A 144,179-nucleotide genomic window follows, 5' to 3' on the forward strand; every position below is an offset into this window, starting at 1 on the left:
CATTTTCAGAGTGTTTTTTACATAAAATGCCTCATCAGCCTTGTAATGATCTTTTTGCACTTAAAAGTGCTCCTATGTTCGTTTATCCGCACTTTTCCTTTCTTGTGGTCATTCCCACATATCTTTCCCCACAAACACATCTAAGGAGATACATCACATTGGTAGAATCACAGTTTACAAATAGTTTTTGTTCCCAACGGTTCTTAGGTCCAAATATATTTGTTTAGTCCTTTTTGTTAGGGCACACACACTGCAATGTCCAAATGGGGCATAGCCATATATGACTGGTATGTTCCACAGTGTAAGTTAGTTATTCTTTTCTTGTTGTGGTTTTGGACGGTTATGGACTGTTAATCTTTTATGGATCTCCCTTGTATGAATGATAACATTGGTTTGCTAAATTCTAATGCACCCGATGTCAGATGATCCAATGTCTTTTCACTATTTGCTGAACTTCCTTGGAGTGTTGACCAAAGGTGGTTACACAGATCAAACGATCTGGTGTCTTCCTATTGGGCTTTTCAAGCAAACTTCTCTTGAAGTATTGGATGCAATTGATCACATTTCGAGTGTATTTCTTCACTCTCAGCTTTTCAGACTAGCATTCTGCATGTTTATGGAAGTCTTTCCTGTTTGTACAGTTTCTTCTCAACCTGAGAAATTGACCTACGGGAAGATTATCCCGTAATGACTTCGGGCGATTACTACCATACTGTAGTAAATTGTTTGTATCTGTGGGTTTGTAGTATACCTCTCTCCTCGGTGTGTTTTTATGTGGACTGATCATTAAATCTGAAACTGGGATCTCTTTATTGCTTAATGTCATTGTGAATCTTAAATGCTCTTTCACACTTTTTGATCCAGGCCACAAATTGGCTAGCTCTATCTGTGACTTGTATCAACAGTGTGAATGAGTATTTAAGTGAAATCACACCATTCCAACAGGCATCAGGCAGCAGCATTCTAGCGGGAAACTAAGTGGGAGATTATTCATCACCTCCGTTATCTCAGATGGTTCAGTGACTTAATATCGAGGGACATAATATAGAATGCCCAAAATATCGAATCCAAAATATCGAAGGACAAAATATAGAATCCCTATCTACAAACAGGTAAGTACTAAAATATTGAATCCAAAATATAGATTGTTAAAAATATAGTTAACTAAAATATCGAATTTTTTACATATATTAAAAATAATGTAAAATTAATTAAAAACAATTAAATAAAACATACTTAAAATTGTGTAAAAAATCTTAAAATATAAAAATAATAAATGTAATGTAAAAAAATAGAAAATTTGTTGGATAGCGAGAGGGTAAAAATTACTATTCCCACTCCAGTGAGTGCAATAGTAGGGAAAACGTTGGATAGCGTAGAGGTAAAAATGACTATTCCCACTCCAAAGAGTGCAATAGTAGGGAAAACTCGAGCTGAAGGCCGTTCTTTCCGTTATAGAGCGGCGATTCTTTGGAACTCTCTGCCCCCCATATTCGTGGCCTTAACAATCTCACTGATTTTAGGAAAGCTATTAAAACTTTTCTCTTTCCCACTGTGTAGACCGTTGTCCGTATCATTGCTGCTGTTTTCTGTGCTAGCACCGGCACGCCCCTTGGCTGGGACAGCTGTCGCGCTCTATAAATGATTAAAATAGAAATGGAATAGAATAGCGTTGGATAGCGTAGGGGTTAAAAATTACTATTCCCACTCCAGTAAGTGCAACAGTAGGGAAAGCGTTGGATAGCGTAGGGGTACAAATTGCTATTCCCACTCCAGAGAGTGCAACAGTAGGGAAAACGTTGGATAGCGTAGGCGTAAAAATTACTATTCTCACTCCAATGAGTGCAACAGTAGGGAAAGCGTTGGATAGCATAGGGGTAAAAATTACTATTCCCACTCCAGAGAGTGCAACCGCAGGGAAAGTAATGATTTATTATTAAAATTAATTAAATTAATTATCAATACCAATAAAAACTTACCAATTAATAATTAATTACCAATTAAAAATAATAATGACTAATTACTAAGAATTACCAATTAATAATTAATCAATTAATTATCAATACATATAAAAAAAATTGTTTTACTTTATTACAATTAAATCACTTCCCACCTTATTCCCCAATAAACCCACAACCCGCTCCAAATAAATACAATTAACATAATTATCAATTAATCCAATCAATAAAAATGTACCAATAAATAAAAATTCATTACCAATTAATAAAAATTATCAATTAATACAAATTAATTACCAAATAAAAATTATCAATTAATTATCAATACATTTAAATAAAAATTAACATTTTATTTACTATAATTAAATTACTTCCCACCCTATCCCCCATAAAAACCCACAACGGAATGAAATTACCCAAAAATTAAATTACATAACATTCATTACTTAACACTAAAAAAAAAATTGATATTATGGAAATCTATATTTCATACCCTAAATTCGATATTCTGGGCTGTCTATATTTTAGTAATTCGATATTCTGGGCTGTCTATATTTTTGATTTGATATTTTGGGCCGTCTATATTTTGGAAACGATATTTAGGGTGTTCACCATCTCGGATAAGATACCTCTCTAGCTCGCTCAACTAGAGGCTGCATCTGAATGAAGGGTCGAGACCTCGCTTTCAGGTACAAGCCTGCACACAATGACATTGTTGCATCTATTGTTCCTCCAGCTGATGGTAGCGATTGGCCACGAAGCCTAGGGGAGACTTTCTGCTTCACCACTTACCCCTCACTCTGATCTAATCTGGTGACTTGCTCCTGGGGAGGTTGGTTCCTCTGGTTGGACTGGAGCGCCTTTGTGCCAGTATCCACAAGATGTGGAAGTAACTATTGGGCCCAGTTAGTCTGTTGGTTTTGCTTGCTCGAACTTGTTTTCTTTTTTAGATCATTCCATATTAGTGGCAAATTCAGCCGCTTCTTGCTGTCCGCATTCACCAACTTCAGGGCAGTGGGTGGGTATTCTGTGTCTGTACCGCACCCCACAGCAGTCCTTGAGGACTTTTAGTGCTAAAGGCCAAACTCAGCATTTCCTTAGGTCACAACCCCCTGGGGCAGGATAGGCCAGGGTCCAATTTCCTCTTGCCAGCGAGACGTATACCCTCGAAGCAACTGTCATCCGCATGTGACATAGCCATCACACACTCTCCTCACTCATGTCAATACTGCCACAGTAAACTAAAATTTCTAAATGTGGGAGTCTTAATTCCCTGAACAAACATAAGCAAGTATGGCGATACATAATGCAGCACAATCCTGGTGTTGTTCAGGAAACTCATCTTCTGGGAGCAGACCAGCACCACATGGCACACCCGAAATACCCAATGCATAACTGGGCAAACACTAATACTATAACCGCCCTGGTCGGTATTCTCTACAAGGAGGGTTTTAGCTCATCTGTAACTATGGTGGCTCGGAATGGGGAGGTGGTTTCCTGACCTAAAATCCGTCAGGGACAGTGGAAGATTACACTACTCAACATCTATTTCCCAAACATTATATTCCAGCATAGAGTACATACTGGTTACCCACTCCCTCTTCTGTCACCTCTACATGGTGAAGATCTCTGACATCTCCATCTCTGACCACGCACACATAACACCATCACCCCCAGAATCCTGCCGTGCTGGTGCCAACCACAAGTCTTATCTGCGACCCAGTTAATGTAGCTGAGATACAAAAGGGGATCACCGACTATTTCACACTTAACACTTTGCCACAAACCCCACTCCACACACTTTAGACAGGTTCAGGGGTAATATCCGGGGTACAATCACATAAATTGCCATAGCATGGGGACAGGAGGCTAGACTGGTTGAGTCAAACTTAACTGCGGAAATTAAAGTGTTGGAGCTACAGGACAAAGCCACCCCCTTTCCCCGAACTAAACTGCTGCTTGCTGTGTCGTGTTGCCAGCTACGGGCCCACAGAACGGGCAAGGCCGAAAGCGCCCTCCTGGTATTGCAACGTGGAACCCCAAAGGTAGGTTGAGCTAAAAGTAAATAGCGCCTTACTCTCTAATCATGGTAGTGTGGGCAAGCACTAATGCTTTATCAGTGGGTAGTATTAAGCATTTATTGGACAAACTCAGGCAAGAAATGATGTCACACACTCAAAGACTGAACTCGGACCACTTTGATTGTATCAAAATATTATTTAGTTATATTTATTTTCTGGAACCAAGCAAGCCTGGCACAGGTAATTGTAAATGGTACTTTTGAAGGCAGGTTGAACAATGCAAGCAAGCTGAATGAAAATGACTTTGTTACAGGTTTGTAAATACTTTGAATACAGAGAAAATTACTGTTAGGTTGCTTTTGATTACTTTTCAGATTACGTTATGGATTAATTTTTCTATTCAGTGTGATATGCCTAGATATCACACTGGGACATTTCCTAGAGAAAAGGTAAGTAAAGCAGTTTTTAGATGTTTGTAGTTTTTCAAGTTCTCATACAAAACAAACTCCACACAAACAATTTTTACAAGAAAGTAGTCAATGCAGCCCTAAGGGAGGAAATAGGGTTATCAGTTTCAAGTTTAGTGCTTGGTTTCAGAGTTGTTTTGGGGTTAGAACCAGGGTTCCCCAGAGTCAAGGATGTACTCTCAAAGCCCCTCAGCGACACTAGGGCAGCCGGGTCCAGAGTGCTGAGGCCCAATGTTATCCAATGGGGGATAAGGGGCCTTCTATTGGTGAATGCTCATGAGCAGGCCACAAGGTTGTGAGAGCAAAGCTCCTGGTTTTAGGCTCAGGGCAAAGGGGTATCTCAGTTAGCACCCATAGTGCACTTGCAGCAGCCCAGGTGCAGCTGGGGGCAGTGTGCAGGGTGTGGCGTCGGGTGCCCTATTGGGGATTCTCCAATTGCAACAAAGACTGCTGGCTCGGGGACGAAGATCGTCTGGAGGTGACCACCGATTGGAGAGGTAAGTTGGGAGGCCTGGAGATGCTGGGACAGCGTCGGTTCGGCCACCAAAGGCCATGGGACGCCGGGTGCAGGGGTGTCTTTAGGCGTCGGATTTTTTTACCAGCCTCGGTCGTGGTCAGGGGGTTCCTTCAGAAAGGGGTTTGCAGGTGTTAATTGGAGTTTTGAGGCTGGTCAGAGATCACAAGATCTCAGGTCAGGATCGCCAGGTGGTGATCTTGTGGTGTTGGGCCACTCGAACTCGAGCCGCGGGCGTCAGGTGCAGAGTAGTGTAGTCTGTTGGTGAGCAAATCCGGTGCTCACTGGAGACAAAGTCTGGAGTTTGAAAGGCAGGGCAAGTCCTTCGGGTTCTTGAGGGCTGCTCGCTGCAGGACACACCAGGATTTCACTGGAGCAGGTTTGAGGTGCGGATAGGCCGGTAGGGCTGAGGCCAATTCAGTGAGCATCGTCCTCTTCTTATATCAGCCCTGTTTCTTCGGTCCTTCTTCTCTTCTTCTGGTCAGTTCTTGTCTGAGGAGGCAAGATTCAGGTTGCCCCTAAATACTAGATTTAGGTGCCCCTAAATACTAGATTTAGGGGTGTTAGGAAAGTAAAGATCGGGATCACTAAGTCCCATCCTTGTGGTGGGTACATCCCCTATTATGCCACTCTCCAGTGGCTTGGGGGCATATGCCTCTCTCTGGTGGCAGGCTCCCCCCCATCTGCAAGATGGCAGGGACTGAGTGTTGTGCTTCATCTCGCCTCCCACACCAGAGGGGTGGGGTGCGCAAAGGTGGGCACACCTCCCTTCCTCACTTTGTTTTCCCACCGATTCTCATGCCCAAAGTGGGGGTCAGAACTGGTGGGGCCAGTTGCTGGAAGCAGCAAATGGCAGGGTAGCTCATAAAGGCAGCAAGCCTTTGAAGCGTCCCCATCGCAGACCCTGCCCATCCTGGGGGAGGAGGCTTAGCACCTCGTCAAAGGCTATGCATTGTTTCAGGACCCCAGGAGCAGCATGTTCTCGACCCAGGGGGTCTGGTGGTGGCAGCTGGCGATCAGCCACTCAGCCAGGACACTAGATTTTCAGGGGGCATCTCTAAGATGTCCACTGAGTGCATTTTTCATTAAATCCCACACTGGCATCAGTTTGGGTTTACAGTGCTGAGAAGTTTGATACCAAACTTCCTAGTTTTCAGTAAAGCTCTTATGGGGCTGTGGATTTCATAATGAAAAACTCCCATCACCCTATACTCGTAATGGCATTACTGCACTTACAATGTCTAAGAATTGGCTTGGACACTGTAGAGGTACAGGGTTCATGCACCTGTTGCCTCACCACTGGTAGAGTGCACCCAGCTAGAGGGGTGACTGACCTATGCCAGAGCAATGGGTTGTAGGCATGGCACACAGGGATGTGTAAACACAAGGAGATGTTGGACAAATCAATCGTTGTTCTTTAGTTCACTTTGCCACCCCACTTTGGATGAGGGGTGTTTACCCCAAACCAGTCCCAGGATGATTGTTTCCGGTTTAGGGAAGACCTGGCTTGGAAGTTCGGGTTGGACTATTCCCATAACGCACAGGGTCAAGACTGATTTACGTATGACTGGGTCTGAACTGGGGTGACGAAGTGAGCTAAAGAACAATGATGGATTCAACCCAGATCTGTGACTGGGGGTGAGTGTCTCAAAAGTTTCAGCACTCCGCCCATCATCACTTTTTTGTAACACAGGGGTCTTCACTTTCTTCTGCACCAAAACACGCAGCCTGCAATGGCAGTTTGTGTGTAAAGGTACAGGGCCTGTAAGGGTGGCACAATAAGTGCTGCAGCCCTTAGAGGCCTTCCCACGCCACAGTGCCCTTGGTACCATTTACAAGGGACTGACACGTGACCAAAGAGTGTCAATTGGGTTTTGTCTTAATGCAGTTTTCAGGATAGAACACAGACCCTGGGTACCTGTTTGGCAGGAACCCAGGGCACACTCAGTCAAAGTACATCAGGAGTTTGGCAAAAAGTGGGGACAACCATGCAAAAAGAGGGCACTTTCTTACAGGTGGGCACACTTTTAGCTTGCATGCTTTGCCAAGAGCAAACCAAAGCACACATTGCAAGGCTGTGGACGGGTGATACGGGATGGGCGACTGCAGAGCGGGACAAACTTAAGGCCTTACATGATTATTATCAAATGTTATATGGGTATACAGACAAAATATTCAGTAAAAAATATCGAATTACATAAATATCGACTTCAAAATATAGAATGGACAAAATATCGAATGGACAGAATATAGTCAGCAAAAATATTGAATTTGAGGTAAGTAATGTACTATCGATTTTTATAAATATAGAAAGTCAAAATATCAAAGTATATAATATAGGTTATTAAAATATATCGAATGTTTAATATTATCGAATTGTTTTCTATGTTAGTATATGTGTGAAAAGTGCATATTTTTTGGTAATTTATTTTAAATAATGAATGTTATGTTATTTAATTTTTGCGTAATTTAATTCTGTAGCGGGTTGTGGGTTTAAAGGTTGGGAAGTAATTTACTTATATTAAATAAAATATTAATTTTTAGAAATTATTCATTATTTTAAATTTAATTTTGCGTTTTAGTTATGTAGCGGGTTGTGGGTTTATAGGGGAATAGGGTGGGAAGTAATTTAATTGTAATTAATTAAATATTTTAATTTATTTATTGATATTTATTTTGAATAAATTGGTAATTAATTTTTAATTGATAATTAAATAATTTGTAATTAATTTTTATTAATTAATTGATAATTATGTGAATTTCATTAATTTATTTTCCGTAGCGCGTTGTGGGTTTATAGGGGAATAGAGTGGGAAGTTACTTAATTGTAATTAATTAAAAGTTTTTATTTATTTATTGTTATTATTTTGAATTAATTGGTAATTGAATGTTATATGTTAATTAGTTAATTGTAAATTGGTAATTAATTTGTATTAATAGTTAATGAATTTTAATAATTCATATTTTTAATTGATTAATTAATATATTATATTAAATTGGTATTTACTATTAATAAATGTGTTATTGGTATTTAATTTATTTTTATTAATATATTAAATATTTACTTTCCCTACTGTTAAGCTAAGTAGAGTGGGAATAGTAATTTTTAACCCTACTCTATCCAACGCTTTCCCTAGTGTTGCATTCTCTGGAGTGTGAATAGTAATTTTAACCCCTACGCTATCCATTGCTTTCCCTACTGTTGCACTCTCTGGAGTGGGAATAGTACTTATTACCCTCCCGCTATCCAACGCTTTCCCTACTGTTGCACTCACTGGAGTGGGAATAGTAATTTTTACCCTTACGCTATCCAACGCTTTCCCTACAGTTGCACTCTCTGGAGTGGGAATAGTAATTTTACCCCTACGCTATCCAACGCTTTCCCTACTGTTGCACTCACTGGAGTGGGAATAGTAATTTTTACCTCTACGCTATCCAACCCTTTCCCTACTGTTGCACTCTCTGGAGTGGGAATAGTAATTTTTACCCTCCCGCTATCCAACGCTTTTCCTACTGTTGCACTCTCTGGAGTGGGAATAGTAATTTTACCCCTACGCTATCCAACGCTTTTCCTACTGTTGCACTCTCTGGTGTGGGAATAGTAATTTTACCCCTACACTATCCAACGATTTCCCTACTATTACACTCACTGGAGTGGGAATAGTAATTTTTACCCCTACGCTATCCAACGCTTTCCCTACTGTTGCACTCACTGGAGTGGGAATAGTAATTTTTACCCCTACGCTATCCAACTCTTGCCCTACTGTTGCACTCACTGGAGTGGGAATAGTAATTTTTACCCCTACGCTATCCAACGCTTTCCCTACAGTTGCACTCTCTGGAGTGGGAATAGTAATTTTACCCCTACACTATCCAACGCTTTCCCTACTGTTGCACTCACTGGAGTGGGAATAGTAATTTTTACCCCTACGCTATCCAACCCTTTCCCTACTGTTGCACTCTCTGGAGTGGGAATAGTAATTTTTACCCTCCCGCTATCCAACGCTTTTCCTACTGTTGCACTCACTGGAGTGGGAATAGTATTTTTTACCCTTACGCTATCCAACGCTTTCCCTACTGTTGCACTCTCTGGTGTGGGAATAGTAATTTTACCCCTACACTATCCAACGATTTCCCTACTATTACACTCACTGGAGTGGGAATAGTAATTTTTACCCCTACGCTATCCAACGCTTTCCCTACTGTTGCACTCACTGGAGTGGGAATAGTAATTTTTACCCCTACGCTATCCAACTCTTGCCCTACTGTTGCACTCACTGGAGTGGGAATAGTAATTTTTACCCCTACGCTATCCAACGCTTTCCCTACTGTTGCACTCACTGGAGTGGTAACAGTAAATTCTATGCTCCCGCTATCCTATGGTAAAAATATTGTATGTTTTTTATTAATATCATGTGAATATATATATATATATATATATATATATATATATATATATATATATATATATATATATATATATATATATATATATATATATATATATATATATATATATATATATATATATATATATTCACTGAAAAAACCATAGGTTATAGTCGATATATAGTTAGGAATTTGCATTTACAAAACCTTGAAAATTCAATGAAAAAACCATTGGTTTTAGGCCATATATAGTTAGGGATTTGCATTTACAAAACCTTATTTTACTCGCATAAAACCATTGAAATTCCATATATAGTTAGATGCGCTAACTATATATCGCGCACCCGCAATCCACTGCTGATGATGTCACATATTACATCATCCATGACATGGTCAGTGACATCACTGATGACATCACTGATCACAACATCCAGTGACTGTATGTTTCTGTAAAGTTAAAATATGTCTTACATATTGAAGAATGAGTGCATGTATAAATGTCTGGATGAAGGATTTAGTAGGTGCATGACTGATTGTATGAGGGAGTGATTAAATGTGTCTCACTGAGTGCATGGGTTAGTGATTAAACTGTATTAATTTGTGCATCATTATATCTGTTGTTCTGTAAACTGCTGCATGTGTTGATCAGTAGCTATATGAGTAACTATATGGGTTATTGATTGGTTGCCCAAGTATTTGTATGGGAGACTGAGTATGTGTGTGAGTGGCTGGGAGGTGTATGACTCTGTGCATAGATGTGTGAGCAGTTGATTCACTAGATGTATGGGTTCAAAAGTGCATGTGGAAACAGCTGTATGGGCGGTTGACTGTGTGCATGAGTGTATTGGTGAGTGAATGGATATCTCAGTGCTACATGTCAAAGTAAGTACATATGTAAAACACAGTACATGTGAGAGTTAACATATATAAATAACTGTGCATTAGAGCCAGTGAATGTGTGAGTGGCTGTATGGATCATTGTGAACTTTTATTAGGGATTATATAAGAGAGTAAATATGTGTTAGAATATGTTTCAATAAGTAAGGTGTGTATAACTGTATAGTTGAGGAATTGGAGGTGTGTTTGATTCTTTGCATGACTGTCTAGGTGTATGAGTAACTCCATGGATGAGTGACAATCTGTGAGTGTCTGTTTTCACTGAGTGTATCTAAGGATATATCAGAGTCTGTAGAGGTTCATCGTATTAACACATGAATGATGTCATCTGTGATGTTGTCAGTGATGTCATTTGAGTTGTCATCAGTGATGTCATTTGAGATGTCATCAGTGATGTCATTTGAGTTGTCATCAGTGATGTCATCAGTGATGTCACTGACCATGTCATGAATGATGTAATATGTGACATCATCAGCAGTGGATTGCGGGTGCGCGATATATAGTTAGCGCATCTAACTATATATGGAATTTCAATGGTTTTATGCGAGTAAAATAAGGTTTTGTAAATGCAAATCCCTAACTATATATGGCCTAAAACCAATGGTTTTTTCATTGAATTTTCAAGGTTTTGTAAATGCAAATTCCTAACTATATATCGACTATAACCTATGGTTTTTTCAGTGAATTTCAATGGTTTTTTAATAGCAAATATGAAAAGCTTTAAAATGTCAAGTACGTGATAGATAAAAACATTTTCGTATTTATGCACGCTGATGTGATTTGAACGCTGCACCCCCCTTCCCCTCTCTTTTCTCTTAGGAGTACTCTCTCTTTGCAGATAGTGAAGGGTAGTTAACGCAGGCCTTTGCCCCGTTGTAATCCGTCGTGCCTGCTTCTCTCTCCATTTGATTGATTGTTATCCAAGCATTTACTGTTTTAGAATTGGTTCTCTTTGGTTCATTCTCTATTTACAAACAAGCACAGAGTCGCAATACTCTGTTTAGTCTTTGCAGGTAGTGAAAAATCGTTTAAAAAAACAAATGGAATCGAGCAAAATCAGTAGGCCACTAATGGGATCTCTTTTTGACCTCGCTAAAATAGAAACATTAACCACAACCCCTCATGAGAAATACGAAACTAGTGAGATGAACTGAGCTCCACACCATGAGGGCTGCAAGACAGCTCGGCTCCGTCACCCATCCCGCCCAAAATAACGACAAACCCTATGCAAATATTAAAAATATAGACAACACACCAGCAAAGAAACAGGGTAAAACATTTTATTAAATAACTATTTACATAACGTTGGTTTATAAGATGATGTCAGTAGTGGACCGATGTGTGAATAGGTCGTAAGCAGCACAAGGCGCCAAGATCCGGATGGCAAGTCCTGGATGTTGGGTGCCATAGTTCAGAGTTCTGAGTTTGAGCCTTTTTCAATGCCTGTGCTTTGTTGTTTCCCCTCCATCAAAAACAAAAAAAATATATAAAACTGTGCAAAAAATACAAAAACATCAAAAAATTTTACAAAAACAGTGCTTGTAAGACTGTCTGAAGCTTATTTCCACCTACTGCAGCTTCACTATTCTCAAAGTAAGTGAGGGTCGTTTGTGGACCTGACTGCATTTGAAAACAATGTTATATGGTACCTCCCTTAACCGCTTGACGGAGGCCCCCGAGGGGCGGTGTGATGGCACGGACTCGGAGAAGACGCTTGGCTCCGACCCCCTCCCCAAGTCTTATAGCACTGGTGTAGCCTGAGATTGCCCCCGACATAGGCGGCCGGCTCCCGGGGTCCGGCGGAACTTTTTGCCTTTTGATGACTCTTCTATTCTGGACTTTGTCCCACAATCCGTTTGACCTGAAGACACGCTGTAGTGGGGCGCCCCTTTACGGTTTTAGTTGCCATTCCGCCCGCTTTTGCTACACTGTGCCTCTTCCGCCATTCAGCTGTTTACCGCCCGCTCTTGCGACTACAGCGTCTCGCTCACCATGTTGTTGAGTTGCTCCCACTCTTGCAGTGCAGCGATAGGCGGCTGCCACAGGACTCTCAAAATGGCGGCCGGCTCTTCGGTTTTGGGCCTGGTCCACTAAAATGGCCCTGGGACACCTTGGAACTCGGACGCTTCCCTGATAGGGCTTGGGTCCCATTCTCGAAAGCGTCCCCTCAGCCGTGAAGATTCTACAAAAGTCTTGGGGGCCCCCGACTCCCGCAGGCTTCTGGTGGGGAGCGGCTGCCATGTCTGCTCGTGGAATGGCCACGACGGAGCTACGAGATAGTAGTGCTCTCATGCTGACGCCAGCTTTAGTCTGAAACATCCAGAAACACTGTAGACTACCAATTCGATCAGTTCCGGTAGCGCCCCAACATGACCCGGAAGAGAAGAACTTGCCCTCCCCTCTTTGACTGATGGTTCTTGTTGCCTGTCCCCTCTGTTGTCATTTAACAGAACTTTTTGGACTGCTGAAAGGCGTTGTGTTCCGAACGCTGGTTGGTGGAGACATTTTGACTATATTCTTGACCTACGTTGTCGCGTAATGCGTTATATGACACGCCGCGTTAGCGCACCCGGAAGTGATCCGGGGCGCGGCGCGCAGCGCGTAACGTAAGCATAACAGGTCATGTGACTTGTTAATAAAACTTTTCATTGGTTCATTTTACTTTTGTTATTTTAATGATGAAAAGCTTGGTCATATGACCTAAAAATTACGCTTTTTATTGTTTTCGAACATTATTTTTTTTTAAACATATATGTTATAATATTCCAGGCTAATGTACTTTCCCGGAAAATTTACAACTGTCCTGCAAGTAAAATATATTCCTTTTTCGAGAAAAAGGGCGTTTCTTCGTTCCATGACGGAGCCGTTGAGTAAAAGAGACTCGGCCTGCTGTCTTAGTCGCCGATACGCCTGATTATCAGATTCTTATCGATCACTTTATGTTGCAGGAGTGGAAAACACAACTGCCCTTGACCATTTATCTTTACTGCGTTCCTACATATTATACCTTTTATCCGTCATGTAATTGGACTGCTTTATTTCACTTGCCTTTTACTGATTCGAAAACAGTGACTAAAAGTAAAAACTTTACCAATGTAAATACTACTACCGTGTTTTGTTTTAAAAACCTTTATTGTGAAAATGTCAGTATACAAATACGGGCCTATAACCACGTGGGCCGGCCACGGAGCAAACTGAAATCGTATATGATGAGGAGACATTTACACTGTAGAGGAACGTAACGAGCGGGCCATTAGGTTGGAAGAACTAAGGTGTCTAACAGTTGCGGAATCGGTGGACGTACATTTTTTAATTAAAATAAGATAGGGCCACTTACAATAAAATTTTCTAGATATACATTTGCGGGCAAGGAATTACGAGTCCCATTTATACCGGCGCCATTTTGGGCGAGGCCGGGCAGGTCCAAGATATAGTCAAAATGTCTCCACCAACCATCGGCCAGACCAGAACCCCTTTCGGCCCTGTATGCTACAAGATGGTGTCTTCCATTCAGAAAATATTGTTGGCAGCATTTTGAAAGGAAACATAAACAGCCGTTCTCCTAGTGAGTCTCACATTGTTACATTTAGGAAGAATGTTGAAGAGTAGTATGTGGAAAATCTGAAGCCATTTTTCTACAAACTCTCAATCAGCCTTGGATGGAAAAAAAAATCCTGAAGAATGTACAAACTGAAAACCAATTTTTGTCTGTATAGCATCAACAGCAACGCTTGAGTCAGCTTTGTGTCAAGCCGCCATTTTCATTCAATCAATAGCGTCCCCCTGCACACATTCAGGGACCTGGTCGTGTCTTCAGATGAAACGGATTGTAGGACAAGAAGCAGAAAGGAAAAGGAAAAAAGTTCCGCCGGACCTCGGGAGCCGGCCGCCTATGTCATGTGCGACCTTTGGCCACACCAGGGCAATAGTGAAGCTGCAGCAGGTGCAAAAGAGCTTCAGACAGTCTTACAAGCACTGCTCAGAACTCTCAACTATGGCACTCAACATCCAGGACTTGCCATTCGGATCTTGGCGCCTTGTGCTGGTTCCGACCTATTCACACATCGGTCCACTACTGACATCACCTCATAAGCCAACGGGGCACCCCACGCCGACTTTCAGCGCAGCATTGTAGGATGGCCACACCAGTGCGGCAACTTGCTGGACACCACCTCGGTGCCATCCGGATCTCGGCGCGTTCGAGTCACTGTACCGCAAAAGTGACCAGAACTCAGCTGGACACGCCGTCTTTCGGCGCAGCATTGTAGGATGGCCACACCAGTGCGGCAATTTGCTGGACACCACCTCGGTGCCATCCGGATCTCGGCGCGTTGTGCTGCCTTCGGCCTACTGTAGCCGCAAGTGCAGACGCAACTCAGTTGGACGGCGAGTGAAACGCTAAGGGGCGCCGCACTGCAGCCGAGGAGCCTCCATCTTGGGGGAGACGCACAGCCCCCACTGACTGACGCGACCTCACAGGCCAACGGGGCGCCCCACACCGACTTTCGGCGCAGCATTGTAGGATAGCCACACCAGTGCAGCAACTTGCTGGACACTAACTCGGTGCCATCTGGATCTCGGCGCGTTGTGCTGCCTTCGGCCTATTCGCACATCGGTCCGCTACTGACGCCGCCTCACGTGCCAACGGATTTTCTACGCTTTTTGTAGCCCTATGCCGCATAACAGGTCATGTGACTTGTTTATAAAACTTTTCATTGGTTCATTTTACTTTTGGTTTCCTAATGATGGAAGGCTTGGTCATGTGACCTAAAAATAACACTTTTCATTGGTTTAGAACATTTTTTTTTCCCAAACGATGAAAGCCCCACCTTGTTTCTGGATGATTCAGACTGAAGCTGGCGTCAGCATGAGAGCACCACCATCTCGTGGCTCCGTCGTGGTCATTCCGCGAGCAATCATGGCAGCCGCTCCCCACCGGAAGCCTGCAGGAGTCGAGGGCCCCCAAGACTTTTGTAGAATCTTCACGGCTGAGGGGACGCTTTTCGAGAATGGAGCCCAAGCCCTAGCAGGCAAGCGTCTGAGTTCCAAGGTGTCCCAGGGCCATTTTAGTGGACCAGGCCCAAAACCGAAGAGCCGTCCGCCATTTTAAGAGTCATGTGGCAGCCGCCTATCGCTGCACTGCAAGAGTGGGAGCAACTCAACAACATGGTGAGCGAGACGCTGTAGCCGCAAGAGCGGGCGCAACTCAGCTGGATGGCCGCCACCTGGGGAGGCCCGTTCACGCCGCCTCCCCCACGCCCCCCCCCCCGGGCCGCCCCACGCCAATTTTCGGAGCAGCATTGTAGGATACCAAAACCAGTGCAGCAGTTTACTGGACATCACCTGGGTGCCATCAACATCTCAGCGCGTTCTGCTGCCTTGGGACTATTCGCACAACAGACCGCTACTGACGAGGCCTCCCTCCGCAACACCCTGGACTCCCAACGCTGTTTTTCTTTGCTGCATTGTAGGATCCCAAAAACCAGTGCGGCACCCAGATGACATCACCTGGGTGCCGTCCAGAACTCAGCACGTTGTGCTGCCTTGGGACTATTCGCACAAAAGACAGCTTCTGACCATTGTTGCTTTTTTTTGTGAAAAATGTTTAAATGTTTTTACAGTTTTTGTTCCGTTCGTTATATTTAAAAGTTAATAAAGTTTTATAATCCCACTTTGTTTGAGTGCTATATATTTTTAAAAAATCGGGTGAATGGGGCCTTGAATCGGGTTATTGTCATGTGTGGGCTTTGCAAGTGTACTGCTACAGGATCGGACATTTCAAACTCAAATGCACGTTCTTTTTCTTACCTTTCCGAAGCATGGAGCGCAATAGCAGGCAGAGAAAGGGTGATGCAAGTGTTGAACACTGCCTGGCCTGGCAAGTTGCTGGCAGTGCCCCTCCCCCCACCCGCCCGCTCCTGAAAGAGGACACACCGCCGCCCCGAGTAGTTCACAGATCTTTAAAAGACCATGCGCTTGTTCATGAGGCTTAAATGGTTTATCACCCCTTCTAGAACCCCTGCATCGACCCTCTGACGTTTCCTGGAACAATTACCACGTAACACAATACCAAGCCTTTTCAGCTGAAACCCCCGAGGAATCGTGGGGCATATTATCAAGGGGGTTTATCTCCGCTTTTTTGGCTTTTAAAGCCAAGAAAGCGGAGATAAAATTATCTCCCTATTACCAAGCTGTCGCTAACACCAGTTAGCGACAGCTAAAAGGAGATAGCGACCATCTTGGGCCCCGCTTTGCATGTCAGTGATATTTATCACTAATGACATGCAAAGTGGGCGTGCCAAGATGTTAGCGACTGGAAACAGTCCCTAACATCGCTATCTCCTATTACCAACTTTTGAAGATATTCGCGCTAAGCACGAATATCTCAAAAAGCTAACACCTGCCCTGAGCAGTTCTTAGCCATGTTATCCAATGGGAGGTGGATAACATGGCTAAGAGCATTTGCTCGATAATGCATGAATATCGCTGACTTTTCAGCGATATTCATGCATTGCGGCCGTTTTTTATCGCATTTGCAATAAACCTTGCTAATAGCAAGGTTTATCTGCGATAAAAATCGCCGATGTGCGGCGATAATTTTTGTCTCTAAACAAGTTAGAGACAAAAATTATCGCTAGTTGTTGGTAATATGCCCCCGGGTTTTTGCTTGCAGAAATCGGGAGGCGGGAGACTAGCACTGAAATCAGTAGTCTCACGCCTGAATCGGGAGGGTTGGCATGTCTCGATTCTCTACAGCTGGGGCCATAAACTACATCCGCAGGGCTAGGTGATAGCCTGGGACCGGCCTGGCATCTAAAATGGCTGCCGTGCACGACAAAATTGTGGCATTGGAAAAAAGGCAAGATGGCGCAGACAATGTTTATCAATAAGGATTCATTTATAACAAAATATTTTATCGCACTGACAAATTGGCGGTCAACACTTCCTGATTTCCATCGAATCGAACGTTAACAGACGTCACGCAGCAAAAAAAAAAAAAAGCTCACGCACAGCCGCTGGAAGAGATGTATCAACATATATGAGCCTCCTCAGCCACCCTCAGGAAACATAGGGGATTAGGATACGTCTCCCGCACCCCCTTATACCTAGTAATTTAATTAAAACGAAGCACAAAATGGCGAATTCCCGTTTCGCTACCAGTTTGCGGCCCAGTTCGCGGCCCGTGAAGCGCTTCTACCGTGAAAAATCTTTTTTTTTTATTTTCCCCACGGGACCCTTTAATAACCCCAACAACATTCCTAGGGGGTCAAGAGGGGTATACCTTGCCCCCTTTCATTAAATTCCCCCTTCGTTTTTCACCTCTTCTTCTCTCTCGATCCTACCGAGAGATAAGATGGCGGCCGCTCCGGACTGTTTAGAATGTTGACAGACACCGGAGAGCCAATCAGCTTTCTGCGCGCAAAGTTCCGTTTCGCGAAAAGTAAGCGAACCGGAGCGCAGCCCGGAGCGCTGTTACAGATATATATCTTGTTTTGAACGTTAATTTCTCAAAAACTACTGGAGCACATATATTGAGACCTAGCAAAGGCACATCGGGCTAACAGTCCCTACAATTTTGCCAAGTTTCGTGCAAATCCATTCAGCCGTTCGAGCTAAAAGTGAGTCCAACCGCCCTATGGAAATTAACATGGGAAAAACGCGTTTTGGGACCCCCCTTTTTTCTCGGCCCCCCCTTGACAAAACCCCCCCAAATTTTCAAGGGCTGCTCAGAAACAAAATGTGCCATTTTCCTGAAAATTTCAGCCGATTCCGTCCACAAACGCCAAAGTTATTAGACATAGAATTTTCAAAAATCTCATAGGGAATAAATCCTAACTATATATACCTACTGGCGATAGCCAGTAGGTAATATATATATATATATATATGTATATATATATATATATGTTTTAAAAAATAAAATTGTATGTTTTTTTAGCTTACATTAACTATTTTATAATTTTAAGGTTATTTAAGTATTTTTAAGTATTTTTTAGTTAATTATTTTTAATATTTCATTTATTTTAAATTACTTTTAAGACATTTACAAAAATTTGAAATTTTGACTAAATATATTATTTTTAAACAATATTTTTGATTCGATATTTTTGTACTTACATGTTTGTAGATAGGAATTCGATATTTTTGTAGTCGATATTTTATCCTCGATATTTTTGTATGTCTATATTTTTGTACTCGTTATTATTTCAGTGATCCGTTATATGACCAGGCAGACCCTCCTCCCAAGCTGATTAAGACTTATCTAGATGCTTGTAAGTGGGAGCCTCTACACTCCCGCCATGCAGACTTTCTTGATGAACCAATCACTCTTGAGGAGCTGAGCGGTGCGGTTTGGGTTCTGCCCCCTAGGCAAAACGCGAGGGCCTGATGGCCTCCCAGTCTGCTTTTATCTGCTCTTTTTACTTCAACTACAGGACACCTACTGCAGCAATTTAACTCTTTCACACAAGACATGGGCCTCACGCCTACAATGGCTACTACAGAATTCTCTCAAACCCATGTCAGGTGAGGCTCTAACCTATAGCTCATCATATCACCCCATACCCTTCCTCAATACAGATGCCAAGCTTTTTACCAAAATACTGACCACTGGACTTCAACTTTATCTCCTGGGCCTTATTTATGCGGGTGCCAGGGTGCAATGTTCACCACATATCACATTTGGTCGAAAAGGCGCACTATTATGATATCCTAGTATGCCTGCTCTCACAAGATGCAGAGAAAGACTTTGATAGAGTTAACTGGTCCTTCCCCCAGCCAGTGCTGAGCAAAATAGGGTTGGGCCCAGGTCTGATTTCCAAGATAATGCCCTCACACATAGCGCCCATGGCCACTGTTTGTGTCAATGAGCAAATTACGGGACCTGTAACCATTCTTCGGTGCATTCGTCAGGGTTGCCCACTATCGCCCCTTTAATTTGATCTAGAGTTCGAGCCTCTTGCCATTATGATACTTCGCACGAATCCAGTGAAAGGTATTTGCTTCAGAGTCCGTCAGATAATATCAGTATGTTTGCTGATGATCTACTGCTTATGCTCTCTTAGCCCAATGTCTCTCTTCTAGCTGTAGTTCCTTGTTTTCACACCTACGAGGCAGTCTCTGGCTTTAGGATTATTATTGCTAAATTGTCGGTGCTTAATTTGACTATTCCTAAACAGGAACTCCTGGCTCTACAACACCTAGCACCCTTCCAATGGTCGCAAGAGGTCATGAAATACCCGGGTCTCAATATTTCCCCTACGTTCCTTTCCTAGACCCAAGCCATCAGCCTCATCTCTGCCGCTCTAAAAACATAAAAAAGAATCTGCTTCCATGGGTCCCATTTCACTTTCAGACCTTGCCTACAGCTGGCCCACAGATGATATACTGCAATTGCAACATGACATACGGGCATTCATGTGGAATAGAAAGCGACTTCGGGTAGCTAATGATTGGTGATGCTGCCACAAGATATGGGCGGCCTATGGTGCACCAGTCTTCTTGAATGTTACTGGGCAACCCATCTGCATTGCATCTCCGAATGGCTGGTCCGGGAAAGTGAGAAGCACTACGCTAGAAATTGGATTTTTGACAGGCTAGGGCATGTGTAAAAGTCAGGCAGAAACCACCACTCTAGTCAGAATAAGGGAGTTACACTCCTAAAATAACCCCTGCTCACCCCCTTGGTAGCTTGGCACGAGCTGCCGGGCTTATCTTAGAGGCAGTGTGTAAAGCATTTGCACATAACCAACAGTAATACAGCGTAAGTACTACAAAAGGACACCACACAAGTTTAGAAAAATATCCAATATTTGTATATACTTAAGAAAAGACCAAAAAGGATAAACATCCACAATATAGTACTTAAAAATCCACTGTTTGCAAAATATGCTTTAAAAACAGTTCCTGGATGTTGATAGCTCCGTCCAGGGATATCACGGCGTCGTGAGCAAACAATTCCAAACAGTTCTGGCTGACTGCGGAGTCGCGGGCCAGCCACGGCGTCAGAAAGACCAGCAAACAGTACCTTTTAGAAATGTAGAGCGTCAGCGACCTCTTGTTGAGCTTCTGAAAACACGGCGTCCGCAGGTGTTGGTTCCGGAGGTAGGTGCAAGAGTCGTCGGAGCCCTCGAAGTCACACGCGTTGCAGGTCGATCTCCTATCTGTTGGAGTCAGGAGCGCTGGCGACGGCCGGCATCGGGTGCTCCTCTCAGATCGCGGTGTTAGCAGCGGTTCGGTGGCCGCATCAGATGGAGTAGTCGGTGAGACCAGGGTCGCGATGCGAGATGAAGGCGGTGCTCGTCACAGTGCTAGAAGGTCATGGTGCAAGCAACAGTGGAGTCGTCATTGCTGAAGCGCTGTTGTCGGCTGACGAACTAGAGTCGATGGCACCGGCATTGGTAGGCCAAGGCAGCGGTGTGGGAGACGGGCGGTGCATCCTGTAACTTTAGGAGTGGTGCCCTTGAACCACAGTGCAAGCAGCGGCGTCAATTCCAGCGTGGGGCAGCATCGTCGGGGATACCAAGGCGTCATCATGAAGCAGTACGAGCAACGGCTCAGTGGCGGCGTCAGATGGCATCGACGATGAGACCAGGGTCGCGGCGTTGCCCTCTGTGGTGCCTAGGCGTCATCATGAAGTGAGGCGGTGCGGAGTGCGGTGCCCACAGGTCGCAGTGCGAGCAGCGGCTTGGTGGCGGCATCAGCAGGCAGCATCGGTGAGACCTAGGTGAGATGCTGCGTTGCGCCGGTGCCCTCTATGGTGGCTTCAGGACACGGAGTCGGCAGCGGCGTCGTAGACATTGTTGAGTTGCTTTTCTTCTGTCGCAGCACAAAACACACCGTCCCCAGTGCTTAGGGCAGAAGAGCTTGAAGTCTTTGCTGTTCCTGAGACCTCTTTAACAGGGGGCAAGCTCTACCTCAAGCCCTTGGAGAAACTCACAAGTAGATTGCAGAAAGTTCGATCCAGTCCTTTCACTGCCCAAGACAGACGCAGCTACTGTAGGCCAACACAACAAAGTACACAGCAAAGTGGTAGTCCTTCCTCACAGCTACTCCATCTCTTCTTCCTGGCAGTGTTCTTGATCCCCAAAGAGTTCTAAAGTTCAGGGGTCTGGGCCCCACTATTTGTATTCAAAATTGTATTTATTTTTTCAGTATTTGCAGAGCACTCTGCAACCCTACGGCCATCCTGGCGCTGTGTACATGTTGCTGAGAAACACTGTGCAGCAGGGGTAGAAAGGGTAACATTAGATTCTAGATAGTTAGATTTTAGGGAAGAGACATGTTTTCACCTTTTTTCGAAAGGCCATCAGTTCGGGAAACATCCTTAACCACGATGTAGGAACAACGACTTGCCTGAACAACGAAGAGTGAACAACGAAGAGGGCTGAACCACGAAGGTAACATCCACGAACGACGGAACAACAAAGGATGGAACCACGACTTTTAGAACACCGGAGTGGCACATAGGATAATTTAGGAAAACATATACATGGGTAGATGGGGTGTGTTGGAGTACTCCCCCCACAAATATGATAACAAAAATATATATAGTTAAAAATAAAACGTGATGAATAAATTAGAAATAGTTACGTAAAGCTAAGGTTGTTGAAGGAAAAGGTTTACAATAAATGTACCGGTTTATGTCAGGAGATGGCAGTGTTGCTTTGAGTTTAACACATGTAAATGATATCGAATCACGAACAGAATATGATTAGTGTGCTCGTTTTCGAAAACAGATATAAACTAGTATTTAAAAAAATGGCATAAAAAGAAAAAGTATCATTAAATCTTATTTTTTCGTGGTTTAGGAAGTAGTGGTTTAAATTGTAGTGGTTAAGTAATGGTCGTGGTTTAGCCTTCGTTGTTCAAGAAGTCGTTTTTTAGGCAGTAGTTGTTAAGTCATACAATCCATCAGTTCATCTGTTTTCCTGATGTCAATAGGTAGTCTATTCCACAGATGAGCTGCAGCTATGCTGAAGGCTCTGCCACCATAAGAGACTTTCCTAATCCTGGGTATACTTATAAGATTAGAGGATGAGGATCGAAGGGACCGAGTGGGTTTATACCATTTAAATTTGTTTTGAAGTGGTCGGGGGCCCATCCCATGCACTGCCTTAAAGACAATGCATAGGGATTTGAAGCAGATCCTCTGATGTATAGGCAGCCAATGTAAGTCAGCCAAAGCGAGGGTAGTCTAGGATCTTCGCTCTCGAGAGAGTGCCAATTTTGCTGCAGCCGCCTGGATGCTCTGAAGTCTGGAAATCAAGTAGGCAGGGGATTCCAGTAGCAGAGCATTACAGTAGTCCAGGCGGCTGAGAATGGTACTCCTAACTATGGTGGCTCTGACCTGTGTTGGTAAAAGGGGTAGCTGCTTTCGCAGTCCTCGCATTAAAGCAAAGCAGCTACTCGCCTGCTTATTAACATTGGTCTCTAAACTCAGACTTTCATTAAAAACTGACTCCGAGGTTCCTCACTGATTTCACTGGGGTTAATGATTCCCCTGGCTCCAGTGGCCAGAAATCCGTGGGTAGACTTCTGGTAATTCTACCTACTGTGCAATGCATTATTTCAGTCTTGTCTCTATTAAATTGTAGTGAGTTCTGATTTAACCAGAGTGTCATTTCCAACATACAGGTGTGGAAGGTCTCAAGTGAGTCTGCGTGGGCACAGTCAAGAGAAATCATCAGCTGCGTGTCATCCGCATAGTTGATCACGCTAATGCCGTGAGCCTTGATGATGCCCATCAGGGGTTGCGTGTATATGTTAAAAAGTATCGGACTAAATGCGGACCCCTCTGGGACCCCATGTGGAACTTTAACAAACTCTGACTGGTATGGAGGGATAGCTACTGCCTGCCATCTGTCCATCAAGTAGGAGTGAAACCAGTCGAGTACAACTCCCCCAACTCCAATGTTCTTCAGTCTTGTCAGCAGGATGTCGTGACTCACCGTATCGAATGCGGCGGACAGGTCCAGCAGGATTAGAATTGCTGACTCTCCCCTGTCCACCCTCATTCGTAGGTCATCCAGAACTGTCAGCAAAGCTGACTCGGTTCCGTGAGCTGGTCTGAAACCGAATTGCTCCTCTTCCAGGATTTTGTTAGTTTCCAGGAAGAGGGCTAGTGACCTGCTGACCCACCGCTCTATGATCTTTATAGGGTATGGCAGGAGCGATATGGGTCGAAGTTTTTTTGGCAGTTCGGATCTAGATTTGGTTTCTTTAGTAGGGGGGTGACAACCGCCAGTTTTCAGTCTTTTGGTACGGTGCCTGTGTTAAGAGATTGATTGCACAGCAGTCGCAATACTGGAAAGAGTTCATCCCCGAACTCCTTTACTATTTTGTGAGGTAAAGGGTCGAGAGGGGATCCTGATGTTGTGTTAAGGGCTGTTCTTGTGAATTCTTGTTCTGTAAGAGTCTCAAAATTTTCCAGGGTGGCCTTTGGAGTGGGATGTCTTACATTTCCTTCGCTCTTCTCCCTGTTCTTGGGATTACTATTATCCTGCACTAGAGGGATAGAAACACCCTTCATTCCCTCAACAATTTTGGTAATTTTCTCCTGAAAGAATGATGCTGGACCATCACATAATTCTTGTGAGGGCTTGATTTGGCTGTTAGCACAATCAGGATGGGCTAGCTCTCTGATTATCCTGAAGGTGTCACGGGATTTATTAGAGCTGTTTAATTTTAGGTCTGCGAAGTGGTTTGCTTTGGCTATGGTGATTTCTTTCTTATATTGTACAATTGTTTGCCTCCATATCAGTTTTTCCTGCTCCGAATAATTTTTTCTCCAAAGCCTATCCGCCTTTTTACAGGCACTTTTCAGTTCTTTCAATGTATCCATATACCAGGGCGCGGAGGGTTTTCCTCTTTTTCTGATTGCTTTCAGAGGTACAGTATTGTCAAGTTTCCTGGTTACCTCTTTACATAGTGAATGATAATTTGTGGTGATATCGTTCTCTGAATTAAACGAATTCCCAACTTGACGGAAATCGAACTTTCCTTCCTCTTTCCTTTTTAGCAGACCCTTCCAGTCACGACCAATGAAGGTCCTAGTCTGCGTATTTGTGGGTCCTGTATTAACCAAGGTGTGAATATTAAATAGTAGGAGGTGGTGGTCTGACCAGCCTACTGGTAATGTAGTTCCCATAGTGATAAGATCCTCTGCAGCGAATATTAAATCCAGTATATTTCCTTGTTTATGTGTGGGGGTAGTTATCCATTGTTTCAGCCCTAGGTTTTTACAAGATTGGGTGATATTATAAAAGGCCGTGTGTAGTTGGTCGTTATCCCATTAGGTTAAAATCTCCCAGTACCAGCAGTCTGCTATGTGATATTGACATGTTATTAATAACAGCGATCAATTCCTGCTGTTGTATTGCATTGATATGCCCCGGTGTCCTGTAGCAGATTAGGCCCGTGAGGCAATGGCCTTTGATCCTCTAGGCATAGGTTGTCTGTGCCCAGCCAGACCAGTTCTGCCTTCTCTGGTGTGATTTCCTGGCAGGGAGTGGAGACGGCACTGTCAGAGGCAGACCGGGCCTTTTAGGTGCAAGGAAATCTCATCCCTCTTCCCCCATCGCAGCCCAGGTCTATTCAGCCCTTTCCTGACCTACCTACACTGTCGGGAGCCACCCTTGCTTCCTAACCATCTCTCATCCAAAGTCCAGACAGGTAATCCACATTCTAGAAGAGGCACACAGGATGACTGAGCAAGAAAATACCTACTTCCTACAAGTGGTATTTTCAAACACAGAATGTAAAAATCACCTTTACTAAAAGATGCATCGTTAGATTCCGAGTTCAGGCATACTAAATTGTATTTTCTTACCTAATTCCCTGGGCCAGTTTTGTCTACAAGATGTTATAAACAAACTTCCAATTCTGTCCTATGGGGAACAGGTAGCCTTGCAATAGTGAAAATCCAAACTGGCTGTAATTCACTATCAGGACATGCCACACACACCAGGGCATGTCCTACCTTTCACATACACTGCACCCTGCCGACAGGGGTACCTTGGGCCTACCTGAGGGGTGCCTGACATGTAAGAAAAGGGAAGGTTCGGGACTGGCAAGTGTGTGCACTGGCCAAGTTGACATGGCAGTTACCAACTGCACGCAGACTCTGCAATGGCAGGTCTGAGTTACCTTTTTAAGGCTACTCACGTGGGTGGCACAATCAGTGCAGCAGGCCCACTAGTAGCATTTGATTTACAGGCCGTGGCACACTCAGAGCACTTTACTAGGGACTAACAAGTAAATTAAATATCCAATCATGGAAACAACAATCCATTACACAATTTACACAGAGAGCATTTGCACTTTAGCACAGATCAGCAGTGGTAAATTGCCCAGAGTCCTAAAACCAACAACAGCAGGTCATGAAAAAATAGGAGGAAGAAGCAAAAAGTTTGGGGCTAACCCTGCAAAAAGGGCCATTTCCAACACACTGGCTCCACATGGACCGAGCAGTGGCTTGTCAGCCGATGTGGGACTTGGCTTTGCTGCCCAAACATACTCGGCCACGCAGCGCATACATTGCTACTTCCACTAAGACAGTGCTTGACATATAGGATAGGGTGGCACTCAATTCAATTCAATTAACTTTATTTGACCTTAGACAATAAGATCATAAAAGTACAATAGATCATAAAATACAAGTTTAGTTATATATTCAATTTCCGCCACATATAGGTATATACATTCAGATAGAAACCATCTAAAAACTGAAGCGAAAAACACACTATTAAAACATACTAATTTCATCCAGAATATAAAATAATGTGCCAACATAAGTTAAAATGCAAACTATGTGCCGATCAATCTACGATTTACTAAAACCAAACATAGATAGGATGCAAGAGAAAAACTTACATAAGGGTCAGGGTGCCTTTGGAGAAAAGATAGGGCTGAGCGACATTGTGCAAAGCTATATTTCTGAAATAAGGGATGAATATACTTTTTGCATATATATATATATATATATATATATATATATATATATATATATATATATATATATATATATATATATATATATATATATATATATATATATATATATATATATATATATATATATATATATATCGAAGCTCCAGCTTGGTCCCAACAGTTGAGAGGCACTCTAGTAAACAACACGGAGCTTCAAGCTTAAACTCCTTTATTTCAGTTACGGAGGAAAAACGTCCAGCTGATCTCTTTCACAGCCTGAATCACTGCTGCCTGACGCGTTTCGAAAATTCATTTCTTCCTCAGAGGCTGCTGGTGACAAGGATGAAACACAGTCCGGTCCCCGCCTCTTAAGTACATGTGATTGCGCGCCCTTGGATGGGCGGTTCCCTATGACCCTGCGCAAGTACTTCTGGGAGTTGGAGTCCCGGCAGGAAATGTGTTCCTTTTGTAGTGTTTTATTTTCATGCTGCTGACACATTTAAAACCCACAGATGGGGCTCAGCGGGGGGAGTCTCCTCCCAAATCTTGTGTTGTCACTCCACGTTGAAGGGGATCGTGGCTCAAATCCCCGTGGTCCCCTGAAGTTCTGGGGTGGTGCACTCTCGGTGGCTGGACTGCCACCAAAAATCGAAGCTCCAGCTTGGTCCCAACAGTTGAGAGGCACTCTAGTAAACAACACGGAGCTTCAAGCTTAAACTCCTTTATTTCAGGTACGGAGGAAAAACGTCCAGCTGATCTCTTTCACAGCCTGAATCACTGCTGCCTGACGCGTTTCGAAAATTAATTTCTTCCTCAGAGGCTGCTGGTGACAAGGATGAAACACAGTCCGGTCCCCGCCTCTTAAGTACATGTGATTGTGCGCCCTTGGATGGGCGGTTCCCTATGACCCTGCGCAAGTACTTCTGGGAGTTGGAGTCCCGGCAGGAAATGTGCTCCTTTTGTAGTGTTTTATTTTCATGCTGCTGACACATTTAAAACCCACAGATGGGTCTCAGCGGGGCGGGTCTCCTCCCAAATCTTGTGTTGTCACTCCACGTTGAAGGGGATCGTGGCTCAAATCGCCGTGGTCCCCTGAAGTTCTGGGGTGGTGCACTCTCGGTGGCTGGACTGCCACCAAAAGTCGAGGCAACTTTGCATATAATTAAGTCCACAGCAAGCACATTTCCTTAGCGTCCTTGCCTCTGAGGAAGAATGTCAATTCGAAACGCGTCAGGCACAAAGGACGCATTGACTGCTGAATGCGATCTGTATCCGACTCACCGCTCATACCAATAAAAAGGGTAACCTACGAACAGTGTTTGGAGTGCTTCCTAATTGAGGGCAACCTTGGAGCAACGATGTTAAGGCGGCAGCCCTGCCGTCAGGAATGCACCGCCCCATTTGAAATGTGGGGACCAGGGGAACCATCAAAGGATGTTTCCCCCTTTGGATGCGCTGTGATGGATTTAGAGTGGAGGGCGGACATGGAGGCCCATCTAGGGGCTTGAAATATGCAGCAGCTTTGAACTGTACACTTGCCGTGGACTACGTGACCCAGCATCCCTCGCTTTAAGAGCGGCCCATCCAGGGCGGGGCAACTTTGCATATAATTAAGTCCACAGCAAGCACATTTCCTTAGCGTCCTTGCCTCTGAGGAAGAATGTCAATTCGAAACGCGTCAGGCACGAAGGATGCATTGGACTGCTGAATGCGATCTGTATCCGACTCACCGCTCATACCAATAAAAAGGGTAACCTACGAACAGTGTTTGGAGTGCTTCCTAATTGAGGGCAACCTTGGAGCAACGATATAGATATATATATATATATCTATATATATATATATATATATATATATATATTACCTACTGGCGGTCGCCAGTAGGTAGTTATAGTTAGGATTTTTTTCAATGTTAAATCTCAAAATTCTATTTGGAATAACTTTGGCGCCGGTTGACGAATCTGCCTCAGAATTTCCTCAAAATGGCCTCGCGGCGTTCCGGTCCTTCCCTGAAAGTTTGGGGGGGATTCGTCAAGCGGGGGCCGAGATAAAAGGGGGGTCCCAAAACGCGTTTTCCCCATGTTAATTTCCATAGGGCGGTCGATTTCACTTTTAGCCCGAACGGCTGAATGGATTTCCACCAAACTTGGCAAAATTGTAGGGACTGGTAGCCCGATGTGCCTTTGCTATGTCTCAAGATATGTGCTCCAGTGGATTTTGAGTAATTAAGGTTCAAAAAAATATATATATCTATAGCCGCGCTCCGGTACGCGCACCGGTACGCGCACCGGGCGCTTACCGCGACTTGCGCGCAGAAAGCTGATTGGCTCTGGGGTGTCTGTAAACATTCTAAACAGTCCGGAGCGGCCGCCATCTTGTGTCTCGGTAGGATCGAGACACGAGAGGTGGCCAAAACAAAGAGGGAAATGACCATAAGGGGGCAGAGTAGACCCCCCTTGACCCCCTAGGTTTGATGTGGGGGCCATAAAAGGGCCCCGCGGAGCAAAAAAAAAATAAAAAAAAAATTTGATTTTCGCGGGGTGAGCGCCCGGTACGCGCACCGGTACGCGCACCGGTAAGCGTACCGGGGAGCTTACCATGGGGAAAAAGAATGACAGTTTTAAAAGTAGCTGTTAAAAAAAAAAAAAATTGTTGTTTTTTTTATACATACACATACATATATATAAATGCATATGCATATATATATATATGCATATATGTGTATATGTGTGCGTGTAGAGAGAGGTAGAGAGGTAGAGGTGTAGAGGTAGAGAGGTAGATAGGTAGCGGTAGAGAGGTAGAGATTAGTAGAGAGAGAAGAAGAGAGAGGTAGAGAGGTAGAGAGTAGTGAGTGAGTAATAGAGAGTAGAGAGTGAGTAGTAGAGAGTAGTCGAGAGCAGTAGAGAGAGTAGCAGAGAGTGAGTAGTAGAGAGTAGTAGAGTGAATAGTAGAGTGAGTAGTAGAGAGTAGTAAAAGTAATTTACAATCGTTCGGAATATCGGTGTTTGGGCAGATATGATCCAGGGACCCCCAGTATGCAAGGGGAATTAGTCCCCCCTCTACAAACGCGCCAGTGGCCTGCATTGCAGAGAGGTGTAACAAGGGTGTGGCCTCATTACACTTCTCTGCAATGCAGCTCCCTCGCGCATACTGGAGGCTCCTGGTGGACCAGTTGACCCCAGGGACCCCCAGTATGCAAGGGGAATTAGTTCCCCCTCTGCAAACGCGGCAGTGGGCTGCGTTGCAGAGAGGTGTAACAAGGGGCATAGTCTCATTACACCTCTGAAATGCAGCCCCTGGCGCATACTGGAGGTTCCAGGTGGGCTAATTGGCCCCCAGGGGCCCCCAGTATGCAAGGGGAATTAGTTCCCCCTCTTCAAACATGCACGGGGGCTGCGTTGCAGAGAGGTGTAAAAAGGGTTGTGGCTTCATTACACCTCTCTGCAATGCAGTCCCCTGGCGCATACTGGAGATTCCTGGTGGGCTTTCAGGTCTTATATAGTTAGGAATTAGCATTAAAAAAACCTTTGAAATTCACTGAAAAAACCATAGGTTTCACACCAGTTATAGTTAGGAATTAGCATTTAAAAAACCTTTGAAATTCACTGAAAAAACCATAGGTTTCACACCAGTTATAGTTAGGAATTAGCATTTAAAAAACCTATTAAATTCACTGACAAAACCAGTTATAGTTAGCTGGAAATTTTACTGACATAAAACCATTGAAATTCCCACGTTATAGTTAGTTGGACTCACTATAACTTGCGCGCCTGCAATGCACTGCTGATGACATCACATATTACATCACTCATGACATGGTCAGTGACATCACTCATGACATCACTGATGACACCATCCAGTGAATGTGTGTCTTTCTGAAAAATAAATTTGTTTTATATATGTATTTGTAAAGGTCGATGGAAGAATAAATGTTTAAATAAGTATGTAAATGGATGATTTTTAAAAAAAAATTGGTTGGTTAACTGGCTTATTAAGTGTATCTTAGTGAATACATATATTAGCGAGTATTGTTTAAATATTTAAATGTTTGTATCAGTGTTTCTCTTTGTGTATAAGTGGCTGCAGGGGTTGGTGACTGACTCACTGTTTGTATGTGTTTTGAAGACAGCATATGTGCAGGACTGTATGGGTGGGTGAGTGTGTATATGTGTGTGTTAGTGAGTGAATGACTGTCTCACTAGTGTCTTCATTAGTAACGACATATGTTTTAATCTAGTATATGTGAGTATTGATGTATATAAGTGAGTATAGTATATATAGTGAGAGATTGTAGGAGTTCCTGTTTAAATAAGTATGTGTTTCTATAAGTGATTGTTTAAGAGAGTAAGTATGTGTAAGTTTCCTTAGAAGTAAGGTGGTAGTGTGTGTATAAATGTATATGCAAATAAATGGATGTTCAATAGTTTATTTGCATGTGTGAGTATGTGTGTGAGTAACTTTTGGATGACTGCTGATGTGTAACAGGATGTATAGGTGTATCACTACATATGATGAGTGAGTATATATATGAGTGACTATATAGAACTGTTGGTGAATGAGTGGCTGTGTATATAGATGGTGGAATTACTGAATTGGTTGTTGTTACTGGTTTGGGTACCTCCATTTTTTTGAAAATGTTTGTTTCTATTTATGAATATGTGTTTCAAGCGTTACATTACACTGAAATTAGGTCTGTCACTCTGTCACAAGGATGGTGTCATCAGTGATGTCATGAGTGATGTCACTGACCATGTCATGAGTGATGTAATATGTGATGTCATCAGCAGTGCATTGCAGGCGCGCAAGTTATAGTGAGTCCAACTAACTATAACGTGGGAATTTCAATGGTTTTATGTCAGTAAAATTTCCAGCTAACTATAACTGGTTTTGTCAGTGAATTTAATAGGTTTTTTAAATGCTAATTCCTAACTATAACTGGTGTGAAACCTATGGTTTTTTCAGTGAATTTCAAAGGTTTTTTAAATGCTAATTCCTAACTATAACTGGTGTGAAACCTATGGTTTTTTCAGTGAATATATATATAGATATATATATATATATCTATATATATATATATATATAGATATATATATATATCTATATATATATATCTATATATCTATATATATATATATATAGATATATATATATATATATATAGATATATATATATATATATAGATATATATAGATATATATATATATATATATCTATATATATATATATATATATATATATATTTTTTTTTTTGCGAAGAGAGGCTCCCGTGGTCGAGTGGAGCGGCGGTTGGTGGAACCTGAGTGCCGAAAAATTGGATAACCGTCTGGCCCCGCCGGAGAAGTGTGCGAGGAGCACGTCTTTGGAAAGCTAGCGAAATTCCGCGACGTAACCCGGAAAAGAACAACCGACCGTGAGGTAACTCGGCGGCTGGGAGATTCTGGAACGGGTGAGTGAGCGGCGCTGTCATCATTTCAAAATATCCGGCAAGACCACGCACAGCCTGAGCGATAGGTACAGCCACGCGTAGGAATAATTTAACCCCTCGGCATAAGATATGTTCACAGACAGTGAGCGGGAGCAAGCGGCAGACTCTCTGTTTATTCCCCAAACAGGGGCACGAAAGAAAACCACTCCGTTGCAGACAGCGAGTACACCTGACACGCTCACGAAATTATTTGCCACCCTTGAGAAGACATATGAGCGAGAAATTCGCAAGTGGTGGGAGGCCACCAGCCTACAAAAATATCTGGAAGTTGGGAGGGTCCCAAGGGGATTGAGAATTCTGCTAGTCCCCTCCTACGAGAAACCCAACAATGAACTTTTGAGAGAGTGGTCAGAATTCATGAACGATGTCATGCAAGGTATGCTCAAACTGCTAGTGAAGCATGCATGGAGTGACAGGAATAAGTTACAGGAAGAAATCAAGGCGATTGAAGCTAAGATTGGCGAGGAGAAAGATACTAAAAAATGCGAGGAGTTACGAGATCAGATGAAGAAAAGGCTGATTGATTACGAAAATACAATAAAATTGAGAAAACAATCCAAGTTCATTCGCGATGAAAAGGATTATGCAAATGGGAGAATACTGACATTTGCACGTAAATACGACGCCCCAAGAAAAACATTGCAACAAGAAAAACTCAGGAATAGAACCCCGGTTAGCACTGAGGAGTCTGAAATCTCGGAAGACGAGTCAGTCAGGGCGAGAAGCACTGCGGAATCGAGAGGTGCAGAGGGCGTTGAGGCAAGAGCAGACATAACAGAAGACGATCCTTTTTTCGAGGAGTACGAAGTAATCAGAGGACTCAGACAGCGTCCCGCAGCAACAACACACCCCCCAAAAACACCAAAAGGAAAACGAGGAGGGGGATGCCGGGGCGCCCAAGGAAGATCTACTCCGGTAGTGACAAGAAGTGCTCGAGGGAAGACCTGGAAATGATTGTGATGAATCCGAAAGAAAACACAATAATTAACTTGTCGGATCGGATACTAACCCCGAAAGAAGAAGAGTTGTTAAAACTTGGACTTACCTTCTGTCCGACTCCAGCATTTGATTATACGCAGACAAGGATAGATCTCTTTAGATTTATTAGAAAATTAAAACTGCAGAAGTTACACACTCTCAACCCGAAAGCAGCTGATGGAACCAACATTGAAGGGAGAGATCCCTTAGCAACAATAACAGGCAAAGACTTACAGGCCATTGCGGTAGCACAAACATTGATTGGAACAAGCCACTCTCAAGATTGGGACATCCAACCCACACAGACTTTGGAGGACTGTGGTATCATTCAACAGGGTTGCAAAAGTGGAATGACTATCAAATCAAAAACCAATCCAAGGACTCCGCATGACGGAATAGACACTTTTCAGGAAATTGTCATTGAAGAATTAAAGTATCTCCAAATGGAAGGATTCAATTGCAACAAGAAAAATCTGAGCAAGGAGGAATGGGCTGTGATCCAGAATCTTAAAGAAGATGATAGCATAATCATAAAACCCAGTGACAAAGGGGGAAACATTGTCATCCTGAAACGAGGACAATATGAGGTGAAGCCCTATCCCAACTGAACAATAGGGAACATTATGTGGAGATAAAGAGAATAAAATATACTGAAAGTATTAAAGCCTTCAATGACTTGATCGACAAATGGAAAGATAAAGGAATACTTGATTTCAGAGATTGGAAAAACCTGAAGTGCGACTTCCCCAAATTGCTACCTTCTATCACCTGCCGAAGGTGCACAAGAGTAAAATTTGGCCACCTGGTAGACCTATCGTGTCTGCTAAAGACAGCTTACTGGAAAAAACATCAAGCTACATCGATAGCTTCATTGCCCCTTTCGTGAAGGATCTCAGCTCGTATCTCAAAGATACGAAGGACTTTTTGAGAATTATACAGGATGTGGTATTGGAAGAGGATATGATCTTAATAACATTGGACATTGCCAGCTTATACACATCCATCAAACACGAAGATGGTCTCATGGCAATGAAGAACTTCCTTGAATTAAGACCCATCAAATATCGAAGCCATAACATGATGTTATTGGAACTCACTGACTTCTGTCTCAGAAATAAAAAAAAATTATTTGCAGGAAAACTGTATTTACAACTGCAGGGGACCGCAATGGGCACGTGCTTCGCCCCCAGCTACGCGAACCTTTTCGTGGGCTGGTGGGAGAAGCACGTGGCCTGGGCGGGGGAGAACGAGCGGTGGATGGACAACATTGTCCTGTGGACCCGCTACATCGATGACTTATTTTTGGTGTGGCGGGGTCCACGGAACGAGGCTGAGGAATACATCTCGGAGTTGAACAGAAATAACCTGAATCTCAGCTTCATAAGCACCATAAGCCAAAATGAGGTTTTCTACTTGGACCTTCGGGTCTTTGTGGAAAACAACAAAATACAAACGGCTGTCTACAGAAAACCCACGGCAGGCAATACTATATTGCACTCACGCAGTTACCATCCCCGCAGCGTCATCAATAATATCCCCTTGGGAGAGTTTTTGCGAATCAAACGCAATTCCTCAACCTCACAGGAGTTTGAGAGTGCCAGGGAACAGTCCAAAACAAGATTCTCCCAAAGAGGCTATGGAAGAGGAATCTTAAAACAAGCAGAAGTGAGAAGTAATTTGGTAGAAAGAAAAGACCTGTTGACTGACAAATCCAGGCCTTTAGATACCAAGATCAGGCTAATCACTGACTTCTCTGAAAAATCTCCAGAAGTCTTCAACATAATGCGCAAGAACTGGAAGATTCTTAAATCTGACTCTGTAATCGGGAAGTCACTATCTGATCATCCTCTGATTACTTACAGAAAGGGGAAGTCTTTCAAAGACCATCTTGTAAATAGCCATTATGAAAAAAAGAGAAAGAGAAAAACAACTGTTTCAGGCTTCTTTCCTTGCATGAAGTGCAAGGCCTGTAAAAATTCTCAAAAGGTCAAGGAATACTATATTCCGGGAAGGAAGAAGAAAGGCAGAATAACCAAATTGGTGAACTGTAATTCTGACTATACAGTCTATTGTCTGACATGTCCCTGTGGGAAGAGGAATATAGGGAGTACAGTGAAACCCACCAAACTCAGGGTCCTAGAAAATATGAGGGCTATCTCTTCAAAGGATCCAAACTACCCAGTAGCCCGCCATTTCGAGCAGAAACATGACAGCAATAGCAACCTATTGACCTATTTCATCTTGGACCAACTAGTCAGAACAGAAAGAGGGGGAAACTGGATAAAGAAACTGAGAACATTGGAATCAAGATTCATTATCCAGTTACAGACTAAGACCCCGGGAGGGATGAATAATGAAGAAGAGATGTGGACTCACATCTGAATAATTCCTCCAGTGTTTCCTTATCTTCTTTCTAAGAAATCCGGACTATAGACTTGTATATAGCTTTTTCCATACACAGAGTAACGTGACCCGTCACCACAAATCTAATTTGTATCATTTAATTTTGGTAAAGCACAGTGAAAATAATTATAAAATACATGCTTAGATGCCCATAAGCAGATCTTTATGCCCATTCAGGGCGAGATTGTAAGTACTCCAACCGCCCATCCAGGGCCAAATTGTAAATAATTCAACTGTGACACCTCCAAAGTGGTGACCTAAAATCATGTGAACTGGTGTGATTTTCACCAAGAGTCGAGAATGAAAATCACACGCATAGGTACTTGCGGCATAAATACCATCTAGACATATGGTTATAAGTATAGAGGACAAACATTGGATAAAATGTGATTTCATGTTTTGATTGTGCTGAATAATGAATTGGTTCTCTTATTTCACTTATAATTGTATATATGTAAAATAGCAAACTATCCGTTAAAAGATGGCCGCCGCAAAAACAATGAATGAATTGCTTTAAGTACCGTTTTCTATGTTTACGTTTATGGTTGTAGAACACGTGACTGATGATGATCACGGCTTCTGATTTAAATGTAATTTGTAAATAGTGTCAGTTTACACTGACGAAGGCGGCAACGCCGAAACGCGTTTGTAGACGTATTGCTGATTGCTGAGGAAGTCTTTGAATAATAAAAGACTTGGCGAACCTACGCCGTATTGGCTTGGAGTGCTCTCCTTTCTAAACCCATGATCTGGGTTTTTTTTCGTTGTACAATATATATATATATATATATATATTTTGCATCAGCTTCTTCTCCCCAGGACTCACGTAGATAAAGACACGGCACAGCAACAGATTGCTTCTCCACTATTTTATTTACACACCATGTGCAAAGCAAAAGTGCATCAAAATGGACGGTCTACGCGTTTCGGCCTCCTGCCTTCAACTGGACCATAGAGTCCCTAGGTCTAGACCTGATTTAAATACAGTGCTGTGTATAAGTACCCTCTACTATTTCCATGGTCATCTGGACCTTCAACCCTGCACAGTCTGTTTTTGGCCAGCACATACTCGTAGCCATTTTGTGAGTTTATACAATTATCGTGAAGTACACATTTTAACCTTACCATTCTCAAAATAATAATAATAAAGTATTTACAGTCTCACAATTATCTAATTGTTCTAATCCTATTCTATGTACAGTGTAGATTGAACTGATTACTATTTCCTCATTTATTTCAGTAAAGTACTCATCTTAAAACAGGGATGGTGAATTTCTAGTTCATTGTTGTTGTAAACTTCTCTATTGTTTAGCCAAATCAAAAAGGTTTCCTGAATAGATGTATAACATTTCAAATTATAACCGATATTCAAATCTTCTATTTACAATTATATACATATTCAAGTCATTTTCAACCATTGGCCAATCGCGCTTGATAATTGGGATATATGAAAACATAATATCTGTGAAGTACCTATATCAAACAGTTCTATGTCCCTTAATTCATTTTACGCAATGTATTGAGTTAGTTATTACTTTTTACCTTCCCCGGTTATGTCCTGTATGTAGAAAAAAGGATTTTTTTGAGATTAGTTAAACTCATTTTGGCTTCTAGTGTGTGCTGTATCCAACATCTTACACATCATTATATACATTATATACATTAATCCACACAGTTCTATAGTGAAGAATTCCAGTCCCATACTTCCATCAATTTCTATCTGTAATTATATAGATCTACAGATGTACATGTAGTTCGGCATCCAGATTGTGCCCAAACGGCACCTCAGTACCCATACTCAATATCATCCTTGATTCCAATCGTCTTAGTTGTACAGTTTGGTCACCGCCTCTCTCCGAAATTTTATTCAGCTTGATCCCTGAGTATTTTAGTAGGGCGGGATATATATATATATATATATATAAAATTTACAAAAAAATATGAAATGAAGATTGGACTGAGGGGAGATACCATCACAATGACAAACGGGCAATTTGTTAATTGAATAAACTTCCGCAGGAAAACCAGCATGCACGGGTTAAGATTTAATCTAAATTTGCACCAATGCATACCGGAGGCGTGTGTTAGTCACAATAAGCAGGTATGAATTTGCTTCGTCAGGGGTGGGGGGAATTCCCAGAGTTAGCACTACCATGGTTTTAGTACAGTTAAGTGCATGTTTTTTGTTTTACCTTTACATTTTGGAGCGAGATTTAATTTAAGCTTTGGGAAATTTTCTGGCAGTTGAATGGATCATTATATAGAGATTCAAAGCCCAATATTGACAATGTTTCTTTCACATATTAATACTATTTTGGGTTAATCCCACCGTATCCCTCCGCCAGATTGAATGCCATAGTAAAACCGGGGCAAGGGATATTAAATCTGATATATATGGGACATTCAGCTCTTGATGCATAATATAATTCTAACAACTTTTAGGAAGGGATAATAATTTCTTAGAAAAACCATCTTCTTTTCGTTGTAATACATCAGCCTTTGTTATTTCCCAAATCCCTGCTCCATATGTGGCTGAGGAAATGGCTTAAGCAGAGTAAATCTTTTTAATTGGTGTCAATGGCTTACTGCCCAATTTTTTTCATGAAGGAACATTTGGCCTTAATACTCTTTTTACGTGTGTTAAATCTATTCACCATGACATTTGGCTATATTCCCAAACTATTAAAAAGTACACCCAAATAATAAAATTCTTGTTAAATTCCACTCTCCGCGCCACAATATGAAAAGAGGGTGTTATTTTAGGCTGTTTCCCCACAGCTAAAATATATGTTTTTTACTCATTAACCTGGAGATCCCACGAAGCCATAAAGGAAACATAGTTAATAATTAGCTTTTGCAGAGCTCTACCAGTCCTGGCAATTAATACAACGTCATCGGCATATAGCAAATTGGGAATCCTTTTGTTATTTACCATAGGGACATCAATTACAGAGTGATCCACTGCTGATTCAACACCGTTGGTATAGAGTGAAAACAGAAAGGGGGCTAACACACACACCTGCCTGACACCCCTAAGAATAGGGAAAGATCCAGTACATTCCCCCTGACTACCAAATCTAACACATGCGGAAGACTGAGAATATAATTGACGAATGAAAGATATTATAGTTTCATCCACCCCATGTCTTTCAAGATGATCCATAATGCGCTATGTGAGACAGAGTCGAAAGCTGCAGAGAGATCCATAAACGCCATAAAAATATTTGCTTATTTAATTTGGGTATATTTAGCTGTATTAAAATCAAATTTAGACACAGATCCAAAGTCCCCATCCATTTTTTAAAACCATATCGCACAGGTATTAGTATATTTTTGTCAGTAGCCCAATCCTCTAGTCTGTTTAATATCAGAGAGCCCATTAATTTGAATGTTCCATCCAGAAGTGAAATAGGTCTTTGGTTTTTGGGCAATGACTTATCCTCTTTCTTATGAATTGGCACAATAATGGTCTATTTCCATGAGGCAGGTTGGCCCACTATTGCAATAGCATTAAAAACGTTAGTTAAGAACGGGGTCCAGCGATCCGGATTATCTAAAAAGAAGTCGACTGGGGCCCCATCTGGGCCTGGGGCTTTGGAGCTACTACATTGCATCAGACTACATTTTACCTCTGCCATAGAAAAGACAATAAGGGTGCACACATCATTAGTTAAAACATCATCAGTAAAATGTTCCCTATCTGGGGCTGACCCAAAATATCTCTATTATGGTCCACCCAGTCATCCTCTCCCACATGGACATCTAAAGAAGGTCCTGTGTCTTGGTTCAGAAATTGGGTGTTTACTATAGCCCAAAATTCATTGGAGTCTTTTAAAAGTGCTACAAGTTGTAGGTTGCCCCAAGCCCCCTTCTTTAAGGTTTTAAGTCTACCTCGCCTACATTCGCTATATTCAGTACTGAGATAGGTGACCCGTTCTTTATCTCTTGGATTTTCTTTTAAGGCTTCATGAAAATTTTTAAGAGCCTTGGTGCAAGCCCTATCAAACCAACGTGGAACCATGAGTTGCAGCTTCTTATTCTGTGATCGTAAGTTGCTTTCCACAACCTTAAGCAATTAAACAAATGCCTTCACTATATTCAGTGGTTCACTAAACAAATCTAAGCAGATTAATTTCCTGATGGGTGCTCCCAATTATATTTAGTAATAATAAATCTGTATCTATCTTTGCCCATTTAAGGACGATTCCGTTCCTTCTTGCTCTTGTTGGCGCTGGAATTCTTCTATCAGACAGGTTAAAAGGACTGCTTCAATGAATTTGGAAAATAAGTGCAGCATGATCACTAAAATCTGTGATGACTGTTTGTATCTGATTTAAAAATATCTTTACAGATAGCGCGACCAACAAGCAATCTATCGTGGTACCATAGATGGTGTCCCCAAACGTTTTTATCAAGGTACTAAACCTGCTTCATCAATCAACCTGCATAGCGGTGTTGCTATCCTGGGGCAGCTATTAGCGTTAAAATCGCCCATCCAAACTATATTCAGGGGATTATGATGAGTAGTTATTGCTCTGTCAATTGCACACTCTAGTGAGTCAATTACCTTGAACATGTTACACTTAAAGTTATTATTGTAGAAGTTAATTAGGAGCATATCCTCTACAGCAGGGCCACTACACACTATAATATGGTAATATGAGGAATGCACATGGGTCAAGTAAATTTTTACAAGTAATGTATTTCTAATCAAGGTTAATAATCTCCCCCTGCTCTGCCTGACCGTGCAGGAGTAGCAGGAGTTTGAATCGCACGGAATCCATCAATATGGACAACATCCACTTCCCATGCTTTTTGCAAGCAGACTAAATTGTATCGTTCAATAATCTTGGTCCAATCGTCATTATTCTGTATCTTTCCACAGAACCATTGGATGGTTAACTATTAAAGAATCTCCACCCTGCTGATCCTGACTATGCAGTATATGCTAGGAATCCTCACCGTCCTCCTGTCAATCACAAGTTTCGGGCCCCTCCAGGGCCGCAAATTTATTGGCCAATGGAATAGCCGCTATGTGATTCCATCTTTCAGGGATGACCAAAGGAGCGGGAGGGAGTGGGGGACCAAGTGTATTAACCAAACCACTCCCAGTAAACTTAGGGACCTGAGGTCTATATAAGATCCCCAATGGTAAGGCATACATTTGCATGGGCGCTATGGGGGAATTAGGGAGTTTATCCAAAAGATGTTTCACAAGACATTAATTATTAAAATTAATTACTATGCAGTCCCCCAAATAGTTTTTGGGGATTAGCCCAGCCATTGAACTGGCGTAGGGCTAGTGAAGACTCATTCCTAGCCTCAGGTTGTGGGTTAACAGAAGAAGAATATTTACAATTACATTTACAGTTATCAACCCTCAAAACCTCTGTGGGCCAAGAAAGGCTTTCGGGTATGCTCCCCCGCATGTTAATCACTGCTAGGCCAGCCTCGATTCACTCTAGCCCCCCCATTAAAGGTAGCAGAAGGGAGGAAATAGGTTGTTCCAGTTCTTGGTTAGTACTCATAAGCTCGATTGTAGTCTTTAGAGAAAGTATGTGGCAAGAGGAGTGTGGAGACCTTTACCTTTGGCACTAAAGACCCCAGGAAACACTGCAGCCTGCACACCTGTGCTGACCCGCCCACGCCACTGCCCCTACTTCACTCCTCATGGCCCCCACTTCACGGGAGCCGCTCGTGGCAAGAGGAGTGTGGAGACCTTTACCTTGGGCACTACAGACCCCAGGAGACACTGCAGCCTGCACACCTGTGCTGACCCACCCACGCTGCTGCCGCTACTTCACTCCTCGCGGCCCCCGCTTCGCGGGAGCCGCTCGTGGCAAGAAGACTGTGGAGACCTTTACCTTTGACACTACAGACCCCTGGAGACACCAGGAGACACTGCAGCCTGCACACATGTGCTGACCCACCCACGTCGCTGCTGCTACTTCACTCCTCGTGGACCCCGCTTCGCGGGAGCCGCTCGTGGCAAGAAGAGTGTGGAGACCTTTAACTTTGGCACTACAGACCCCTGGAGACACCAGGAGAAACTGCAGCCTGCACACATGTGCTGACCCGCCCACGCCGCTGCCGCTACTTCACTCCTCGCGGCCCCCGCTTTGGGGGAGCCGCTCGTAGCAAGAGGTTTGTGGAGACCTTTACCTTGGGCACTACAGACCCCAGGAGACACTGAAGCCTGCACACCTGCACTGACCCACCCACGCCGCTGCCGCTACTTCACTCCTCGCGGCCCCCGCTTCGCGGGAATCGCTCGTGGCAAGAGGAGTGTGGAGACCTTTACCTCGGGCACTACAGACCCCAGGAGACACCAGGAGACACTGCAGCCTGCACGCCTGTGCTGACCCGCCCACGCCGCTGCCGCTACTTTACTCCTCACGGCCCCCGCTTTGCAGGAGCCGCTTGTGGCAAGAGGAGTGTGCAGACCTTTACCTTGGGCACTACAGACCCCAGGAGACACCAGGAGACACTGCAGCCTGCACACCTGTACTGACCCACCCACGCCGCTGCTGCTACTTCACAACTCGCGGCCCCCGCTTCGCGGGACGTGTGCGGGCGCACGCCGGGGGAAGTCCGGTCCAAGGGCGGTCCTGTTTTAGCCCGTTACAGACCGGGATAGACCGGACCCGGCCCACTTTCTTTCGTCCATCAAAGAACCGTGAGTACCCCTAGCTATTACTGTTCTGTTGGAATATGGCGGCCCGTCGGGGTATGAAACCTACCACTACAGGGCATGTAACCGGAACTATGGAGCAATTTATTGTGAGGGCCTCTTCGATCCTAGAGCGCGAGATAGCAATTACGAAACGGCGTCTGTCTTTGGACCCGGCCCTTCCAAGGAGATCCTCATTGGGCCCAATAGCACAAGCGTGCTCACCGGCTATGGTAGTACCAACTAGAGGGCAACTTTTGCCCACAACAAATGCGATGGACCCAAATATTAATACGGTCGAATCGGACCAAAGTATGGTTAATAAATAACAAGACTCTCTACCATCACCCCAGAATCCATCGGACGCAAAGAAGGTGCTATTCCCAAATGGAAACGGGCGGGTCTTACACTTCGGGGTAGAAAAGCCAAGGAGCAGAAAACTAATAGACACACTGATGCACCGATCATGGAGCGAGGTGATTCAGCAGAGTTAGTGGCTGCCCTGAACATCAATCATGAGCAATCCCACCAAGCCATAATTGCAAACCCTCTAAATGCAGATTGGCTGCTTGAAAAAATGTGGTTGTTTTAACAGGAGTCCCTAAACTGGCTTCCAATCAAACGGAATCATTTATGGAACTTAAAAACAAATCGATGCACTGGTTGAATATCCATAGACCTGTGCCCAGGAATGTGCGATCACAAATTCTGTTTTTCAGAAGAGTTGGTCGGTTCTAAACTTAAAGACGTGGATGGGGATTGTGTAGTTATTAATTTTCAAAACCCTAGGGTAGTGGATCATGTGTGTAGAAGCAACTCTAATAGTGGAGCTTCCAATATTAAAACAATGGAGCTAAGCTACTTCTACCCCCCACCAAACATCCCCCTCACCTACCGCACTAGGATCCCCGCCCAATGCCAGTCACAATGTGACATTGGGCACAATGTAGAGGGTATGTGGAGTTGGAGGGGCAGTAATGAAGTTCTAGGATTCCCAGTAATGAACAGGTTCAGCCTCCTAGCCCAGGTTGACTGACTAAGGGAGCCGATTATGTGCCGCTCACAATCTTCCACAGCACTTCAGAGGACTAAAAGCCTTGGGGGGTTTGTAGGGCCGCTGGAAATTCCTCCTACAACCGCAGTAGCCATGAATATAGGGGGTAATCCATCCCGAGCCTTGAGTGACACAGCGGCCGGACAAATACAATGCGTAGTATCTCAACGTACCCTTTGCATCCATGGTGGTGGCTATGAGAATATAATGCCCCAGGTGAGCCCAGTTAATATGCTGAAGCACCCGGACGAGTCCCTGAAAATTCTGTCCTGGAATTTTGCTGGCCTAGCCACCAACATAGATAACCCTGATTGGTGTGTGTTTGTAGATCTCCATGGGATCTGCTTATTCCAGGAAACTTGGTCTGTAAATCCAGTACACAGAATTGGGTATATTACGTTTGTGGAACCAGCCACCAAGGGCCTGAAAGGAAGACCATCAGGTGGGTTGTGTATATGGGTGGGAACACACCTTGGACTTACGGCAAAAAGAATCGATACAAACAGCCCAGATCTCATGTGTATTCTCATGACCCATAAGAAGCTACACAAAATTGCATTAATCAATATCTATTCGCGGCCAGTACAGCATGGTGGAATCTCCCAGACCCTAGAGTCCTTGACAACCTTACTGAATTTCTCCCGGCCGATATTGCCCTTTTGATTGGAGGTGACTTTAATTGTCATTATGAACCACTTAGTGGAGTCCCACCCATCACACTAGAGGAAGATGAAACTTGGTTAATCCCACCTCCGAGTATGTATACAGCCAAAGGTTGGACACCTCTGGTCCTTCAGCTCACCTCCCTCACCTACTCATTCTCAATAAGAGCCTGCAACATCCATTACACAGGGATTCCCCTGGGCGAACCAACTTATAGGGGAATGGGCCACGCATCCGTGATAGATTATTTTTTGGCCAGTCTGGAACTGTGGCAAAAAATTCTAAATTTTAATATAACTAGACGCACTGAGAGCGATCACGACCCTCTGACGATAGAATTGGATCTTCAGTTGACCAATGAGGACCATGATGATGTAACATCTATAAGCAGTGACATAAGAGTGGTACAAGGTGGGAGGCGAATACGCTGGGCAAATATCAAGCAGTCAGGTGAAAATATGACCAGCTTGTTTCAGAGTATACTTCCCCAACTTGAAAAGGCTAATGCTATCTCTGGTAATAACATTGTGAACGCTATGGGAGTAGACATAGGTGCAATCCATAAGGAATTGGCTGTAATTCTTGGGGATTTTCTTTACAAAGTGGGCCCCACAAAGCCCAAAAAAACGGGTGATACAAACCCTGGTTCTCCAAGGGCTGTAGGGATGCGAAGTGTGCACTGCTTAAGGCCCTTAAGCAAGGCAATACGGTATAAATTACGGAAGCAAGGCAGGTATACAAGAAAATAATTCTCAATGCTAAATCAGAGTGGGAAGCAGATCGATGGGATGCCATCAGGTCCGCGCTCATTGCAAAAGATTTAAGGACTTTCTGGAACCTGGTTCATACGAGGAAAGCAGAGGGCAAAACATTGGTCGATACAAATATTCCCGATGAATCATGGGCTCTCCATTTTAAAGATCTTTACTGTATTAATCTGGAAAAAAGAGGCGAACCCCCGCTAAGCCTGTTGACTTTAGACCCAACATGGGGTACGCCTCCCTGTACGTTAACAGAGGTACAAATGGCATTAAAAAGCCTCCAACAAAATAAGGCTCCAGGGTTAGACTGGATCCCAGGTGACCTCTTTAGAGACGAAATGATAGTATGGGCCCCCTATCTTTTATTACTATTTAACGCTATTCTCCAGGGTTTACCGTTACCAAGCACCTGGATGGGGCGGAGATAATCCCCATATATAACAAGCATTGGAAATGCAATAGGGAGGAGAGGAGCTTAGCGCGCATCCAAGATTGTCGCATGAGCTGTGAGCTCCCGAGACCCTCGCTGCCACCACCGACTATCCTGGCACTAATCCTGGTTTTGACGATGGGTTCTTCTTGCCACGACTCTCCTGATCTGGAAGACTCTTTTCAGAATTTGATTTGGACGCCGGATGCCCGACTTGCTCCTTCTGGAGCCCAGAGGCCTACATCGTGGCTCATCCCGGACCTTGGGCATTGGGTGCGCCCCGAAAGTAGTTGAACAACAACGGCCTGTGGCGAGAACGGATGCCCGGGACCTACTTTTGGTTTCGTTCCTCCATGGTCTCGAGGACTCGAGATAGCTGATCTCGAGCCTGCTGGCTACCACAGCTCCCTGACTGAGCTCCACTTGCCCTGTGTTTCAACACCTTGTGGAGTTTTCCTTCGAGGGAGCCATTTATACCAGATCTCGGAAGCCCCGGCGGGGCGGATTATCCACCATGGCGGCTCAGTCGGAAGGCGACAAGCGGTCTGTCAAGTCTACAACTCGTGGTGGCGGAACCCAGGCTTCCATCATGGACAGATTTGCTCGGAACAAGGGTTCGCCGAGTGGGACTGGGAAAACTTCGGAGGGCATGAGTAGTGGTGCCCAGGAACCGGAGGAACCGACTCTTCGTGATATTATGGGAGCCATCGCCAGCATACAGTCCTCGATGGGCCAACAATATGAGACCTTGGGGGCCAAGATCGACACAGTGGCAGTGGATGTGGGCCTAATCAGGGCAGATCTGGGGAAAACCAATGAGAGGGTGAAGTCGTTGGACATTAAGACTGCCAGTCTCACTTCGGATGTGTCCGAGCTCCAGACCGAGGTCCGCACCCTTCGATCCTCCAGCGAACGGTTTACCCGCCGCCTCGAAGATTTTGAAGGTTGTGCTAGGCGAAATAACATTCGCAGTATAGGAGTTCCGGAGACGTCGACAGATCAATCGAGGGACCTTCTTGTGGAAGACCTGATTGTGAATCATCTAGCCCCTAAAGGCCTGAGCAAGCTTTTTGCTGTGGAGAGCGCCCATGGGATTCCGGGCGGCAGACGAACACAGGGGACGGCCCCGTGGCCCATCATTGCGCGGCTCTCCAATTATAGAGACAGAGACGCCATTTTGCAGGCATCGAGGACCAATGGCCCCACCAGGTTTGAGAACACCTCCGTTAACTTTTACCCTGATTTCACTCCTCTGGTGCAGAAACAGAGACTGGCGTTCTCCGGGGTGAAAGGTAGCCTACGGGATTTGGGCATGAAGTATGCCATGCTTTTCCCTGCTCGTCTGCACGTTGAACACAATGTGCCGGTGCTCTTCTTCGATATGCCTGAGGTGGCTAATGACTGGTTGGACACTTTATCCACGCCTAGAGACAATGCTGACAACGCTGGTGGTGCCGAGGGAAGCAAACGGGACCAGGAGGAGTAGAGGCACCGGCATATGTTCCATTGTATCGTGTTACGATATTTTTGTTCTTTTCTTTTTTGGGTCGATGACTTTTAAAATTGGGACCCTGGGGAGGCGGGGGGGTTCGGGACTTCTCCTCCTCTGGGGGTGTGTTTCCTTTTCATCTGTAGTTCTAGTTCTTGGGGTAGGGTGACAGGCACACTGCTGAATGCGGTCGTTTTTTGGTTCTTTGCAGGGTTGCAGGGTGGGGGGTTGTTGTTCTAGGGTTTGGGGTGTGGGGGGCTTGGTTTTCTCTATTTTGTTTATACTGCATTTGAGGCTACGTATTGTTGCTATTTCTGTGTTTGCTTCATGGGGTTGGGTGGACCTGATTTCCTATTTCCGGGATGGGGGTAGTGGGCTGCGGATCTTGAGCTGGAATGTCAATGGTTTGGGGGACAAGATAAAGCGGGGAATTGTACTTCAATATGTGAAACGTCACTCTCCCGACGTCATACTCCTGCAGGAAACGCACCTGGTTGGGAATACGTTTCATGCAATGAATCGGAGGGGCTACAAGCTGGTGGCGCACTCGGGGTTTACTTCGGCCTCCAGAGGTGCTAGTATTATGCTTCGTAATTCCCTTCCCATTGAGATAGACGATACGATTTTGGATGAAAGGGGTCGATATGCTGCAATTGTTGGGAGGTGGGAGGGAAGAACTGTTATTGTCCTTTCGGTTTATGTTCCCCCTGGCCTGCAGACTACCACCTTTGCTGACTTGGGTAAATTGTTGCTTGGGCTACCCGAGGGACTTCTGGTGATGGGAGGTGACTTTAACTCTGTCATGGATGGTTCGCTGGATAGACACCCTCCCAGGACGCTCACACCATCCCAATCTGGTCTTAGTGGGTTGTTGGATACATTTGGTCTGGTAGACTGTTGGCGGATGCTGCACCCGGGTCAGGCCCAATATACCTTTCACTCTGGGGCGCATGGGAGTCTGCCTAGGCTTGATTATCTTCTTGTGCCCGCTGCCCAGGCCGCCACAGTGCGAGAGGTTCGACATTTGCCTAGAGGCATTTCGGACCACTCCCTGCTGTGGATTCATACAATGAGGAGGTCGGATGGCTGGAGGTCACTCTAGAGAGAGAACTTGATACCGGAGTCACGCAGGAGAAGTTGCATATCCTGCAATTAAAACAGTCTGACTATAAGGCCTTGGTCACGAATGCTGCGAAAGCCATGAGTCGGGAGCAAATGGGTCGTCTGTATGATGTGGGTGATAAGGCTGGGAAGTTGATAGCGTGGTTGGACAGGCGGGATGGATTGAGTCGTGTGGTGCCTGTGATTGAGCGTGAGGATGGGGGTATGTGTGACTGATCCGCTGGAGATAGTAGAAGAGTTTGCCTCGCACTTTCGCAAGGTGTATGCTCCGGTCTCGGATCGGCCTGAGGAAGATTCCCGTCTTTTGCTTTGGGATATCGCCCTGCCTTGTCTGTCCGAATCCGATAGGGAGCGAATGGGGGCGGCCTTTTCCACGGATGAGGTGGCGCTCGCCATTCGCTCCATTCGCTCTGGTAAAGCTACGGGACCAAACGGTCTGCCCATCGAGCTGTACAAGTTGTGCCCAGACAAAATGGCATTATATCTTCGCGCAATGTTCTTGGAGTCGAGAGAGAGAGGCCGACTTCCCCGAGATCAACGTCTTGCCTCCATTGTGGTGCTTCCCAAAGACGGCAAACCACGTGAGCTTTGTTCCTCGTACAGGCCTATTTCCCTCCTAAACGTCGAACCCAAGGTTTTGGCAAAGGTGTTGGCCAACCGATTGATAACCGGTATAAGTGACCTGGTGCATCCGGACCAATCCGGTTTTATTCCTGCCCGTAACACTGCGCTCAATCTACGTCACCTTCATGGCGTGCTGGCGAGAGCGGACACTCTGCGTGAACCGGCCATTTTGGTCTCGTTGGATGCCACTATGGCGTTTGACACTGTGGAATGGCCATATTTATGGGCGGCATTGGCTAAGTTCGGCTTTGGGCCGGTGTTCATTGGTTGCGTCCGTTTGCTGTATGAGGAACCCTTGGCCCAGGCAGTCGTTAACGGAAGAGTGTCGGCTCCCTTTGCTTTGGGTCGAGGTACACGGCAGGGATGTCCCCTTTTCCCCTTTCCCCGCTGCTTTTTGCTTTGGCACTGGAGCCCTTGGCTGCCTGGTTGAGATGGGAGCCTTCTCTCAAAGGCATCAGGTGGGCAACCGGTTTTGAAGACCGCATCTCGCTTTATGCGGATGATATTCTTCTTTACCTATCTTCCCCGCGGAAATACTTGGGAGTGCTATTTGATGTCCTTAGCTCCTTTGGCAGGAACTCGGGATTAGTCATTAATTGGTCGAAGTCCTGTGTATACTCGCTTACGGGGGACGTCCCACTAATACCACGTACTTGTCCGATACAGATCTCGCCCACCGGATTTAAGTATTTAGGCATTCACATCTCACGTGACCCGACGACAAGATACCGGCTCAATCTGATTCCCCCGCTCGCTCGGCTGCGAGCGGATGTGAAGGCGTGGAATAGGCTGCCTCTGTCCCTGGTGGGTAGGGCAGCCTTATTCAAAATGATGTCCCTTCCCAGGTTTCTGTACGCTCTCCAGAACACGCTAGACCTGGTGCCCTCCAGCTACTTCCGTGAGGTAGAAAGCTTGCAAAGGAAACTGATCTGGGCCGGCCGTCCCCGGATTGCCTTGGCTAAGCTTACGCTTCCATGGTATGATGGAGGAATTGCGCTGCCGGATATCCGTCGGTATTACTGGGCCTCACAATTGAGCCCGGTTAACCATGCTATGTACGGTCCGGCATCTAATCCAGCCTTTGCCATAGATAAATGGTTGCTTCCTGGCGGGGACTCCAATAGGGCGTTCTATTCAAAGTAGCCGGATGTGGCCCTCACCGGGCCCACAAAGGTTGCGGTGAAGGTTTGGCACAACACCACCGCTGCCATGGGTTGGTCGGACACCCTCACTCGGGCTACTCCACTTTATGCGTCGGAAAAGTTGAGTAATTTATGGACGACTAAGGGGTTCGATAAGTGGGACCTTATTGGAATTAGCGTGGTTGGTGACCTATTGCGGAAGGACGAGATCAAATCTTTTGAGGAGCTGCGACAGGAGTTTCAACTCGGCCCTCGCGAACATTTTCGTTACCTTCAAGTTCGGCACGCCCTTTCTTCTGTGATGTTGCCTGGGACATCTGTCCCGGACTCCTTGCCCCTCGAGGGTAGAGTGCTGGACGGGCATATCCCGGACAGTACGATCTCTTTAATATATAAGAAGTTGATAAACCATCGATCGACCTTCTTGTGCAGCTCCGCACGCCTTGGACCGGCGATGGAGTGGAGCTTGACGATGAGGACTGGCAGGCGGCAATATCCTCTCCTAAGGAGGTGGCTATCCCGGCTCGTCTGAGACTGGTGCAATTAAAGATCCTACACCGAGTGTATGTGACGGGTCCTCGATTTTTGCGGATGGGGTTTGTTTCGGATGCTTTGTGTAAGCGTGGCTTTGGTATGGTGGGTACGTTCCTCCATATCATATGGAATGTCCTGCGGTTGCTTCATTCTGGACCCGTGTGCATGGTGTCATGTCTGAGGTGACGGGTGTTTCGCTTCTGCCTGAGGCTCGGAGATGTTTGCTTAATGTATGGGAGCCCAACGACTATAATGTTGCCCAAACGCAATGGGCCACCTTGGGCAACATGATTGCGAAGCGTGACATTGCACAATTGTGGGGGTCGGTGCAACCTCCGAGTCTGTCTGCGTGGTCTAGGAATATGGACTGGTGCATGTTCCGTGAAAAAACTGTTTATGTTGCATGGGGCAGGCCCAAAAAATGGGGTAGAATATGGGGTCAATGGAATCAATACCGTGGTGAGATTTGCACCCCTCCCTTTGAGCCGCCACCGGAACGTCTCCAGTCCCCTTAGCATGACATTCCCTCCTCTCTAGGTTCCATTTGTGTATTGTTGCATACTACCTGCTCCCTCTTCTATTCCATTCCGGACATACAGTTTGTTGACAATGCATCTGTGCAGACGTGGTGCCCCTCTCCAGAAGGATTCTCCAAGATTGTTTTCTTTTTATCATGAGCCCGTGCAGTAATTTTTTTTTTTTTATGTTTGTTGGTTGGGGGGGTTGTTTTCCAAAAAAGATAAAATCAAAACCTTCCCTTCTCCTTTGTATGTATATATGGCGAGACATGGGTTTTTACTTGCCGCCGGGCCCTATGGGTTGTCGGCTGAAGGGCTGTGTACCTTTTATCCAGTACTGTATTATGATAGATACCATCCGGCCCACGGTGCCGTATACTTGCTTTTGTACTTTCATGTCTTTTTCAATAAAGGTTTCTAAAAAATTAAAAAAAGGAAATGCAATAGAGTTTGAGCTATTGGTCTTATAAATGATTTTTTTTATTTATGTGTTATATTTTAAAATAGGTAAATTAATAGCTTTGTCATTTACAATGCCAATAGTTATAACTTTTACAAATGTGACAACTATAGCATTTGTAATGCAACATGTTTTGTATTTACGTGACTTAGATGTATTGATATTACAAATAACAATGGCTTTTAATTTTTTTAAATAATTAATACTTAAATAATTTATTTAATTTGTAATGGCAATAGCTTAAACTTTTGTAAATAACTTTTGTGAAGATTATGTTAAGTGTTTTTTATTGTGACGAAAATCCAAGAACAGAAGTGAAATATTAACATCTTTTTGTGATTTGTAATAAAGCGTGAAAGCTTGAAAACAGCTTGAAACATTGAAAGAACATATTTGAACCAGTGATGCTGTGGTTGCGCTGAGTCATGCTGTGGTTGCGCTGAGTGATGCTGTGGTGGTGCTGAGTGATGCTGTGGTTGCGCTGAGTGGTGTGTGCATCGGTGGAGCTTAGCGGGTGCATTGGTGGAGCTGTTTGGTGTGTGCATTGGTGGAGCTTAGTTGGAGCATCGGTGGAGCTGTGTGGTGGGTGCATCAGTGGAGCTGTGTGGTGGGTTCATCGGTGGAGCTGTGTGGTGGGTGCATCAGTGGAGCTGTGTGGTGGGTGCATCGGTGGAGCTGTGTGGTGGGTGCATCGGTGGAGCTGTGTGGTGGGTGCCTCAGTGGAGCTTTGTGGTGGGTGCATCGGTGGAGCTGTGCGGTGGGTGCATCGATGGAGCTGTGTGGTGGGTGCATCGATGGAGCTGTGTGGTGAGGGCATCAGTGGAGCTGGGTGGTGGGGGCATCGGTGGAGCTGGGTGGTGGGTGCATCGGTGGAGCTGGGTGGTGGGTGCATCGGTGGAGCTGTGTGGTGGGTGCATCGGTTGAGCTGTGTGGTGGGTGCATCGGTGGAGCTGTGCGGTGGGTGCATCGATGGAGCTGTGCGGTGGGTGCATCGATGGAGCTGTGCGGTGGGTGCATCGGTGGAGCTGTGTGGTGAGGGCATTGTTGGAGCTGGGTGGTGGGTGCATCGGTGAAGCTGTGTGGTGGGTGCATCGGTGGAGCTATGTGGTGGTTGCATCGGAGGAGCTGTGTGGTGGGTGCATCGGTGGAGCTGTGTGGTGGGTGCATCGGTGGAGCTGTATGGTGTGTGCCTCGGTGGGGCTGTGTGGTGGGTGCATCGGTGGAGCTGTGTGGTGGGTGCATCAGTGGAGCTGTGTGGTGGGTGCATCGGTGGAGCTGTGTCCGTTGAGCTGTGTGGTGGGGGCATCGGTGGACCTGGGTGTTGGGTGCATCGGTGGAGCTGTATTGGTGGAGCTGTGTGGTGGTTGCATCAGTGGAGCTGTGTGGTGGGTGCATCGGTGGAGCTGTATGGTGGGTGCATGTGTGGAGCTGTGTGGTGGGTGCATCGGTGGAGCTGTGTGTTGGGTGAATCGGTGGAGCTGTGTGGTGGGTGCATCGGTGGAGCTGTGTGGTGGGTGCATCGGTGGAGCTGTGTGGTGGGTTCATTGGTGGAGCTGGGTGGTGGGTGCATCGGTGGAGCTGTGTGGTGGGTGCATCGGTGGAGCTGTGTGGTGGTTGCATCAGTGGAGCTGTGTGGTGGGTGCATCGGTGGAGCTATGTGGTGGGGGCATCGGTGGTGGTGGGTGCATGGGTGGAGATGGAAGCTGCAAGAGTGGACTACAGGCAGTAAGCGCAGGCCGTGGGACAAAGTGGCATGTGCAGGAATCAAGTAATCTAAGTATTCGAAGGCGCCAGCAGTGGCCTTCCTAGAAAAACTTTCGTCTGTTACAATTATTAATAGTTTTTTATCTTATTTACAAATTGATCCCCGTGAGTTACATTATTGTCAGTCTATGTACTAAAAAAGAGTTCACGCTGACAGTTACAAGAAACAAAACACTAATCTTATTGGTGCAATGAAACACAAATGTGACTACAGGTCTGGGAACGGCAGGTGACAGGACATGACAGAGACAAGGAAGGGTTAATCTGTAGGGATTCAACAGCAGACCAAGCATTAGGCGCATTTCAAGATGTCATTTAAAACTCAGTGGGTCATTTCGTTCCAGGAAGAAATGCTGCAGTGTAAAGCTGCACGTTTTGTTCAAGACAGGAGTTCACGTGTTAATGGAGCTGGTCGGGGCAGCGCTTCCTGGATTACCAGCTACGTGTGAATTTGAAGGCTTGGTCTGCCAAATGCTGGAAGGCCAATTAACGCGCTATACACACAACACAAAGGTGGCCGACTGTGGATCAGTAAAATACAAACTATAAGCAGACAATTGTGATAATACAATGAGCTGAGCAGTCTATGGCCAGTGAAGAAGCAGCTTCTGATGAGAGCCAAAATGAAGCACGTGGAATGTCAGGCAAGAGTAAATATACGGTGAATCAAAATAACACGAGAAAGAGACATGACAAAGTGCTGTGGATGTGGCAGTATTACCCCATAGGAAATAATAAAAGATGTTGACAAAGTGCTGTGGATGTGGCAGTATTACCCCATAACGAAAAATAAAAGATGTTCAGCAACTGTAAAGCTCGACAATGGGTTTGAAAGAAACGAGTCCTAAGTATACCTATACAAAATAAACAATCATCAGAGAGCATGAAAGGAGACCTGAAAGTACGGCCGGCCGGCCGGACGTGAATAATTATGGGATGAGCGCATGCTGAGAAGCTTGTGGGAGGGGAGGCTGGGCTGCCTTTGATGTGGTAATGCCAGGCAGGCAGGCGGGCGGCTGGTGGCATTGTGCACGCGCTTTTTAGGGCTTGCGCTTGCGCAATGACCTAAAAAGCACATGCACTGCAAGGAATCGCCAGTGGAATCGCCAGTGGTGGTTAAACTCGGGATAAGCTTCAATAGAGCTTCGCCAGCTATGCGCAGAAGCGCATCAGCAGGCGAGCCCTAAAAACCGGCTCATTTGCAATTAGGCCCTAAGTCAGCCTTGATCAGGAAGCTAGCACCGGGACACCCCGGGGTAAAAGTACCCTCTAAACGTTTAATTAACATAACATATAAATGCTAACAAAGATAACTAAAACATAGTAGGATGCAAGGGTCATACTTTGTCATCAATAATACTCCACGCCAATGACATTGGTGAGCTAAGTAATGCTCGAGCTAAGATGGTCACGTGACATCACGGCCAGACTTGGTCTAAAACATCTTCCACTCAAGGGTTCAATTCTGTTGGAGGAATCTATCACCACACCCTGTACAGCTCTCCGCTGCCTTTTGGGTAGATGTGTGCTACAGAAATACCACATACATGCAAATGCCACATACATATGTGCCAGCAGCTCAGCTGCTGCAGGAGGGTTCAGACCGTTTGTTGACCACGCATTGAGATTTGCCCACAATGCAACACTCACGGTCACAAGATGGCGTCGAGCAGCATCTTACACCACTTCCTATTTTTAACATTTAAAAATGCGAACAAATGTACATGAAGAGTCGATTAAAAGCAATACACGTGACTGTTCAGCAGACTGTTCAGTACAGTCACCGGTTGCGTGGCCTATGCTAATGAATGAAATGAAATGAAAGTGGGATTTATATAGCGCATGGCTGCTCAGGAGCGTCCCAGCGCTGGGATTGCATTAACAACTGAGGGGGGAAGCAGAGAAGGATAAGGGAAGGCTTATTGCGGGAAAAGGTGGGTCTTGAGTAGCTTCCGGAATTTCATGTGGTTGGGTTCGGCACGTAGCTGGGTTGGCAGGGCGCTCCATAAAGTTGCGGCTGTAACCGAGAAGCGACGCCCTCCAGTGCGGGCTTTTTTGACTCTGTGGACTGTAGCCAGGTTACCTTGGGAGTAACGTAGGGATCTGTTGGGTTTATATGGAAAGAGCATGGTCTTCAGCATCGGGGGCCCTTGATTTTGCATGGCTCTATGGATGGTACATACGGCCTTGAATTTGACCCTTTCACGGATCGGCAGCCAATGAAGTGCCTTTAGGGCAGGTTTGGCTGATGCTCTGCGGGAGGTACATGTCAGAATCCTTGCAGCAGCATTTTGTGTTCTCTGAAGAACATTGATCGTGGATTCTGGGGCAGCCAAGAAGAGGGCGTTGCTATAGTCTAATCTTGATAAGATTAGACCTTGGATGAGCATTTTTTGTGATTGTGCGGGGAGTAGTGGGAGAATCTTCCTAGTTGAACGGAGTAAGCCCACACAGGTACCAGCTGTTTTTTTTGCCTGCGTTTTCAAAGAAAGGTCTTGTTCCAGCCAGAAGCCTAGACTTTTAAGTTCAGTCTTGGGTTGCGGGAGGGGTCCTAAGCATGATGGCCACATAGCGGTGGGGAGGGATGACATTTGATGTCCCAGCAGCATGAGCTCGGTTTTAGAGCCATTAAGTTGAAGCCTAGAGTTAGATATCCAGGCATGGATTCCTTCTAGGCAGTCATGGAGGTTTTTGAGTTTGTCACCTTCTAGTGATAATGACACAACCATTTGGGTGTCATCAGCGTATGTGACGGCTTTTATCCCAAAGGGAGTGACCACATCCTCCAGGGGGGCCATGTATGTGTTAAAGAGTGTAGGGCTCAATGAAGAGCCCTGGGGAACCCCACACTGGAGGGGGAAAAGATCCGATCGCACAATCCCTTCACCGACCTGAAAGGTTCTGTCCTTAAGGAAGGAGGAGAGCCAACAAAGTGCCGTGTCCCTCACTCCCAGGCTAAATAGTCGCTGGATCAGGATCTTATGGTCCACCGTGTCAAATGCAGCGCTTAGATCCAGGAGGATCAGTAAAACTGATCCTCCTGAATCCAAGATGCATCTGGCTTCCTCAACCACTTTCAGAAGAGCTGTCTCGCTCTCCTGACCTGGACGGAAACCTGTTTGCGAGGGGCGAAGGAGATTGTTGGATTCAAGGAAAGCCGACAATTGCTGGTTGACCACCTTCTCTGCGATCTTACTTAAGCCTGGTAAGAGAGAGATTGGGCGAAGGTTGGACAGATCTGAAGGGTCATGGCCTGGTTTCTTCTGTAAAGCTTTGACTATCGCATGTTTCCATTTGGGGGGGACCACTCCTTGGCTAAGAGAAGCATTAATAAGGTTGGTGGCCAGGTGTGAGATGGTAGGTCCGACTTGTTTGAGGATACGAATGGGAGCTGGGTCATTAGGTGAGCCACTTTTCATGCCTGAAAGAGCTTTCAGAAAGTCTTCATTGGACAGCTGATTGAAACTATCCTGAGTCGGGCTGATAGTGGAGGGTAATAAGGCAGCAAGGAGGTTGTTATCAGCTTTAGGTGGGAGGGATTGCAGAATGTTAGTGATTTTGTTTTGGAAGAAGGATGCTACTTGGTTGCATCTAGCAACTGTGGGTTGCAGAGTTGAGGGGGGATTGGGGATTTTAAGTAGCTCTTTGACTATTTTATAAGTCTCTCGAGACGAGTTGGATGCAGCTTTAATTTTTTCTTCAAAGAAGGAAGCTTGGGCTGATTTTCGGGCTGATTTGTAGGTCCTCATTGCTTTTTTGTATTCTTCCTTGATGAGTGGGTCCCATTTTTTCCTCCATTTCCGCTCTTGAATTTTACAAATTTTTCGTAGGTTCCTGAGTTCTTGTGAATACCATGGGGATTTGAAGGTCTTACTTTTTTTCTTTAGGTTTTTCTTGGGAGCGACTACATCCAGAGTGGAGGTGAGCCATCTAGTGAAGTTTTCATCTGCTTTTACATGGTCAGGGTCTGCGGGAGGGGCGGAGAGTGTTAACTCCCGGGTCCAGCGATCAAATGAGAGTCTGGACCATATTCTGTCATGTTCTCTGGAAATCGATGTTTTGGGAGTGTTTAAAATGGTTTGCCAAGTAAATGAGATGAGGAAGTGATCAGACCATGGAAGAGGGAGTGAGGGTAGGATTTCAATTTTAGACAGGTTGGTGAAGAGAGGGTCTAAAAGGTGCCCCTTGGTATGTGTTATATATATATATAACCCTTTGCTGTAGAATTTCACAGGGCGCAGGAGATTTCTTTTGTACAAAGCTCTTAAATTCATTAGTATGTGTTTTTTCAAGGGTGGCGTTGGCAGAAAATATTAGTTCAAACATCAGAGAAGGGAGGGATGGCCACGAATAGAAAGGACTGACGTTATATTCAGAAAATCAGCCAACACAAAGAGTTATGCAACAAGAAGCAGAACTGAAAGAGGAACTATTGGTTCTGTTTTAGGCAGAGTCACTCGAAGCTAAACACATCTTTCCACCAACTATATCCCATTTGCCTGCTGATATTTTCAGTCTCGTCGTGGGTGGTATTTTGCTAAACCAATTAAAGAAGTTGCCAAAGGCAGACATTTCAGCCCAGCGAATATAGTTTGTGGATTGCTGTGTTTTAGGTTGAGCGATCGTCACATATACCAGGAGCTCCCAGTTTCCCCTTTTCTGTTTTGCATAATTTATGCATGATCGCTCTACGGTTTCTAGTTGTTTGGTTTCAGTGTGAGCCTATTCACCTTGAGGAGCTCTCCTTCTCATGCAGTAATTGGAAATCACCTTCACAACAGCAGACAGCTTTGTTTCTGCCGCCTGCAGATTTTTCCCAGCACCTCAAACCACCGAGTTCTGAAACATTTCACACAATTGTTCTGCGTTACGAAATTCTACATTGTGCTAATAAGTACTCAATTCGTAAAACAATATAGTCACATCTCGAATCTGCTACCATTAGATTAATAAAAGCAAAAAAAATTATATTTTTGTTGAACAATTACAATATTGTTTTGCTTAGACAACTCAGCGTTGTCTAGTCTAAGAAATGCGGTCACGGCAGAGTTAGGAGCAGCGAGTATGAACAAAACAAAAGGTCCTGGGGCACATAGAGACCTTGCATCATGGCCTAGATTTGCTCTGGAGGCGGAAATAGAAACCCAAGGTCTACTCAGCACAAAGTGGAGCCGGTGAGACAGAACTCACGGGCAAGAAAAATCAATGGGCATTCATCTCGGAGGAACAGTACAGAGGGGTTGGGGCCTGAGAGTCGTGTTTGCCTCCATGTGCATCACGGGGGCAAGAAGGAGTATTGTATTTTATACAGAAATCACTACTGCAGTTTCGTCTTGCAGCATGCTAATTATTAATGAACTTCGGAAAGATGAAAGGCTGAGTTGGCTCCACAGAGGAGCAAACTTGTAGCAAGACGAGGTGTTTCCATGAATCTCTCTAATTTACACGTCAGCTGACGACTAGGTAGAGAAGTTGAAAGGCTGGCGAATATTCAGAGCAAACACGCATGAGTGTCTCTGGCCCAGCCCTTCCAACCACAACAAGATAGGAAGACATCCAGCAGAAAGGTGGGTGCCTTAAACATACATGCGTATGTAAATCCCACATCGTGACTGTATAAGTGTATCCGGTATATCTGACCTTGAAGGTGATCAAAAGTGATGGGTGCCGAGAGCCAAGAAAAAAACAAGAAAACCGTGCTTAAAGAAAAAAATGACGTAGTGGTGCCATAAAGGGCAATCATGCAAATGGAAATCAAGAGCCTTAACAGAGATGACAGTAATTGAAAACAAACGCGGATAGAATGAAACGATGGATGCCATCAGTCATGTAAAATATGCCCTCGGAGAGAAAGTGGCTTCATGCCGTAAAAAATAAATTAGCTGACTTGCGTGCATATCAAGATAGTGAATATCAAGTGAGCGTGATCTAGTGATTGAGCATACGTTGGAGGGTGAAAATAGTGTCCACAATTGCAGTGTACTCACTTGCAGAAAACACGTAGCTTATTACCGAGTTCACCAGATTTCCGAACGGAGACAGAAAATGCCTTCATTTAGATGAAGTGTCATTGTTAATGAAAGAGGGCAGGGTCAGAGACAGCGAGCGGTATTTTGAGCTGATGTGTGTAAATGGGGCAATCATGTGAGAACAGTGTGATATATATCCAGGCATACATCAGCAGAATCAGGCTTGTTGTAAAGATCCTAATCTTTCCGTTTGCAGCATCTGTGAGATGCAGAGCTTTAAGTTGAGGAAAACAAGACGTCAGCGCTTCACGTGAAATGGATCCAAAAAAACCAAGGCACGGCCTGCAGCCGTGAATAAGTGACGGCGGGGGGCGGGGCAGCTGAAGCCTTTGATGTGGCAAATGCTGCTGGCAGGGGGAAGCCTGTGGGGAAATGCGAGGCGCGGCCGTGAATAAGTGACTGCGGGGGGGCGGGGCAGCTGAAGCCTTTTATGTGGCAAATGCTGCTGTCAGGGGGAAGACTGTGGGGAAATGCAAGCTCGTGCACGAAGGAGCTTGTGGTCACGTGAATTCACGTGAACTGTTGAGAATCCTCCTCATAAAAAGTCAGCTTTGTGGATGGACAGCATTAGGTCTCTCTACGAGCCCTAAAAAGGGTTCTCAGCTCGACCCGTCCAATTATAGGCCTATCAGCCTTATCGATGTGTTCCAGAAAATGTATGCTCGGCTCCTCCTGCAACGTTTACAGGCCTGGATTGAGAAGAATAATATCCTGACCTACACATAATGTAAATTTGGTCAGTGGGCTACTGCTTTTGTCAGAGATCCTTTTGTTACTTGCAGTTTATAAGTTAAAATCCTAACTTAGAACAGTGAGCTATTAACTGTCATCTAAGAGCTGCATACAAACTGCAAGGTATAAATTTGAGCGTTATGTTCCCCCCCATCCCCGAACCCCCTTCCCCCAGTTTTTTATTATCCTAATGTCCCAAAAAGTGTTCTTTTGCACAGAAATCAATTCTGATTATTAAGGAGAATCCCCAACCATGGTATTACATTTTAAATTCCAGGTATTGTGTTTCTCCAGACCAATCACTATAAAACTATGCGGGCTACTGGTATGGTTGTCATGTGACTGCTACATCTTGTAGTCCTTAGTCTTATGTAACATTTTCTATACAGTAATTTACACACATATTGATTGTCTCAGTGTAATGTGTGTGATGTAAAGTGCTCTGACACCTTACAATGGTATGAGTGGCGCTGTAAAACAAATTAAATGCATCTGAGAGAGAGTGGTTATGGAGACTTGGGGGCACAGTTAAAGGGTGGTAATGAGGGAATCCATGGCAGAGGTGGTCATTGGGGGGCACTAACAAACATTAATGCACAGGACACCACCAGTGCTATGGCTGGCCCTGCCTTTGAGGCCAGTCTGCCTCACCCAAAGGTACCTCCATTGGCCTTGTTTCAGCAGCAGTAGCTGCAATTCACCAGGGATTGGCAATGCAGGATTTTCACACACCAAACATAGGGCCTCATTAGGATGGCGGACGGACCTGTGTCCGTCCGCCACCCCAGAGTAGGAGGGACCATCCACAGGGGCAGCGGCGGTCCCTCTGTGCAGATTAGGATGTGACCGCCACCCTGGCGGTCACATCCTGTATATTTAAAATTGCGGCGGTGCTGCTTGAAGCAGCACACACCGCAATGTTAAATAAACCTTGTTTTCCTTTGCGTGCACAAAGCTGCAGTCACCGCGTGGTGCCTGCCACTTCGTGCACGCAAAGGCAGGGGGGTACCATAGGTACCCCCCATGTGCACCCCCCTTCACCCCTGGGGGCCCACAACGGTGGCATTTTCACAGCAGAAATGCCGCTGTGGAAAGGCATAGGACCACCGCCATTCCAATATTGCTGGCGGTGTCAGATAGACACCGCCAGCCATGTTAGAGCTTTTCCACCGCGGTCGGAAGGCAACCGCGGCGGAAAAGCGGCGGACGGAAAAAAGATCCCCCAGCCATCCTAATCTGGCGGGGGTTCTTTTTTCTGTCCGCAGCGGTTAATCCGCATCCTCCGGGGCCGGCGGTGGCTTCCGCCGGCCCGGAGGATGCGGATTAACCGCAATCCTAATGAGGCCCTAAGTTCGCAAACTTCACAGTCTCCCTGCTTCATTCACAAGCACTTTTAACATGTGCTGCCTACTGTGGCGATTGCCGGACACTCAGGCATCCCTTTACGGAACATACAATGAAGTCCTTTGATCAATGTAGGGCAGACTAACGGCTCCTGGACACAGCGAGGCTTCAATACTTCCAATTAAGGCACTTACCATTACACCCCTCCGCATATCCTGGTTACTTGACCTTACACCCCCATTGAGGAAACGCTCAAACACTCCACAACTACTTGCACTCACGCTTACCAGTCTACATGGCACATCAATGCCCAGGAAGACATTACGCCCAAACAATGAGAGACAATATGAAAGGACATACCCAAAACCTACCGTAGTCTTTCTCTTCCCGAACCAGCACATAAATTGATACTCCAATGGTATTACACGCCGACTCGCCTCTCCGCCATTTACCCCGGTACTTCTCCTCTCTGCTGGTGGTGTAAGAAGGCTGTCAGAGACTTATGCCAAATCTGGTTCTCCTCCAGTTATTGCCACCTATTGGAAGGAGATCTGGGAGACTGGGGAGAGGATGTGGCCCCAAGGCTAGAGCGGTCAACCTCGAAGCTGGGGAACCGTGTTCGAGTCTCGGCAGGAACGCTCAACATCCTGTGATTCTGGGCAAATCTCTTAATCTCCCCGTGCCCAACAAAAATGAATGTGTCGGTTTGTAACGCAAATGGTGCTCATGTAAAGCGCTCTGATGCCTTTGTGACAAGTTCGTGCTATAGATCTTGGGCCATATTAAAGCCATTAGCTGCCCGGCCTCTCCCTCTTATCTCACGCTATCCTGGGCATCGGGCCTCTTGCCTTAACAGCAATGACCCTTGCTGACTGGAAGCTCATGAGCTACCTGCTTCAAGCAGCACAACAACTTGTAGCGCTCACATGAAAATCGGTATCGCCCCCTCCCCCCCTTCAATGGTGCAAAGGTTTACTCACATGTAGCACATTTTAGTGAAGGAACAGTTCTCCCAAAGCTTAACTAAGACGGAGGAAAAATTCCAATATGTTTGGCACCCCTTGATCCACTCCCTTTCTCTTATAGTTCACCTGTTTTAACCCCATAAATCTCAGGGCAATCCAACTCTTTGACTGACACTGTTCCTAACACCTCACTTTAGTATGAAGAATGCTATCACTTTAAGGAGCAGCACACTCTTTCTGTTACACTGTGGTACTACTCATACACATATATCTGTCTTGGGATATTTTGACATGTAGTTGATGTTTTCCCCTTTGTTCTTTAGTTTTGGTGCTTTTCTTATATACTGTGACAATATGTACTTTTCAGCATCGTGTATTGGACATGTCTCATGACTTAGTCTTATTAGTGAATGTGCATGTGGCTGCTACATTGTTTCTAATAGGACTGTAGATTACTCCTGCTTGTAGTTGCTGGATCTGCCATCTGCATGTTTTACTACTTTAAAACACACTGGACAGAAGTTGGTCCCCCAAAAATCTTTCTGCCACCAGAGATTGGTCCTAGGCCCATCTGAGCCCTTTCCTTTTCAATGGCCACGATTTTGGGCTCAAGGGCTACTCTTCTAGATAGTCTCTGAAGATCAGGGTTTCATCTTCTACTTCTTATGGGGTATTTTGGCAGGTACTCCCAAAAGGGGTACCATCATTAGGGGAATCTGAGGAATCATCATCATCCTCACTGACAGCTCCAGCCCCTGTAAGGTTTTCTCTCATTGTCAGGTCTCTATCCTGCTTGCCAAGCAACTCTTGGTGTTGTGCCCTTGTGGTGTTAGGCCCCACAGCAATGTCACATGCTTTACTTTATAGAGGTTCTTAAGCTGTCCTAACTTAAGGTTCTTGTATGGGGCCAGGTTAAGTTATTGGTTAGTACCCTCAGTATCAGACATGTTTTTAAAATAGTTGGGACCTTATTAGAAAATTCTAAAAATACTTTTAGGTCTAACTATTAGTATACATTGTGAACTCTTAACAGTTTGGAATGGGGGCCTTATACAAGGCCCTACAAGTTATTTTTAAACAATTTAGAAATTAGAAAAAAAAGAATACTTAGCTTAAGACAATTTTGCAATCCTTAGTGGAATCACGTATTAATAGAATGGTACATCATATGTCAAATCTTGTTTCCCACCGCTGCACCACCAATGTAGGAAGTTGACACTATACATAGCATAGCAAAAAGATGTATGCTGTGTATAGAGTCCAGGTATCCCTTCTGAGTGGACAGGGCATTGCTCTAGCAATCCAAAGGTGCTCTTTTTAAGGTAGTGTGGTCGAGCAGCCTTAGGCTTATCAGAGAGTAGTGTTAGACATTTTTTGCACACACAACTGGTATTTTTATACACATTTTGAAACCAAGAACTATGTATAGAGGTAAGCACTTTTTCGTTACAGACAGTTTTAGCAGTGTTAACCAACAGTGTGTTTATAGGGGTAATGCTTTCCTGTGGAAGAAAGAACATTCACTGCATACATAAACATGCAATACTTTTCCGTGGGAACCATTTCTGTTGTCAGGTGGTAGAGGGACAAGAAGCAAAATTCCACCAGCAGATCCGGCTTATCTGCCCTGGTGAGTCCAAGTGCAGAGGTGCTGGATGGGTTGGAAGCCTTGTACGCTATGCAGTTGAAAGGAAGGGGACCAGCTGGAAACAGCCGGAAAAAGCCTGAAAAATACAAACACACAAGAGCATGAGGCATAAGGCAAATGTTATAGACAATGCTTTAAGTCTTAGGTAACCCAAGTTCTCGTGGTTATGTTTGTCACTCGACCCCTTCAGTAAATTACAAGCAAATCCAGTTTACAAGTAGAGAAAACACAGTTGTATGCTCTAGAAGGACAGTCGTGAAACAGGAGAATGCATGAGACGTGTAGCGAAGGACAGCAGATAAGATAACCTACAGGAAAGAATGGGGTGAGCCAACAAATGGTCCGGACGGGGATTAATCAGCTCAGACAGGAATTAGTGTACTCGGCCAGACCCTGACACTCGTTAGTAAACAAGAGCGAAGAAGCCACCTGACATGTAAATGCAGAAACGACAAAAACATCGCGCTCGCCGTGCTGCCTGAGTGAGGGCAACACAAAATGCCGACGATTACAAAATAGAGGCTGAGCACGAACGAATTCGCATTTTACAGAACCTCAGGTTGCATGGAAGCCTAGAAAGGAAGCACACATTCTTATTTAATTGAAGTATGTGAATAAGGTTTAACCCTAGTATCTTTGCTTGTATGTTACAGTGTGAACAGTGCCAGAAAACTAGCTGAGTAGCTGTAGAAGACACCAGACTAGAAGACCCAGCTTTTTCTTCTCTGTTCCATACCCCTTTCCCCCTGGGAATTCTTTCACGTGACCAGAGTTATTCTTGGGTGCATGGAGGGAGACTCGGAAAAGCTTTGAAAAACGCTTGTCATTCTGCCCCTGTGAAGTACCAGGGAATCTTCAAGTAAGACTCTCTGACACACAGCTTTAAACTAGCATAATCCAAAGCCACTGGTGCTGACATATAATTAAACAATTCAAACTAGTGTGTTTAGATATGCCTTTCTGCGCGAAGTTGCAGCTGATTCCTGGTATCCACGTTGGAGACAGGTCGTTCATGCACAGTTGAAGTTGAAGTTGTTAGATGTTTTCAAAGAAAGAGGACAGACATTAGTTTCAGGAGTTTATATGTGGGGACTCATATCCTCTGATTGGTAGAGACATTAGGATGAGGGCTCATGGATTATGTAGTTTAAAGCTTTGTTTTCACTGGCTGCGGTATGAGACGTCAGCACCAGAAGTGTTTAAGCCGTGGAAAACACTTAAGAGTAAAATATTAGCTAGCATCCGCACCAAGAATTTTCAATTCTATTAAGGACACGGAGGCAAGGATTATGCTTTCTCTATCTTTACTGAATTTTGACAGCAGCAAGAGGCATTTAAAACAGCGAGTAACATGAAAATAGTGCCAGAGAAACAGTAGTTGGGGGTAAAAATAGTGCCAGAGAAACAGTATTTGGTAGTGGGAAGGAATAGTGCCTGAGAAACAGTATTTGGGGGTTGAAAGGAATAGTTTTCCATTACAATAAACTACATTTCCCACAATGCTTAGTAGAACCACCAATAACCATAGAGACTGTCACAGTATAAGGCACTCTTTAACATGAGCACTTCCTCTTTCTTTGCTTTAAACGAGCAACGTCCATGTTAATAACACAACTTGTTCCAATAAGGACAGAACCTTGTTGAAGAAAACTGGAACCACTTGACCGAACCGATTCAACAGCAATCCATACATAAGAAAGATGCGGAAACAGTCGCCCATGACATCCAAATAAGTGATCGCTAATCCCCCTTTCTGTTCAGCTCCTGAAACAGAAATATTAAATCGTAACAACTGTGATGTACAAGAGAACGGGGAGGGTAAAATAACTGTAATAACAATGTATCATTCCCTGGGCTGGATAATCCTCGCCTCCTTGGCACGAATGCTAACACATTTTTTATTCTATTACAGGACCGGAGGCTTCAGATTATGCTAGTTTAACGCTTATTAAGTACAACAGAAGATATATCACCCAAAGGTGTGTAATAAAACTGTTTAAATGTAGAGTTGGATGACCAGTCTGCTGCTCTCATTATATCTTGCACACTGGAACACAGCATAAAGGACTTTGAAGCTATAGTGCCTCTCACTGAGTGAGCACCAAATATTTGAGTATTAATACCAGCTTCAATCATGATATATCTGAGCCATCTGGCGATGGTGGCAGAGGTAACAGGTTTAAAAGGTATTTGTAATGCAATTAAAAGCCTTGAACAACCCTCTGACCTGAGAGGTCGGGTGCTTTCTTCATATACCTTAAGGCATTTGACCACACACAACTTATATTTAGCAGGAAATGAAAAATAGTCAATAGAGCGAGAAAAAGTCTTTGTTCTTGCAGAGATAACAAATGAAACCCCTTCCGCGGAGAAAACTCTACCTCTTAGGTCCAGTACTTTGACATCGGAAACCCACTGGCAGGCCGATAAACATAAGAGCACAGCCAACTTAGCCATTAATTGTTTTCTAGAGAGACATGAATTATGTGGCCAACTGTCAAATAAATGCAATACTTTAGAAACATCCCATGAAAACGGAATACTTAGACTTAGGGGGATTGGCCACTTGTATTCCCTTGAGAACTTTGCATACCAAAGGATGCTTACCTACTAGTCTCCCATCGAACCGAGCATGCCCAGCCGAAATGGCTGATCAGAAGTTGTTTTCTGACCTGTAAGATAATCCTTTGAATGCGCACTCAGAGATAAAATTCAATACTTGTGAGATATCTGCCTCCACGGGACCCATGATGTGTCTCTGCAAACAACAACTCAACCATGCTCGCCATGCTGAGGAATACCTTTTCCTGGTAGAGGGAGCCCAGGCCTGCTGCATGAACTGTGAATCTTCTTTTGAAATCCTGGCAACGTCCACTGTTGCCTGAAAGCATCCAGGGCATCAGGGTCTACTGCCCTGACATGACTAGTGGATGCAGTTCCCCTTGATGTCCCTGGAGCATCATCGACAAGCATGGCAGGAGCGGCAGTAAGTGGCACATTAGCTGCCAATACAGTTGTGCTTTCCAAACTGGGGAGACCAATATCATCTCTGCCTGCTGGTGAAGTACTTGGTTCCCTATGCTGGGAAAGAGGACGAATTGGGGAAACATGTAATTCTGTGTATTCGACCAGTCCTGAACAAAGGCATCCGTGGCCTTTGCCAGAGGGTATAGCCTCCAACTGAAAAAGGACTCCAATTGACGATTGAGTCTGGAGGCAAAGAGGTCTATCTGGTAGAGGTCCCAAATGGAATAGATCATGTGAAAAAGCGAGGGGTGAAGTTGCCAGTCGCTGTAGTACCTCAAGTGACAGGAATTCCTGTCCGCTATTGTATTGTCTTGACTCGGAAGGTACTTTGCTATCACCGTGAGCTGGTGAGACAGGCAATAAACCAAAAATCCTTAGCGATCTCTGCCAACATCCGGGACTCGGTCCCGCCTAGCTTGTTGATATCTCTCCGCTGATATGTTGTCCACCTAGAGAATGATGCAGGAAGATACCCTCTTGGGTGAGAGAGTTCAGATCGCAAAGGAGCTCCAAGCAATTGATCTGCAGTGCCAACTCCTTGAGAGACCATCTACCTCCTGTTGTCACTTCCCCACATCGAGCCCCCCAGTCCCACCAGCTGGCATCTGATTCTATCACTATCTCGGGGCGAGAACCGAATATGGCTCGCCCGTTCCAAGAGTCTACATGGGCTAACCACCACTTGAGCTCCTCCCTGGCCTCCTCCGAAAGGGGAACCTGATACAACTATGAGAGTCCCTTCTGAAGGTGCTGTGTCTTTAGCTGCTGACGGGCTCGGTAATGTAGAGGGCCAGAAAAAATTGCCTGGATTGAAGAGGCTACCAGGCGAGCAAAAGCTCTCAACGACATGACCTGCTTGCTCAATATCGCCTTCAGTTCTTTCTTCAGATCTCTCAATTTGGATTTAGGCAACTGAAGTTGGGGTGTCTGAGAGTTGATCACAAAACCCAGAAACTCTATGGACTGAGTCGAGCGTAGGAATTACATGGCCGCGTTGATCACAAAACCCAGATTCTCCAAAAGCTGAATTGTCATCTGGAGATGCTGGGCTGCTAGATGGGGAGTTGTTGCCATGATGAGCATGTCATCTAGGTAAATTATCAAACGAACGCTCTGTTCCTGGAGGTGTGTGGTCACTGGCTTCATCAACTTGGTGAAACACCAAGGAGCTGAAGAAAGACCGAAAGGCAGGACCAACTATTCCAGCCATCTGTCCTGCCACTGGAACTTCAAGAAGCGCCCGTATGGAGGAAAGATTGGCACACTTAAATAGGCATCCTTGAGGTCCAGACGGACCATCCGATCCCCTTGTCTCAGGATGTCTCTCAATTAATGTATAGTCTCAAGTTTGATATGGGGGAAGAGACCAGATAATAAGTAAACCATCTGAACAGGCTACCAAAGTTTTTTTTAGGATTAGACTTGGTGCAGGGGCTGCTGAGTCAGCTCTCGTTAGAAATTAAAGATCGCTTCGCTACCTCAGAAACAAACCAGAAGAAAAGTCAAGACACGTGCAGTAGTCTGGAGGAAAATCTATCAGTGATTACACAGCGTATGGGAGACCTGGAAAATAAAGTGCTGGAACTGAGGTTAGAAATGAAAGATAATTCTCAGAAAGTGGTCAGGCGTACAATGAAAGAAAAGGTCCTATCAGACAGGTTGGAAAGGCTGGAAAATAATTCCAAAAGGAATAACATTTGGATTCTTGACATTAATGAGGGAGCAAAAGGGAGCAATGTCAAAGCTTTTGTAATAGACATTTTGACAAAAGCCTTTCCACAAGTTTCCTCTACCGAAGTCTGGGAAACGGAAATCCAACAAGTACATCGGGACCCTTTTAAACATAATCCCGGTCAGAAGAAGCCTAGAAAAACACTGGTGTACATACAATCATACACCCTTAAGGAAAAACTACTAGGGGAGGCTCTTAAACAGAAAAACACTCAGATTCCAGACTTGTTGTTTAAAATAAGGTCCGACATTTCACGAGTGACGGAAGACAGAAAATGGGAGTTGGACAAACGGATAGATCCTTGAAAGAAATGGGTGCTCAAGTTCAGTTATGATTTCCTGCTTTTCTCAAAGTGATGTGGGCTAACAAAATGTACAATTTTCATTCTCCAGAAGAGACAGATAGTTTTTTGTCCCATAATAAGTCAATGGCTAGTTAAACTAGTTAAAATGTTTCTTTTTTTTAGGTGGGGGTTAGTGTTTTTCTCTTACGAGGTAAAGTATATCGGTGGTGGACAGCAGCTCGAATTGGCAGACGTCAATAGGTAGTCAGGGACGGTTCCCAGGGAAGAATATGGGGTTCGAAAGAGGGTTGCACAAGTGGTGGTGGAGAACATTGGGGTAAAAGAAAAGAAATTATACCGTCCTCTTTGTATATAACCAACAGTATTAGATGTAGTTTGATTAGGAGTACCGAAGATGGGGGAAAGACGTGTCCTACGGGAAGAGAATGTATAGGCATATTATGTTGTAAAGTGAACGGTTTAAGGGTCAAAAGGCGACAGCGATTGGTCCTTCAACATTTGAAGGATAGTTCCGCTAAAGTTCTTATTTAAGATCGGAATGCCTAGCATTGTTTAATAAACAAAGATGGGTGGATAAGGTTGTAGCTACAGACCAACAATGTTGCTCTAAAGGAGTTGCTATAATTATTAATGCAAGTTCTGGAATAGAGATAAGCAAATCACAAGTAGATGCAAAAGGGGCGATGGGTGGTAGTAGAAATAAAAAGACGTGCTACTTCTTGTACGCTGGCTAGTTATTATGGTCCAAACGAAGATGTCACTACACTTTTGAATAATTTGTGTTCTTATTTGCTTGATTTTAAAGCCCCTTTGATAATTGGTGGGGATTTTAATCTACTTCTTAATAATAAACTAGATAGATCATCACCCCGTACCCAAATTCTTTCACCGCAAGTTAAAGCGTGTCTTCTCTCCATTCTAGATAATCTAAATTTATGCGATGTATGGCCAAGAAGGAAGATGCAAGGGATTATTCCTTTTTTAGTAAGAAGAACGGCCACTTCTCAAGGATCAATTATATTTTTATGGATCTTTCAGAAGTGGATATGGTTGAGAAAATAGAGTATTTGCCCATCTACCTTTCAGACCATGGAGCAATAGAATTAAATATTCAACTCCCTTTAAGACCTCCACTTAGAAGGTGAACCTTGAATAAAAGGTTGCTTCTGCAACCAGACATCATGGATAAGATTAATATAGAGACAGCCGCCTTCTTTAATCAAAATCTAGGTTCAGCTCCTCGACATGTTGTTTGGGATTCATTTAAAGCCTGGTTGAGAGGGACTCTGAAGGGTGCCCCGGCAGTCTGGGTTAGATCAGAAAAAGAAAAGATAGTTTCATTAGAGGAACGGCTAATAACAGCTGAAGCAAGCTTAAAGGCCAGGCACGCTTAGGTGGCAGAAAGAGAAAGCTTAGTGGGGAAGGTTGAAGATCTGCTTCTGGAATATAAACTGGTAACGGAAGGGATTCTGTTACAGAAATGGGAAGCCAGCAAAATGAGGGAGTTCGATCAAGGAGAGAATTGTGGGTAACTACTGGCAATGAAGAGCAGAATGGATAGGTCTCTGACTTTTATCAGAAAGATCAGATTGGAAAACGCTGGTCAGTATACTGACGATAAAGAAGAAATAGAGTCTGCGTCGAGTAAATTCTTCCAGGACTTGTACTGGGAGAATTTTTAGTGGTGGATGAGTCTGCCCTAGATCAGTGGCTTGTGGAAAAACAGCTCCGAGGCTGAATGCTGATAGCTTATCGTTGCTTAACCAGGATATAACTGGGAGTGAAATTCTGACTGCCCTTAATAAAATTATGAAAGGTAAAGCACCAGGCCCAGAATTGATCCCTAACAAGATCTACGTTCTACTGGTAGAAGAAGTCATTCCGACACTAGTACATGTAGTTTGATTAGGAGTACTGATGATGGGGGGGTAGGGCGGGTCCAACGGGAAGACTATTAGATAAGACAGTTTAATGAAATACTGAGAGGTTCTTCCCCGCTGCCGGATTCATGGAATAAGGCAGTCATCACACTAATCTTAGAGCCAGGAAAAGATCCTACACAATGCCAATCTTACTGCCCAATATCACTATTGAACTGTGACTATAAAATCTTCACTGGAGTATTGAACGCTCGTTTGTACAAAATCGCCGGGTCAATAATCCATGAAGATCAGAAGGTCTTCCTCCCTTGTTGACAGATGAAAGATTTGGGGCCAGATGTAGGTAAAAGTCATTTACCGATTCTTAAATACAGAATTTTACCGAATCGGTATTCAAGAATCGGTAAATGAGATGTAGGAAAAAAACGATTCGGAAAAAATCGGTATCGGACCTTCGGTATTTTCCGAATCGGTAATTACCGAATCGGAAATTACGGAATCGGTAATGGCCATACAACCCTATGGGCCAAAGGGCCCATAGGAATGCATTGGAAATACCGAATCGGTAAATACAGAATCGGCCAGCAAGTAAAAGTGAAAGTAATGAAAACAGCCAATCAGGTGGCACCACCCTCCCCCTCCCTACCAGGGAGTGGCTACCCAGGCAGCTGCAACTCATTAGAAGGTTCTGGAGAGGCAGTCAGAGCTGAGCAGAGAGACAGAGCAGCAGGGAATGTTTTGTTTGTAGTCAAAGACATTCATTATGGCAAGCAGCACTGAGAGCCAGAAGGCTGAGAGAAAACGAAAAATAAATTTCAGCAGCATGGAGCTGCAGGTACTGGTGGAGAAAGTGGTGAGAGTCCACAAACAGCTGTTTGGCAGGCAGTCCCTCACTGTACCAGAGTCAGTCAAAAGAAAACTGTGGCTTGCCGTAGGAGAGAAGGTAAATGCTGTGGGTGTGACCATCAGGAGCATTGAGGACCTGAAGAAAAGATTTTATGTTATCAGGAGCCTCACCAAAAAATTGATGGCAGAGATCCATAAGCAGGCTGGTGTAACCGGTGGAGGCAGGAACCCAGCGCCCCCTGACTGACCTGTCAGAACTAGTGGCCTCAACCATCGAGCCTGACAGTGTTGTGGGAGTAGGAGATGTGGACAGCTCAGCCAGAGCTACAGGAAAAGGTAAGAGGCTTGCGCAGCATGACACCCCATAGCAAACAGCTTCCCTTTAGCCTTTTTGTACAGGCCAACCCCAGTCCAGTACTGCTAGCACTATACAGGAGCAATGCATTATGGGACATGTAGTCAGCAAATGTAGGACCATTTGTAAGTGCACAGAAATCTGCAAGGCACTGAAAGCAAATCAGAGTAATGAAAGTGAAATGTGCAATGCATTTATTGTAGTGACTGTGACACATTAGCACTCAGTTGACATACGCTTCTTTATACCTAGGGGCAACATCAGGCAGTGGACCATCTGCATCACAAGGGACTGCACCAGCGAGGGAGGAGAGTGTGGAGGCAGGGGCAAGCACTGTAGAAGCCTCGCAGGAGGAGGAAGACACTACTGCCATCTTCCATGAGGATGACACTGTTCATCCCTTCGTGTTCCCCCACTCCCCACACCTTTCTCAATCCCCCCCATTGGTGTTCTCACCTGAGAATTCCCCATCATGGTCCCTGTCAGCACCTGCTACCTCACCAGCCAGGAGGAGAATCGTGGCCCCACTGAGAGTCATGGCGGAAGGTGAGGGTGAGGCCCCAGCAACCATTCAAGTCACTCCTGCTGCACAGGAGTCCACCCATCAGTCCAGCAGCACTGGCAGACGCCAACGCACTCCCAGCAGTGCAGGTCCACCCGGAGAGGGCACTGTGTTCCGTGGCCTTGAGGGGAGCATGGTGCGCATCCAGCGCATGCAGGGGAAGTCAATACAGGCATGCCACTGCCAATTCCGAACCCTTAATCTGCAAATGGGAGAGATGGGCAAGGGCATCAGTGACTTAGTGGACAGCAATAGGGAGGTTGCTAAAACGAACAGTGACATTGCATCAGGAATGCTACAAATGACCACCGCCATCAACCAGCTGTGTGCAAAAATGGATACCCAGGAGCACACAAGGCGCAGGGATGCGCGTGTGCACAACAGGGCTATGAACCGGCTGGCCACAGCAACATCCCAGCTATGCCGTGGAGGCGTCAACATGCAGGAGAGCCTCACGCAGAACACCGCGGAGGTAACCAGGGGCATGGCCAGGATCACCAGTGCCCTGGAGGCCATGATCATCTCATAAACTGCTGTAAATCCTGCCCTGGACGTGTCTGAGGCAGATGACAGTAGTAGCCGCAGCAGCCTGGCTAGCGCTGTTGTTGAGCCACACAGGAGCACCAGGCGCTCAGCTGAGCCTGCAGGCCATGCTGAAGGGAGTGAGCAACATCCCAGTGGCTCTGGAAAGCGCGGCCGCAAATGACTTTGACAGTGTGGGTGAGGCAACCCGGGACATTAGCAGTCCCCACGTTTAAATAAATTTTTTTTGTTGCACATCAGTGCATGAACGTTGTGGCAACATTACATTTTGTTATACTCATTCACAACCTGTCTGTGTCTCTTTACTCACTCAGAAATAGTTGTCTGTAATCTCCTCACGTCTGTATCTGCCATCACTTGGTGTTGACACTGCAGCAGGTTGGGTTTCTGGCACAGCTATGTCGTCGTCATGATCCTCGTAGTCTGACAACTCCACCTCAGTGCCCTTCTTTACCGCAAGGTTGTGCAACATGGCACAGGCAGCAATGATCTTACAGCAGGTGATGGGGGTATACTGCCTTGCACCTCCACTCTTGTGCAAGCATCTGAATCTGCTTTTCCATATGCCAAAGGTCCGTTCAACTACATTCCTTGTGCTTTTGTGGGCCCGGTTATACCTCCTCTGGCTGGGTGTTGAGGGGTTGAGGTAGGGGGTCAGTATGAATGAGCATAGGGCATATGCACTGTCTCCTAGAAGGGAAAGGGAAGACATTACTCACATGCATACATGTACTTCATACTGCAATTGGTATTATGGGGGTCTGACACTGTGTCTCACCTAGGAGGTATCCTTCACCAAATTCCCCTGCAGTCAGCCGTGCATAGATGCCGCTGTTTTGAAATATGTATGAGTCGTGGGTACTCCCAGGGAATTTTACCACAAGGTCAGTGATGGCGCACTTTGCATTGCATATCACCTGCACATTGATGGTGTGCATTGACTTCCTATTCTGGTATATGTATTCGGTGGCAGCAGGGGGACAAATGGGAATGTGCGTGCCATCAATGCAGCCAATGATATGGGGGAATCGTGCCATCTGGTAGAAGTCTGCTTTTGTTTGTACCAGTTCCGCATGGGTTGCAGGAAAAAAAATGTATTGGTCCATCCTCTGTAACATGGCGTCAAGGAATTTGTGGAAAAACCTTGACAGGCTGCTCTGGGTCACCCCACCTACCGCAGCAACCACACTCTGGTAGCTGCCAGACGCAAGCAGGTGTAGGCTGCATAGCACCTGCACGTGCGGTGGGATAGCGTGTGCCCTTGGGGTGGTGTGCTCCAACAGTGGTTGGAGGTCCCTGATGAGGTCCAAAATGGTGTCTGAGTCCAACCTGTACCTCTGGAGGATCTCTGCCTCTGTGAGCATGAACAGGGTGATCCTCTCTCTGTAGACCTGCTCCTCTCTCTGCCATTCCCTCTCTCCTTCCTGCTGTAGCCGTAGCCGTCTTGCAATGACATAAAATGCCGCCATTGTGCAAGTAGAATTGCATTCTGGGTCCTTTTTTATGGGTTGCAGTTGGTTACCACCTGATTCCAATCCATGCTAAATACCGACTCTTAAATACCGATTTTGAGGCTCATTTGGTATTTCTGTGCTTCCCTACATCTCAATGATCATTTTTACCACTTCTTATTTTCCGAATCGTATTTTACCGATTCGATAACTCTTCCGATTCGGTAAATATACCGATTCGGTATATTTACCGATTCGGTAAAATTACTGATTCTGTATTTTTTACGATTCGGTATTTTACCAAATCGGTAACTTTACCGATTCGGTAAATTTACCGATTCGGAGGCATTTCGGACTCCTACATCCCGATTGCTCAATACCGGTCGGTAACGGCAGAGAATCAGTCATTTCGGCCGTTACCGACCGGTATTGGGCCACCTACATCTGGCCCCTAGTTCTTACTCTAATTGGTTCAATAGATTTAGCAAAGGTGCATAGTATACCTTTATCAATCACCCTAGACTCCCCAAAAGTCTTCAATTAAGTCAACTGGTACTATTTGAGTAGAGTATTGAAGGCTTTCGGTTCAGATGAGACCTTTAGAGAAGTCCTTAAAAAATGTTATAAAAATCCTCGAGCTCAAATTATAGTGAACAGCAACCTTACAACTCCCATACTAATAGGGCACGGCATCAGACAAGAGTGCCTGTTGTCAACTATTCTTTTTGATCTGAATATTGAGCCCTTAGCTCAAAGTCTAAGGCAAAATAAAGAAATACCCACCTTTTTAGCAAACGGTTTTTCAAGGAAGTTAGCCTTGTACTCTGACGACCTGATTTTGTTTACATCTAATACAACACATGCCCTCCCAGAACAATTTAGAGAAGTGCAGGCTTTTGGGAAAATATCTGGATATGACCTGGACCTCGAATCTGGCAGTGCAGGGGGTTAGGGTATCAAAAGAGATAAGGTATTTGGAATAATTATGACACAAGAGTTAAAAGAATTGCCCAAAATAAATTTGGCAAAAGTCTCTAAGGAAGCTAAAATCCTTTAGAAAAGATGGCAGAATCTTCCCCTTACACATTACAGGAGGACAAATTTGATTGAAATGTGTGTTTTGCCAAAGTTTGCTTATCCTTTTAATAATATCCCCTTGACGGTTGATCAAAATCTTTTAGCCAAAATCCAGGGAAGGATTTCTGCTTCTATATGGGCAGGTAAGGAGATCAGATTATCATGCAAAAAGCTGAGGAGGAAGTTCTCACATTGTGGCCTGGGTTTACCAGACCTGCAATTATACTGTTGGGCATATCAATTAAAGAATTGCAGGATGCTGCTCCTTAGGCCAGATGATACTTTGATTGGCTGCATGTTTAAGGCCATGCTGATGAACAGTCCAGAGGAGGGTTTTATGGATAAATTTGGTGCCCCCAAATGTTTCAAAAAAGTCCACCTGAAGGTCTTATATGCGCTGCTAAATTATGGTGTGACTGCTGCTCAAATCTAGGTATACCTTACTATAATGACTGGGCCCCCGTGTGGGATTTCCTGGGTACTCCTGAGTGCTTTCAGAACTCTATATCTCAGCTATTTAAAGCAGGGGCTGTTCTGCGCAGGAGTGATATATTCGAAGGAAGTAACTGTTTGCCCTGGGATACTTAGAGGAACTTAACTGACGGCAGGTTATCTAGATTTAAATATTATCAAATCTCAATGTGGTGCAAGAACCAACAGTGGCATTTCCCTGGGAACAACGCAATGGAGGATGACCTTCAAGATCAGAACCCCCAAAAAAAGGAAGTAGCACTCTGGTACAACTATCTCCTTGCCACATGAGAAAGGTACCGCGATCCTCCTCATTTGGTCTGGTAGAAGTGCTTGCCGGACGAGGAGCTGAAAAATATATGGCAAGTATCTTTAGACATTCTATACCAGTTGATCAAATGGGCTACACTTAGGAAACACCATATTTTCACATTCACAGGATATACTGGTTCCCACTCAAGTTATCTAAAATAATAGGAAGCGGAGAAGCCTGATGCACCAGATGCAGATCCCAGGAGGCGGACGACATCCACATGTTTTCTACCTGTCCATTGCTGAAAGAATTCTGGGAAAATGTGGGTAAGACCTTGCCTGACGCAGTAGGTAAAGAAGTGGAGGTAAGCTCTATTTTAATCTTGTTTGGTATTGCACAGCCGTCTGAAGGGGAGGAGTAAACTTGTATTTTATTTGATTCTCTTGGCAAGAAGAGAAATTTGTAAGAACTGGTGCCAGGCAGCGCCTCCAACATGGAGGGGCTGGTGGAACTCTATAAGGTATTTCAGAGATCTAGATCAAAAGGTTAAAAAATGAGTTGGGTTATTTTGGAAGCCACAGGACTCTGAGAAGGAGGTTGTGGCGGGTATATAGTGTCAAATGATTACATTTTTGGGTCAGCTCATGATGTATAGTGCGTTTTTGACCTCACAGAACATCAGCTGAGATCAGACCCCAAGATAGAACCAGTTGGGATCGTTAAGACCGAGAGGATGCTTATTCCATGGAGGTTATATGAGGACTAAAAAATTATTACTTTTTTAAATATATTTCAGGGTCCACCGAAACACCGGTCTCGCTTGCCACTAACACCATCTCCAAGATCTTGGCCAGAGGCCCTGTCACATCCAGTAGTTTGTCCTGGCAACCCCGCCAGGGGCTATCTATCCCTTTCTTGGGGTCTTTCGCAAATTTCTTTAAGAACGCCAGCATGCTGGGGTCCATATCCGGCATGTCGGCCACCTTATTAGGTATGGTGGGGAATGGGCACTCGGACCGCGGCCTACTGCGCACCTCCTTATTAAAATGCCTGAGGAGGTTCTGTTGGAAATATTCAGAGACCTCTGGAGCTGGAGCCGGAGCCCAGTCTGAGGACGCGGATGGACAATGCCAGGGGATTAACATCGAAAGGACTCACAATTTGGAATGAGGCAGGTTCGGTGGGGGGGCTACATGCGCCGTCTTGGACTTCTTCCTAGTAGGGGACTTGTGGGCCGAGGAATCCGTGCCTGTTCCCGCATCAGTGTCCAGGGGTTTAGTGGGTGCGGGCGGTGCTGAAACTGGCACGGAATATTGATGATCCATTCCGGAGGCCCTGGGAAGGGAAGCCAATGCTTGTGCATGAGGCCATGAGTGGGCTTTGGCCTTGCCCCTGCTGTACGATGATTTATGCGCCGGGCCTGCAACATCAGGGGCCTGGAATCCATACCACTTAGCAAATCTCTCCAGCTGAGCAGTGCTGGTCAGTGGGTTTGGGTCGCACACTCAGAAGTAGCCCCCTCAGCAGCATCAGGTGGCACGGTGTTATGGAGAGTGGAAGGGAAACTGGGTATAGTACCTCCTTCAGGCAAGTGCGGCTTGAAGGCACAGGCTTTTTCTTCCACAATAATGGAATCTGGTGAACTCAAATTTTTGTCAGCGGAGCAAATGCGGCTTCACTACGTGGGACTAAAACTCAAGGAAGATCATGCGTGGATGTTCTTTTATTAGCTGGACATTTGAAGCGGGTGTCTGCGCATAACTGGAGGTCGTATGATGGGGGGGTGGGTGATGGGGAAAAAGCCAGAAGTGAGTAATGCTGGGTTGGATATGCATGACGACAATCTGGATTATAGGGATGACAGTGATGAACTGGAAGAGGGAGAGTTGAGGGGGGGGGATTGTGCTGAACCCCTGACGGTTTCACATCTAAACAGTTGGGTACAAAGGGGAATGTTGGGGACAACAAATGTGTTTAGTGTATTACAGACGTCCAGAGCGGACTGGACAATGGATCGAGATGGCTGAGTGGCCCTCAACAATGGGACGATCCTACGGAATTTCATAAACGTTCATCTTAGCACCATCAGGTAAGGCACAGTGGTGGGACACGTGGCATCAATCTGACCACAAAGAAAATAAAACACGTTCTATTGGTGTGGGGGAGGGGTTTTGAATGCTGACGTGGTCTTACAACCTGAAGTTGTATTACAGAATCAAGGCACACAGGCTAAAGGTACAGGTATTGGTCTGATATATGCAAATTCTACGATTCAGCCAAAGGAAGTGGTAGAGATAGCTCATTTTGATAAAGAAGAGAAGGAAGAAGATAAGAATATCTATAAGAAGCTTTCTTATATGGGTATTGCAATGCCTTTGGGGTCACACCTTTCAGACAGAACAAGAAACATAATTTGGAAGCATGAGTTTGTAGATGTTTTTAAATTATTACACAGGGACATCCAGGCTAAGGAGGGATCTAAGAAAGAGGAATGGGATGTGGCTAAAAGGCCTGGGGTTCCCAAAACCATTGAAAATTGGACATCAGCTTTTCTCATCTATGCGAGCATATATTGTGAATGTCACATGGATATTATTCGCAAGGCCCAAATGCATTTTGGTGGCTATGCCTGGTTAAGCTATGATGAACAATTTAGAGCCAGGATCAGTATAATTCATGATAAGCCATGGGGGGATGTAGATTCCAAACTGTGGTTTCAATTGATGGCTTCTACTCACCCACCAGCCACTAGACATACAGCAAGTGGTTTGCCAGTCACTTGTCCATCCTTTCAACCCCGTCCCGCCCAGGCTGGGGCGGGTTGGTATGGGAGAGGACAACCATTGGTTTCAGGAGTCTGCTGGAACTTTAATAGGGGATTTTGTAACAGATAATGTTGTTGTTACAAACACGACTCCTCGCAATGTGGGGGGAAAGATCCACTCACTCAATGTTTTGCGGGTTCCAAGTTTGGTGATCAAGGGAGATTCCAGAGGGGGAGAGGTTCAGTGTTTCAATATCCACCAATAGGCGTATACCCCAATTAGAATTGAGGTTTTAGAACAATGGTTGAGTTCATATCCAGACATAGAGCCTGCTGCTAAGCTGTACTGGGGCTTCAGGGAAGGTTTTAAAATTGAATATCAAGGGCCTAGGCAGAGGAGACTTTCAGACAATTTAAAATCAGCTAAGGAACTTCCTCAGATAGTGCAGCAGAAACTTAATTCAGAAGTGCAAGCTGGCAGAGTAGCAGGTCCTTTCTTGCAGACTCCTTTCAAAAATATGATTGTGTCCCCCGTAGGAGTAGTACCCAAGAGGTCGGTGGGGAAGTATTGCTTGATTCATCACTTAACCTGGCTGGAGGGTCAGTCCATCAAATACTTTATTTCTCCATCGTACGCCAGTGTGTCGTATGCTTCAGTTGATGATGCCTTGAAGTTGGTGAGGTCAGTGGGGACTGGGGCAGAATTGGCAAAGATTGATATTCAATTAGCATTTTGTCTTTTGCCTATACACCCTTCAGATTTTGAACTCCTGGGTATGTTTTTTAATTGTGTTTTTTATGTGGACAAGGTCCTCCCCATTGGATGTTCTGTTTCCTGCGCTTTTCTTGAGACGTTTAGCACTTTTCTACAATGGTGCTTTACCTAGTTTAATGGTCTGCCATTATTTGGACAATTTCCTGTTCATTGGTTCTGGTCATACTAATCAATGAAGCTTGGCGTTGCAAAGTTTTCAAGTTAGGACCAGTTGGGTATATTAGGTTTTTTTTCTGTGGATGTGAGATAGGGGCCGAGGAAAGGAAGATGGTGGACTGACGCCGCCACCGTGAAGACGCTGCGGGCTCCCTGGTGAAAACTGACCAGCAAAAGGAGGGCAGATGGTCGCAATGACAGCAGTGGATTGAGCTAAAACAACAGGAGAACGGAAGGGAATATGCAAGGAGCTTACAATGCGATAAGCTTATAAAAGTGACATTTTACCAGCGCTTGCTTCTAGCCCTTCTGTTCTGCTACGCTTCGCACTGACTTGTCTCCCGCGAGTCAAGGGGGAGAAAGTCATAACACACACTCTGTGACCTCCCCATCAACTCTATGGGAAGCACACAAGACGGTTATACGCGGACAAGCCATTTCACTGATCACTGCCCACAAAAGAGATAAGGCCCTGCATGTGCAGGAGCTCGAGAGAGCTGTGACTCTGACGGAAGAGGAACACATAATGGACCCAACTGATGACACAACACACAAACTAGCCCTAGCCAGACAGGCCTTTAGAGATCACCTATGAGAGGACGCGAAGACCAGGGTTAAGCAAACACAACATACGATTTACAAGGCGGGGGATAAAGCCGGCAAGCTCCTCGCCTGGCTCGATAAAACAGAGCGTGCCATGTCAGTCATTGGCACGGCCAATTGGCTTCCAGGGAGTACGTAACAGACCCAGAAGACATAGTTGCTGCGTTCGCACAACACTATGAGACGGTTTATACTCCTACTGCCGACTCTAGTGAGGAAGAGTGTCTGGCGTTCCTTAAAGACATACGCCTACCAACATTAGCGGACCCAGAGGTACAAACCCTAGAGGTCCCACTTACGGTAGAAAAAATTACGGCTGCAATTAGAGGGCTCTAACCGGGCAAAGCACTGGCCCTGAACGATATGCCTGTGAAGGTCTACAAAAAGGAAGCAGATACGTTGGGGCCCTATCTATTGAAAATGTACGAGGACAGTCTAGAAAAAGACATACTCCCACAGGACGGGAGAATAGCGACTCTTGTGGCAATTCCAAAACCGGGTAAGCCCCCAGAGGAGTGCACCTCCTACCGTCCAATTTCGCTCCTTAATGCAGAAGCGAAAATACTGGCGAAAGTGTTACCGACCAGGCTGCAACCAAATTTCACGTCCCTAATACACCCCGACCAGTCCGGTTTTATGCCGGGCCGCAACACGGCAATGAACTTGTAACGCCTTCATGGTGTAATGGCCCGCATGTCGACCATTCAAGAAGATGCGGTTATTTTATCCCTAGACGCCAGTATGGCCTTTGATCGAGTGGAATAGCCCTTTTTGCTGGCAGCACTCCATAAATTCGGCTTTGGCCCAGATTCCTGGCTTGGGTTCGGCTCCTATATACGCAACTCATGGCCCACGTGGTGGTTAATGGACGAGTATCTGACGACTTCCCTCTGGGGCTCGGGACCAGGCAGGGCTGTCCGCTGTCCCCACTTCTGTTCGCCCTGGCTCAGAGGGTATCCAGTGATACGGGGTCTGCGGTGGACCAAATCTCCCTCTACGCAGACAACATTTTATTATACATGTCCTCTCCTAGCCAGTCAATCAATTGTCTGATAGACATCTGTGCATCCTACGACAGGTGCCATGGGTAAACAATCAATTGGGCGAAATCAGTTCTGTTTATTCTTCACGGTCCTCCACTATGTTTGCCCAAAGATGTAACGATACAACTTGAGGGTGATGAGTTCAAGTACCTGGCCATCCACATTACACCAAACCACAACTATTTTTATGAGCGTAACCTCCTGCTCCCTCTCCGCAAGAGTGACGTGAAACATTGGCACTCACTGCCCATGACCATCCTGGGCCGAGCAGCCCTATTCAAAATGATGGCCCTCCCCAGGTTTTTGTACACCCTCCAGAAAATATCAACCCCTGTTTCAGACTCCTATTTTAAATCCATTGTGGCGGAGGTGGGCCTCCTCCTGTGGGACAACAAACCCCATGATAGTAGTGTATAAACTTACCAGAAGCTGGTACGACGGTGGTATTGCCCTGCCCAATGTACGACTATACTATTGGGCCTCCTAGCTTATAGTAATAAACCAATGGCTACATGCCCCGCAGGAGGAGCCGTCCCTGCGGCTGGACAGACACACGCTCAGCACGTACGGTCCCTTGAGCTTCCTTTACAACAAGGCCAAGCACCGCACACTGATCGGCCCCACCGTGCACACAGTACTCACATGGTTCAAGGCGCAACGAGCGAGCTGGGAGGGAGTCCTCACCCAACACACACCACTCTGGGACACCCCAAAACTGGAAATGCTCTGTAATAGTAACGGTTTCACTAAATGGGACATGATTAGAATCTCTAGGGTGGGGGACCTGTGGAAAGGGGGAGAGATGGTAACATTTGCCCAGTTGCGCACAACATACCAAATGGCAGACTTGGAACAGTTCCGATACATACAAATCAAACACTCACTTACCACAGCAATACCCCTAGGTGACGTTCTCCCCAAGTCCTCGCCGCTTGAGGACTGCCTCCTGACCAACTGCCTTACAAAAAAAGCGGTCTCTCTCACGTACTGCAAGTTGTTATACAACCAGAAAGATCCCACATGCTCCCTGCGAGAGGGATGGCAGATGGAGCTGGGAGACATGGAGGACCAAGACTGGCAGGAGGCCTTAGCATTCCCGCGGGAGGTGGCGATCCCGGCCAGATTGCAACTTGTGCAGTTGAAAATATTGCACAGAACCTATTACACCAGGACGATGCTACACAAAATAGGACGGACAGACACACCCTTGTGCTTGAGGGGCTGTGGGATGCGGGGCACCTTTTTCCACACGCTGTGGGACTGTCCCAATATTGCATGATACTGGGAAACAGTTATGGACACAATCACCAAGGTCTGCGGTTTTGGGGTTTCACCTGAACCTCGGAGGTGCCTTCTTAATATTTGGGAGCCCACTGACCTCAGTCACGCAGCAAAGGCTTGGGCGACCCTGAGGATCACAATGGCTAAGCGAAACATCGCACAACACTGGGGGGCACCCACTACCCCTCTACTTCAACACTGGTGTCACGTCCTAGATAGGGCGATGGTGCCGGAGAGGGCAGTGTTTATTCACAGGGGGGTGTCCTAAGAAGTGGGCACGGGTGTGGAGCAGCTGGAACACATTTAGAGGCAATATTTGCACCCCTCCGCCTGAGTAATCCGATTCCGATCTCAGTGACTAATCCACACAGCCTCACACATAGCCTCGCAGGTGGCGTGGAAGCAGAAAAAGGGGCAATTGATGTATAACTCGTACGGGACTGAACGACGTCAGCAACTTGTGACACCTGGCGGGCTCCCCTATAAAATGTATGATGTAAGATTTATCAATGTACAATATTACTGGCAATGTTGCAAGCATAATTCAATAAAAATATTCGCAAAAAAAAGGGGGAGAAAGTCAAGCAACGTGGCGTGCTCTTGGAGTAACAGACTGCTGGGCTGCTGGGGTACTGGAGAACTGACCAGCCAAAATAAAGGAAGAAAACAAGATGGGGGCTTGTATTTGATAGCTGGTTCAGCATTTGAGGATATTTCGGACTGCCCATATGATCTTGCCGGCTGACAAGATTTCACTCCAGATTTTGCGACTCGCCGCTGACTATCCAGGGCATTCTAACAGACTGCTTGCTCAACTGGACTATAAACTGCTGAGTAGCTTTTTCTGCTGCTGTAAAGTTTGGATTATGGGCCACCAAAATCGAACCTTGTGAAGGGCGGGCATGCCGTCGCTTGGGCTGCAGCAGTATTGGCAAGTAAGTAAAGGGGCTGCTAAAAATGTCAATGAGGCAGGAGAAGATAAAGGAGAAAAAACTGACCTAACACAATCTGTTTCACGGGTAGGTCGGGCTATCTTAAAAGTGCTACAATCTGCAAAGGCTTAGGGCTAGATGTAGGTGGGCAAATACCGGTCGGTAACGGTCAAAATTCGGTAATTTCGGCCGTTACCGACCGGTATCCAGGAAATGAGATGTAGGAGTGTAATTCTTTCCGAATCGGAAAATATGAGTGGGTATGTTTCCAAATCGGAAAATATGAGTCGGTCCGATGCGGAATATTCCGAATTCACAGTTACCGAATTCTTACTTACCGAATCATAAATAAGAAATGGTAAAATATTGGGCATGGAGATGTAGGAAACCCGAAAAATACAGAATTTAAGGAAATTCGGTATTTAGGAGTCGGTATTTACCATGGATTGAATGCAGGTGGTAACCAGGTGCAGGCTATAAAATGAGGCCCAGAATGCAACACTGTAACCAAAATGGCGGCTTTCTACGTCATTGCAAGGCGGCAAAGACTACAGGCAGCAGGAGAGAGGGAATGGCTAAGGGAGGAGCAAGTGTACAGGCAGAAGATAACACTTTTCCAACTGACAGAGCCAGAAATACTCCAAAGGTACAGGCTACATTCCCAAACCATCCTGAACCTGATCAGGGACCTACACCCACTCCTGGAGCACCCAACACCAAGGGCGCACGTCATCCCACCCCATGTGCAGGTGCTGTGCAGCCTACACCTGCTTGCCTCTGGGAGTTACCAAAGTGTGATAGCTGCAGTAGGTGGTGTGTCCCAGAGCTGCCTGTCCCGTTTTTTCAGGAGGTTCCTTGACGCCATGATGCAGAGGATGGAGCATTATATTTCATTCCCTGACACACCTGCGGAACTTGTAAAGACCAAGACTGATTTGTATCACCTGGCACACTTCCCTCACGTGATAGGCTGCATAGATGGCACCCACATACCACTCTGCCCACCTGCAGCCACAGAACACATATACAGGAACCGGAAGTCGACGCACTTCATCAAAGTGCAGGTCATATGCAACGCTGGCAACATCATCACAGACATTGTGGCGAAATTCCCTGGGAGTACCCATGATGCGTATATATTCCAGAATAGTGGGATATACACACCCCCTACCTCAACCCATCCACCAGGAGTGAAAGGCATTACAATGTGTCTCACAGATCTACACGCAACGTTGTGGAGCGCACATTTGGACTCCTCAAGAGCAGGTTTCGCTCTCTCCACAAGAGTGGAGGGGCACGCCAGTACACTCAAATCCTGTGCTGCAAAATCATTGCAACCTGTTATGTTATGTTATGTTATGTTATGTGTTATTAATTTATTATGCGCACAGATACTTCAGCCAAGGAGCGTCCCGGCGCAGAGACAAGGAGAAACATAACACAACAGGAAGAGAAGATGTAAAAAAGACAGCTAGAACAAGAATGTTTTTATTGCCCTCCGGAAGGTCAGGAGATCCTCTAGCAGCCGAATTTCAACAGGAAGGGAATTCCAAGCTGATGCAGCTTTTACGCTGAAAGAACGACCTCCCATGCGGCTGAGTCTGAATCTGGGGACTACAGCAAGGGCTTGGCCCTGGGAGCGGAGGGTACGGGTGGGAACATAGAACGAGAGACAGCTAGACAAGATTTCAGGGCCTATACCTCTCAAGATCTTGAAGGTAAGACAAAGGACCTTAAAGAGATTACGCTGCCTTACTGGAAGCCAGTGTAGGGAGCGAAGGACATTTGCCACCGAACAGAATCTGGGCAAGCCAACAATGGCTCTAGCCGCAGCATTCTGGACCCGCTGCAGGCGAGTTAACTCAGCCTGGTTGGCCCTGGCCAGGAGAGAGCTAGCGTAATCCAGGCGAGACATGATAGTTGCCTGGATCACCAACTGCCTGGTAGGGGCATCAAAGAATTTAAGTACAGGTCTTAAACCTCTCAGCAAACCGAAACAACAGGCAGCTGTTTTTTTGGTGTGCCCTACAAAGGTGAGGCCCGCATCCAGCCAGACTCCCAGATTTTTCACCTCCGACACCGGGGTCGGAGTGGGTCCCAACTCTGGAGGCCACCATTGGTCACCCCACAGCTCCACTCCCCTGCCGACAACCATCACCTCGGTTTTAGTGGCGTTGAGCTGGAGACAGTTTCCTGTCAACCAGCTAGCCACTGCCTTCAGTCCAGACTGAAACCTGGGGGCGTCTTGCTCCCCGTCCCCGCTGAGAGTAACCGCCAGCTGTGTGTCGTCAGCATATGAGACCAAAGTTAGGCCCCACTGCCTAGCGACATCAGCCAGCGGTCTCACGTAAAGATTGAACAACGTGGGACTCAGCGAGGACCCCTGCGGAACCCCCATGGCCAGAGGTTGGAAATTGGATTTGAAGGGAGAAATGGCGACACAGAAGGAACGATCGTCGAGGAAGGAGCGGAACCATTGCAACGCCTGGCCACCAATGCCGTTTTCCTCAAGCCGATGCAGGAGGATGCTGTGAGATACCGTGTCAAAGGTGGCGCTAAGGTCTAACAATATCAGCGCCGCCGTTTGACCAGCATCCAGCCTCGCACGGAGATGTTCCACCATCACAAGTAGAGCGGTCTCCGGGCTGTGCCCAGCACGGAAGCCATTTTGTGTGGGGTCGAGGGCATTGGTCCGGACTAGATGTTCTGACAGGGCCAGATTGACATGGGCCTCTGTGATCTTTGCCGGCCAGGGTAGCAACGATATGGGACGGTAACTTTCAGGCTTAGACGGGTCCAGGGAGGGCTTTTTGATAATTGGGGACACCACAGCCTGCTTCCACTTAGCTGGAACTACTCCCGATTCCAAGGAAAGGTTGACAAGGGAGCGCACAGCAGAGCGTCCCATAAAGGTCTGATCTCGAAAGAGAGCAGGTCTTACTGGGTCAGATGGAGATCCAGATTTAACTTGCAACGCAAGTTTGTCAAACCCATCTGAGGTAAGAGGGGGGAAGGAGAGCAGGGTAGTCTGATGAGGTGTCCCGCTAGAGCTTTCCCGACCGAACCCTATGCTAGGGAATGTCCGAAAAATTGCTTGGACTTTTCCCAAGAAATAAGAGGCAAGGGATTCGCAGTGGGAAATGGAGCTTACGGCCGTAGAGGTAGTCCGCTTCGCCATAAGGTCTTTTACGGCCTTGAAAATGGCCTTCGACGGATTGGCACTGTTCCGGAATTCTGCGGCATAAAAAGCCGCCCGAGCTCGGCAGATAGCCCGATGGTAGAGCTTGAAGGACCTGGCATATTCAGCTTTTAAATCAGCCCCATAGGTCTTCCGCCATGCCCTCTCCGCCCGTCTACATGCTCCCTTCAGAGCACGTAGGGCGCCATCATACCAGGGACTCGACTCTCTAGAATTGATTTTAGTCGATACAATAGGTATCAGAGAGTCCAGAGCCCTAGTGATCCAGGAACAAAAGAGGTCATACCCCTCTTCTACGTCCGTCAAAGGACCCAATGGCTCCTCTAATAGAAGACGATGGAAGTCTTCTAGCCTAAGTTTCTTCCAAGCCCTCCTGGGTACCCGTCTAGCCGAGGAGATGGAAGGAGTGGCTGAGACAGGTCAAAGAATGGACACCAAAAAGTGGTCTGTCCATTCTACCGGCAAGATGGAGGTAATTTTAATGTCCGGCAGATTGGTGAAGAAGGGATCTAGAATATGCCCCCCCCGTATGGGTAGGCTGGGAGACCAGCTAGGAAAGTTGAAAGGCCTCTAGGTCAGAAGAAATAGAGCGTACTGTCAGACTTGAGAGGGTGTCGAAATGCAGGTTCAAATCACCCATGATGGAAAAGTTGGCGCAGTCTGCGACCAAAGGGCCAACGATGTCGGGGAAAGCATTTCTGAACCCCACATCACTACCGGGCGGACGGTAAACGACCATTCCGGAAAGTGTGAACTCAGGGATGACAGAGACCTTAAAAGAGGCACTTTCACACCCGGAGATATTAAGGCCACTCCACACACAGGAGAAGCAGGACCTAACTATAAGAGCTATACCCCCACCTCTGGAAGATCTATTCAAGGTGTACATAGAATAGCCAGGGGGGCAGGCTAGATTAAGAATAGCAGCATCCGCCTCCTGGAGCCAAGTTTCAGTAATGGCAAATATATCCGGGGCTTCCTCCTCAATGAGGTCATAGATGTTCTGATGGTGCTTCAGAGCCGACCTGACATTCAGGTTTAGAATCCGCAGAGAGGAAAAGGAATCTCTAATGCGGCGAACATCAGCAGAGTTTTTCCGGGGGAGGGGCTTCGGGGGGCCAAGAGCCCAACCGTTGCAGGGGCAATAAAACGGGCCACAAAGCGGATGTACAGGCGGGAGAGTGCAACTGTGACTCACCTGGCCGATGGAATATAGACTCTCCCTGGAGTATGTCAGAATAGCGACACGAAGATGGAATACTAGCCGCTGACCAGCCTCCCGCAGCGTCCCGCACGGCCTTAGCGCGGACGGGCGCAGACGGGCAGGACTCTGGCACGACTCCGGCCACGCGAAGGCTCGCCCGCTACGCGATCCCGCTACGCTAGGGGAGGAGCAATAAATGGCACCTGTGCCATGTTACACAATCTTGCCACCAAGGAAGGCACAGAGGTGGAGATCACACATCATGAAGACATTGATGATGATACAGAACAGGCAGAGCCCTATGCTACAGTAGCAGCACCAGCTACAGATGGGAGACTAAGACGGGCAGAGATCGCACAGCAATATTTCTAAGTGAGTAATAAGACACAGACAGGCTAAGATTATGATGTACGTAGTTTAATTTTCACTATGCCATTCCAATAATACCACACAATGGTAACACAAAATATCAATGTCCATGAACGGGTGGTCACAGTTAACCCCACCGTGACCTGTCCTTTGGGTTGAGGGCATAGTTAATGTTTCCGTCCACGGATTACAGGGTGGGACTGACGTGGCTGTGTTTCACGGCTTTCGGTGTTGCCTGGCTCTGTGGATTGACGCCTGCGGCTCCTGCGTATTTCCGGAACAGGAGTGCTTGCGCCACTCCTGCTACTGGATTCTTCACTTTCAACCACACATGTGTCGCCTCTAGTGGCTGTCTGTTGCGTAAGCATCAGCTCCATGGCAGAGGTCACTCTGCCCATCCCCATAGATAAATCGGTGCAGCAGTGCACAATTGCATCCTGCATCGCTACTGACCGTCTGCACAGCAGGGAGGTTGCAGTTGCAAAGCGGTTTAATGCTTTGGACTGCTGGCACAAATCCACACGAACCTTGCGCCTCTCCAAGTGGTCCCTGTCCAATTTGTCGCACAGGACAGTCATGCACTGGGTCATGTCTGTCATGTCATTTGCCAGCGATTGCATGCTGTCCGAAATGTTCCCTATGCCCTTGTCAATGTTATCGAGCTTGTTGTTAATGGTGCACACCTGCCTCTGAACACCCATCATTGCCTTTGCCTGCAGGTGCTGGACCTTGACCATGGTGGCCTCCAGACCGCAGAAGACCCCCTGAACGTACTGCCCTTCAGCTCTCTCCCGTGCCCTTCGGCCTCGGACACTGGCCCGCACAGCTCTTGGAGTAGGCTGCTGCTCAGCGTTGGCTGACTCTGGTGGATTGCTTGCCATGTCACCCTCCTCCTCTTCCTCCTCAGATGTTTCTAGAATGCAGAGAGGGGGCACATCAAGCCGCCTTGCCCTTTCCTGCACAGGTGACGGTGTTGATGGTGTGGGGGACTGTGCTGCTGCTACTGACTCCTGAGTCCCAAACAAAAGAGGTGGCTGTGGTGTGGTTGTTTGCTCAGGTGTCTTGGCTGCCTGCTCTGTGTTCTTCCCTCGTTGAACTGTGCTGGGACCAGCTTCTTCTATCCTCTTCTCCCTATCCATTGCTGTGCTGCGCAATGACTCTCCTCTGGACAGACATGGACATTGTGTCAGTGGAGTAGTTCACCTGTGTGTCTTGATTAAATCACACTACTATCACACATTTGCCTGCTCCTCATTTGCTTCTGCTAGTAGTGTGTTGCATCCCTTGCTGTATGGTATGCTGACTGCATTGCTTTATCTACCTATGACTATGCAAGCATTGCTGGGCATTAGTAAAACCTGTTCTGGAGTGTGATGTAGGCACACAGAGTGGGGAAGGGGAACAGGGAAATGGGTTAATGATAATGTCCATGCTTCTTACCTTGTTTCTTTGCAGCTTTGGCGGAGCTGTCAGCGTCCCCAATGCCATGGATGCTTTCCAGCTCTAGGGTGGATTCCACAAGCTCATCATTGTCAGTGAGTCGTGGTGCTCGGTTTCTGCCTCCCCCTATTGCTGCAGCTTCTTTTCTGTGGGCAGCTAGTTTCTTTTTGGTGATAATACGAAGGTCATACCACCTTTAATTTAAATCATCAATTTCCCGGTGGGTAACCCGATGGCATTTACCTTTGCTTGGATATCAATACAGGTAGTGCGCTTGACAGACTCTGAAACATGCAGAGACTGTTTGCTAAAGATTTTGCAGTAGTGTTTCACCACCTCTTCAACCATCACCTGCAGTTCTGCAGGGCTGAATTTCAGTTTTCTCCTGCGCTCTGCTGCATCCCTCTGTCCAACCTGGGTCTCCATTGTGCTGTTCAGGTAAGCTCAGGGAAGCCTGCTCCTCTGTCTGTCCTCCTGCTCTCCTGACTGTTCAGTTTCTGCATCTGCATGGGTGTGGCCACTCCCAGGTACTGGGGAGGGGTACTTGATTCTGATTGGTTGATTCCACTGTACCTTTGTTTTAGGGTGTGGTTGGTGTTTCTGATTGGTTCACAGGCTCACATGTTTGTCAGTTTCAAATTTCCGATTCGGTATTTACTGAATCGGTAATTTCCGATTCGGTAAATTCCGATTCGGTAAAACCCATTCATTACTATGGGCCAGGAGGCCCATTGGAAGGAATGGGTTTTACCGAATTGGAATTTACCGAATCGGACATTACCGATTCGGTAAATACCGAATTCAGATTCCGAGTGATTCCGAATCAGTAAATTTTACCGATTTTTTACATACATAACAACTTCTGATTCTGAAATACTGATGCGGTATGAGTCGGTATCTAAGAATCGGAAATATCAAATTACCTACATCTGGCCCTTAGTCTGTGATTAATCCAGGGGGTTCAGCTATCTAGCCTACAGAGTCCGATATGGTGAGTGCACTAATTAAGGCAGTGTCACCAACTGGGAGAGAAAAGACACAGACGGATACAAGGGTATCTAAATCTATGGAAGAAACAGTATTAAAAGTCTCGGAGGAGATTTTGACTGCGCCTGTGTCTTCCCAACTTCTCACTTTAAATTCAGAGACTTTCTGTGCTGCTCATTTGCTACAAACTTTTCAGATCTTGCAGGCTATCCAACCCAGGCTGACATCTTCCCATAATGATGGCCAAGCTGTAGACTCTGAAAACCAAGAAGAAATGTCTGAAGCCTGGGATTGTGGCGCTGTCAATGCTAGAGAGGATTATGAGAAAGCAGCTCCTCAGACTTTTGGACAAAGCCCTAGCTGCTTACATGCTGGAGGGGCGGATATATTAGAAACTAATTCTGGGACTCACAAAGACCCGCTAGATTTAATTCCTGCTATTAATGAATGGATCACTGCTAGCTGCGACAAATACATCATAGAACATGGTTAGGAGGGAACTCCGATGAACATTAAGAATAAAGGGACGGTTAAAGCAAGGGCTCAGAGAGAGAACAAAAAGAAGATTCTTGACAGGCAAGGAGATACTTCTCTTATCTGTGACAACTAGTAGCCTACTTTGTAAGTGAGTCACGAAGAACGGCGAGGTGAAGAAAATGATTTTGTGCTTATCTGGCTCAAGTCCCGAGCTGCTTCCTCTAACTACTCAGGCTATTCCAGCTTCCTCAAAGGCAGGGAAGGGTAACAGTTGTGCTGCCATTAGCTGCAAGGATATGAGGGATATCAACAGCCAGAAACGATCATTGATGATCGGTTCTTTTTTTTTTTGTCTTCATACCACCATAGTTTGCAATGTCTAGCCAGCCAGCCAACCTGTACCGCCCTAGGCTATTTTTAATATCTTAATAGTCCTGCGTACCAGCCCACCCAGTTTCCTGGTTGCTAATTCCACGTAGGTGTAATCATAGGAATCCCCCCAAAATTTTTTTTAGGATCTGATGGTACCATTTCAATTTAGCAAATCGTCCCATATCTCAGAGTGTGCACTGTTTTGAAGTCCTATGTCCATTTTGCATATAAATTTGGCCACCCAGAGCCATTCCATCCACAATGGCGGTACAGTGTTTGTCCATTTCTTACATATTTCTCTCCTGTCGAGAAGAATCAAGTAAGACAGTAGGGCCTGCCTATTCTTCAATAAAGGTGTGACAGGGTTCTCCTCCACCCCCATCATTACCAACATTAAACTCATTTTTATATTGGAGCAGAGAATTTCATTTATTACTTTCTCCACAGACGTCCAATAAACCTGCAGTGAGGGGCATTCAAAGAACATATGCTGATCGTCTGCACTCAACATTCCTCATCTAAGGCATCTTGGTGCTACTGCTGTTACGAATTTAGTCAGTTTCCTCGATGTCAAATATAATCTATTCACTATGAAGAGAGGGTTCCTTTTCAAATTTGGTGGCTTAACCACTTTATACAGCATATTAAAAGAAAGTTGCCACATTTGCTGTGGTTTTGTTAGCTGAATATAGCCGACCCAGATCTCATATGGGGATTTCAACTTCTTTTCTTCTGATATCACCAGGATCTGGTACCAGAGGGATACTTCTTTCTTTTTCAGGGCCTCATTCTGTATTTCTCTTTCAAAGTCCCAGGTGCCTGCTCCAATTTCTCCCTTATTTGCCTCCGTCCAGGATTACAACTGTAGGTATTTGAACCTTGAGAGGGACCCCCCTGTTCTAACTGTCAGAATTTTCCATGGAACTACCTCTTCCGACACCATAAGATCTCTCCATCGTTCAATCCCTGCCCTCTTTAGAGGAATACTGAGTTGATCCTGCAAACATGCTAGTGTTCCCGACGAGTCCCACACTGGCGCTCCATCTGAATAGTACCCCAATCCCTGTATTTTCCTTATCCCTACCCAAAGGGTGAGTGCAGCCTTTAGTGTCTTCAGTCTGATCTTTTTGAAGTATTTTTTGCACCAAATTTGTAAGGGAACCCTTTCCTACCCCACTCCTTGACCATCTCCTCCAACAACCCACCCCATATAGAGGAGTTGGATGTTCCTAGGAGGGCTCTACAATTTTTAAACTGAAATGCCGTATAGCCTTAAGTCTGGGAGTGCCAACCCCCCTTCTGCCATTTTTCGGCTTAATTTTTTCCATGACATCTGTGCCCCCCTAGCTGCCCAGACAAAGCTGCCGAACTTGTCCTGTGTGCTCTCTATCAACCCCTTAGGGAAAGGTAGAGGAATACTATTAAAAAGGAATGTCAGCTCAGGCAACAGCACGATTTTTATTAAAATTACTCTGCCATGAAAGTGGGAGATTCTTCCATCTGGAGAGTGTTTTTTCTATATCTTTCATTACCCTTTCCAAATTGTGCTGGGGAATTTTTTCTAAAACCTTAATGATACTTATTCCGAGGTATATGATCTCCCCCTGATCATTTTCCCTCCAATCAGGAACATTCCAACACATTATCCCTGTTTTTTCGTTATTAACTGAGTATCCAGAGAGGGCTCCATATTCTTTCGCTAAAATCTCCACCCTGAGAATTGTAACTGCTGTATATATTATAAGGTCATCCGCATATAGTGCGATTTTCTTTTCATATGCGCCTGCCTTAACGGCAATAACCTGTTCATCCTGGCGTAGCATCTGGGTGAAAGGTTCGATATATATATGGAACAATAGTGGAGATATGGGACACCCCTGTCTCGTACCTCTTAGTATCAGGAAGCTCTTTGTAAGCACCCTATTTAGAAGAATCCTTGCTGTCGATCGTTGATAGAGGGCCTTAAGCGTTGTTATAAAAAAGGCCCCAAACCCCATGATTTCCAGGACGGCCCATTGGTAGTCCCAGCACACGCAATCAAAAGCCTTGGCAGCATCCAAAGTGACCACCGCCGAGGGTATCAACCTTGATATAGCTATGTCGACATAACCAATCAGCTGCTGGATCACCTAATGCCACTGCCTCCCAGGAATAAAGCCCTTCTGGTTATTCATGTATATGCTGTGGGGCAATTCTAGCCATCCTCCCTGCTAAAATGCTGACAAAGATCTTATAGTCTACATTCAACAGGGATATTGGTGGATATGATTCTGCCTTTACTGGATCCATAGCTGGCTCCAAATCAGGACACTAGTTACCTCTCTCCATGATTCTGGAACCTGTGTCCCCTCCATATATACCAAATTAAACAAATCTTCCCACACAGGCAAACCTTCCTCTATCAAAGTTTTATATACTTCTGATGGGATGGCATCAACTCCAGCCGCCTTTCCATTTTTTGCTCTTTTAATTGCTCCCCTAATCTCTTCCTGTGTTATCGGAGCTTCCACCATTGTTCTCCCATCCTCATTGAGTACTGGGAAACCAATTGCGCTGAGCCAGCTTTTGAGTTTTAGAGGATCAGAGAAAGTGTCCTCCTTATATAGTTGGGAAAACAGTGTCACAACATGCTCTTGCATAGCCTCCCAACTATCAAGCACCTCCCCTTGATTCCCTCTAAGCTCCTTAATATCGTTCCTAGTTCTTTCAACTCTAGCCATCCAAGCCAATAATGCCCCAGTTTTTTCTCCGTACTCAAATTCCTCTTCGTTCGCAGCTTGCCATTTTGCTTTGCACTTTACCTCCACCCTATTTAAAATCTTAATCGAGCCTCCACTAACCTTTTTTCGAATCTCTCCCTGTCCTCTCCCACATTAATAGAATGCAAAGCATTCTCAAAGATACCAACTTCTTTTTCAATGTTTATTAGTTCTATTCTTTCTTCTATACTTTTTGCACACGCTAGGCTTTTCGGAACTCCACGAAAGTAGGCCTTAAAGGCATACCAGACTATCCCTGGGAGGCGGAATCTCAATTATTGGTGAAGTATTCTACTGTAGCCTTTTTCATAGTAGTATATATTCCTGCTTCCAGCAGGAGGGCACATTTGGGTGTCCATCTTTTACATGGCTGTGGTCTTAAAGCTTGTAGGGTAATTATTACTGCGGAGTGATCCGAAATATGTGCAGGAAGATGCTCTATATTTTTTCATTAAACACAAGATACCTGTTGATTAAAAAGTAATCAAGTCTGGGAAGTGGTGGTACTTTTTGCTATGGTATGTATATCCCCTCATCTTCCCCTTAAGGTATCTCCACACTTCTAGATAATCCATATCTTGTATCATACCCCTCAACGTAGTCCTCATTCTAGGAGTACTAGCACTTTCACTCCTTGGAGATCGGTCTAATGCAGGATCCACCAAAACATTAAAATCCCCATCCACAATTGCGGGCGTGGACATTTCCGCCAATCTTAGTTCCAGCTCTATGATATGCTGTGGATCGTCCTCATTAGGTCCATAGTATCCAACACATATAAAATGACTATTAGCCCACCTTATTCATGCTAAGACCCATCTCCCAGAGTTATCTGTGCATGACGCTTTAAGCTCGGTCCCACTACCGCTTATGATCAAGATTGCAACCCCTTTACAACATTGTGCTTGGTCAGAAGCAATATGGTTTTGAACCCAACCATACCTGCCGAACAACTCCTTGCTCACACTTGCAAGCAAGTGCGTTTCCTGTAGGATCATGATTTGGGCCTGCCTGTCTTCTAAATACTTCATCACTTTCCTCTGCCTAGGTTTTGATCTCAGACTGTTCACATTCCATGTGAGTATATCTATGCTTGAAGCCCTAGCGATAATACTCCCCCACCTCCTCTACCTTTTCCTGCTTCATCGCCATTTTACTTGAAATTTCCGACCTATGGGGATCTGAGGATTTATTTTGTTTTTTTAACCCACTGCACCCCACCCGTGCACACACAACCCCACCACCAACCCTCCCCTCCCTCCCTCTTCAACCCACCCCAGGGAACCCTCCCTTCCTTTTTAGGCATAATAATGCCTATGGGCGGTCAATTTCAGAGGGACTTCCATTAACTTATACTTTACAAAAGAGCGGTCTCAAAAGTTGGTGACTGCAGAATCTCCCTTTTTAATTCTATCTATTAGCGACTCAACATCTTCTACTGTTCGGAGGTTGTACATTTGGTTGTTCCACATGATTCGTAACATTGCAGAGAATTTTAACTGAACCTGATTCGGGGAACATGGCGGCTCTGAGCTAGACGCTCTCGGCTGCGGGCGCAGTTAATGGGGGCGTCCCGCCACAGAAGAGCTGAAACGGAAGAAAAACAAATACTGAAATGAGCCAGAATTCAGCACGTTAAACATACCGCAATTAGGGGACTCGAAATGCCACAGATATGTGGGTCTGTTGCCCTTGGTGGAGGCGGGAGGTCGCTCTCAGGTTTCCTGGGGACGCGCTGGGAAAAGGCAGCAGCTGAGCTCCGGCGTTCATGGGAGGCTGGCATTTGGCTGAGGGGCAGAGACAGAACAAGTCGATGCTCCCAGCTGAGTTCAGAGGAAACGTGGAGGTCTCCTCAAGACTGGAGGCTTTCGGTGAGAGGAGGAATGGGGGAGAGCTCTCTGAGAGAGTGGACCAACACTTGTTTATGGATACAGGTACTGCTAAAGAAGGTTAGGCACCAACCAGGTATATTTTGAGGACCAGGAATATTGGAGGCAAGACAAACCCTCTTTCCATTTTGTCAGATACTCTGCCTGAGCTGACGCAAGGCGCAAAAGTAACTGTTAGGCGAAGTGGGGGAGTCAAGGCGGGAGCCTCCAGAACAGGGGAGAAAGAAAATTGCAGACACTTGAAAAAAATATTGAGGGGAAGAAGAGAAGTAGAGGAGTAGTTGAGCATACAAAAGCATATAAAAGCAAAAATAACTCCCTCGCTGAAGTCCTTCTTCCGAGTCCTCCCAAGTAAGCAAAAAGGTGGTGGGGGTGCAGTACATATGGAAGTGGTAACCCCAGATGGACCCAATGATAGTGTGTGCTCACCGGAATCTACAATCAACTCAACAACATAAAAGCATCATGCCTGGAGTTGACACAAAAGTTGGATGATGTAGCCCTACGCATCAAGGCTTTAGAGGAAGAGGTGGTAACTGTGAAACAAAATATTGGAAAAAATACTGCAGTAATCACAAGGCTGGAAAGGCAGAATCAAATCTTATGGGAAGACATCAAGAGAGTCAAGGATCATTCTCAAAGGAACAATCTGAGGTTCCTGAATGTACCGGAAGCTAAGGAAGGGTCTGACATGAAAACCTTTAATATTGTGTTGTTACGGAATACGATCTTGAACTGAACCTCGAATATGAGATTCAAAGAGCGCATAGAGTACCTTTCCGATGCAACCCTCAGAGAGCTAAGCCCAGGAAGATCTTGGTGAATTTTCTCTCATACAACATCAAAGAGGAGCTTCTAAGTAGGGCCCTAAAAAACGGCCCATACTCAGTGGATGGGTACTCACTGCTTGTTAGGACAGATCTATGTAAGGCCACTAAACAAAGGCAGTGGGTGTTGGGAAATAAGTTGGAAGAGTTGCGGAAGATGGGTGCGAAGGTTCAGAGGCTCTCCTCTTCAACACCATCACCAAATGCGCTACTTACTGAAGCCAATTTGGAAAAGTTGACCGACCAGACTAACGGCCCTAGCTAGCCAGCTGAACATACTTCGCTGCAAGAAATTCTGAAGATACTACAAACCCTAAGGGTAGAAGCTCAGGCGTACAATGCTCAGGCTAGAGCTGACAGCTCCACCATTAGATCTACTCTGGCAGAGGTAAAAAATCAGATAGCTTCTATTACTTCTGATATCACAGAGCTTCAACATAGGGTAGCTGGTATGGGAGATCACATGATCCAAACATTGAAATGCATGGACACACATGAAACTCAAATAAGATCGATGCAGATGAAGGTTGAAGATTTAGAAAATCGACAAGGATGCAATGATTTGCGAGTGTTTGGGGTACCAGAAGGAATGGAAGGGACGGATTGCCGAACATATGTTGTCAATTTGTTTCAGAAATCTTTTCCAGAATCTTTTCCAGATCTGACTGATTGGGACTGGGATAGCCAAATTTAATGGACTCACAGGCTACCATTGGTTGCTAACAGACCACCTGGTCATTTTCCTAGACCCATTCTAAAGCCCTAGGCAATATTTTGCTACGGCAAGCAATTTCCATCAAAGCCAGGCCTACTACCCAAGTACGCATGGAGTCTTTTTCAATATTTGTCAGATCTGACTTTTGCAAGGACACATTGGACCGTCGTTGGAGACTTCGTCAGCTCATCGATCCTTTGAAGGCAGCTGGGACGCAGGTCTATCTCCAGGAACCTGGGAGTCTAAAAATAATAAAGGATGGTTACAGTAAGCTAATGTTTTCTGAGCAAGAGGCTCAAGAAGTCCTGAAGTCCTGGCAGCAGGATCCTTGGAAATAGTTTGAATCGTCACATATCTATTTTCTCTCCTCATCTTTTTGGCATAGCTAATTGGAGATGGTGATATTTAGGCTACATACTTTTTCCACTCCACAAGTCTGTAGTACTTGCAGGGGAGAAAATATTCTTCTGTTCCCTCCATTTGTTTCTCTTTTTTTCTTATGGGGACACTCTGCAGCTGTACTTCCTAAAATGTGGTCTTCTAGACAGTAATGGGGGGGGGGGGTGATTCCTTTCTTAAACATGGGGTGGGTGAGAAGGGTGTGATGGGGGGATGTCGGGTGCAGGGAAAAAGCAAGGGATTTAAACAGGTCATTTTTTTCTTTAGGGGGAGTGGCTTTTCGATGGGTTTTAAGGAAATCTGCACAAAATGAAATTGTTATAAAATGGCAGTGATTAAATTCTTTTGTTAGAATTTATCTGGGCTGAATGCTACTCGTAAGCGCCAACTTGTCCGTGAAGAGTTAAAAATGTACCACCCTCATTTTGTTTTAATAATGGAAACTCATATAGCATTTAAGGATCAGACACTGTTTAACCAATTAGGGTATAATGTTGTTGTTTGCTCATCCCAAACGGTGTCGATAAGAGGGGTGGCTGTCTTAGCTAGCCAACTGTTGCAGTATAAAATTGTTCAGGTTATGGCCGATGTGAGGGGAAGGTGGGCTATTGCTCAACCAGTGGTTTATGGAATTAAATATGTATTAGCAGTGATTTATGGGCCTAATATAGATGACCCTGCGGTTTTTAATACAATTATGTTTAATTTAGTTGAGTTCCAGGGAACACTAATAGATATGGGAGATTTCAATTGTATTATGGAATAAAGGCTAGATACAACCTCTCGATGCTTTTTTTGCTAGGATGCTGAAAGTGAGGAATTAAATATTTGAATTGCAAGGCTTCATGATTTACAAGATGCTTGGAGAGTTTTATATCCAGATTCCCCAGGCTTTACATTTTATTCTTGCCCCCATAGACAATATTCAAGGTTGGATATGGCGTGGGTAGTAATGTGGTTTTGAATACAGCAAAGATGGAGATTTGTCCTAAGATCACCTCAGACCATAACCCAATCCTATTAACAGTCCAAGCGACAATGGTTGCTAAGATAGCCCACCCTTTTTCTTTTCCACGTTATTTACTATCTGATGATGAATATATCCTATATATGGGGAAACTCTTGGATGAATTTCTGAGATTCAATTTTGGTACGGCATCTTCTTATATGATCTGGGACTCTAAGAAGTCCTAAGTCAGAGGGGTATACACCTGTTACAACGCAACTTTTACAACTACCTACTATTACAACGCAACTTTTACAATGCATACCATTACAACGCATTGCGCTGGGGGGCGCTCTAGGATAGGGAATAAGTTTAATTTACTATCCAACACCTTCCCTAGTGTCCACGGGGACTGGAGTTGGAATAGTAAATTATACTTACCACTATCCAGCACCTCTAAGCGCTATGCGTTGTAATGGTATGCGTTGTAATGGTAGCGTTGTAATGGTAGGTAGTTGTAATGGTATGCGTTGTAACATGGTACATCCAGTCAGAGGTATTACTCAGCAATTTATACTTTCTAAGAATAAAGCTAAAGAGGCTGTCGTTAAGGCAGCCCTGGTTTCTTTAACTGGCTTGGAATTATCTCATGCTCATTCTGTTACAAGACAGGATGAGGGTGAGGATCAATGCTCAATTTATTTGAAATTAGTAGAAGCAAAGGAGAAGGCATTAGGGATTATTAAGGAAAGGGCGCCAGATATCTTTAATACATTTCTCTCTGAACAATATGAATACAGCGAACAAGTCGGGAGAGTACTAGCTTATAAAATTGCTGATAAAAAATCTAAAAGTAGGATTGATGAGATTAAAGGGGCAGATAATGTGATTTACTCTGGAGCTAGGGCAATTTTGGAACGATTTGCTCTTTTTTATTAATAGTTATATGCTCCCTCAAACGTGGACAACTAAGGGGAGATTTTGTGTTATCTAGATAGTGCTCAAATAGCTTTGTTAACAGCCCAGGAGGCCGCCCAATTGGAGCAAGAGATATTGGTAGAGGATATATGGTCTGTGGAGAACCGGGCCTTATGGGCCGGGCGCGCAGGGCACGCCTTAATCCCTGAGTACACCTGCCTTGTAGAAAACAGAGACACGAGACACTCCGTTGAGCGTGGAAGCCAGGTTTATTAGCTGCAGCTAAGCACAGTTGTCCCAGAAGTTACACTCAAGGTGGATTCTAAGGAGACTGCCACTTCAATCCATGGCGCACAATCTTATATAGGAAACACATTTAATAGGAAAAGTTGCAAAACAAGCTATCAGGTGTCTCAAATACGCCCCTCTCCCAGACCCTGTGTGCTACCCCTCCCGAAAAATTAATCAGTGATGGTGTCCACAAACCCCTCTTGCAGGTGGCAGGACACAATTGTGTGCCTCAATGGATGGTTGTGTAATAGGAGCATACAAAGAGAGAATAGCGAAGGTCAGTCGGATAAGATAGTATAAGGAAAGAATAGGAGAGGGCAAATAGTCGGCCGAGACAGGGTTCAATCGAGCCAGACATGGATTAACGAACTCAGCCAGACCCTGACATCGGGTTTCATGAACAAGGACAATGGAGTTATTTTTTAACCAAAAGGACACGTAGCAGCTGGAAAAGCAAAAGCACATCGTTCGCCGTGCTGCCTGAGTGAGGGCACACAAAATGGTGGCAGGACACAAAATGGCGGCTAGATACGGGACGAAATCCAAAATCGTAGAACCTCATCTGCCTTGGCGTCTCTCCCTATGGGCAAGGTTACGGGGATGATCAGATCCGGATTGAATGCTACAAAGTCTTTAAAAACATCTTAACCCCTTTGTTTGCAAGAGTTATCAAGCAAATAGGAGAAACATGTATGGTGCCATCTTCCTGGGATAATAGAAACATCGTTTTTTTTCCAAAGAAAAACAAGCCATCTGTATCTTGTGGTTTGTATTGCCCGATCTCACTTATTAATACGGATGCCAAATGGTTTGCGAAGATTTTGGCTAGTCGTCTCTCTCCGTTTATGGAAAAGCTGGGTTCGGAGCAGCAGCATGGCTTTATTAGGGGAAGAGACACGACTACTCATATCAACACAGCCATCATGGGTTTTGATCTAGCTGAGCAAACTTACGTTAAAGTAGGAATTATACTTTTGAATGCAGAAAAAGCGTTTGATCATGTGGCATGGGCTTATTTATGGTTTACCCATGCCGCAATGAGAATCCCTGATCGTTTTTTGACATGGGTAAGAGCGCTTTATCGCTTACCACAGGCTAAATTAAGCTATGAAGGCTTACAGTCTAGGGCTTTTCGTATAAACAGGGGTACAAGACAGGGGTGCCCTGCCCTTGTTGTTTGCCTTGTATCTTAAACCCTTTATTCGAATACTTATGATGAATGAAGGTATCTGGCCATTATCCTGTTGAGTTCAAACTTAACGCTTATGCAGAGGACATCACAATCTTTTCAACAGACGCAGCCCGGTCGGTAGAATTAATTAATCAAGAGGCTAATTGCTTTGGCACCGTCTCTGGTTACAAATTGAACATCGATAAGACTCAGATCTTGTTAAAGTTTACACCAGAAATCCCCATAATGGGACAATGTTTAGAAACTACATATCTTGGTGTTCATGTTGCTCCTCAGATACAATGCATTATTAAATTAAACTATGAAGCACTATTTAATGATATGGCTAATTGGAACAAGCTTCCAATTGGTCTCATTGGACGGTGTAATATTACCAAAATGTCAATTCTTCCGAGGTTTCTTTCTTTATTTAGATCTATTCCTTTGAATTTGTTTTTTAAGAAATTAGATGGTATAGTAGGCAGTTTTTTAGGGGGTACAGGAGGGCACGTCGGGCTAAGTTTTTAAAATATCGATTCAGCCAGGCCGGTTTAGCACTTCCTGACTTTAAAATATACTATTAGGCTTCATTTACGAGTAGATTTTGTAGTCTTTTTTTCTAATAAGGACCAAAACTTTAGTCATAGACTTTTGGTAAATCAAGACTTTAGTAGATTTCTCTATCGAATACAGGACCCCAACTATTTTAAGAGGATACGATTTAAGACCCTGAGGAGCATAGCTATGGTTTGGCAAGACATTTCAACCATGTATTCTGTGCCGACTTATTTCTCTCAGTTCCCGCTTTGGGATAATCCACTACTTCCAGATATGTTTCGAGATAGTATAGCTAAACATTGGGCCAGTCTTGGAATGGATAAATTGGAACATCTATATGATCTGGAGGGTTTTCATGCTTTTTAAGACTTGAAAGATTTTTTTTTATTCCACGTCAGCATTATTTTAAGTATCTTCAATTTAGGGATTATTTTATGAGATCACAAGGACTCAGGGAAAATAAATCGGTGCCGCATATCAAATATTTAGTCAGGAAAGATTGGATCCTATGGATCTTTTAGCTGAGAAATGGAGTGCAATTCTTGCAGAAGAGGTATCTGGTACAACCCCAGCACTATCTACAGCAAAAGAGGCAGTATGGTCTATTAATTTAAGGCTTCAACAATGTAAAACTATAACTATGTTGTATTATACACCTGATAAGGTAGTTAGGTGGGGGAATACCGCTACTCAGTATTTAACCAATAGGACGGGTTGTCCTAAATTTGCGAAATATGGAGCAAATATTGTTCATATGTTTGCGAAGTGCCCTATTCTAGCGGCTTTCTGGCAGGAGGTTTCGAATATATAAAGAATTCGACTTGGGTTGGAGGTGGTATTTACTACAACGAGATAATGTTGGGCTACAGAGACAATGTTGACAGAGCAAAGAGAGCTCTAATAACTGTAGTCATAGTCTCTGCAAGATTAGCTATAGCCCGGGCATGGATCTCTCCGAAGCCTTCTAATGTAATGGAGTGGTGGGGTATTTTTACGGACATTTTTGAGCGTGAAAAAGCTCTGGCCAGGGTCAGAGGACTTAAGGCACTATGAAAATGTTATGCTATTTGGCATGGTATGATTCAGGATTATTGTGCTAATTATTTTTATGCTTTGCTTTTCTATTGCCTATTACTTACCTAATTTTCGTTTATCTGGTTGATGTAGTTCTGTTGTACGATTACTACCCCCCTAGTAAAATGAAATGTAAATGATGGAGAAGGTAACAGGTTATTGTTATCGTATGCATATTTTGTGAATAAATCCTTTGCAAAATAAAAATATTTTTAAAAAAAAGTTTTCAAGTCTTGGTGCAGGAACTGGGTGTCCCTTTAGCCCCAGAAAAAATCAAAGGTCCCAGAACAAGGCTAACCTTTTTAGGAATTGATATGTCAGAGGCTTTACTTCCTCATCACAAGGTAAGGATTTCCAAGGCTGTTAGGGAAGATCTCTGTATCTGGGTGTAGTTCTTGGAGGATTTCAACGGTGTGTCTCTGTACTTGATTGTTGACGAGAATATGCTATGGCAGATTCAACTCTTCTCGGATGCGTCAGGTGCAAATGGATTTGGCTTGTTCTGGGAGGGTCGTTGGTGCGCCCAAAGTTGGCCTTCTCACTGGTTACAGCATGGGTGTAGCCAGGGCATAAGTCCTAAAAAAAGAAGTCAGGGACTATCCAGGTTAGGTGGTGTCATAGGATGTGACATCACGGCCAGAAGTGACATCACAACAGGAAGTGACATCACAACAGGAAGTGACATCACATGTGCAGCAGATCTATCATTTGAACGTATTGCAACATTTAACCATTGAAGCTGCTCAGTACTTAGGCCTGTGACTTAAGGTCCCTGCATGGAGGAATTAACAGCCCAAATGTGGATGAAGTTTGGCCTCCAACCACATTAGTCAAGCCATTAAGTGCTGTAAGTGAGGCATACTAAAACATGGCATGCCAAGTTTTCAGGATGATTATGTGTAAGGCTCCCCCTTTTCAAAGATTTCTTACAGATGAATACAGACAGAAAACAATATGTTTTCTGTCTACATTTATTTTTTAAAGTGGATAAATACAGAAAATTGTCCTGCTTTTAAGTGACTCTCCATGCTGTCTTTCATGAATTATTGGCCAGCAGCTGGACAGCATGGAAATTAAAAAACAGGATGACATTTCTTTAAATAAGGGCCTATGTCAACATACATTCATAGTATAATGATGGTATTTAAAGTGGATGTATGGTTATGTAATGTTTGCCAGCTTAAATAGCTAAAACTCCACAGACAGCAAAGTATGAGTGCGTGTCTATCAGTTAAATAAATATGAAAATGTACAGTTTGCCAACTTCATTTATATGCAGACAGAAATGTTAAAAAAAATACCTTAAAACCGGGAGCCTTACTTATGTGTGACATTTCCATGGTTTCAGTGTGTATGTGTGACACTTATAGTGACACTTTCCACTCAGTGAAAACCAAGCTATAAAGTGCAAAGTAATAGATATCAGTCATTGCACCCTATTCAGCAATGAGAAGTTTCACAATATTTTGAAATTGCTGCAAAACACCTGAAATAAAAAGTTGCGATTCATACTCAGTTCACACATTCAAATGCAATCTACAGTTGTGAGAATTTGAAGAGCAAATACTGATTAGCCTACACACGCTTCAAGCAACAAAAATGTAACTTTCTAAAAGCCAGCCAATTAAAAGCGATGGTAAAGTACCTATGGTTGATGGTAGCATTGAACAAGATTGGCAAGTCGAGACACAAGCACTAATCACACATCTTACTCTTCAGATTTGTGTTGCTTTCTCCATCATGTGCTTTATTCACCTTCTGAACACCCCTGCACTCTGTGTTGCTCTCTCTCCTGTGTGCTTTCCCTTGCAAATCCCTGTCTTGCTCATTTCTCCCCTGCCCTTTTACTGTATTTTTCTCCCTCTTGTGCACTTCTTTTCCCTTCAAACCTCCCTTGCCCCATGATCTCTGTTCCTCCCTATCCGTTCTGTGCTTCTCCCCCAGGAAGATGCTCCATCTGCTGTCTTGCTCTCTTCCTCGTGTACTTTCCCTTGCAAACTCCTTGTGTTACTCTCTCCCCCCTCTGTGTGCTTCCCTATCCTGAAAACACCCCCCTGCCCCGTACTCCTTGTCACTCTTTTACTTTTGTGGTCCCACAAAACCTGGAAAACACCTCCCCTGCTCCGTATTGGTCTCTCCCTCATGCAGTGCACAAGTCCTAAAAAAAGAAGTGGGGGGATGCTGACGTCACAACAGGAAGTGACGTCACGAAAGGTGGCTTGCACCATCAGACTCATTGCCTCCCCTCGCTCACCCCTTAGATGCGATTGCATCAGAGAAGCCAGCGTGTGAGCAGCATTCTGTATGGGCTCCTATCTCGCCCCAGAGAAGCCAAAGAGTGAATGTGTGGATCCATTTGCTCCAGTTATCGAGCTCCCAGTAAAATAAGTGGGGGGACGCCGTCTAACTGCGTGGTACCCCGACTCGAGCCCTGCCCTCATGTGCCTCCCTCCTCTAACCACTTAAATCCCGAAACAGCATTGGCAAAACCAGTAGCCCATCTATTCACTATACAGAGTGTAATCCCGCCTGCTATTACCATAGGCTGACAGCACCATCGCTCTTTTTTGGTGCATCCTCATTGGTTCCCGCACACGATACATCGTTTCCTTTTGCAGCTCAGGCGCATTGCACAACTACAGTTTAATTTTCCTTAATTAGTGGCCGTCCCTGTTGTTACAGGTACTATTTGGTGTGCCCCCTCCCATTCCCCATGCCGTCTTTGCCAAGCCAGTCGCTGTTTTTATTCAGTGTTTTCCTCTGCCACTGTTGTTATTAAATGATTTTTGCCGTCCCGTTATCAGACCTCCCCCACTATCCGAGCACAAAGGCAGCAGAAACAGTCCTCCATATTGGGCTCCGGTTGTCGCTGACAGACTCATCTGCTGAAGTTGAGTCCAAAACTTGGGCCGGTCCCAGAGGCCCCTTATGGGGTCTGCTCAGACTATGGGGTTTCCAGCTGCAAGCCCTGAGAGTGCACTCTGGCTCCAGCTGGGGAGGCAGCCGAGAAGTTTTCCTTTAATTTCGGGTCCTGTTTCTTATCTCAGTAAAACCTCTTGGGCGGCTTTGGCACTTAAATAGGTGAACAATGTTTTTTATTTTGCAAAAAGGAAGGCTGCCACTAACGAGCGGTTTCTCCTGACGGTACCCTGGCAGTCAACTTCAGGGATTTTTATTAGTGGCAGGATGCGAGGAACGGTGCTGTCAGGACATGTGTCCAGGAGCTGCATTTTTTTTTGTTTTTGTAAAAAGTTTCTCTATTAGTATAGTCATTATTTGCATATTTTGTGCAGTGTTTAATCAAGCCCAAGATTCACCGTTCCCCATCCACTTTGGCTACTTTTAAAAGTATACCTGTGTAGAGCGGTATTTGTTCAACTACTTTTATTGACATTTAAAATTATATACAGTCTAACAAAATTACTACCAAGTTTCACGATTTTGCCCCAAATCTTGTTTGCATTTTAGTAATTATGACATCAGCAATCACAGGAACACGTCCCTTACATAAATTGAGACCACTCGACTCCTAGTTCGCACTGCATTAATGCAATTTGCTCAATTGCAATCAGCTGATTTTGCAAAGCGCTGCATGTGACGTATGTTTGAGCCAAATTTCTGGGGGGGGGGGCTGCTAAAAATGTCGGGGGGCTGACTCTTCCAGCTGATGTAAATAAATAATTTACTCTTAATTTCTATGCAGGTAAGTACTTAATCAATAATAACTCAATCGGAAATGAAAGAAAACAGAGTCCGTGGTGTTAGAGTTCTTAGGGGTTTTATTCCTTAAAAAGGAATGGTCAAGACCAGGATATCATGTTCTGAACACCACACAGGGTGTCAGAAGGGATAGAGCGCTACATTTTATTAACAGTACATAGCTTATATACTTATTTTACACCATTGGAAACAGTATAGAAGGCGTAACAGCTGAGAGAAGACAAGATAACAGTATACACGTGGTACATGTGCGTAATCAAGAGGCGTGAACTAGAGGTGTGTTCTCGAAACGTCACAAGTAAGTGTCACGGAAGGGGTGGCACTAACAGAAAATGTTGCAATGTCAGCAGAAATCGGAAGCTTGGATGCGCGCGCAGCTGCATGACGTGTGCATGACATGGAGTCGGAGGGTGCTGGGGACTTGACATTTGAACTGACGGAAAGAGACAGAAGTCTGGCATGTCAGATAAACTTGTGCTTCTATCATATCTGATATCTGATGTTTAGGAACTAAGCTATCTGGGCGGAAAGGTCTCTGGGACAGAAGCTATTCTATACTGACAGAGAGTGCGTGTATAAGCGCCTGAGTGTCTACATGAGAAGCGTGGGGGCACGGGGCCTTCCAGGGAAGCATGGCAACAGAAGCTATGAATTACTTGCATGGAGACAGGTCGGCCCTTTGGCTCTGCAGCTGAAGAAGGATGTTTACTGAAGCTAGCAGGCAGGAATGTATTTTCGGGGAGCGGATCAGATAATTCGAAGGTTGAAGTCAGTCTTGGCAGAAAGCAGGCTGAGCCGAGCGCGAAGGGCCGCGCTGGAAGTAAGTTAGAGTTCACGGGTACAGAGGTAGCCTGGGCAGAGGCTGTCAGAGTCAAGAGCCAGGAAAGAGATTCGATGGCAGAAATTCAGAGGCCTACTCTGCTAGGGCTGGAAAACGTAGGAGTACACTACAAAAAGACGTTGGCATAGCATACTTAGGAACGGACCACTCAACCCATTCATGGTGGGTCTGAAAGAGGACATGTTAACGTTGGACACAAATGTATTTGCGTCTTCATAGCTGGTACAGGAGGGAAGTTACATGCACTTTAACTCGTACATGGAGACGGTGGGGTACTCGCTAGGGAACACAACTTGACCATAAAATTTATATTTCCTCATTCCCTCCTTGTTCCCTACGGACCCTTCATGATATATCGATCATCATAAATCTATCAGTTTGTTCTTGTATCATAATTCGTTCATCTTTCTTTCTTTGACGATTTGAGAGGCAACTGGAATGCTCAATGCAGGAAGTGGCACACAGTCCACATATCGCCGGTCCACATTGTAGACACAGGCAGCAGCTGAATACTATGACTAGGCCAATGCCTAGGAAGGATAGGATCTTCCATCCCCAAGCTGTTAACGTTGTCCAGAACCAACCGGACCAAGTCCAGGTGCCTGGATTCTGATGTATCTGATTTGCAATTTTATGCAGACGGGTAATAGCTTGATAGACAGATGGCGCATTTTGTGGAATGAAAACACAGCAACTCGACCCGATGACCTTACAGGCTCCACCTCTATCTGCCAAGATGACGTCAATAACAAGACGATTCTGAAGGACAACAACCCGCATAGCAGATTGCTCCTCTGTTAAGTTACCTAAGGCGGAGGCAGTTTCATGTACTACTGCTTCAAGTGTTCTAGTTAATCTACGAATGAGTTTACTATTCTGGACAGGACCTAGGAAGAAGAAGAATCCTTTATTAAAGTCTGTATATTGCTCCCATGCTGTTTCGGTCTGATCAACAATCGGGAGTTCTCTCTTGGGTCTGGTCTGTATGAGTCGGGAATTTCTATGATAATCAGGGGGAGCTAGAAATACTGGTGGCAGAAGAAATGCAATATAACAGGTACCATCCCAGTCTGGAGGCAAGCGTATGTATGCGGTATGACCACAAACAAAATAAGAGTGACTGATAGCTTTGAAGGACGATTTACCCTGATCACTGAATTCGACCACAGTAGTGCATTTACTATGACCTAAGTGTACTGAACCTTTCTTTCGGACACATAATTCACCAGCGACTGGTAACACTGACATATGGGGCAGGACTGGTGCGGCTTCGGATTCTACAGTAAGGATCATAAGGCTAATGGTGTAGTTACCTAATCCATATACTTCATTTTCTAGATCAGTTCCTGTTCGAGTGGGGAGTCCCTCCTTGTCAGGGTAACAGACATCTAGCAGGACTAGGTTCAGATTTCCCCAAACCCAGCCTCCATCGAAAACAGCAATATCAGGATCTAAGGAATTAATTATTTTAAACCATGCACCACAGGAGCCATTGTGAGTGAACGGGTACGGAAAGAGAGGAAGGGCTCCCTTGTAATTCTGGTAGGGAGGGAGTCGGCCACATATCCAGCAGTCTGTAGCATTATTAGTCTGATGAGAATGGTGTAACATACTAATGAATGTGTTGTTGCGCAGCGCAAGTCTGTAAGAGAGTTCGTGTGCAGGTAGTTCACTAAAAGTGTGTTCAGCAGAGACATTGTAAACAGATTGTTCACGTTTGAAGATAGGCCAGTAGATAGGTAGCAGGAAGCTGGCAACAATAACAAAAATACTTAGAATAAACATTATTAATAGGGTCACTATGCAGTGACTACGAAGTGATTTACAGTATGTACGTTTCTTGGCTTCTCTCTCTCTATCTCGATCTAGGGGATACATGTCAGAAACTATTTAACCGATTCACCTAGGGGAGGACTTAAACAATTAAACTGTCTGACTTGCTAGATCGGAGTTTCATGCGATAACTTTCTTGAGGAGTTTTTTCTCGTTCAGATTCTGTAAAGTCTTTTTGTTCGACACAGTCTTTGGTGGGGTGGACGAGTCTCGGTCAGGTTTCAGTCCAGAGAATTTTTTCACATGACTCGTGTGAACCCACCCCTTTCTCCCTTCGATTTTCACTGCCGTCCTTGTGGTGAGAAGAACGGTCTTCGGGGACTTCCAGCGGGGCTCCAGCGGACTCTTTCTGTCGAAGTTGCGCACTAGAACCAGATCGCCAGGACGGACGTCGTGCGGCTTTACATCAGTGTTGTCCGGGAAGGCTGCGGCAACCTGTGAACGACATGATTGGAGTGCAGACATCAAGGAGGCAAGGTAATCTGTCAACATATTACAATCAACATCAGTGATTTTCTTCGGAATGGGCGTCCCCCACATATTCGGTGGTCTGCCAAAGACCACTTCGTACGGGGATAGCCCTGATCTCGAATGGGCGACCATCCTCATGTAGAATAGTGCCACTGGCAGGGCGACTATCCAGTCGACCCCTTTCTCCTGACATATTTTGGCAAGGCGGATCTTTAGTGTCTGGTTATGCCTTTCTACAAGGCCTGCTGCTTCGGGATGTCGGACACAATGGAACTTCCACTGGTATCCTAGCAGTAAAGAAACTTCTTTCATTAATGCAGATGAGAATGGCTGACCGTTATCTGAGTACACGACACGAGGCAAGCCGTATCGTGGGAAGAATTCACGAACCAGCTGCTTGGCAGTGGTCGGAGCAGTGTAGTCTGGAACTGGGTATGCTTCGGTCCAACGGGACAGAGCACAGACAACTACGAGAACATATTTAAATCCTCGACAACGGTCCATCTGGATATAATCCATCTGGAGGACTTCAAAAGGGTGATCGGGAGGATGAAATCCACCTTGCTCTACAGGGACGCTTTTACCTGGATTGAACTGACAACAGATCATGCAAGTACGCACTTTCTGTTTTGCTGCTGCTCGTAAGTGTTTGTTGCTCCAGAGATTCTGTAAACTGTCTAACATCGCTTTCTCTCCCAGATGTGCTGGGCTATGTGCTGTATTTATCATGACTTGAACCATAGAGTCAGGGAGAAACCATATAGATTTTCCCTTCGTCATCCAACCTTGATCTGTCTGGATCCCTCCTAGTTCAATCCATTTCTTTATTTTCTCTGGAGTAGCATGTGTCTGAATATCAATTACGTCTAGGGCGGGATCTTTGACTGTCATACACTGTGTCGGTACTGTTGGCTTTGTCATATCAGTTGTCTGGATGTGAGTCAATGCTGTATGTTTTGCTGTCTGATCTGCCAGGTCGTTACCCTGGGAAACAGAATCTGTAACCTTAGTATGTGCTTTACACTTCATGACTGATATGCCCGAGGGCAAATGTATTGCTTCTAACAGTGCTTGAATGAGGGGACCGTGCTGTATCTTGGCACCATGAGAGGTCAAGAAACCTCGTTCTTGCCAGAGGACTCCGAAGTCGTGTACAACTCCGAATGCATAACGGGAATCTGTGTATATGTTAACATTTCTGTTCTTGGCTAGTATACAAGCTCGGGTCAGAGCGATGAGCTCTGCTGCTTGAGCAGACAATGTGTCAATACGGTGTGTTTCTTTAACTTCAGTTTCAGTGGTCACTGCATACGCAGCCACTAATTCTCCTGTACTTGTTCTCATGCAAGAACCGTCCACATAAAGTGTCAGGTCTGGATTTGTCAATGGAACATCTGTTAAATCTCGTCTAGGCTTTGTTACTGCATTAATGATTTCTATACAATCATGTGGGGCTGGATCTGTCATAACTGTGGGTAACAGTGTTGCGGGGTTCAGGATACTGCAGCGCCTGATTTCTATGTGTGGCTGGAATAGCGTTAATTCATAACCTGTCAGTCGTGCTATAGTCAAGTGTTGAGTCTGGGTTCTGTTTAACAGAACCTCTACAGAGTGTGGAACTTGTACGGTTAACTGATGGCCTAAAACTATTGAATCGCTCTGTCTGATGGCTAACGCTGTTGCTGCTACTGACTTCAAGCACGCAGGGAGTGCCTGGGCTACGGAATCCAACGTACTAGAAAAATAAGCGCAAGGCTTATGTGAACCTGCTTGATCTTGAGTGAGGACAGACAACGCTGTACCATCACGTTCTGTCACAAAAAGTGTAAACGGTTTGCTGTAACATGGTGTCGCTAAAACTGGTGCTTGACATAAGGCTTTCTTTAATTCTTCAAAAGCTTGTGTGTGTTCCTGAGTCCAAGGGAGGGCAGTCGAAGTCGCTGCCTCCTGTGTTGTTAACTGGATGAGTGGTTTAGCTAGAAATGCATATTGAGGGATCCATTGTCTGCAGTACGAGGTGAGGCCTATGAAGGCCCGCACTTCCTTTTGTGTCTGGGGTTGCGGCATATTTACAATTAACTGAATGCGATCGGGAGTGAGCTGTCTCCCCACTTTGGACAGCAAGTGACCCAAGTACACAACTTGCTGAACACAGAATTGTAGCTTTGAAGGAGACACCTTGTGTCCCTTGTCGGCCAGAAAATGTAAAACTGTCAGTGATGCTTGTTCACATTCGGGCTCACTTCGTGCGGTGATCAGTAGATCATCGACGTATTGCAGTAAAGCAGTGTTAACTGGCATTTGAATACAATCTAGTTGTCTTTTCAGTGCTTGACTATAGATGCTGGGGCTTTCTGTGAATCCTTGAGGTGCGCGCGAAAATTTGAAACTGCGTCCATTTAAACTGAATCCGAAGAGATATTGGCTCTCTGGATCAATAGGTACGCTGAAGAAGGCGTTCTTGAGGTCAATTACGGTAAAGAACGTTGCTTCTGAATCAATAGCAGTCAATAGGGAAGAGATATCCGGAACCACAGGGTACTGTGGTACAATGCATTTATTCAGTTCTCGAAGATCAATCACCAGCCGATATACTGGCGGTGCATTGGGGTCTGTACGTTTAAGAATCGGAATGATAGGTGAATTACATACATTGGAGTCGGTCTCTACGACCACTCCTTGGGCAATAAGCTCGTCAATGATTTTCAGTAAAGCCACTACAGCATCGGGTGGTAACTTGTATTGTCTGATTCTGGGTAAAACAACTCCTGTCTTGAGTGTAACACGGTATGGAGTGATGTGCATACAACCTACATCAGTTGGGCCTTTTGCCCACAAGTAATCTGGTACATTTTTCAATCTGACATCGAATTCTCGCAAAACATAATGACCCTTGAAATCCCGTAGAAAGAGTCTAACCCCCTCCGGGGAACAGCATATTATAGCTCCTAGAGCCTTCAATGTTTTAATTCCTAACAGATTTTCTGGACATGATTTCGTGAGTAACAGGTCTGTAACACGTGATAATGGACCTACAGCCAGGGGAACTGGTTGCGATACTTCATTTACAATAGGCTGTCCTGAAAAACCAAGGGAAACATTCTGTGAGCCTGAGAGGGGTGCCCCTGGAACTTCATCATGGCTGATTGTTGTGCGACTTGCCCCTGTGTCAATTAAAAACTTTCTGTCTTTTCCCAATACTTGACTGTGTACATAAGGACCTTCTTGATCTACAGGAATCTCAATAAGAGGCAAGTCACCTTCCCTCCCTAGGCTGTTTCATGTGTATCGTGAATATTCGGGGTAAGCGGACTGGGCATACTGGTACATTTGTTGTGAAACTTGCTGAGTTGCGGCAATGGGCTGTGGCTGTGATACCGCTACTGTCTGTGCTGTATGTGCTGATGAAGCATGCATGGGCTGTGTATTCTGTGCATTCTGTGAAGACTGATGCTGGTTATGGTCTTGTCTAGGCGGATGCGGTCTTTCTTTAGTTTTACCTGTCTCTATGTTGTGCTTCAGAACTGGGCATTCGTGTACGTAGTGACCTGGTTGCTTGCAATAATTGCATGTCCCTTTAACGGGAGCTGTAGTGTGACTTGTCTGGGTCCCACCCTTTCTGTGGCCGTCGGCTGGGACCGTCTGAGCTACTAACATTTTCATCTTTGTGTCTTTCATGCGTTTTTGTTCCTGATCTTGTTCTTCTCTAATTCTGTTCTGATGATATTGGAGCATTTGTAACATCTGTGATGGCGTATTTGCTTGCCATGTACTCTCGACCTTGTATACACGGTTTTTGACTAACGGTAGGGAATTCTCCACTAACTTTGATACAAAAAGATGCGGGTACGACTCGCTACTTGGTTTGAGGCCACTATTAATAATGAAACATTTCTCAAATCTTGAATAGAAGTCACTAGTATCTTCATCATGTTTCTGTTTACAGGGCGAGATGGCGTCCCAATCTTCCTTCCTCGTTGTCAATAATCTTGGCAAGACCTGCACTATTAAACCTGGTAATGCTTTCGTTTTTTCCCCAAGGCCTACCCCTGGGACACGTTTCTTTTCCTCTTCTTCTAATTCTGCCCATGCAATCTTTGTCTCTCCCACCTCCCATTCTTTTTCCTTTAATTTCTCGTAGATGCCCGTGGGCAACAGTACCTTCAACATTTTCATGATATCATCATACGTGTAATCCCCCATCAGTAACATGTCTTTAAGCTCTCTATGAAAACCTGCAGGATCTTTATCATGACACGGGACTAGTTTCTTCATTTCTAACAGTTCTAACTTGGTCAGGGGCGTGTGAACATATACACGCTTCAAGACACGGTCCTCACCCATTACTGGGTGTACTTCCCGTAAAGGGTTCTGACTCTCAATGCCACCCCCGCATTGCATGTGGTACATTTTCCTTTCTGGAGGTGGGGCGGGAACATGTTCAGAGCTTACAAAAGTGCTATATTTACGGCGTTGTTCTAGAATTATTTGTATTAACTTGGTACTGAAACCTCTCCATCTGTCCATGAGAAGTGCTTCTAATGTTTCGTGTAAGGGACCTGGATCAGAATGATGGTTTCTGTATTTGATGAGGAGGTGCTGAATCATGTATACACCTGCTAATTTCTGCTCGTCTGGGGAAAGGTTCAGAAACGTCTGTGCTAAAGTATCATCATTGTACATGTCTGGATTTTCGGCCCATAATATGGCTGATCGGGCTAGTTCTTGTTCATCCATAGAATTGAGTACGTGGTACCCTACTCGATCTCGAAGCCTTTTATCTGTCTCCTGAAACTGATGTTCAGAAGAGTTCGGATTTGTTAAAGCAGAGAGAAAAACTCTCTTACTTTCTGGACGGATGCCTTTCCTAAGGTAATTTCCCTTACCTACATACGCTATAGTACCTACATTTCTTTCGGGTTCTTCCTGTTCTTCTTCCTCCTCGGAGGAAACCTTTTCTTTCTCTTTCTGGTGTACTGCTATCACTGCTTTCCTAATTTTCTTGTACATAGAGGCTATGCAAGTCCCCTTGTCGTGTTTTCCTTCAGCTATATTTTGACCCCACTTGTTCAATGCATCTAATTCACTCTGATCTGTTCCGGGCCTATCTCGTTCTCTTATTAGACAATTTATGAAAAATCGTAGTATCTGTGCTTGCATGTCAACTTTCTGTTTCTCCATGGCATCCTTAATACTGTCAGGGTCTTTTCCTGTCTGAACAAACTCATATATTCTATCTAGACGCTCCTTCATTCCTACATAGCATAGCAAGTTATCAGTAGCAGATCTTAACCGTAGTGATGCCAATATCATTAAATCGTCTTTTCCGGGTACTGGATCATATCTGCAAACTGAAATGTTTTCTTTTAATGCGTCAAGGCGGGATGAATTAGAGAAGTGGGGAGACCTGTACGTGAGAGGACTCTGCATATCCCTGAGATTGAATCTGTGAGTTGGTGGCGGGGTCCGAGGACCCGCGGTCGCACCTCCTGAAGCGGAAGCTTGTGCATTATCTCCCTGTGGAGTCTGTATCTGAACTTGAATTTGTCGTTTAGGTGGATCAGGCAAACGTGGTTTCGGTAGGTCAGTTTTGAGTACGGGAAGTGGCGGGGCTGGCGGAGCGGGGGAGGTCTGTCGCGGTACTGGTGGAACATGATCTGGAGGCGGGGTGCCACCCCCGTCCCTGTCAGTAGGCAGGGCTCGAACAGGCAGATTGGTATAAGCGGGAGCTACATCCTCTAGATAAGAATTTAGGAATATATCTTTAGTAGTTTTATGCATTACTTTAGTTGGAACTAATGGTGGTGGTAGATTTTTCGGTATTTCTGACATGGCCTCAGGTGTACCCTCGGCCATAAGATACATGCCGTTTACTTGGCTATTTCGGATTCGATCTATTTGTTCTGTTTTTACTCGGATCCCCTCAGTAACTAGTTCGTTTTCTTGAGCTTTTTCTGATTCTTTCAGTCTATCTTCTCTACGGAGTGTTCTTTCAGCACGCTTATGTGCTTCCTTACGCCAAAATTCTATGGCGTCCTTCTGAGATTGTCTGGCTTTCTTTTTCCATAATGCTTCTTCTACCTTCATGATGCACTCGGCATCCCATGTTCCGATAACGGGCCATCTGTGTCTCTCGTCTAGATGTTTAGTGTACTCGGCCCATAATTCTAGATACAATATGGCATCTATGCCATGTTTATGATACATGAAGTTACCTGGAGTGTCCCTAGGGGGGATAGGAATTGCTTCCTCCAGTATCCCTTTCCTAGTTCCTATCTGCTTTAACTTGTTAAGAAACGGCATTTTGCTTACTTATTACTGAATGGTCAATCCTTACTACTTACTACTGAATACGGCTATTTGTACAGAAAACACAATAATACACATAAAACGGTCTCATTCATGCCACAACATTAATCACATAAAAAGACATTTGTAACATATATAACTACCCCCTACATCGGATGTACTGCTAAACAGCACAGATACACTGCCTAAAAACAGTGCAAGAACTTGAAAACTGATGTACTGCTAAACAGCACAGATACACTGCCTAAAAACAGTGCAGACCGGACTTGTGTACCCAAACCCGTCTAGATACGTCCCAGCAATGGTACTCACCGGGAAGCACGGAAACAGAAGGCCTCGGAAAACTCGACTGGACTCGACTCGATACTTCGGAAAACTTCGGAAAACTTCGGAAAACTTCGGAAAACTTCGGAAAACTGGTGGGCCTCTTGACACCTCGGACCTTGCTTCTTTCGGCTAGGCTCTGGTCGGGATCCTCCGCACTCCTCACCGCCTCGTCTGGGTACTGATCGCAGTCTTCGTCACCTCCGTGGGTCAGAGGGAGATGCAGGAAATCCTGCCGGTACGCGTATGTTCCGGCTAACTGACGGCAGGGGACACAGGTTGCAACGCACCAACCGGCGCGTGAGGTGGGGGAGGGGTCCCTATTCGGGCGCCAAAATGATGTAAATAAATAATTTACTCTTAATTTCTATGCAGGTAAGTACTTAATCAATAATAACTCAATCGGAAATGAAAGAAAACAGAGTCCGTGGTGTTAGAGTTCTTAGGGGTTTTATTCCTTAAAAAGGAATGGTCAAGACCAGGATATCATGTTCTGAACACCACACAGGGTGTCAGAAGGGATAGAGCGCTACATTTTATTAACAGTACATAGCTTATATACTTATTTTACACCATTGGAAACAGTATAGAAGGCGTAACAGCTGAGAGAAGACAAGATAACAGTATACACGTGGTACATGTGCGTAATCAAGAGGCGTGAACTAGAGGTGTGTTCTCGAAACGTCACAAGTAAGTGTCACGGAAGGGGTGGCACTAACAGAAAATGTTGCAATGTCAGCAGAAATCGGAAGCTTGGATGCGCGCGCAGCTGCATGACGTGTGCATGACATGGAGTCGGAGGGTGCTGGGGACTTGACATTTGAACTGACGGAAAGAGACAGAAGTCTGGCATGTCAGATCAACTTGTGCTTCTATCATATCTGATATCTGATGTTTAGGAACTAAGCTATCTGGGCGGAAAGGTCTCTGGGACAGAAGCTATTCTATACTGACAGAGAGTGCGTGTATAAGCGCCTGAGTGTCTACATGAGAAGCGTGGGGGCACGGGGCCTTCCAGGGAAGCATGGCAACAGAAGCTATGAATTACTTGCATGGAGACAGGTCGGCCCTTTGGCTCTGCAGCTGAAGAAGGATGTTTACTGAAGCTAGCAGGCAGGAATGTATTTTCGGGGAGCGGATCAGATAATTCGAAGGTTGAAGTCAGTCTTGGCAGAAAGCAGGCTGAGCCGAGCGCGAAGGGCCGCGCTGGAAGTAAGTCAGAGTTCACGGGTACAGAGGTAGCCTGGGCAGAGGCTGTCAGAGTCAAGAGCCAGGAAAGAGATTCGATGGCAGAAATTCAGAGGCCTACTCTGCTAGGGCTGGAAAACGTAGGAGTACACTACAAAAAGACGTTGGCATAGCATACTTAGGAACGGACCACTCAACCCATTCATGGTGGGTCTGAAAGAGGACATGTTAACGTTGGACGCAAATGTATTTGCGTCTTCATAGCTGGTACAGGAGGGAAGTTACATGCACTTTAACTCGTACATGGAGACGGTGGGGTACTCGCTAGGGAACACAACTTGACCATAAAATTTATATTTCCTCACAGCAATATGCAGAGTGGAGAATAACAGCGCCTCATCCACAAGCAAATGGTCTTTTAAAGACATGTGAAGTGCTCGGGTGCGGCTGTGTGTGTGCCCTGGAAGCTGTCTCAGCCCGGGCTGACACACACGACGGGGGGAGACGCTGAGGCCCTTCGATCACAATGGGTTTGTGCACCTGGCCTGCCATTAGCATATTATACCCGCTCCGTCCTTGCCTCTCAGTCATGGACACTGCAGAGGGCAAAGCTGAACTTTGATAGGTAGCACATTCGCGCGCTACACTAGATTGCCAGTGATGGACGGGTAAGTAGTACCTTAGGAAGTTAGGGGTGGCCGTGCAGGCAAGGAATTCGCCATTTTAGATAGTCCAGCTTTTGAGCAGGGGGGACGGCGTTCACCCTGTAAAATAAGTGGGGGGACGCCGTCCACCCGCGTGGTACCCCGACTTATGCCCTGGGTGTAGCATTGCCTTTTTGGAACTTTTTTCCTTTGATTGTGGGTCTTTTTGTCTGGGGAAAGGAATTCCGAGACCAATCTGTTCTTTTCCATGTTGATAAAATGGCGGTTGTGGATTTAATCCACAAACAGAGAGCAAAAGACTTGAGAGTTTTGTGCCTTTTACGGGCAGTTATGTTACAGTGTTTAAAATTGAATATTGTATTTAAAGCTAAACATATTCCTAGTACTAATATGTCCATAGCAGACGCTTTGTCTCGCTTCTATTGGCAGAAGTCTCACAGTTTGGCGCCAGAGGCAGACCTCTCCAAGACTTCGATCCCACAGAGCGTTTGGGAGTTGGGGGATTGAGGATCGTTGAGTTAGTAGAGAAATCAGTGGCTCCCTCCACTAGAAGAAGCTATCACGAGGCTTGGACGGAGTTTCTAAGCTATGGCAACGCTGAATCTCAATTTGGGAAGGTGGTCAATAATGAAAACTTGATTTTGAGTTTTGTAATGCATTTAATAAACAAGGGCCTATCTCACACCACTATTGCAGGAAAGTTAGCTGGGATTTCCATTTATGGGCAGTTGTGGTGGGGATCCCACCCAGTTGAAGGTATTTTGGTGAGGAAAGTTTTAAAGGGTCTCAGCAGGGAGCGGAGGCATACATCTCCTTTATGGGAACCAGTAACTTTTGAGTTATTGAAGTTGCTTTTGATGCAGTTACCTTTCTGTTGCTATGATGAGTGGGAACTTTGTCGTTTTCGGTTATGCATGATTTGGCTATTTTTTGGTGCATTTAGGGTTTCTGAGTTATTGGGTGTTAGAAATGAGTTTTCTGGTCGGCTAAAGCTTGCACCAAAGCCAGGCAGAAACTACAATTCTAGTCAGGGCAAGGGAGTTACAAGCTGAAGATAACCCCTGCTCACCCCCTTGGTAGCTTGGCACGAGCAGTTAGGCTTATCCCAGAGGCAATGTGTACAGCGCTTGCGCAACACATTCACACAGCAGCAACACACTAGACACACCACAAAAGGAACTCCACACAAGGTTATATAAAAAATAGCCTTTGTATTGTAATAAACACATTAAAAACATAATCACACATTTACACTGTGCCAACTGGCGCTGGCAATATTCATAGCGGATTATATACAGGACCAGGCCAATCGGGCCACGGTCAGAACCATCAGAACAGGTAAGTAAATGCAAATATAAAACACAACCAGTAACTACTGGTACCATAATGACCTAAGCATTATCCTATTAGCCTTAGACATAAACACACATTAGGCCCAAACCTCATCAGCATAAACACATTACGCAATGGGCCTCACCAGCATAAACACCTTACGCAATAACCTCATAAGCATAAACACCTTACACAAATAGGTACTCCCCCAAACATCATAACATGAAAAGAGGCAGTAACATGTTAGACAGCAAACCTCCTTAGCATAAACACATTACGCAATATCACATTAGGCATAAACACATTATCCTAACCCTCAGGAGCCTAAACACTGAAATGACCCCGAGGCCAACTGGCCTTCCACTAGGGCTCAAATCAAGTCAGGGCTTTGCCAGGGCTATCCCATTAGCCCCCTGGCTGCCAATGCAGCAATCAAACGTGTGCAGTTGCACAAGCCTAAACGTGGCAGCTGCCCACTAATTGCTGGGCATCGGTGAAAATGAGCCCTAGCACCAGCGTGCCTCCTGAGCCCCACTCTGGGACTCTCTCTAATCATATACCAATACGTTGCAGCTGCCCACTGCCTTTCGGGGCAGCTGTAATACTCTCACGGGCACTACGGTGCCTTTAGAGGGACCGCAGGAGGTGGGCGGGCACCAACAATGTGACCGACGCACCCGCTCAACAACCAGTTCACCAATAAGCTCCACTCACCAGGCTCTCTGCTCCTGCAGAGTCTCTGCTCTCTTCGAGGAACAAACAAACATGCCCCTCGCTGGAGCGGCCTCAATCGGCACATACAACGGAGACAGCCCCTCACTCACCAGGCTCTCTCTGGAAGCTGGACTCTCAGCCTCCTCTGGTCTCCTCACTTCTGTCAGGCCCCCTCCTGGGACCCGGGGCTTGAATGTGGAGCCTGCGAGGCTCCGGACTTCCCTTGCGGTGGGACTTCCTCTTCACCCGGTCCCTCTCCTGGGGGCCGGAACCTCTCCTCCTTATTGCGGCTGCCATCATGGGGCTCTACCTCACACACGGGAGCCCCGCTATCCTACTGGCGCCGCTCTGCCCGAATTTCCGCTCCTTCTTCCCGCCCTTAGATGGCGGGACCCGCCCATAGTCTGGCTTCCGGGTCGCATTCAGCAGCGGCCCAGCTGCTCCCTTCGGCGACTTCTCCCTATGTGGCTGTGATGCGGGGTGGGCACTCGCTATTCTAAGTAGCATGAGAGCAGGGTGGGTACCCGCTCCCCAACATGAAATCACTCATAAGCGGTGTGGGCACCCACTGAGCGCACCATAATGCGGGTGGGCACCCGCCATGTAATTCCTCATAAAGCGGTAGTCAGCAGCCCATTTGAAAGGTTGCAAACGTGGGAGAATCCCCACACCAGAATTCCCTCTCAAAAGGCTTCAGCTTCAGCGCTGCGCTGCGCAGCCCACGCTCTTACTCTCCTCCTCTGGGAAAAATAAGGAAATAAAGCATAGCGCTCACCAGGCACTAGAAGTCCCAAACACAGACCTTAGGGATCAAGGGGGCAATGCAGGGCCCAGGAAGGCAAGCCCTCATGGCAGTCCCTCCTGGGCCCCAGCAGCAGCATGCCCCAGCAGGATTCAGGAACAAGAACTGAACCTTTTCATGGGGGTCACAGCCCCTATATTTATACCACATATCTCTTTTGTCTGTAGTGCAGGGAATGGGGGAACCAGATGCAACTGGTTATGAGGGGATTTGGAGCACTTTGTTTTGCAATCTCCTCTTCCCCTTTGCCAGGTGGGGGCTCGTCATCAGACACCACAGGGGGGCAGAGCCAGCATTCACTAGAGCAGGCACCATCCTATTCAGAGTCAGGGGATTACCCCTGCCACTACTCCCAGCACAGATGTCACATTTAGCCTGGTGCTTACTCACCCTGCCCCTCCTGGAGCCACACACACCTTCCAGCCCCTGTCATTCGCAAGCCAGCCATTCAATTCACATCAGGCAGGCAGACACGTAGCACACAGAAATGCCAATTTCAAAAGTGGCCTTTCTCCTATAGGCATAATTAATATGCGTACACCATTGCACAGCATTTATTCCCACAATTTCATACATACCAAACTTGACCACTCTGCTCCTCCCAATCCATGAATTACCACTGACACACACTGATCAGGGAATCCCCAATGCATTCCTATGGGAGGGCAGGACAATCTCACTAATGTACACAGAGAGTGCATGCACTTTACACTGGCCACAGTGCTAAAGTGCCCAGAGGCCTAAAATCACCAACACCAGGTTACAGAAAAAAGCTAGGAGAAAGGGCACCTGGGCATACTTCAACAGGAGTGGGGTGGAGGGCTGTTGTCCAGTGGGGGAGTGGAAGGTTATTACCAATCTTGTTTGGTTCAAGTCTGGTGTAATATTTTGTCACATGAATGGATCTAAGATTAAAAGTTCTCACTTGCTAGCAGTATTAAAGAAGGCTCTGGTTAGGTTGGGAAAATATCCTTTTTTTATTTGGTACTCATTCATTTTGTACTGGCGCTGCTACTGAAGCAGCAAGGATGGGTTGAGCATGGGCTGACATACGGCGGATTGAGAGGTGGAAATCGTCATCTTGTGCTTGTTACGTTAGAAAATTATTTGTTGTTCTGCTTTTCTATTTGTTAATGTTTGTTTTTCCATTTAGGTTGTGTGCAGGGACCTTTTTCAGAAAAAATAAACACCTGGATAGTGGGCCATTCCTTCATAAAGTGGCAGCGATTATTGCAGAACAACAAATTTAAGTAGATCCCTGGGACTTCCAAGTGTCAGACATGAAGTTTTATGGAAAGGCAAGAGTGGTATGCGGTGGGCGGGTTTGTTTCGTACGTTAACTGAACTTTTTTCCTCTTGGGATCCTTCTGATATGTTGGTCATCCATTTGGGGGAAAACAACTTGGTGTCTTTATCAGGTTTGACTCTCATTAAACAAATGAAACTGGACCTCGCCGTTATCAAGAACAATTGGCCAGACTTACTCAATTGGGCCATGAAGGTATTTTGTCAAGAAATGGGTATTAAAGTGTTGCCAATTGCAACATTACAAGATCTGAAGAGCACTTATTTAGAGACAATGGTGTTCACTTATCTCAGCTGGGTCAGGCCTAATATTTGTAGGAACTTAGGGATATGCTTGCAAATTTCTGGAATGAGAGTTTATGGTGCAATCACGCTTTATGCTTTTTCACTTTTTAGCAATTTATAAGGTGGGGCCAGGAAAACTCTATGGTTTTCCTGGGTGGCGCTTTTGGGGGGGTGAAAAGTCTGGAGCGGCCTTATCCATCCCTCTGCGGGGGCGGTAAGGGGGGGGGGCAAAGGAATAACGCTGGGTAGGGGAAGAGAAAAATGGGGTTTGCAATTACATGGAGTTTGTTCAAGAAAAATTGTATTGAGCTTTTTTTTTGCAATAGGTTGGGGGTTCTATGAGATAATTTAAGATATTTATGATGTCAAGTTGTTTAGAAAGCTGTTAAATTTGAAAGAGATAAGAAATGTACCTGTCTTAATAAAGTGGTCTTATTTGCTATGACAGAAGTAGTGGCTTGCGATTATTGCACAATGGGAACTCAGGGGGAGTATGGTACGAGCCGGTCTCCCCCTGGGCTTTTTTGCACAGGTGGAGCGAGCCACATTAGTTGATAGGTTTAGACAAGTGAGGGGGCGGGACTTACAGCCTAATTCATGAAGCCTAAATCGGCTCGCAAAGGGCCAGATTCTGAGAATCTGGCCCTTTGCGAGTGCGATTTTTGCATTTGGGATTCAACATCCCAAATGCAAAAATCGGTATTTGCTAATTCGCATATTTGCGAGGAATTACATTTAAGGAATCTCTATTTGAGATTCCTTAAATGTAATTCATCATCCATTTTCCAATCGCGAAATCGCAATTTCGGCCCGCAATTTACCGCGAGGTCAAACCTCGTGGTAAATTGCGAAAACTCAGAAAAATGCATTTAAATGCATTTTTCTGAGTTGCATGTTACACACACACATGTCCTTTGGACATGTGTGTGTGCAACACCTGTGTTAATTTCCATTGCAGGGGTGCTACAGGGTGTCCTTTGGACACCCCTGGCACCCTTGTACTCGCAATCTCATTAGCGATTAGCTAATTGCTAATCGCAAATGAGGAATGACTCCCCATGCATTCCTATGGGCCTTTTGGCCCATAGGAATGCATGGGGAGTTATTCTTTATTTGCGATTAGCAATTAGCTAATCGCAAATAAGGAATCAGTGGGAATCGCAATTAATATTGCGATTCCTACATGAATACCGTTTTGCAAGTCTCAAATAGCGATTCCTTATGATTCGCTATTTGAGCCTCGAAAAACGGCCCGTTCATGAATCAGGCTGATAGTTAGTTCTATATGTAGAGGTGCCTTGGCGGGAAGACTCTCTTTGTGGCGTCAGTGCCCCAGAGGTGTAGTAGGACTTCGTTGACCCACCCAATATATATCCGCGGCGATATCAAATAGTGCAACTTTAGCACAATGAACTTTGGTACCCCCCACTAAAGCGCGCTTACCTATCTACAGGTTTCATAATGCTTATTACATGTGTCGTGAGCACTGAGCAATGTAAATGGTGGATATATTACCATTACAAGATGGAGCCCGCAATTGTTGGGAGGGTTGGAGTCCTCGGTCGATGCTCATTAAGAGGTGTAACTCCTGCACGATGTCAATGTTGATTGTGATAAATGTACCGGGTTGTGCGTGTGGATACACACACTGACGAAGGCAAATCGCCGAAACGCGTCTGTGGTATAGCCTGTAGTCAATAAACTACTCTGTGAGAAGGAACCTCCCGAGTGCTGTCTTTCATTCCTGGGGATTTGCCTGGATTTGATGAGCGCTATATATATATATATATATATATATATATATATATATATATATATATATATATATATATATATATATATATATATATATCTCACGACAGTGCCCCACGACACAAGCCTGTTCCTTGAAGGGCGGTCAGTGCTTCAGCGCAGGGCTTCTGTTTAAATATCGCCACGATACCTCCCTTGACCTTCAAAGAAGTGCACCGACACTTGGCAAGGTTGCATTTCAGTAACATTTAATGGTGAGACAGCACGAAAGTGGCAGCAATCAGTCCCAACGTTTCTGCTCTACTTGAGCCTTGATCACGGGAGGCAGTCTCTCTTTTCAAAAAGGGCCCATGTGACTTCCCTTTACATCTGATTTGCATGGGCCGTATTTTTCATGAAGAGCGCGCAAAGGAAAACTTTTCAATTTGATAAAGGTGTAACAGCGCTGTCATTTCATAATTGTAGAAGACAATTTGCGCAAACACTTCTTGTTAATATATTTTTCCTTTGCGCTAAAGCCAAGTTTGCCAGCCCACAAGTCCGTTATTTCAGTTTCACTCACTGTTGTGAAATGCCCCTTAAACCAGCAGTCCGGAATTGTTTTCCTCTGCTCCCAACTCGCCGCTCACTGCAAAGGCTGGGGGCAAGCAGGTCAGGCTTCAACCATTTATTTCTCACGACAGTGCCCCACGACACAAGCCTGTTCCTTGAAGGGTGGTCAGTGCTTCAGCGCAGGGCTTCTGTTTAAATATCGCCACGATACCTCCCTTGACCTTCAAAGAAGTGCACCGACACTTGGCAAGGTTGCATTTCAGTAACATTTAATGGTGAGACAGCACGAAAGTGGCAGCAATCAGTCCCAACGTTTCTGCTCTACTTGAGCCTTGATCACGGGAGGCAGTCTCTCTTTTCAAAAAGGGCCCATGTGACTTCCCTTTACATCTGATTTGCATGGGCCGTATTTTTCATGAAGAGCGCGCAAAGGAAAACTTTTCAATTTGATAAAGGTGTAACAGCGCTGTCATTTCATAATTGTAGAAGACAATTTGCGCAAACACTTCTTGTTATATATTTTTTCCTTTGCGCTAAAGCCAAGTTTGCCAGCTCACAAGTCCGTTATTTCAGTTTCACTCACTGTTGTGAAATGCTCCTTAAACCAGCAGTCCGGAATTGTTTTCCTCTGCTCCCAACTCGCCGCTCACTGCAAAGGCTGGGGGCAAGCAGGTCAGGCTTCAACCATTTATTTCTCACGACAGTGCCCCACGACACAAGCCTGTTCCTTGAAGGGCGGTCAGTGTTCTCTATGGAACTTTTGAAAATTCTATGTCTAATAACTTTGGCGTTTGTGGACGGAATTGGCTGAAATTTTCAGGAAAATGGCACATTTTGTTTCCGAGCAGCCCCTGAAAATTTGGGAGGGTTTCGTCAAGGGGGGGCCGAGAAAAAAGGGGGGTCCCAAAACGCGTTTTTCCCATTCATTTTTCCATAGGGCGTTTGGCCTCACTTTTAGCTCGAACGGCTGAATGGATTTGCACGAAACTTGGCAAAATTGTAGGGACTGTAAGCCCGTTGTGCCTTTGCTGGGTCTCAATATATGTGCTCCAGTGGATTTTGAGAAATTAATGTTTAAAAAAACAGATATATCTGTGACAGCATACCGGATAGCGCACCAGTTCGCGTACTTTTCGCGTAACGGAGCTTTGCGAAGCGAAGCTGATTGGCTCTCCGGTGTCTGTCAACATTCTAAACAGTCCGTAGCGGCCGCCATCTTGTCTCTCGGTAGGATCGAGAGACAAGAGGAGGCCAGATCGAAGGGGCAAATGCCCATAAGGGGGCATAGTAGATCCTCCTTGACCCCCTAAGTTTGATGTGGAGGCTTTAAAAGGGCCCCGCCGTGCAAAAAAAAAAATATTTTTTTCGTGGGGTGCGCCCGGTTTGCGTACTGGAAAGCGGTCTGGGGAGCGTACTATAAGGAAACAAGAATGATTGACTTTTAACTTATTGTATGTTTATCAATTGTTCGTTTTGTTGTTTTTTTTTTTGTTTTTTTTATTTACGTAGCAACATGTAGGTACCAATGCAGAGTCTATAAATTAATAAACGCCGTCTCCTTTGTAGATATCTTACCTGTTGTTAAAGAAGTTATTATGGTATATGGAATTCATACCATAGTCTGTCTGGAAAGCCGAAACAACATGGAGGCAGGAGATGATAAAGAGATGTTAAATACACATTGGGGATTATATAGTGGGAGAAAGGAAGTAACTATGAACAAAGTTAGTATGTAACTTCAAAAAGTTGCACAGTATATTTAAAGTCTGACTTCACGTTATAATCAATTTGCTACTAGTTTACAATATACATATAAAAATAAATAATGTGTCAAACAATTTTTGAATTAAGAAATAAAAATTTATTATTCAGATTGTTTTTCAAAATTTAAAATAAATTGTAAAAAATCATGATCATTTTTTTCTTCATTTTCCAGTAGAAAATCTACTGCATCTACACATTGCACAAGTTCATTGTTTATTGTATCGTCGTAGAAATCCTGGTCAACTTCCGTCTCCTTTTGTGTTTCTGTTTCAATTTTCAAGTTATTTTCTTGTCCTTCCATTTTGAATTCTGAAAATTGAATTTTTTAAAAATATATCAGAACAGATAGGGCACTGTTGGGTTTCAGTACAGACAGGCAGTTTGGTTATTTAAACAGTGTTTTTTTCTTTGGGCAGTGTATGGTATCAAATTGGAAGTAGAAATATGAAGAAAATTATCAAATAAACTCTTAGTCAATTCTGAATTATACTAGAGAAGTCTAACTCTATCCTTAACTCAGGGCCGGCGCTAGGCATGGGCAGCGTGGGCTGCCGCTCATGGTCTCGCACTCAGCCCACCAGCATGGGGCCACGCACTGGTGATGTGTCCTTTTGTTTTCCTGGAGATCTATCACAAAGAAAGGTGTCGCCTGCAATTAAGGTCTATTGGAGGGGGCTCCCTCCTTGGGCCTCTCATGGATGGTGTCAGGAGGTATAGGGGAGGGAGAAGGAGACGCTCCCTCAATTGCAAGGAGACCATTCACAGACACTGTGGGGGGCCCATTGTCCAGCATTTTGGCGCACCCTCAGTTTTAACTTTTAGACCACTATCAATTCTCACACCTATGAAGGTGTGAGAAATGCGTGTGGAGTAAAAGTTAAAACTGTGCGGGCGTCAAAATGCTGGACAATGGGGCCCCCACAGTGTCTGTGAATGTTCTCCTTGCAAGGGGCCACTTATGTAAATTGGAGGGGGCCTCGCGCACGTTCCCTTTTAGCCCAGGGCCTTGCAAATCCTTGGACTGGCCCTGCCATAACTGAAACAGAGAAGCTTATTTTATTCTATAAGTATTACAGAGTGATAGAATATAACTGTCAGAAAATGTTTTTCTAATTAGCTTTCAGTACAGAACATACTTCAGTTTTAAAAATAATATTTTACCTTTTAAATATAACTTGAAGTTATCAGTTGATGTTTAGTTGTTATGCACTTCACGAAGTAGTAGTCTAAATGGCTGTGTTTCTCTCTCTTTGTTTATATATATATTCAGGTACATAACCAATCAAATGTCATGATATAATAGTAGAAATTGAAAGTAATATTTTAATTGGTTGTCATTTCCAACACTTCCGATATGTTTTGTGAAGTAATTTACCTCAGGGATTTTAGAGAGTTCTACATGCTAAATGGCAAAATGGTAGTCCTACGAAATTTGTGAAAATGGTAGGGATTGGTATGTAGTATGAGCTAATGTTTAATTGGTGAAAGTGTCTCCAGTGGTTTTTCTGTAAATTACTTTCCCACCTTTTTTGAGCAAGTGCTTGTCAGTGCGTTTCCCGGTACGCGAACCTGCAGCGTTACGGGAGTCCTCCATTTTGTGTTTCGGTAGAATTGAGATACAAGATGGAGGGTAAATAATGTTCAGAATGGGTAGATTGGGGTACTTTAGACGTATCCTGTCTCCCTAAGTTTTCTGAGGGTGGCTGAGGAGGCTCATATATGTCGAGAAAAAAAAATTGATTTTTTCGCGTGGTTAGCTGCCGGTACGCGAACTGGGTAGCGAACCGGGAAGCGAATATAAGTGAAAATAAGAGAAAAAAGGTATATTCGAAATTTCAAAAGAGTAAACTAAGTTAAGGTAGCTCTGAAAAGAGCTTTTAGGTTCTGTGTAAGTTCTAGAAACTTATAAGTAGGAACCAATACACATTCTTAAATTTAGTATGAAAACTCTGTTCCCCTCATCTGAGAAATGCACGCCATCTCCTCTGTAGATATCTTGCATGTAGTAACGCAAGTTATTGTTGTAGATGCAGCCCATTCCATGGTCCCTCATGTAAGCTGAAACAGACTTATTTACATGCTTCCTCGATTTCTCAATTTGTGGACAAAATTGATTGGACCACCTCCATTTTTGTCTTTGGCATATATTGGAATATACCAAGGTAGTTTGAGGAAAAAGTGTCATCAATTGCTCAAATGTGTCTTTTAGGAGCATTTCCAGACCTACCCCAGTCAAAGTGCCCAAATCGTTTCCTCCACAGTGCACTATTATGAGGTCAGAGGTTGGCAAATGTAAAAAGGTTTTCACCAATGGTATCAATTGGTGACATTTCAATCCTCTTCGACCAATCCATTTGATTTCCACATTTTGTAAATTGAGGTTGTGTAAATTTCTGTTATCAGCATACCTGGGAGTCCAGTGGATGTAGCTATGTCCAAGAATCCAGACTGAAAACATGGCTAGAGGAGTTTTTGCTGCAGTCAGATGAAGTGTGGGAATGAAATGGCAGTTGAAATAGTGAAGTTTGTAATGTTAAAAACTGTGGAGTTTAAGTGCAAATGATTCATTAGCAGTGATTGGTGTATTTCCATTGCTGAAAACAGAAAGTTAGGGTGCATGGATGTGTTCTTTAAAAGATGTATTTTGAATGGTTATTTAAAAATGTTGTTATGAAAGATTGCAGTGGATTAGCAGGTGTACTGAGAGTTCAGAGTTCATTTAAAACATTGTTGTGTGAACTTGTGAACATGACAGGTCTGGCAGGCGGTAGTTGCTATGGAAAAGAGGTAGAAAGGGCAGAGGGGGGAAGGGTGTTGATTTGAAAAAAGTGAGGGAAGAGTTTTGATTGGCTGACATGAGAGATATGTGTGATGAATATCAGCGTTTCAGTGGCTTTGTTGGTTCCAGCCTCTGGAGTGCATACCTTTAATTCTGCTAAAGAATAATTGGTGTGTTTCTGAGTCTGTTTTGAATTTTAAAAAGAATTTGTAAAGGTGAGTTATCGTTTATATATTTTAGATAAAGAGTAGTATGCTTTTTTGCGTAAATAAGAAAGTCAGCTGTGTATTTAAAATGATGTTTTGCGTCAAGTGTTTGCATTCTGCTTTCAAATGCGATTTTGGATTCTTTTACCAATTGTAATTGTAGATAATGTAAAGTATTAGTACTGACAAGGTGTGTATGTATATAGGAGCTGTGCATGTTAAAAGTTATTGAAAAAAAGGTGCAAGTTCCTTAAAAAAACGTTTTCATGTGTATTAGGGCATTTTAAGTCTGTTCCCCATGAATGTAGGTGTATTATTGTTTTACATAAAAGGTTTAAAAACTTTTTTTGAGATCAAATGTATGCACACTTAGGGCCTGATGTAGGTGGTCGTTTCAGGCCATTTACCGACCGGTTTCGGCCGATTTCGGCCGTTTCCGACCGGCAAATGGCCAACGGTATGTAGGGGCCTAAATCCAAGGCCACATGTAGGTAAATCTACATTTACAGAATCTGAAAAATTATTGGTTCGGTAAAATACCGAATCGGTAATTTTACCGATTCTGTAAATTTGCTATGTAGGGGGGACTCTTCTGAGTCCCAAAGGCCTTAACGAATCGGTATTTTAGCATGAAATCAAACTTCATGGTAAAATACCGATTCCGGTGTGCATGCACATGTGTGCATGCACACCTATGTCATGTGAAAGGCAGACCTGCCCTTAGGGCAGGTATGCCTGCCACATGGCACCTGTGCCTGTTTTGAGGGTGCCAGAGGGTGTCAAAGTGATACCCCCTGCACCCTTGTGAATTCTTTAATTACCGATTCGGTAAATACCGAATCGGTAATGCCTAATCATTCCTATGGGCTTCAAAGCCCATAGGAATGATTAATTGTTTGAGTTACATAGCCATGTTAAAAGAAAATGATGCATAAGTGTTGCACGGGCATTGTAAATACCCTCCTATGTGTGCTTAGCAATTTCAAGTCACTTCCCCCGGGTACAAGGGCCTTGTAAATACGTCCCCATGTGTGTCTGGTCATTTGAAGTCACTTTCCCCGTGCTGCAAGGCCCTTGTAAATACGGCCCTATGTGTGCCTGTAAAATTTTCATTATGACTGTTTGAGTTACATTGCCATGTTAAAGGTTATTGAAAAAAAGGTGCAAGTATCTTAAAAAAACGTTTTGATGTGTATTAGGGCATTTTAAGTCAGTTCCCCATGAATGTAGGTGTATAATTGTTTTACATAAAAGGTTTTAAAACTTTGTTTGAAATCAAATGCATGCACACTTAGGGCTCGATGTAGGTGGTCGTTTCAGGCCCTTTACCGACCGGTTACGGCCGATTTCGGCTGTTTCCGACTGGTAAATGGCGAATCGGTATGTAGGGGCCTAAATCCAAGGCCACATGTAGGTAAATCTACATTTACAGAATCGGTGAAATTGTTTTTGATGGTAAAATGATGTGACTCCTGCAATGCGTCGCTTTTGCGGAACAGATATATGATGCATTTGTGTTGTTATTGTTACGGTGTATATGTAAAAAATTATGCATAAGTGTTCCACGGGCATTGTAGATACTCTCCTATGTGTGGTTAGCAATTTCAAGTCACTTCCCCCGGGTTCAAGGGCCTTGTAAATACATCCCCATGTGTGTCTGGTCATTTGAAGTCACTTTCCTCGTAGTGCAAGGCCCTTGTAAATACGCCCCCATGTGTGCCTGGAAAATTTTTATTTTGATTGTTTGAGTTACATAGCCATGTTAAAAGTTATTGAAAAAAAGGTGCAAGTTCCTTAAAAAAACGTTTTCATGTAGGTGTAGGTGTATTATTGTTTTACATAAAAGGTTTAAAAACTTTTTTTGAGATCAAATGTATGCACACTTAGGGCCTGATGTAGGTGGTCGTTTCAGGCCATTTACCGACCGGTTTCGGCCGATTTCGTCCGTTTCCGACCGGCAAATGGCCAACGGTATGTAGGGGCCTAAATCCAAGGCCACATGTAGGTAAATCTACATTTACAGAATCTGAAAAATTATTGGTTCGGTAAAATACCGAATCGGTAATTTTACCGATTCTGTAAATTTGCTATGTAGGGGGGACTCTTCTGAGTCCCAAAGGCCTTAACGAATCGGTATTTTAGCATGAAATCAAACTTCATGGTAAAATACCGATTCCGGTGTGCATGCACATGTGTGCATGCACACGAATGTCATGTGAAAGGCAGACCTGCCCTTAGGGAAGGTATGCCTGCCACATGGCACCTGTGCCTGTTTTGAGGGTGCCAGAGGGTGTCAAAGTGATACCCCCTGCACCCTTGTGAATTTTTTAATTACTGATTCGGTAAATACCGAATCGGTAATGCCTAATCATTCCTATGGGCTTCAAAGCCCATAGGAATGATTAATTGTTTGAGTTACATAGCCATGTTAAAAGAAAATGATGCATAAGTGTTGCACAGGCATTGTAAATACCCTCCTATGTGTGCTTAGCAATTTCAAGTCACTTCCCCCGGGTTCAAGGGCCTTGTAAATACGACTCCATGTGTGTCTGGTCATTTGAAGTCACTTTCCTCGTAGTGCAAGGCCCTTGTAAATACGCCCCCATGTGTGCCTGGAAAATGTTCATTTGGATTGTTTGAGTTACATAGCCATGTTAAAAGTTATTGAAAAAAAGGTGCAAGTATCTTAAAAAAAACGTTTTGATGTGTATTAGGGCATTTTATGTCAGTTCCCCACGAATGTAGGTGTATAATTGTTTTACATAAAAGGTTTTAAAACTTTGTTTGAAATCAAATGCATGCACACTTAGGGCTCGATGTAGGTGGTCGTTTCAGGCCATCTACCGACCGGTTACGCCCGATTTCGGCTGTTTCCGACCGGTAAATGGCGAATCGGTATGTAGGGGCCTAAATCCAAGGCCACATGTAGGTAAATCTACATTTACAGAATCGGTGAAATTGTTTTTGATGGTAAAATGATGTGACTCCTGCAATGCGTCACTTTTGCGGAACAGATATATGATGCATTTGTGTTGTTATTGTTACGGTGTATATGTAAAAAATTATGCATAAGTGTTGCACAGGCATTGTAGATACTCTCCTATGTGTGGTTAGCAATTTCAAGTCACTTCCCCCGGGTTCAAGGGCCTTATAAATACGTCCCCATGTGTGTCTGGTCATTTGAAGTCACTTTCCTCGTAGTGCAAGGCCCTTGTAAATACGCCCCCATGTGTGCCTGGAAATTTTTTATTTTGATTGTTTGAGTTACATAGCCATGTTAAAAGTTATTGAAAAAAAGGTGCAAGTTCCTTAAAAAAACGTTTTCATGTGTATTAGGGCATTTTAAGTCTGTTCCCCATGAATGTAGGTGTATTATTGTTTTACATAAAAGGTTTAAAAACTTTTTTTGAAATCAAATGCATGCACACTTAGGGCCCGATGTAGGTGGTCGTTTCAGGCCATTTACCGACCGGTTACAGCCGATTTCGGCCGTTTCCGACCGGTAAATGGCCAATCGGTATGTAGGGTCCTAAATCCAAGGCCACATGTAGGTAAATCTACATTTACAGAATCGGAAAAATTATTGGTTCGGTAAAATACCGAATCGGTAATTTTACCAATTCTGTAAATTTGCTATGTAGGGGGGATTCTTCTGAGTCCCAAAGGCCTTAACGAATCGGTATTTTAGCATGAAATCAAACTTCATGGTAAAATACCGATTCCGGTGTGCATGCACATGTGTGCATGCACACATATGTCATGTGAAAGGCAGACCTGCCCATAGGGAAGGTATGCCTGCCACATGGCACCTGTGCCTGTTTTGAGGGTGCCAGAGGGTGTCAAAGTGATACCCCCTGCACCCTTGTGAATTTTTTAATTACCGATTCGGTAAATACCGAATCGGTAATGCCTAATCATTCCTATGGGCTTCAAAGCCCATAGGAATGATTAATTGTTTGAGTTACATAGCCATGTTAAAAGAAAATGATGCATAAGTGTTGCACGGGCATTGTAAATACCCTCTTATGTGTGCTTAGCAATTTCAAGTCACTTCCCCCGGGTTCAAGGGCCTTGTAAATACGTCTCCATGTGTGTCTGGTCATTTGAAGTCACTTTCCTCGTAGTGCAAGGCCCTTGTAAATACGCCCCCATGTGTGCCTGGAAAATTTTCATTTGGATTGTTTGAGTTACATAGCCATGTTAAAAGTTATTGAAAAAAAGGTGCAAGTTCCTTAAAAAAACGTTTTCATGTGTATTAGGGCATTTTAAGTCAGTTCCCCATGAATGTAGGTGTATAATTGTTTTACATAAAAGGTTTTAAAACTTTGTTTGAAATCAAATGCATGCACACTTAGGGCTCGATGTAGGTGGTCGAATCGGTGAAATTGTTTTTGATGGTAAAATACCGATTAGTAAACGCTTCTGGCACTCTGAAGAGTCCCACCTACATATGGGTGGCTTCAAATCGGTATTTTTTTTATTTTATTCATTTTTATAGCATTGTTGAATCTAATTCTTACTGTTATTGATTTACTGTTTGGTAATAGTGGTTAGTAACATTTTTTATTATATTTTACCACAGATTCAACTGCAGATTATTTGGAAAATAGACAATGCCTTCTAAGGATAGATTCCGAAAGGCTACGAAACGTCAAAGACAGCAGTTGACTAAAATCTTGCAGCAGTCCTCTACATTAGAATTACCTCAACGGACGAAGAAAACACCGGGTAAGAGAACGAAATCATTCCTTAGAAACATTTGTAGAAACAAAAGTATAACTACAGAACAAGTTTTAGTCCAGAAAAAGAGAGCCAATTTAAATGGAAAGGAAAAGCCCGTCAAAAAAGTTTGTGCTAGAGCAGGAGATAACTCTGTGCATGGCAGTAGAAAGGCAAATATATTCAGGGACATTCGTAAGCGAATGTTCCGCAACAGGGTAATTGTCAATTTGCTAAAAAAAATTTAAAAAGGTCAACAGAAAGTGTCATTTTATAAGAAAAAGAAAAATGTAGAGAAAATTATTGATCAGGCTTTCGAAATTAAGCGAAAGTTATTTATTTTGGTAATTAATAGAATTAGGAAACTAAACAAGGTAATCTATGTTTTCAAATCTAATAGTAGATGGAAGAGAGAAGTTAATCGAAGTAATTTTTGTGAAGTTTTCTTAGGAGAATGGATGCATAGTTCAAATAGTGAGGCATTTTTTAATGAGGAGAGTTATTTTCAGGACAATGTTTTGGTGCATGCACTTGACAGCAGTGGTCGAGCATATGAGGTAAAAGATGGTCGTCCGGTTGAAAAAGAAATACTTGTGTCTGCAGATGCAGAAGAGGCGCTAAGTGATGAGGTTTTAGGGAGACGTCCTAAGGGACCAGTGTACACCTGGAAGTGTAGTTCTATTTGCAGTGTGCGACAGGATTCCATCAATTTGCTTTGTGATTTTATACGGACATTTCATAAGAAAAGTGTAAAGCAAAAAATAAAGTTGTTGCAAGAATTAGATCCTTGCAGAGTGAGACAAGTGACAGGTTTGCGTGGTCATTCACTGGCTTGTCTTTCTAGGAGAGTATGCCAGAGTGTATTTCATCATTTCAGGATGCTAGCAGTGCATCATAATAAAGTGAGGAAATTAGTTAGAATGTTGTATTATGCTAAGAGTCCAGCAATTATGCTTAAAAAATTAAGCAGAGCTCTTTTGCATGGTTCTGAAGTAGATGTGAAGAATATTTGTCAAGAAATTGAGTTCTGTTACTTTGCTGGTAAAGAGAACAATGTTGATATTGAACCACTAGAAGAAGGTAATGTGGAAGACAGTGTACAGATTTTCAGTACAGATAAGTTTCATAAGGAAATTTCCAAGTTTATGGTGAAATCAAGTGAGAGGCCTAATTTCACTTGTGTGTGTTGTCGACGGACTTATTATAAGAATTAGACTAAGTTAGTGGATATATATGCAAAAAGTGATATGGAAAACAATAGTGAATGGAAGGATTTTGCCACATACTTGATGGTAGAAATTTGTTTTGATTTGGGAGCGGACCAACGTATGTGTACTTATTGCTATAACAAATTAAACCAAAACCAGATGCCTGCTAGAGCAGTTTATAATAATCTGGAATTAGATGACATTCCTTCTGAATTGAAGGATTTAAACACTTATGAATCTATTTTGATTCAAAGTGTCCATCCCTTCCAGGCTATTGTACGATTGGAGCCAAAGACAGGGAAGTTGCCTCCATCAGATTTACAGAGAGGATTAAAGGGAAGGGTTGTTTATTTGCCTTTGGATTTGAAGAAAAACATTAATACAATTGGAGTAGAGAAAGTGGACGAGGAACCTCTGGTTATCATAGTTAATGGTATTCCGACAAAGAGTAAGAAAATTTGGCAAGATTTAGTGGATGTTAGGAAAGTCAAAAAGGCAACATTGTATTTGATAAAAAATTATAAGTACTACAAGAATGTATGTGTTGCAGAAGAGGAAGTAAGTGAAGAAGAGGACAGCGATTTGTGTCCTGGACAAATTGAGAAAGTAGAAGCCTCTAAAAAGGAAGAAATATATGAACATTATTGTGTTCATCCTTTGCATTCCAAGGAAGTCATGGGGAATGCTATTGAGTTGTTTCAAATGAAACAAGCCAAAGGGAGTCCCATTAGTGTTTGGGAGGAAAGTTTGGAAGCTCAATGTTTCCCACAGTTATTTCCCACAGGTCGAAGAGGACGATATGATGAGCGACCTGTTCAAATTCCTGCTTCAGAATACCGGACTTTACGATTGTATACTGAAGATACTAGGTTTCGACAATGCATTCCCTATTTATTTCATCTACTGTTTGAAAGTGATTTCTCTGGATTGTCTTATGCAGTGAACCACATCTTGAAAAGTGGTGTACAACTGCGAAATATCTCGGCAAGGGACTTTATGGATAAAGTCAATGTGCAAGACAGTATTTTGGATTCTCACCTGATTAATCTCATGGCTTGTCAGTGTGGTACTAATGAGTATTGGTACCGCCGTCATGGTGACTTAAAATGTATGCTGAGGAACTTAGGAACTCCCACATGGTTCCTCACTCTCAGCTGTGACTTAGACTTACTTGAATTTCTACGAGAGGTAAATGGAAACATTGAAAATATTGAATTCAAGACACCCGGAGAACTGTGCTCTTTGGATCCAGTGAATGTATGCAGGTACTTTAATCATAGATTTGAAGCTATGATGTCTTTCATCACGAACAAGAAAAATCCACCTCTTGGAGAGGTGTTGGATTTCTTCTGGAGAAAGGAGTATCAAGCAAGAGGTGCTCCTCATATACATATGCTGCTATGGATCAAAGATGCACACAAATTTGGAACAGATCCGGATGACTTAGTGATGAGTTTCATAGAACAGTATGCTACATGTGCTGTTCCAAAGACATACGAAGACAAAAGTCTAAGAGAACAAGTTTTACGGTTTCAAAGCCATCGTTGTGGAAAGTACTGTCGTCGTAAATTCAGAAACAAGGACAAGTACTACACCAAATGTCGTTTTGCATTTCCACGGCCGGTGATATCAAAAGGAAGAGTTAAAAATTTGATGTCTTCGCTGCAACATAATGTGACGAGGAAATCACCCAAAAACACATACAATTTGAAAAGAAACGAAGAGTCCAAGTACATCAACGACTACAACCCAGTGATTTTGTCCATGTGGAATGCTAACATGGATATACAGTTTATGGCTGACAACTGTATGGCTGTGGCTCGGTATGTGACATCTTACATCACCAAAAAAGAAAAGACAGAACTGAAGGATATGTGGGAGGATCTTTTCCCATGAAAAGAGCCTCAGTAAGAAGTTGTACAGTTTCAGTCTGAAGATGTCGCATCGAGAAATCGGAGCTTACGAATGTTCTGACCGGTTATCTTCAGCAAGTCTCTATGCCAAATCTAGGAGTATCATTTGGGCGAGTCTTGGTCTTGCTGCAACACGTAATCGAGTTCTGAAACCTGTACAGGAAATTGAGTATTTGGCGGAGAAGGAGCCAAACAGTACAGATATTTTGAAGAGCAACATGTTGGATACATATTATCCAAATAGAAGCAGTCACCTGGAGAATGCTTGTCTGTATGGTGTTCTTCAAAATTACGTTTTCAAGAGGAACATCAAAGAAGATATTGATAAAGGAGTGTATGCTGTAATTGGAAGTGAGGGATGTCTGGTCAAGCAAAAAAAATGTCAATTGATAAATCATCGAAAATTGGATTGCGAATCTCCCGAAAGAAAAGAGTTTTTCTATTTAGCTCTTTTGCAACTTTTCAAGCCTTGGCATGCAGAAGAGGAACTGCTTGGGGATTTCCTCTGTTACGAAGACTCTTTCAATGCAGCCAGGAGTCCATAGAATGTCCTGTTTTTCCAAAATGTCTACAAATGTTGAATGCAGAAATTGAGCAGGAAGCAACAATTGCAGCCGAGATTGCTAGAGACAGTTCTCAGGACAGTCAGAGTTCTGTTTCATTGAGTCAGGATCCACTAGGAGAACCAGTTATTGAAAATGAAGCTGCCACTGCCATGATTGAAGTGAAAAGAGCCATGGCACATGCTCAGAAGGATGCGGTTAACTTAGAAGAATTGGAAAGAAAACTTAACGTTGAGCAGAGGAAAATATATAATGAAGTTACCAACCAAATTGAGCATGGATTAAGCCATGAGAAGGAAGAGTGCTCATGTACGTCGTTGAAGCCTGTCCGACTGTACGTGAGTGGAGAAGCAGGAACTGGAAAAAGTTTCCTTATTATTCAATTTCATGTTATCTGCAGAAAAGGACTGAGTCATCGCTGTCTTGTGTTGTGACCGCTCCAACTGGACTGGCAGCTCATAACATTAAAGGGATTACTTTGCATCGGTTACTGATGCTGCCAGTGGAGCATGATAACAAATTACAATACCACAAGTTATCTGGAGATGCTTGTTGTGAAGTATCTAGAGTCCTGAAGAAGATGAAACTTCTTATCATTGACGAAGTAAGCATGGTTTCCAATGTCATGCTTGCTTTTGTGCATTTGAGAATGCAGGAAGTTCTTAAAACAGAGTATGATGTGTTATTCGGTGGCAAACACATCATTGTTTTTGGGGATCTTCTGCAGCTGACACCAGTGAAAGGACAACCAGTGTTTAAACTGCTTACACATGAAGATACCAAGAAGTGCCTAGGGAGCATTGGCAACGTTAACATTTGGTTAAACTTCAGTTATGCTGAGCTGCGTGAAAATATGCGTCAAGCGAAGGACGAAGATTACAAGAATATTCTGCAAGATGTTAGAATCGGGAAAGTGACTGAGCGTGGTAAAGAAGCTTTACATGCACGCTTACTGTCAAATTTATATCCAGAAGAAGATGTTTTGCCGGAGGATATTTTTCAGAAAATTACTGTGAAGAAATCTGGAATATGTTTGATGCCAACTCTTGCAGAATGTTCCATCTTCAACAACAAAATGTTGAATTTAGAAAAACAAGAGATTGTGAAACTGGAAGCTATTGACAAAATAGAGCATATGGGAGCAACAATTATTTTGTCTGAGAATTCGAAATCTAAATTGGATTCATTAGAGAAGACTATATCTAAAACTGCGGGTTTTGAAAAGACTTTGAATGTGTGCTTAAATTGCCGAATCATTTTGAGAAGGAATTTACATGTTGAAAGAGGTCTGGTAAATGGATCAATGGGTAATGTTGATTTTGAGAAATACAGAAGTAGAGATGGAATTGAATTTTTAAAAATTAAATTTGATGGCATTGAGGAAGTACAGCTAATTGGTCGTTGCTCTGCTAGGTTTTTGCTTGTTAAAGACTTATATGTTCGCCGTAAGCAGTTTCCTGTTTGCTTGGCATATGCGGTGACAATTCATAAATCGCAAGGTTTAAGTGTAGACACTGCTTTAGTGAATATTGGCAGTTCTGTATTCAAAGAGGGTATGGCTTATGTAGCACTAGCATTGTCACGAGTCAGAACTTTATCTGGATTGTACTTGATTGACTGTGATGTCACAAACATTTGTGCGGATCTAGATTGTGTTAAGGAATACAATAGGTTAAGAAGAGAGTATGCGCCACATTTGCCTCAATATCCTTTGTTTGAGAAACGTGTGGTAGGCCGGAAACGAAGAATTATCAGTAATAGTAGGGAGGTTGTAGCAAAAAGACCAAAAGTCGATGAACCCAAAATTGTAAGCAGGAATACAATGAATTCTGTTGAAAATGTTGTTGGTTTTAAATTTGAAAATAGTTCTGGTGTCAACTGCTATGCTAATGTAGTTGCTAATGTTCTCTTTTCACTAGAGACTTTCAAAGAACAGATTGTGATCAATTCGGAACAAAGTTTATGCTGTTTGTTGAATTCTGTGTTAGAGAAATGTAGTGCTGATAGAACCAGAGTAGAAAGTGTGTCTGAAATTCGTTTTCTGTTAGACGAATGTTCGGGTCAAACAGAATTCTCTGAAAATATTCAGCAGGATTGTCAGGAGGTTTTAATGTATATGCTTGATGTATTGCAAGATGAGGGTGTAGATGTAGATTATCTATTTGGCCTTTCTTATCAATGGCAGCATGACTGCGAGAACTGTAGGCTATCAAGTACTACTAGTGTAGACTCAGAAAGATTTATATATTTAACTTTGCCTGACAGTAAATCAGTATCCTTCAATAAGCTAGTAAAGGCAGCCGATCAAAACATGGAGTGCAGCCAATGTAAGTCTGGAATGCTGTCCACGTTAATTTTACGAAGTTATGGCCAGTATGTCATTTTAATGTTCCAACGATGTAGGCCTGATGGAACTAAATTGACAACTTTAATTAATAATTTTGTGGCTTCGCAGTTGTCAATATCAGGAAGGACTTTTATAACTACTGCAATTATATATCATAACGGTCCTTCAACTAATTGAGGACATTATACAGCTTATTTGAAATCTGGAAACGGTTGGTCATTCTGCAATGATTCTGTTTTAACTTTCAAAAAAAGATTGCCTTTCCACCTTCAAAATTCTTACCTGGTGTTCTTACAACCAAAATTTTAGGAAAGGAAGCTTGGGATTTGTTTAGAGGAATTTACAGAGGTGGCTCCTACTCTATATGGCCTTGTGGATAATTGTAGTACAGAGCGAAAACTGTTTGTTTTTATAAGCTAAGTCAAGCAGCAGATCAAAATAAAGAGTAGAGGAAACGTAAGTCTGCAATGCTGTTTATATTTTTTATAGAAACTTATGGGTGAAATGTCATTTTACAATTTGAACTACATAAACTGGATGAAAAAAAAGTTGTTAAGTCTAATTAAAAAATTTTGGGCTACACAGTCATTGATTTCAGGAAGAACATTTGCAACTGCAGCTATTATATAATATCAATCAATCAATCAATCAGTGACACTTATAGAGCGCGCTACATACCCGTAGGGTCTCAAGGCGCTAGGGGGGTGGGGGGGGCGTGGGGTGCCGCTACTGCTCGAACAGCCAGGTCTTCAGCTTCTTCCTGAAGGAGAGGTGGTCTTGGGTCAGGCGCAGGTCGGTCGGGAGGGAGTTCCAGGTCTTGGCGGCCAGGTAGGAGAAGGACCTTCCTCCTGTAGTCGCTCTTCGGATGCGGGGGACGGCGGCGAGGGCGTGGTTTGCTGAACGGAGGTGGCGTTTGGGAGCGTAGAAGTTGATCCGGCTGTTGAGGTAGCTCGGGCCTTGGTCGTGTAGGGCTTTGTGTGCGTGGGTGAGGAGGCGGAAGGTGATTCTTTTGTTGACGGAGAGCCAGTGAAGGTCTCTCAGATGTCCGGTGATGTGGCTGGTTCGTGGGATGTCGAGGATGAGGATGAGGATGAATATGCTGGTCCTTTGACAACATCTGGATATTACACAGCTTATTTGAAATTTAAAAAATGGCTAGTCTTTCAGCAAACATTAATAATTGAGTACGAAGCAATGTTGCCTTTTGACTTGATTTTTGAAGTCAGAATTTAGGGTAGGTAATTGGACTATAATGATTCTAGGTGTTGCTGTAACTTAGTGTGCTGTTTTAAATTGCTTTGTATGTCTCAGTTTTCTTAAAACAATTGAGTTTATCTTTCAGAAAGTGGCGGGCAAAAAAAAGTAACAGCACAACAAAGTATAAGCTGTTCATAGGATATCCTTTGACGTCATAGAAAGTAAGTTACTTTGGAGAAGTTCCTATTTCTGCTTATTTATATTATTTGGGTTTTTTAAACACAATCATTTTGATTGTGTTTTTTTTTTCCTCGCTGTTATATGATGAATACCTTCAACTCACTGTTTTCAGTGAAATTTGAAATTTTCTGATAACAGCAAAAATAAACCATTAAATATGTTTAATTAATTTTCTACTTTGAATTGTGATTTCTAATATGTATTCATTTTGTCTCATGCTCACTCTTTTTTTACCACCTTGTATTAATTTAAATTTTTTTGTTCTTTCTTACACAGATTGAAAGTATAAAAATGATAATTCAGTACGGTAATGACAATTATAAGGTAAGTGTTTAGTACTCTTTACGTTACATGTCTATCAGATTTAACTTTTATTAGTTCCACTGCTTCTTTTCTTTAACCCTTAGTTTCCTGTCTTTGCTACTTCCTTCATTTCTTTTTCTATTACTTATTTATACTACTCTTTTCACTTCTGTTATCAGTCCCTCTTTCAACAGTAACTGTGTGTTACTCCCTCTATTTGTCTTTCTTTTCACATTACTCTCTGTTTATTTACTCGTCTTTTTTAAAAAAATATTTTTTTTTGTTCGCTCCCGGTTCGCGTACCCGAACGCTAACCGGGAAGCGAATCAAAAGAAATAGAGGATGCTAGAGTGCTAAACATTCTAGCAATTTTTTTAAAAAGGGAAGGTAGTTCTCAAAAGAACTTTTTTTTATTATTTTTGATGTTTTATATTTTTTTGTGTTTTTTTTGAGGAAGGGGAAACAAAAATGATTCACTTCAAAGGGCTCAACAGGAGCAACAAAAAAAAAATTACTTTCTTGGACGTTTTGGACATTGATGATTTTCAAATGATCTATTTATTAAAGTAATACTCATCTCTCCACATGAAATTAATTTTCCACAAGCTACACATGTCAATCTCATCTGCCCAAAGTTCTTTTGGAGATTTGGGACCGTTCCTCTTGCCTCTGACTCACTTATTGCTAAGTCATTGGTGGATGTTTTAGCCGGTCGGGGGTTATCCACCAAATCTCGAAGTTGTGCTTTAGAATAATTAAGAGGGTGCCAACTCTCCATATGCCGTTGCATGGTATGATTACCATAGCTATCTTTTTTTTCGGTCCCTCTCAAGAGTTTTTTTTTGCAGATGAGGCAGGGAACGTACCTGGCATTTACTTTCTTTTCATGAGAAGGAAAAGAAAAAAATTGCCAGATAAAATTCACTTTCACATGGGACGTCCTTGGCATTTCTTTCAGAAAGCCACTTGTCCCTTGCTCCTGTTCCTCGTCTTCCTCTTCTTCTTCTTCTTGTTGGAAGATGACTTGGCTAGTCGGTCCTCTCTTCTTTGGTGGTGGTGGAGGTGGTGGAGATCCACCAGCTGCAGCTAATACAAATGCCATGTCTAAGCAAACAAAAACAGGTCTTTCTCTCATAAAAATGAAAGTCGGAGTGAGGAAAAAAGGTGGGACTTTCATCATTTGAGAAAAATAAATGTTCTAAACCAATGAAAAGTGTTTATTTTACGTCATATGATCAAGCGTTCCATCATTAGGAAACTAAAAGTAAAATGAACCAATGAAAAGTTTTATGAACTAGTCACATGACCTGTTATGCTTACGTTCCGCGTTCCGCGCTGCGCCTCGGATCGTTTCCGTGGCTTTACGTTTCGCGCCTTGGTTCGCGTTCCAGAACGCTTCCGGGTGCGCTAACGCAGCACGTTATAAGGGGCATTACATAGTAACGCGATATGTTGCGTTTACGGGACGCGTCACGATGTGCCTTTCTAACGCGGTATTTGCACTAACGGAACGTTTACCGGTTCACGGACCAGGCAGCGAAACAAGAAAAAATAATTTAAACTATAATATAAATTGAATTTAAAAAATATAATACAAATATATATAAAATATATTTGTGAATTAGAATAAGAATATATGTTACAGCTATAGATATTAGCTTTTAAAAAACCAATGAAATTCACTGAAAAAACCATAGGTTATAGACCATATATAGTTAGGGATTAGCATTTACAAAACCAAGAAAATTCACTGAAAAAACCATTGGTTATAGAACATATATAGTTAGGTATTAGCATTTACAAAACCTTAATTTACTCGCACAAAACCATAGAAATTCGCATATATAGTTAGTTGCAATAACTATATATCGCGCACCCGCAATCCACTGCTGATGATGTCACATATTACATCATTCATGACATGGTCAGTGACATCACTGATGACATCACTGATTACATCATCCAGTGATTGTATGTTTCTGTAAAGTTAAAATATGTCTTACATATTAAAGAATGAGTGGATGTATAAGTGTCTGGATGAAGGATTTAGTAGGTGCATGACTGACTGTATGAGAGAGTGATTAAATGTGTCTCACTGAGTGCATGGGTTAGTGACTAAACTGTCTTAATTTGTGCATCATTATGTCTGTTGTTCTGTAAACTGCTGCATGTGTTAATCAGTAGCTATATGAGTAACTATAT

This window comes from Lissotriton vulgaris, chromosome 2_1 (assembly GCF_964263255.1).
Source record: "Lissotriton vulgaris chromosome 2_1, aLisVul1.2, whole genome shotgun sequence".
Classification (NCBI taxonomy): Eukaryota; Metazoa; Chordata; class Amphibia; order Caudata; family Salamandridae; genus Lissotriton; species Lissotriton vulgaris.